The sequence below is a fragment of the Colossoma macropomum genome, unplaced genomic scaffold (assembly GCF_904425465.1).
Source record: "Colossoma macropomum unplaced genomic scaffold, Colossoma_macropomum, whole genome shotgun sequence".
Lineage (NCBI taxonomy): Eukaryota > Metazoa > Chordata > Actinopteri > Characiformes > Serrasalmidae > Colossoma > Colossoma macropomum.
Window position 1 is genome coordinate 822,999 of NW_023494784.1, and position 115,114 is coordinate 938,112.

Sequence of the window (115,114 nt, forward strand, 5' to 3'; positions counted from 1 at the left end):
ACTGTGCTTATGCCGCTGCATGTGCAACATTTGAGGGCGCTTCTGAGATCGCTGAGACGGGCAGGGCTTACGGCCAACCCAAAGAAGAGTGCGATTGGATGCGTGGAGGTACAGTATCTGGGCTTCCACTTGGGTCACATACAGGTGCGTCCCCAAATTGATAAGATGGCCACAATTGCGACGTGTCTGAGACCCAAGACCGAAAAGGAGGTGAGGCGCTTCCTGGGGATTGGCTGGCTATTATCGTAGATTCATACCTAATTAGTCGGACGTCACCAGCCTGCTGACTGATCTCACTAAAAAGGGAGCACCAGATCCGGTTCAGTGGACGGAGCAGTGCAAACAGGTTGTGAACCGTGTTAAGGCAGCTTTCTTTGGGGGCCCGCTGCTTTGTCTTGCAGACTGACGCGTCAGATAGAGGGCTGGGGGCCATTTTGTCCCAGGTGGTGGAGGGGGAGGATCGCCCCGTGCTGTACATAAGTCAGAAATTATTGCCTTGGGAGACTAAGTAGAGCACCATTGAAAAAGAATGTCTGGCCATCAAATGGGCGGTCCTCACCCTCCGCTATTAACCATTGGGGCGCCCTTTTACCCTCTGTTCTGACCACGCCCCTCGCCAGTGGCTCCACCGCATGAAGAATTCCAACTCCAGAATCACTCACTGTCTAGCTCTCCAAACCTTTAGATTTGAAGTGATTCACAGGCCGGGGTCTCAGATGGTGGTGGCCAACTTCCTCTCCCGCTCGAGTGGGAGGGGGAGTGGGGTGTCGGCCCGATGGCTGCCCGGCCTGTGTCGGGCATGGGGGTATGTGGAGAGGGGGGCGTGGCCGAGCGGCGAATGCAGGATGAAGAAGCCGGTCGGGCTGAACCAGCAAGATAAGTAGCTGATGATGTTCACCTGTGCCTTGTTTCTGCCAGCCTACATATAGTCACCTCTTCCCTCAGTAGGTGGCAGAGCCCAGAGAGAGAAGGAGACCCGTGAGGGCGTGAGAGCCGAGCTGAACCGAACTGAACTGAGCTGAGCTGAACTGAGCTAGAAAGAAAGAAAGAAAGGACTGAAAAGTCCCAGCGAGCTTCTCTGCTTAATTTGTCTGTGGGCTGAAAAGCTGAGTAGTTTTTGCGTTGTGTGTAAATAATAAAAAGCTCTCCGTCTTTACACCTGCCCCCGACGTCCTTCCTCCACCCATAATTAAAGTTGTTACACCCAGTAAAAATGTTTATTGTTCATTGGTAACAGGATGTCCTCTACTATATATCTTACCTGTGGGGTGCCTCAGGGCTCCATTCTTGGCCCTATTTTATTTTTATTCTATATGCTTCCCCTATGTTTTTAATCCAGGTTAACTCAGTGTTTTAATGTTTTTCAAATTTATGCTGATGAGACTCAGCTTGATCTGTCCATACAACATAATGAATCAATGTAAATGATTGTCCTTTAGCTATTAATCACCATCATCATGTTTTGTATCTTCCTTAAGTTAACGAATCAGAATTTTTTTTTACAGTATTTTACAGGATTTGATGATACCTATATAAACACTTGAACTACTGTAATGATTTATATACTTCCTTAATTAAAGATGCTCTGGTTTTGCTTCAGTTCCCAAATTTTAATTGGAGATCATTTTTTAGTAGATACATATTCATGTAAGAGGCACTAAACATCAATGATTAACATTTGCAGAAAATATATTTATATTTTCTGGCTTTGAGTGTATTTGGTGAATCTCAGTGTAGAGGTTCTGGTGGTGCTGTTACCTGGAGGAAATGGATGTGGTCCTCAGTGAGTGAAAGCTGCTCCAGCTCAGTGTTTCTCCTCCTCAGCTCAGAGATCTCCTGCTCCAGTCTCCTCAGGGCTCCTTCAGCTCGACTCACTGCAGCCTCCTCCTGAGCTCTGACCAGCTCTGATATCTCAGAGCGTCTTCGCTCAATGGAGCTGATCAGTTCAGTAAAGATCTTCTCAGTGTTCTCCACTGCAGTCTGAGCAGAGCTCTGTTAGAGCAGAGAGAGAGAGGAGAAGAGTCAGATACAGACAGCTAATTCACTCACATCTATCTATCTATTTATCTATCAGTTCAGTAAAGATCTTCTTGGTGTTCTCCACTGCTGTCTGAGCAGAGCGCTGTTAGAGCAGAGAGAGAGGAGAAGAGTCAGAAGACTTTTTCCCCCAACACAGAATCTGCGTTTCAAAGTGTATGAAACTGATAATCTCTTTGTTTTGGCTGCTGATTAGATTCTGTCTGTCTAGCTGACTATAACAGATCCTGCAACAGATCAATCCTCTTCTAGAAATCAGCTCTTGATGTTCTGCTCCAAACTCACCTTGTGAGACTCCACAGCCTTCCTCAGCTCCTCCACCTCCTTCTCTCTCTCCTGGATTCTCTGCTGGAGTTGTGTCTTGGTTTCCATTAGCTTCTTCTACAGAAACACAAACCATAATCCATCCACACATTTACTTAGAATGGGTTATATGCAATACTATAAATCTGAAAATACAGGTATGTTGAATCACAGGTATGTTCAGAGTCTCACTGTATACACCACTCCTGATTTTGGAATGCGTCTGGAATGTTTTTGCATTGGTGTCATTGTTTGACAGAAACAGAAGTTTATCTGGTTAGATGAGATCCTGGTACAGACAAGTTGCTTGATGGACTGGACTAGAAAGATCTGCTGTTGAGTTGATGTTTTTGATGTGCTCACAGATCCCATTTTTCTGTCTTTCAATTTAAGTAATAATATAAAGTTAATACAGTTCTTACCTGTTTCTCAGCTCGTTCTGCTGCAGCTGGTACTGTATCATGTCCTTTATGTTCATCCATGGTACACAGAATGCAGATACACTGCTGGTCAGTGCGACAGAAAATCTCCAGATGCTTCACAGAAACACCAGCACAGTCAGAGATCCATACAGCAGCAGCTCCACTGTGGAATTGAGTGAAGTTTCTGTTTCTCTGAACTGAAGAACAGAGACAGTTTCCTGGTTCTGAGTGTGAGAACTGACAGTTAAACAGGTGTGTCTGATAGAGTTAAATCATTTAACCCTTCATTTAACCCTTTAACAGTTGAATAACTAAAGGCTTGGCACTCTCAGGCCCACAGCACAATAAAGATATTGTGAAAATAAGCAACATATAAATAGAAATAAATCTAAAACTGTAATAGTGGTGTTGGTCACAACTTCAGATTGAAGCAGTTGATACTCAAAATATTTAACACATAATTTGCAATGGGCTCCGAAAGTGCATAAATAGATGTATTTATTTCTAATTAGCTTTCTTAAGTTAATTGTGACTATAGCAAAAAACAACAAAACAACAACAACAAAAAAACAATAATAATAATAATAATAATAATAATAGTAGTAGTAGTATTAGTAGAGATCATGAATGGTGGGAATTGAGGATTGAGGGTTCAAAGTGACAGTTCTTGTTTTTCAGAAATAGTTGGTGAGACTGTTCCTTCTTTTTGCACTTTAATCTCTACTAGTCTGTAGCTGATTTTTAGATTTGTCACTTGTAGATGTGTATTGATGTGTAAAAATGAAAACCACAGGCATTCAGAGGCCTTTTGTATTCATCAACTTCTCAAGAATCGTTTTGGAAAAGATCAGTATGAAGTTTCGCTTTGCTGTCAGTGAGGCATGTTCAGTTATGCTTTTCTCTCCGTCACTAGTGACAGCAGTGTTACTAGCTTTGTTTGTGAGAAGTGTAAGTTAGTTTCTTGCTTGACAGAAAAGATTATACAGTTGTGATTATACAGAGGTGTGTTTCTGTAATTAGAAAAGAGCAGGGCTGGTCAGCAGGGCTCAGACTGTTAGAAGCTCCAGGTGCCTCAGGGAGAGCTAGCATGCCCTCGCCTCCGGCAGCAGAGCCCTCAGTGTGAGGCGAATGGGTGGCGTCTTGACAGCATAGTCGTAAAGCTAAAGCTAAAGCTAAAGCTTCCCCACTGTTAGCTCTGCTGCTTTATGATGCCACATAGGTACCACCTAAATGAGACTATGTCTGTTCCCCGAATCAAACAAAATCTTAGTAATATTAGACTACTTCAACCAATTCGCAATAACAGCACCTTTGGTCTAAAATTAGAAATTTTAAGATCCCCACATGATCCTCTGGATACTAAATTTCTTCCTCGACAGGGAGCAGTTTGCAAGAGTCTTTCTTGTCATGCTTACATCCACTGGTACTCCAATTGTCTCCAGGAAACAATGATTTCCCCTGTCCTGTTTTCTCTATATACCAATGACCTGTGGGGCTCAGATGGTGTGAGCACAGCCATGAAGTTTGCAGATGACACTGCAATGGTTGACACCCCACACAGTCCTGCCCACTTTGACAAGGAAATAAAGAAGCTGCACCAGTGGTGTGAGGAGCACTTTCTCCACATAGTCTTGCCAGAGAAATGCTAATCCTGTCCCACCGATGACACTCAGCAGAGAGGCTGTGGAGAGGGTTATCAGCTGCAAGTTTCTCAGGCCCATCATTGATAGCAGGATGACCTTCAATGATAACACACAAACCATCTTCAAACTTTTTCAAACTTTAGCGGACTTACCTCCTAAGAAAGCTGAGGCCTCTGAAGCCTCTCCCATCCTCCATATCTTTTATATCTGCCATATAAAATCTATAGAGATCCTCCTTCTTTTTCTTTCCTAGCTTGCTATGGGGGGCTCTCAGAGACCAACAAGGCTAAACTGATCACAGTGGGGTCTAAGCTTTGCAGGGAGAAGTTCTCAACCCTCCAGTGTCTCTATGATCAGAGGGCAGTGAAAAAAGCATATATAATCACGAGGGACCATGCACCATGGTCCTGGAGGAACGTCTTTTCAAGTACACAGATGGGATGACAATAAAAGCCTCTTAACTTGACCTCATTTGACTTCACTTGAGTCTCAGTTCATATCCTGAGCACCTGCCTTCGGATCCTACCCTCTGGTAGGAGATATGCTGCCTATGTATTTAATACAAACAGGGGTAGGGCCAGCTTTATCCCCTCTGCTGATAGGGTTCCTAACAAACATGACCATCTGGGATCTCTTTGCCCCCTCTGACTAGAAGAACTGGATCTGCAGTGTTAACACCCCACTTAGGCGCACATGTACATATAACACATGCATGTAGGCACAGGTACGCATGCATAAACAGTTGAAGTCATGTTTACATACACCTTAGCCACATTTAAACTCACAGTTCCTCACATGTAATCCTAGTACACATTCCCTCTCTTAGGTTAGTTAGGATCACTACTATATTTTAAGAATGTAAAATGTCAGAATAATACTAAAAACAATGATTTATTTCTGCTTGTATTTCTTTCAGTACATTCCGAGTGGCCCAGTGTTTACATATGTGTGGTTAGTAATTTGGTAGCATTGCCTTTAAATTGTTTAACTTGATTCAAACGTTTCAGATGAACTTCCACAAGCTTCTCACAAATCGTTGCTGGAATTTTGTCTCATTCCTGACAGAACTTGTCAAACTGAGTCAGGTTTGTAGGCCTCTTTGCTCGCACACACATTTTCAGTTCTGCCCATAAATTTTCTATGGGATTGAGGTCAGGGCTTTGTGAAAACTATGCCTTTACCTTTATTTTGTTGTCCATAAGCTGTTTATTTTGTGAAGTGCATCAGTCCCTCCTGAGGCAAAGCACCAGAACATGATGCTGCCACCACCTTGCTTCATGGTTGGGATGATGTTCTTTGCCTTGCAAGCCTTCCCCTTTTTCAGATCACATAATGATGGTCAATATGGCGAAACAGTTCCGTTTTCGTTTCATTAGACCAGAGGACATTTCTCCAAACAGTAAGATCTTTGTCCCCATGTGCAGTTGCAAACTGTAAGCTGACTATCCTATGGCGGTTTTGGAGCAGTGGCTTCCTCCTTGCTGAGCAGCCTTTCAGGTCATGTCGATGTAGGACATGTTTTACTTTTGATATAGATACTTTTGAACTTGTTTTCTCCAGCATCTTCACAAGGTCGTTTACTGTTGTTCTAGGATTTGTATTCTTCACACCAAAGTACGTTCATCTCTAGGAGACAGAACACGTCTCAACGGTAAGATGGCTGCATGGTCCCATTGTATTTAAACTTGCATATTATTGTTTGAACAGATGAACATGGTACCTTCAGGCATTTGGAAATTTCTCGGAAAGATGTTCCAGACTTGTGAAGGTCCACATTTCTTTTTTTGACATCTTGGCTGATTTCTTTTGATTTTGCCATGATGTCAAGCAAAGAGGCAAATACACCTTGAAGGTGGGTCTGAAAATACTTCCACAGGTATAACTTCAATTAATTTAAATAATGTCAATTAGCCTATGAGAAACTTCTAAAGCAATGATATCATTTTCTGGAATTTTCCAAGATATTTAAAGGCACAGTCTTGGTGTATGTAAATTTTGATACACTGAATTATACGTTAAATAATCTGTTTGTAAACATTTGTTGGACACAAATGCTTGTGTCTTATGCAAAGTAGATACCCTAAACAACTTTCTAAAACTATAGTTTGTTGATAAGGAATCTGTGGAGGGGATAAATATGAGTTTTGATGACTTCAACCTAAGTACAACTTTACTTATCTAAAGTATGTTCTTTTGAAGTATCAAAACTATAGCTGTCAATTATCAATAAAAGAGTTCCTAAATCTAGTAAGTTCTTTTCACCATGTAGCACATGTGATGGGTCATACAAAATACTACACGCTAATCTTTCTACACTTTTCCTAAAGGCTGTTGTGAAACTCTCCAAAGATTGATCTACAATCTTGAAACAAATTTGTATCAATCTCAGCAATCTTTAATTTCACTGAAAGACAAGTATACCATGCTGTCGCACAGTATTGCATCATGCTCTGGATCACTGTACTGTAAAACAAAAATAAAATCTGATTATGATTATGATGATTTATTAACCTGTGAAGAAGATAAATACATTGCTGTACCTGCAGACATAATCAATATAACTATTCCATGATAGTGTTGCATTTATATGTAAGCCTAAAGAAAGTGGAAATGAATCAGGAGAGAGACCAAAATCAATCTCCTCTGTCTTGTTTGTATAAATAATAAGAGCATACTGATTACACCAACCTACCCACCTATAAACACTCTGTTGAAATAGATCAATGTGATCCTTATCCGTCAACAGAGCTAATAATGTAGAATCATCAGGATATTTTAAAATAAAATGATTCGGTTCTTAAGCTTTACATCTATATTATATATTATATAATTTATATACAGTGTAAACAAAAACAGAAAACTTACACATCCTTGTGCTGTTCCAACTTTAGTAATGGGCAATGATAGTGTTTTATTTACTTTAACTTGCTGTAATATAATTGAAATAATGAAATCCTTATATCAAAATGAATAAGATAAGAATTAATATCTAACTGAGCCATTTTTGACAGAAGAATATCAGGTTGAATGGTGTTAAATGCAGAGGAAAAATCCAGAAAAAGTGCTCTAGCGTATGTATGAGGTTGGTCCAAATGCTTTAACACAAAATGTGACTACTGTGTCATCAGTGCTATGACCATGATTACGTGAAAACTGATATGAATCTAATTTACTATTTACTATTAATTGTCTTGGTAAGGTGCTGAACTAGGATCCACTCACAAGATTTCATAACAACTGATGTAATCACTACTGGACGAAAATCATCACAATCCTTAGGATATGATTTCTTAGGGTAATACATGATTTTCTGTGTATCTGCAGAAAGCTGGGCGATTACTTGTCAACCTGGAACCAGTTCTCTTGCAAAGGAATTCACAACCAAATCACTGATATTATCCAGACCTGTAGCTTTCTTTGTGTTACTGCTTCTAAGTGTACTTAACACATCATCAGCAGAGGTCATTATCCTAAACTGGTTGGTATAACAGCCCTGAGATTATCAGTACATTTGTCATCAGTGTTCACTATTTCAAACCTGGTGAAATGATTATTTTGGAAGTTTGAAAATTCAAGGTTATTTTCCACTGGAATTGGCTTCCTTAATGATGACATTCCCATCATGTTCTATATAACGTCCCAGAGTCTTTTCAGGTTCTTAGTTTTAAAAGAATCCTCCATTCTTTTGCTAGCAACCTCATTAGCATGCAGATGCCAAAACCACTTAAATGCAACCACAGTTATCTAGCCGTACAAATAAAAACAGACATAGTCTTACTTTAGCAACAAAAATAATATTTTACAGTTTTGTATCTTAAACAAATGGTTTAAACAAAGCAGAAAATTGGTGTCTTCAGTCCACTGTTGTCAGACAGCCTAGTAGGTTTCACCAGCCAACATGACCAAGAAGCACTTTGAATGAAGTTGCCATTTGACTATGCCCACTGATAAACATGCAACATACTTCACTCTTATTACAACTAACTACTGCAAACATGCGTCTCATTCAAAAAAAAAATATAGAAGATGAAATGTTCAATTTGGTCATTTGCAGAGCAGCGACTGCTTGCTAACATTTAGCTTCCGTCAGACTGATAAAAAAACAGTGTATGGAAGTCTGTATACATGTCATGTGCAACTCCCAAACTGGCCACCAGAGGTCTCCTGAATTCTAGCTGTCACTCACCCACACCTGTTCTCTCCGTTCATCAACTCCCCTATAAATACTCACATTCTCGGTCCACTCTTAGTGAAGTACTGTTAGTGTGTCACTGTAGTCCTGAGCCTTCTCTCTGTAACTTTGTGGTTTATTGATCTTGATTAGACCTTTTTGGACTGTGATTTTTTCTGTCTTAGATCTGTTGCAGGTCATTTTGGCCTCTGACCCTCTGCTCTGCCCCGACTCTGCTTTTGGACTGTGTTTTTGTACCATTGTCTGTCACAATAAAGCCTGCATATGGGTCCGACCAACCAGCCTAATCCTGCATTGTTACAATACATGGCAACATCAACTCAGAGTGTACCTCACCAAATTGTGTCGCCATTTTATATATATGTCTATATATCTCAAATGATCCATGCACCTCTGTGGGCAGAGTGTTTGAGGCTGAGATTAACCTCAATCAAACATTTTCTGTAACAGCTGATCAGTCCTGAACTCTGGTTAAGTGGTATTTTGGGCTATCTTTTGCAAAATTGCACTCGTGTGCTTTGGGATGTCTGTTTTGAATGGCCTGCTTCAGTTCATGCAAGAACATTTCAGTGGTGCTGAGTTTAGGTATTTTGGCTAATCTAAAATTTCTTCTGTTTGAGCCACTCAGTTGTTTGTTTACTCCTGTATTATGTGTCACAGATTCTCCGTTTGTCCCTCTCAGTGTCTGTTTCTTCCACTCTGTGGTAGCCATGTACCTTTTTTGTTTTCTTATACCATGTGCTTTTGTTGTTGTTCTGTGTCTCCTCCCTGGTCCTGCCCCCTTGTTATCTGCTCCACCTGTCTGTGCTCCGCCCCTCATTAGTCCCAATTGTTTCTTATTTTCCCTCAGGGTATTTATACCCCTGTGTTTGTTCAGTCTTTGTCTTGCATTGTGGATGTACTTGTGGATGTTTCCTTGTCTCTTGTTTGCGTTCTTCTTGTAGTTTGGTTTTGTTTTTGTCATGGACTCATCCGTTCTTCAAACCTTTGCTACTCTGGACTCTAATAAGCTCCGTCCAATACCTTTGGGATGAGTGCTCTTATGACTGAACACAGCTCCTTAGGCACTGATGAGCAGGTCCAGACTTCTCTTATCACTCAAATATACGGTATTAGACAAGTAGATACTGAATAATTTGCTGTAATAGGCTTTAATCATTAGCTTAAGGCTTGTAACTCATTAAAGGATAAAATAGCATAGTTGCTCAGGCATCTGAGTGTGTTATCATTGTATCTCTGTAATGTACCAATAAATCCAAACCTGCTCTGCAGGTGGTGGTGAATGAAACCAAACTGTGTAATTTTCCATCTCACCTGCATTTCCAATGCAAACTGCTCCTGCGGTGCAATGGTTAGAAATGGTGAAGGTGCATTGTTTGAGAGTTAACTCCAAGAAATCCAAGGCTTATTACATCTTTAGACTTCAGTAACATACAAACTGACTTTGTCATTGCAAACCTAAGTCATAGAAGGAATCAAATTTAAATGTAAATATTTTATACATGTTACATGATTAACAGAATTACATGACTTACATTTGATTTAATCACGATGTGGTCAAACGTAGTGTTACAAGTCTTGCCCAAAAAGTCATATTGGTGTAATGTGGTGTGCTCACCTGGGCAGGGAATCAGACTCTAACAGCAAAAAAATGAGATTTATGCCACTTTGAAAGTAGCCTATGAAAAAATACATCAGTTTCAATAACTAATTTTATTTATTTTCATTAATAATTACGATGAACAGTTATTATCCCAGTAATAACCCTAATAGCACTTTACAACCCTAAAATTTATAAGTAATTTAAGCAAATACTGTGAAAAAATTAAATCATTGATAGTTAAATGTCACTAGACTAAGCAATAAATAAAGATGTGCGGCTGCTCCAGAGTGTCCTGTTCAATAGGCAGTGCTTTTCTATGGAGTCTATAAAAGCTCTGTGTCAGCAGTGGGTTTAAGTATCTGAAAGTAGCTGAATTTACTAATCAGAAGGGGTAACTGGATACTTTTGAAAATATAATGTATCTTTTATTAAGAAAATAAGGACATTCTGACTGTTATATTCTCTTTCAAACATTGTCCAAAAACTGCTGTCTCTTTACCACATGCTCTACAAGCCACATGCTCTACAAAGGACGTATGATATCTCCGTTCTCTCTCATCAAACATGTGGACAATTGACCTGTACCACTAAATGAACACCTTCTCTGCAGGTGCAGTGGTGGTGAAAAACAATTGGTGAAAATATTTTGATGCTAAGAAAGTGTCCACCTGTGTTTACAATTCAAATTGCTCATGTAATAGACAGTTTATGAAAATGCCAGCCATCACATGAAAAAGCTGATAGTCATAGGATATAGAGAGTTTGTCATAATAAGTAGAACGGAACTCATCAGATAGTCAGTGTGTTATTGATTAATTGCACAGATAAAACTGTCAGATGATAGAAATAAACAGTTAATTATCAGCCAGAACAAGTATGTTTAACTAATTTCAGTTTGTATTTTAGTACTTTATAGTTTTTGTTTTATCCTGTCTTTAATCAAATCTAAGCTAATACATACATCCTGCCTCTACGCCCCCTTTATTAGAGGTATGTATTTCTTTCTCTATTCCTTCCCAAATAAACATAAAAAAACAAAAAAGTTGGCACAGTCTGTGAAATATATATTTTTTTATATTATTTGGTAAATAAATGCTCATTCTACATTTGATACCCTCAACATGATCCAAAAATGAATGCCATGAGCACTAATACACCCTCGACATATTCCACAACAGATGCTGGATTTTGAACTTTACGCTATAACAGTCTGGATGGTTCTTGACTTCTTTGACTCAAAGAACACGCCGTCCATTTTTTCATATCTGAAAGTTTGACTCGTCAGACCACAATACACGTTTCCACTAAACATCAGTCCTTTTCAGATGAGCTTGAGCCCAGAGAAGTCGGCAGCATTTCTATATGTTGTTTATTTGTGACTTCCACTGTGCAGAGTACAGTCTTAACTTGCATCTGTGCGTTCAGCAGTGAACAGTGCTTTTTGACAGTGGTAAGTATTCCTGGGTCCATGTGGTGATATCCTTCACAGAAACATGCTGGTTTTTAATACAGTGCTGTCTGAGGGATCAAAGCTCACAGAGATTCAGTTGTGGTTTTTGACCTTTAATCACAGAAATTTTTCTGGATTCCCTGAATCTTTTGATAATATTGTGTGCCACAGAGTGAAATACCTAAAATCTTTGCAAATGCTCATTGAGTGAAATGTTGTTTTTAAACAGCTGGATTATTTGCGTAAGGGCTGATCCATCCTTGCTTTCATAGGCCTTGCCTAGATTCTCCTTTCATACCCAAGCACTAACTAATTAACTCTTAATTTTAACAACATTCAACAATATTCCTAGTCTTAAATTGCTAGGAAGCAATTTGTACTGCTTTCATTTAAATACAGGTCAAATTGGATTTACAAATCAATGCTTTCTGCAGTTTTTGCATTTCACATACTGCTCCAACATTTTTGGAATTGGGTTTATATTAACAGTCGTAGTATCGGTAGCATAAGTAAAAATCATAGTAGTAATACTGGTAATAGTCACATAGAGTAGTAATATAGAGCAGCAGCATGTATTTATTTGCATCCTGACAAAGAAAATGCAATTAAAGCCAGGGCTGAAATGACAATCAAGCTATGAATAAATATGTATATATCAAATATAATAAGCAGAACAAAAGGCTGTTCAGTTCTTTTTAACATTGATACAGATGGTGTTGTTGTACAGATTGCACAATGCAATCTTTACTTTGGGATCCTTTCCTAGAAAAATGTGTAACTGTAATACAAGCACAAATAATTAAAAAATGTAATTATGCTTGTATGCTTCTCTTTAACCTTTTTTTCATGTGAAATAAAAGGAAAATACACTATGTCCTAATTTCCATCATACAGAGTTTATCTTACCAGGAATGGTTAAAAGCACTTACTGAGAGTAAATGTACTTTTGTACACCAAAGCAAATTTAGTTGTAGCTGTCTGCTTAGAGAAATTTCTTGAGCTAGTTTCTCTGAGAGCATCAGGGAGATGACACTGATTCAGAGAAGTTGTAAACTGGAAGATTTGAAATAATTCATGTAAAATTACACAAGATCAGTTCAGTGGCACAGTTAAATTGCAGCAAAGCTCTTACACTATAAACTACACATACCTGAAGAAGTGATTACATGAAAGGTTACAAGCCCTTGTTAATTCTGACACAGCAGAAATTGAAGGTCTGCAGAAGTTTTTGCCAAACATGAACTACTCCCTGCCGGAACAGTGACTGACCAACCATCATGTTAATTGTTGTCCCAGAAGAGTACAGAGAGATGATGGTGCAGACGATATGTCCATTCCAATCCACATTAACTTCAGGGAATATATATAATTCAGAATTCCAAGTGTTATTGTCCAAAATGAGCAGAGGAAGTGAAGGAGCGCCTGTACTGTGATGCCTGTGATGGTCATCTTTATCTGTCTCTGGAGACGGGGCGAGACCAGGCCGCTCTCCTCCACGTTCTTCATGTGTCTCCACAGGTAGAGAACCACTGCACAGCTCGAGGCCAACATCACACACAGACTGAGCATATATAAGGCTAATGTAAACATGAAGCTCGCAAAGCATAGCATATAGTTTATCTGCAGGGAATTCCACAGTGCATCCTGTGTGTCATTTGTGAAATTATTTGCTAGATTCATACTGAACTGTACAGTATTATAAAAAACACCTACAGCCATTCCAAACAAACAGAAAATTTTGTTTAAGATCAAAGCAGAGTAGATTAAGGCTCGTATGTTCCTCTTAAACCAGACGAAGAATGAATGCTGTAAAGGAACAATCTGGCAGAAGTAAAACATGTTCTTCCAGTGGGAGGACATAACGATGGTCATCATGGTATATATCATAACAGTCAGAATCAAAGGGCATATAATATGTAACAGGTTTACATTTTTAATTATGTCTCTAAAAACAAACTCATTAAAAACAAACAAAAGGCTGCAGAAATGAATTGTAATGTTGCAGCCAATAAGTGAGCCCAGTAAAACCTTGAGGGGTTCTTTCAGCTGCTCTGCTCCTTGCTGTGGAACGACCATGCAGTAGACGAAAAAGATGTTGAAAAGAATGCTGACGGCAGAGAAAGGCACGTTTACTGAAGCGAAAGCTTCATCGGTCATTTCAACAGAGAAATGCCAAGAAGTATTAAGAACCATGCTGGAAATATCTTTCTGAAACAGCAGTGGCCAAAAGCGTGGCCTGATGTGCTGTTCTCAGATACAAAAGATTCAGATTCCTCCTTCTTATTTTAAAATTTCCTCAGAAAAAGCAAGAGGTTCTGCTCTCTTGCCATGGATTGGTGCTTCAGACGTGGCACTCCCCTCACACTGATAGAGTGTCACTCCTTTTTTGTTGGAGGGAGGGGAGCAGGATGAGCATGATAATGTCTAAAATCTTGATTACATATTCTAAGTACTCGTATCAGTTTATGAAAACTACATGTGCAGTGGTGTAGATATTTCTTTGCCTCTGTATTTACAATGTAAATCACGCTAAGACACTGGAGATTCTCAACTGCTTTCAATAGGCTGAAGCTTGGGCCCTGAAGCACAACACATTCACACCAACTTTATTTTCCCTGTTTATTCCACATCATGTTTTTCCCCACTGTATATTATCTTTCTCTACTTTTATCCAAGAATACAAAAGTCATAATTATTTATTATTATTATTATTATTCATTACACATTTAATAGTATCAGTAGTAGTAGTGCAGCCTTTTATGAACAACAAAATGGTCAGTCAGTCAGTCAGTCAGTCAGTTAAGTGACCCTTATTAGTCCCACAACAAGCCCTATCCAGGGCGCCGGGGGGCAGTTGGGGGTTAGGTGTCTTGCTCAAGGGCACTTCAGTCACATACTGTCGGCTCAGGGGATCAAACCGGCTCCAGGTTCCCTAACCTCCAGCCCACGACTGCCCCCCAAAAGACAAGAGACGAGAATCAATAATAGAGGGAGTTTGTTAGCATATTTACAATACAAATCTGAATGTGGGCAAAAGAGCCCTAATTCAAACACCTACAAACAGGCTTTTGAACAGCAAACAGGTTTAAAAAACAGATAAACAGCTCAGATACTTTGCTATATAGTGAGAGACTTTCTAAATGAGTTGACAAACAGGAGAGTATAAGTAGGGGAGCTAATGAGCACGGAAAAACTGTGAAGTGTATATGACAGACTGGAGCTAAGGGACAAGGCCTGGGATCCATAGGCCAGTGATGGTGAGTGTTGGAGACTGGAAGAGACAAGCACCAGCAACAGGGTAATTCAAGGTACAACCAGTCGGACACAGCGTGGGACAGTCAGTATGTTATCTGTGAAAGTCCCACATAAGCTCCCACAGCTGTGGCTGTGGAAACTAAATCAGACATTGTTCATACAGTCACTCTGTTCCATGTGAATGCATTTTTACTGAATGACAGCTTTACTTAATTATGATGTTTAGTATTAAATTGGTTAGTTATGTTAGGTATACCTAAAATAACTAACATAACTAATTCCTATAGGAAGGTTGGTTTACAGTCGTTTGAAACAAGAAGCAGATGATCCAAACAAGTAAAAAAAAAACAGGAAAGGTTCTTTGGAACTGTTCCTTTTGCTAATTTAAAGGCTGTAATTTAACTGTTATGTCAGAAATGAGAGATTCAGAAGATGTATTGATGTAATTTTGATGCCAGAACTGACATACAAGGATTACTTGAAACAGCCAATTAAATTAAGCCATAAAGAACCAGATAGGCTGTCATTTTCATGATATTTCACGATAAAGGCATTGGTTGGATCGATTTAGAGTGGCTATTGGTTGTATTTATTTAAAGCAGGGATTGTTATATTCATTCAGGGCGTTTGTAAGTGTAACAGTGCAGACGAGGCCGCTGGCTGTCAGTAGAGGCGAGGCGCCACCAGCCCAGGAAACTCCAATTCCCAGAAGCCCATGGGCTGATTAATGCCAACCAGGCACACCTGTGGGACCCTGCATTTAAGCTCATGGCAAAACAGAAGTTCAGTGTCGTGCTTTTGTAGAGGAGAGACTGGTAAGGTAACTAGAGGGTCTTGCTCAAAATGACAGAAATAAAGAGAGAAAAGAACGAGAAGGCTGAAAAGAAACACTGTTCCAAAACACCAGAGAGTTCAAAAGAAGTTCTTATTCCAAATAACAGAAAACAGAAAAGAAGAACAAAGAAATTCAAAGCTGATCTTCCTCTTATAACTAGAAAGCAAATGTTTTGTTTATTTGTGTACGATATGATACACTTTGCTGTCAGATTTCCCTGAAGTTTTTCTTCTTTGGGGAAAATAGGGGAGTGGGGGAAGGAAAGGTGTATTTTTGGAGAGGTTCCTCTGTTTGAGCAAACAGAGGGTTTTCCTCTCTGTGCTTGGGTGCACTCAGGTGCACTCCCTTACTGTCCCATAAAGGAGGATGTATTTTATTGCTTCATAAGTTCTACATATGACATCTTAAACATTAATATAGCACCAAGCAGCTATTTTCTGTATAAATATACAGTGGAGTAATAATGTCCTTAGCAGAGAGCGAAGTCTGTGTATGCTGTAATCCAAGCCTCTCTGTTTTCGGTTCGGCTGTGCGTGCATGTTAGTCCTGCCCTGTGAAAACGTTGGCCCTCCCCATGTTTTGTCTTTACCTCCCCAGAAGACAAAGACAGTGCCCACCCACACAGCATTGTGTATGTAAGATGGCGCAGTGCAGTAGGAAACATTAAGGAGAAAGCAACCGTCCAAGTATTGCTCCACCGAATGTTCCCCGAAGCTGATGGAGCTGAAGCTGGCTTCCTATTCGCATTTTCCCATTCCACGTTTAATTGTGTAGCACTTCCATTCTGTGCCTGAGGTGCCTGAATGTAGGTGTCACATCATTTCAGGTGAAATGGGAAAATTCTAAAAGAAACCAGCGAAAAGAAGCTGATTTCAGCTGGAGAGACTGAACGGTTCTGTTTCTGCTTGAGTTTGCTAGTCCAGTGTCGTTGACCTTGACAGTGTCCGTTCATGAATTTGGGACATGGAGCTTCTCAAGGAAGGGTGTATTTGTTTCGCAATTGAATTCAAACATCAACGGATGTTTTTTTGAATACTGCATCTTTAGTTCATTTTATGGGGTAATTTTTGTATAAATACTTTTGTTGTGCAGAAAGAAAACCCTTTATGAATATTTTTCCAGTAACCTGCACTGGAAAAAGATGATGACTATGTTTCTATGGGTTTTGGTCTTAATTGAGTCTCACTTTGACTCTACCTTGATTTGGACTCGACCTCTACTTTGAGGCTTGATCTTGACTTGGTCTCAACTAGTCACAGTCTTAGACTTGTCTTGGACTCAAAAATGGTGGTCTTAACTACAGCCCTACTTTATATCAATGGGGTGATCGACTGGTCAGAACAAAGAGATGAAATGGTCATTCCTCTCCTCATCTCATATCTAGCCCATTCCAGTGCCAGTCTCTGTGGTGTTAGTAATCACAGCTGAATGATAATGGGATAAATCGAAGGAGCACTGTGGCAAGATTCATTCAATTTATCAGGAAGGGCTCATTTGGCCTCAGAGGGCTGTGGGAGCAGAAGTACAACTTTGGTTTTAGGTCGTTTGGTGTGGACTATATGGATCGAGTGGTAGGTGCCCAAGGCAGAGGTAAGGCATTTGGAGTGTGCACATGATCTCATTCATAATGAGTTGGAGGTCACCAAGCAATTTTCCCTGTTCAGTCAGTGCTCCCACAATGTCCATGGCCCAAGTGTTTTTACTCTCCCCTTCTGAAGCCCCCACCACTTCCATGGTTGCTGAAGTCTTCGGTCAAACATGAGATTGAGACTGCAAACACGTTACTGAAGGGCAAGCTCACAAAATGGATAAACAGACAAGGAGACCGAGAAAGGCATTCACAGATTTGCAAAGCTAGAGACTTTTCAAATGTGGGAGCCATCAGTGACCTAAAAGAAGGGAAGCTCATGAACCCTAAAATGAGCATCAGGAGTGTGTGACTGAGCCGAGAGCTGAGGTGCTGGGCCTGTGATCAGTAGACTGGTGCCTCTGAGCGCTGGAGACTTAAGGGAGACGAGACCATAACTGTCACATGAACAGGAATATGTCTTCAAAAACTGGTACATTATTTATTTGTAATATATGAATATGTAGATGAAGTTAATGATTAAAGGAGTAATATGTAATGCTGACAGCAAGTATTTAAAATGGGTACTGCAGTCCAAATCTGTTTCATATCTGGCAACCTAGGGAGTCGAAATGGCACTGGGAAATGGGCAGTGGATGGGATCACGGGCCAAAACACACACAGACTTTTCACTCTGCAATTTCAAAAAAAGAACATACTGACACAGCACTGCTGTCAGAGAAGCCAGTAATGCAAAAATGCTTCCTTAATCTCTGATGACACGTCATGATGATTTTATGATTTAGTACAGTAAATATATTATATATTGTTCCTTTGTCTTATTCCATTCCCTGATACTGCAAACCACCAAGTTATTTTACAACTGAAATAGGTACTGCAACTGTCACACAAGCACAAACATAAATGTAAATAGTTATTGCTCAGTTTACATTCATTAACCACATATAAATGGCATAAGCAATAAAATGAATAGGAAACATCATCGCTTAATTTCTATCATGTGAAAAAAATCACAACAAATAAAACATCTAGTCAGGAAAATTTAATGTAGTTACTTACTGCGATTAAATATTGAACATTTAAAGTGTGTGAAATATGACCAGGGGAGCTTCTCTGAGACTTTCAGGATTTCAGGATCAGAAGCTGAAGTATTGGGTTATTTGTAATAATCCACATTAATATCAATCAATTATAATTTGCTCTGTAAAATTGAAAAATTGCTTCCATTGCAAAATTAAATCACAGCATAAGCTTAACAGTATATGCTATGAATACATGAAGAAGATATTAGATGAAGGACATTAAATCTGTGACAGAAGAAATCAAAGAGTCTGGAGAAGTTTTTGCCAAACATGAACTACTCCCTGCCGGAACAGTGACTGACCAACCATCATGTTAACTGTTGTCCCAAAGGAGTATAAAGAGATGATGGTGCAGAGGATATAGCCATTCCAATCCACATCCACATTAGTGTATTTTAGTATAATCTGAATGATTATAACCCCATCTGAGCAGAGGAAGACCAGGCCGCTCTCCTCCACGTTCTTCATGTGTCTCCACAGGTATAGAACCACTGCACAGCTCGAGGCCAACATCACACACAGACTGAGCAAGAAAACGCCCAGCCTGATCCAGAAGCCCACCATTATTATTCCCGTTTATTTGCAGGGAATTCCACAGCACATCCGCTGCATCATCTGAGGAATTATCCACTGTATAAAAGTTGAGTCCTACAATTTCATAAGCAGCGCTGACAGCCAATCCAAACAAACAGAAAATGCCATTTAAGATCAAAGCAGAGTATATTAAGGCTCGTATGTTCCTCTTAAACCAGATAAAGACAGAATGTTGAAAAGGAACAATCTGGCAGAAGTAAAACATGTTCTTCCAGTGGCAGGACGTAACAATGCTCATCATGGTGTACATCATAACACTCAAAGTCAAATTATGCATAACATATAATATGAACCAATCTGTAAAAATCTCATTTAAGACGAACTCTTTGAAAACAATAAAAAAGCTGCAAGAATGGATAGTAATGTTGCAGCCAATAAGTGATCCCAGTAAAACCTTGAGGGGTTCTTTCAGCTGCTCTTCTCCGTGCTGTGGAACGACAATGCAGTAGACGAAAAAGATGTTCAGAAGAATGCCGACGGCAGAGAAAGGCACGTTTACTGAAGCGAAGGCTTCAGCGCTCATTGCAGTAAAGAAAAATGAGTAGTTATACACCATGTTGGATATTTTATTCTTCTGAATCACAACTGACTGAAAGCATGTCATGCATGCTGTCCTCAGACACAAAGTCCTCCCTCTTAGTTCAGTGCTGCCACTGAGGTGTAATGGATAGTAATGTGTTAAATTTTGTTTGAATTGTAAATATTGTAAATACTCAGATCAGTTTATAAAAACTACACCTACTGTTGGAAGCCAGTATTTTCAATGCAAACTACTCATACTGGTAATACACACCAGACATTCTTAATCACTTTCCATGGTCTGAAATTTGAATAGACAACCAAACATGATGCAACACTTTTACATTTTCCTGGTTTGTTATTTCACACAGAATGTGAATTACACAACGACAATAAGGGGGATCAACGTTTTCTCCAGGGCGTAAAGAGAACCCAGCACAGCACAGCCACATATTTACACTCCTTACAGTATCTTGCTTGTTTAAGGTAATGTCTGCAGTCTGTAGATGATAAATCCAGTACACTAGCTCATGAGGCACACACCAGCTTTTGGAGTCAGGGGTCTACAACAAAGTATTCTAGAGCAAACCTGCCAGCAAGTTAGACCCACACACACAACAACAACACTCACCTCTTTGCTAGAAGGTCATGCTATCTTAATGTCCTCCTGACCTTCTTCTGCTTCCTTAATACAACAGCACCTATACTGTCCTGCTCAGTTTTACGCATTACAGCCACAGAAAAGAAAAGCTGCATTATCATCTCTAATTTCTACGTTAAAACTTTTTATTTTTTAGAAACCAAAAAAGTGCTGTAAATCTTTTCTCTCTCACTCATCTTGACTCTGTGAATGAAATAAAATCTGAATTCAAGAAAGTCACACATTTGAACTGATGCAATTTCTCAGCTTTCAGCACACATGGATTTTAATATTGTTCAACTCCTCACTCAGGTAAAAGGTGCCTATTATAAATGCTATTTCATTATTTTCAATGGCAAAAGACTAACTACACCACCACAGCAACACAAAGGACAATTAAAATAAAATAATAAACTCTATATTTTGTCAAAACATATCTCTACAACAACTAATCCTACACTGTCTCACTGCTCATGACTGAGCACCAGTGTTAGCGAACATTAGATAATATATGACATTTTATATTTGCAATGAATTACCAAGCCAACACCAGAAATGAAGGGGTGGGCTATCTGCTAGCTAACATCAGTTAGCTAATGTTAGATAAGAAAAATGTTAGCTTTGTTAGTTAATCAGCTAAACCAGATAAATGTTAGCAATTAGCTAATGTTAGCATTCATCCATAGATACTTGACACAAACTAATTTAGAATCTCTGAAGGTAAGAAGGTGTGAAACTACTTATGTTAACCCTTACATTAACTTATAGCATCTCCAATCTCCACTAGCTTATGCAACAGGGGCATGGACTGGGGAGAACCATGTTGGTGAACCAAGGTGCAAAATAAAAGGATTCCTGGGGGGTCATGGGGGCTCCAGGACCTCCTAATAAACCTCTTGGATGCCATGAATGTTTTAAAATCAAAAATCTGGGGAGTCGCTAAAAATAAACCTATGATGTAATGCTGTCCTTTAGGGTACATTAGACACTGAAATTCAATTTCAGGGAAAGCTCAGTGTTTGGCCTGCTTTTCCCACAAAACAGTGAGCTTCTGTCTTAAGTGTTCTTAACTAACTAGAGCTGCAGCACTGCTCTGCCTCAGGGTGGCAACTCTGCAGATTGGCTTACCCAGTTGGTCCTTCATAGTCTAGGAAATGTATCTCCACCTCTGAAAAACTTTACAATGTGCTGCAGGATATTTATGAATCTGAAAACCCAGTTTCTAACAATACTGGTGGAAAGAATGAACTGACTCTCACACTGAAGGTGAAAGAGATGTGTGATCTGTTATCATAGAAGAATCATGGGTCAGCTTACTCTTCTTTTGAATGCTCTTACTGTATCTTATATACCCATCTTGTTCACAAGCTCAAGCTATTCAAGTTAAATATAAAAATCTTACTAAAATACATTTCAGTAAATACTTACAATTAAGTACATTTTACTGCATACCAAGTGTAGTAGTAAACACTATCAGTGCACTACTAATACATTACAGTAAACTTCTCACATAGTAACCAATTATGTTATAATAGGCAGTTTAAATCGTAAAGTCACTCTTTGTTCTTCTGTTTGATTTGGATGCAGTGTTGATTGTTGTAGAACAGATCTAGAACAGGACACTCTAATCTCTGCGTAGGATCGATAACTCCTCCAGGGTGAGTGTCTCCTTATTTTGGAGATTTGTGTTTTTGGATCTGGCTGTAAATCAGAGACGGATCATCAACTGCTTCTGTGTCCAGAGGCCTGAGGAACATGAGGAGAAGTTTAATTCACTAACAGTACACAGAGCAGCAAACAGTCAAATGTGATAAGCCAAGGGTCTTCAACTGCACTCACTCAAGTTTGCTCATGGTGGAGCAGATTGGAGCTGACATTTCTGGGAGCCCTCATGTCTTTATTACCTTATAGCTCTCCCTCTTAAATTATCCCTATTTAATCACAGACATTGATTCATGACAGGCTGGTTTCTTTTTCTGTTTCTCTGTTTTCAATACTGTATATTGACTGTAAAGTCTTATCTCTGCCCTGTGTTCCAGAGGAGGATGAGTTCCCCTTAAGAGTCTTGGTTCTTCTCAAGATTTCTTTCTCTTACTCTGAGGGATTTTTTCTTGGTTTGCTCTCTTGGGGCTGAATTTGAACTGAATTGAACTGAACTGAAGGGCTGGTGTCCTGCACAGTTTGGTGATTTACCTGATCAAATACACCTGATTCACCTCACCTGTTAATCGCCAGGTTTTGTGGGCAGAAAAATCATCACACTGTGCTGGACACTGACCCTCCAGGACCAGAACTGAAGATCCCTGGAATGAACTAAGGTTTTTAAGCCAGTGTAGATGTAACGAGCGTTTCCTCACTGGGTGGCAGCATCACATCTGCTGAAGCTCACAACAGCATACTGAACATCCTGATTCTGTGTGTTCTGAAGAGGAAGTGGGAATGTGGGGGGTAGAGCCTCTTCTAGTGATTGAAAGGGTTTGAAATGAACGCTGGAGTAGTGAACATCATCCTGATCATCTACATCCTGAGAGAGAAAGAGACACACACACACACACACACACACACACATATATATATATATATATATATATATATATATATATATATATATATATATATATATATATATATATATATAAACTATATATATAATAATAAAATATATATATAAAACCCCGTTTCCAAAAATGTTGGGATGCCATGCAAAATGTAAATAAGAACAAAATGCAATGATGTGCAAATCATTGAAACCCTATATTACATTGAAAATAATACAAAGACAACATTTCAAATGTTGAAACTGAGATTTTATTGTTTTTTGAAAAATATTTGCCCATTTTGCTAACAATGTGTTGCAAAAAGTTGGGATGGGGGCTCAGAAGCACTTCTGAAACCCACTTTCTGTAAAAACAGTTCATCACTGCATCCACAAATGCAAGTTAAAACTCTGAAACACAAATTAGAAACCATATATAAACAGGATCCAGAAATGCTGCCACCTTCTCTGGGCCTGAGCTCATTTAAAATGGACTGAGGTGAAGTGGAAAAGTGTCCTGTAGTCCGACGAATCAACATTTGAAATTATTTTTGGAAATCATGGGCACTGTGTCCTCCGGGCTAAAGACCACTCAGCTTGTTATCAGTGCACAGTTCAAAAGCCAGTATTCATGATGGTATAGGGGGGCATTAGTGCACATGGCATGGGTGACATGCACATCTGTGAAGGCACCATTAATGCTAAACAGTATATACATATTTTTTCAACATATGCTGCCATCCAGACGACGTCTTTTTCAGGGAAGGCCTGGATTATTTCAGCAAGACAATGTCAAACCACATTCTGCATGTATTACAGCAGCATTGCTCCACATTAAAAGAGTCCAGGTACTAAACTGACCTGCCTGCAAAACTACAATTAATTTCCTCAGTTCCCAAATGCTTACAGAGTGTTGTTATAGGAAGGAAACACAGTGGTAAACAGGCTGCCATCCCAACTTTTTTGGCACATGTTGTTGGCATCAAATTCAAAATGGGCATATATAAAAAAAAAAACAATATATATATATATAAAAAAACAATAAAATTTCTCAGTTTCAATATTTGATGTGTTGTCTTTGTAGTATTTTCCTTTAAAAATATGGTTTGCATGATTTGCATATCATTGCATTCTATTTTTATTTACATTTTGCACAGCGACTTTTTTGGAAATGGGTGGGTGGGTGTGTGTGTGTGTGTGTGTGTGTGTGTGTATAGCTGTTTTGTTCAAATAATGTAGAAAAGTATAAATCAACAAAAGTGGACATACTTTTTTTACATAATTTTGGACAGCAACAATATTCTAGTTACATTCATTATTTTCATTTAACCCCTTAAATGGCCAGGGCTCACCAGGGGGCCCAGAGTTTTATTACACACTTGTATGATCTTAGGAGAGCTTAGCCAGTTTGCACTGAAGTCCTTGTAGTTACTGAACAATAAGCCTTAGTAATGTAATAAGGCTGGGATTTTAAGGGCTTGACATTACTACGCGTTTGCTAATATGAGCTAGCTGCCTAATTGGTTGCCATCCTTCACAGATGTATACATGTTTCGTTTAAACTTATGTATTTCTTTTACATGTAATGGGATGTTCTCTGAGTGAAAGCAGCCATGTTTGATTTAGTGTTACTGTTATTTAAACAGAGAAGGTCTAATATACACACAGCGTGCTGTATCAGTTACATGTTATTAATGATGGGTTGGGGTAAACAACACTGGAGAGGAATGAAATGAATGCTAATGCTGTTCAGAACAAACCATATTTGGTCATCAATTGATCACACAGTCCCTCCTCTCAAATATGCTCACCTGTGGACTCCTGTGGTTTTTACCTGAGCTGAACTTTCTGCTCCTGAGAAATAAACAATATAAACCCTTTTATTACTTTTATTTACAGTCATGTTTAAAATCTGATTATTTATAATGAGTATATTTATAATATCCAAACCATATTAACATCCATGCTGTGAGTATTACAGCCAGAAATATCGGCACTCCCACAGTGACAAGCTTCATCAAAGTGTTCTTCATAGGACCTTCTGAAATAATCAATAAACCATGTGATTAATTACAGCAGGTTAAAATAGAGGAATGTTATGTCTACAACAAAACAGAAAAGTTACTTTATATTCCTATAATTATATATGAAAAATGTAATTACATCTCATAAAAATGTGTTTTTCCATGTAAGAATATATGAATTATTTCAGGAATACTGGAAGAAAAATATCTCTTTTTTAAGTCAACACTGAAAAGTCATACTCATCTGCACTCATTTCTACATTAAAATAAAATAATGCTCTGTCACAATGTTAACCTGTTGGCTAAGCTACTGTTACCTTAGTGAACATGCTCCAGATCTAAACACCACAGAACAGGTTTAGATTTCAGCTTTCTGTACCTCCAACACCAGCCGCTCAACTTTACTCACTCAGATTCGAGGCATTATTATCTAAACTTGTGTCAGAGATGCTTTGCTTATCTAAGCTAATGCTAACCAGCTCATTTCTCCTAGTTAGCAGCACCATTTAACATTTAGCAGTGGTTGTTAGATTGATGGTTTTAGATTTATTGTATAGTAGATTGAAAACTGTGCACTGCATTCATTTATTTAGTGACTGTAAGTGAATGGAACTTTAGGAAGGTTTAGGAACTGACTGCATTAGGTTTTGAAATAATGCAGGATGAGGTGGCATGAAAGCAACAAACATATAACCAATCAATGAACATCTACGTCATTAAGCTATCACACCCAAATGGTTCGCTCTGTTGAGGAAAAAATACTAAGCACTGATTGTAAATGTTCCACACTGAACAGTGTTTTTGTGGCCATTGGAACAGTTACTGTCCATGATCAGCACTATTTGGTTCTACGGTTGAAAAAAGGCCATGGAGCCAGCCATGAACTCCACACTGTACCACAGAGAACCTGAGAAGCATGTGAAGAAATGAAGCTGAACGATGAGCCAAAACACAGATCCCACATTGGCTTTTGATGAATAAATCACAAAGAATAGGTTTCAGTACATCTAAGCCTGATCAACTTTATCTACAACTACTGTTTAACTGAATACCAAATATCCACAAATACTGAAAAACACATCTTTTTAAGATTCAAGATTCATGAGTTAACATGTGAAGTGTTGTGATAAATACTAAAGCTGAAATAAATAACAAGTAGGATTTGTGTCGGGAGGATGACGCAAGGACGTCTGCCACAGTGGCCATCTTTAGACTTTCACGGAAATGAAAGTGGAACTTTTTTCACAGCACTGTGAGTTCTTCTAGACAAGTTATACAGCAAGGTTCATAAATATTTGGAAGTTGTTACTTTAGCTGTCTACCAGAGCACATTGGAGTTGAAATTATGGAAAGCTACTCAGCTTTCAGTTCAGGGTATTTACATCCAAATTGGGTAAACGGTGTAAGAATTTCAAGCATTTATGGACCTGACAAAAACACATTGTTCTATAAATGATAAATGATAGCTGAAAATGTTCATGTTGAATATCAGGAATGTGGAATGGTATTTCTCATGAATGACAATAGTGTAGGCTACATTTTATTTCTGATATAAAACATAGAGTCTAGGCAGAACTGTTACCTCCTAAAGCACATGAGTACTGGAGAATATCATCAGAGCTTGCTGACTCCAGGTAGAGCTGGTTGTATCTGGTGAGTTTGTTAGTTACAAGCTGTCCATTCTTGTACCAGATGTAAGTGGGGTTGTTGGGCAGAGTGCAGGAGGAGCTACAGGTCAATGTTACTGCCCGTCCTTCTGATGGAGTGGTGGGACTCACCAACACCTGAAGATCTCAACATGCAAAGAGACAGAATTTTTTTTTTCATATCCTAACATATACAGCTGTCACAGAGGTAACACTGGAGTTGAGTAGGTGGAAACACAAGTGAGACCTTATGACAAAAAAAATACACTAGAAAACAAGACAACTGACCAAAAAATTAAATGTTTAATACTTAACCATGGAACTACAGGATAAAGACACAAAGCAAAGGAACCCAAACTCTAACAATGCAAACACAAATGGGAATGTAGCAAACAGAAGTGCTAACAAAGCACATTCAAATTAAATGTCAGAAGGCTGTCCCTGATAAATCAGAAGGCTGTCACTGATTGGTGTGAAGGCTTTTCCTTATAAACTAGAAGGCTGTCCCTGATTGGTCAATAGGCTGTCCCTAATAAATCACAGGGCTGACCCTGATTGGTCAAAAGGCTGTCCTTGACTGGTCAGAAGACTGTCCCTAAAAAATCAGAAGGCTGTCCCTGAATGGGTGGAAGGTTGTTCCTGATTAGTCAGAAGTCGGTTCATGATTGGTCAGAAGGCTATTCCTGATTGGTCAGAAGGCTGTTCCTAAGACAACAAAAACATGGGTTAAATATTCAGACTAACTAGACACAAGTAGCACCACTAACTGGGAAGGTAAGCCTAGAACAGAGGCAAAGCAGGATAAGTTGGAAGTAGAGCTAGGAGATGAGACAGGGTACAAAACAAAAGAAGGCATGACATGGCCGAAAAAACCCTAACAACAGCAGACCAGGAAAAAACGAACATGGACACAGCTGGGTATGGACAGGTACCTGTAACCTGCAGAATAACTCCAGGTTTACCAGAGAATCTCCCTCCTGCAGAGTCAGTTTTGAATCTAAAGAAATATTCTCTAGAGTCACTCTTTCTCACATTTCTCATTCTCAGAGTGCAGTTTCTCTTTTTATCCCCAAGAAACTCCACTCGACCAGCAAACTGCTTTTCCTCACTCAGATCCTTTGGCTCCACTTTAGGCACGAAGTAAAACCAGAACATTTCAGTAACTGTCTGATTACTGGGATATGAGTAAGTGCAGGCAAAGTCCACTGATGAACCCTCCATAACACAGACTGTTCTCTCTGAGTAGATCACATTCCAGCAGTTCTTACCAAAAACACCTGTAGAAGCAAAACATTATTACTTTCTGATTTGTTTGGTTCGTAAAGTATTGTTTATTAACTATATACTCACACACTGTATTGGAATAGATTTTATTGGTGCTGCTAACAGAGCAGGAGTAGCTGGCAGGATTGATGGATGAAACCAAAAAATCATGATGTCTCCACTGCATCTGCTGTCCATTTTTGTACCAATGAGGTTTAGACGTTAAAATGCAGGACGTGTTACAGTTCAGTGTCCAGGCCTTCTGCTTTTTGGTCATCCTCACCTGTAGATCTGAGTGGAAATAAAATGGTAAATATTCCAGCAAATATCTTGAACATTTTTACAAGTTTCTTAACAGTTTTAGTATGAAGTTTCAAAATTTACCTGAAACCGTTAGCATGACTGCTGTTGAGCTGGAATATTTCTCTCCCGTTTCTGTAATGACCATGAGGTGATATTCTCCTGAGTCTCTCTCTCTCAGGTCTGTTATTCTAAGAGTTGAGCGGGAGTTTGTGGACTGAGTATAGTTCACACGTCCTGCGTAGTCTGAATCTAAAGCTAAATCCTGTGGATCTTCCTTGTTCCTCCATTTAGCTTTTTGTTTGGGGCTGAACCAGAATCTCTGCTGAGGTTTGATGTTGGTGTTTGAGTAAGAACATGTCAGGTTCACTGCTGATTCCCGCAGAGCACAGACAGTCTGAGGACTGCAGGTCACTCTCAGAGTCTCACCCAAACAGCCTGAAACTGTAACAGTGTGAACCACACGCTGCGTGCATTAGTCCTACAAATCAAACATCTCACAGCCTTGCAAAACATGACTTGAATTCTGTTTTAGCTCAAGTTATTTCTACTGTGGAAAGCAAAACTCCTGAGTAACTGTAGCTCTTCATGTTGATGAAACTCTTCTGTTTCTACTACATTAGAGTACTGAAGAACAATATAAATCCAATCTGGTTACAGATAGGTTTATAAAATGGCTGTAATCTGCTTGTGATGATCAACTTCACAGGTTTCAGATAATCAGTAGGACATTACAAAGATGTAAAAAAACATGTTGAAGTTAGATGAGTTTAAAATGAAACAGAGCTTAAGAAGAGACTAACATGACTGACAAAGCTGTAGATCATCAAGAATTGAGTTTTAATAAAAAATAATCTGCAGAATTGATCATATTTAAAAAGTGGGAATCAAACGTTCAAGCAGACAACGTGACTGAAACATCTTGAGAATTAATAATTCTATTTTTGACTATTCAATAACAGTTTTTTTATTATTTAATAACTTCTTCTTCACATAATTATTGAATGTTGAAACAATCTAAACCTCAACTTCTAAAAATACATTTTGCTGAGTAGTTTATAATATTTAATTCCACACTGTTCAAGTTATTATTTAGTGCACATAGGACATCAATACTTTATAAAGCACTGTGTGTAAAATCACATTTCATTGCAATTAATTTCAGCTACTCAGGTTTATTGTTCCCTATAGATTTGGAGGTGTGTTGGGCTCAGTTCTCTTTTTAAAAGTTTTACTTAAAGAAGCACTGCAGAAGTTTGAGGATTTGGAGCCCTCTGTGCTGACAGCTGCTGGTGAGGGGTTGCACGACTGATGATTTTTATTAGTTGACTACTCATTTAGAAAAGTTGTCAACTAAAAAAATAAAGATGTCACTAAAAATATTTTGTAAGTAGTTTGACACTTTCAGTGTCATTACAGATAGATCTGTATTGCAGAAGATTTTGCCTGCATTATAGTTGAGAAGAACACAGACTGTCTCGTGTAAACTGCATGCTAAAATCACAACAGCTATCAGAATCCCTTTTCTCATGGATATCTGCGCTTTTGTGCACCAGTTTAATCAGTTCAATGAGAAAACAATGATTGTTTATGAAGCTAAATGCTTGTAGCAATCAAGGGTCATCTCTGAGTACCTATGAGCCTTTCAGAGCAAAATATAGTCACTATATGTCATTGCTGTGTCTGATCCACTCACACCAGAGCAACACACACTAACACACCACCATCACGTCAGTGTTACTGCAGTGCTGAGAATGATCCACCACCCAAATAGTACCTGCTCTGTGGGGGTCCTGACCACTGAAGAACAGGGTAACAAAGTATGCAGAGAAAGAGATGGACTACAGTCTGAAACTATCTACCAAAACAGGAATATAACCCATTATTTTAAACATTTTTTTTACATTATATGTTCAGCTCTTTCTCTTTGTGTACATCCATAAATCAGGTTCTCCTCTTCCTTCAAACCTCATCACTATACAGTTTAGAATGCAGCAATCTAGTAAAATCAGAACAATCCTACCTGGAATATTCAGCAGGACGATCAGTAAAAGGGTCCCACATTTGAAGGATATGGATCCACCTGACCTGCATATATATCAGCAGAAACAGAACACTAACTCACTTTGAGTCTTTTCTCCAGTTTTAATGAATAAGTAACACCTTACATAAATTATAAACTAAGACAAATATAAATGTCTGGCCCTTCGTTCAGAATTCTTTATTACTTTATTATAATGTCTTTAGTGAGACACAGGATTGCATTATATATTCGAATACAAAGGAAATCTGGGGAGTCAGTTTGAATGGGATCCGATGCAGATGATATAATTAATAATAGTATTATCTAAAATTTTAAATATTGTTTGTTTATAGCTCATTCTGTTCTGTACAGATCTACTTATTCTTAGAGCAACAGGTGGAGAAGACTGGTTTAAAGGAGGGAGGATTGTCGTGGGAGCACTGGGGTGTCTGGTGTGACTGTGTGGGTCAGGTAGGAGGACCCCTTTGCAGAATTTTGCTTAGGCTCCCAGGGAGGTCAGTACCAGCCTTTTCTCCAGTCTAAACTATACATTGATCTTTCTGACTTGTACTAAAGAGGCTAACCCTGTAAATAACTGTCTAAACACCATGTTGACCTAGCCTTAAAGGAAGCAGTGATGGCTGATGAAAAATCTGTAGAATTTAGGAAAGTGTGGAGTTTAGAAAACCTGTGGAATTTAGATCATCTGTACAGTATGGTAATACCTGACCAGAGGAAAATATTAGTTGTTAAAATGGCTCAGGAGACTTAATGCTCATAAAAGGTCTGTATGAGAAATACACTAAAAAGGGTGTCTTGTCAAGTGAAATGATCCTGAATTGATTCAATACTGTGGCGCTGGTGCAGAAGACTGGGAGTCTGTTATTTTCCCTGTGCTATATTTTGAACAGCAGGCTGAGAGGGGAACTAAACTCACGAGGAAAACTAGGGGGGAGGTCACCACCAGCTAAACTCAAAGATGGTCACACACAAAAGCACACAATGAGACACAACCAAGCCATAACGCATATAACAGACAGCAATATTAATAACAACAAAATGTCCTTTAAACATGGGAGTGTGGAGCATCCTAGAAGTGAGTTAATCCAAATTATATTTAATCCATTTATCCATTGTTTATTGTCCCTGCAAGCAGCAGCCTTCCACAGCGATGAGCAGAATAAACCACCAGGAGTTCAATTTTAACCGTTTTTGCTGTCGACTGCAGCAGTGAAATTAACCACATACTGATTTTTGGAGCCGTGGACGCTAAACACCTCAATGTTGATATCAAGACGAGCTCAATAGTATACAACAAAAATAAAAGAGTACATATCGTTCTCCTGCCTATCTCCACCTAAACACTCTACACTGATAAAGCTCCCCTCTGAAAATCAGCCATTGTGTCCAGCACCGTGGTCACCATGGTCTGCGTGGCTTCATGCTGTTGTTTGCTATGAAGTGCAGAATGACAGTTTTTTCCATGCAAACACATGAAATCTCTGTGAAATGTCAGCATTTTAAAGCTAAACAAATTTAAAATATATCTGAAGCAAGTTGAATAACTTGAAGAAATTATTCCTTCCATAATTTTGGATGTTAATGTGTTATTAAATGTTACACAACTTAAGCTATTATCCATGAAAGTTGGTAATAATACCTATAATATATATATATTGTACTAAATATTTTAGAAATTTAAGTCACTAAAATTAGACTGAAATGTTTTAGTTTTTATCGACTAAAACAACTAAAACTAGTAAAAGTTAAATGACTAAAATGTATACATTTTAGTTAAAAGACTAAGACTAAAACTACATCAAAACCAGCTGCCAAACTTGGCACTGAGTGTAGCATCAGACAAACAGGAGAGATGAGAGATCAGTCGCTGATGAGGATGAGAGTTATTCTCTCTGAAGTGAGACTTTATTGAGATCTTTCTAAAACTCAACAGGAAACACTGTGAGATTAATGAGCTTTTTCTCAGGAGAAACATCTGAACAGAAGAAGAGACGTCAGTTAAAGATCTCCTTTGTCTTTCAGTCTGATCTCAGGAGAAACTACAGAGCAGTTCATGAGATCTCTTTTTATTCACCTTCCTGATTGGTGCAGAATTTGGAAAAACCCATAAAAACATTGAAAAAGCTGTAGAATTCGGAAACCTGTGGAATTTGGTAACATTATAATAAAGTAAAAATAATTGTGTAATAATACTGTCATATGTATACTTGTCTTATTTTGTGTTTATGAAATGCATAACACAAATGCATACATGCTCCTACAGTTTTGTCTTCTCAGTGAAATCAAACTGAACCCTCCATTCGTGAGGAAATGTGTTTGTGAGCGGTTTCGCCACTGGCTGGTCTCCCTCAACATCCACTCTGGTGGCCAGTTTAATGACTGCATATGAAATCAACCAATTCTGAGCTTTAATCTGAGGGACAGTCCAACAAACCACTGAGTAAATTCTTCAGAAAACTTTAATCAAACAGTGTGAGATACAGACCAGAGCCGTCTACCTGCTGAGACCAAGGACACTGAGACTAGGACTGAGACAGACAGAGGACTGGACATTTCTTCATGGTAAATTCCCTTTAAAGTGGGGTTTCTTTGCTGTTTTGATATTGAGAGTTAAAATGTGGACTAAGTGTATCTCAGAGTTCAGGTCAGCTTCTGCATTCAGCTGTTGGCTGTTATTATTCTTCAGTATTTTGAAATAATAAATCGTGCACAGAGCATAATTAATGAAGAAATTATTAATTAACAAAAATCGTACTTACATTCTGCTGAAAAAGCGTCTGAGACTGGTTTACTGGAAGTGAGCTGAGGAGAGCACGTGAGCTCAGACACTGTCTGTCTGAGTGTGCAATCCTTTCTGGAGCATCGAGCTTTAATTTCCTTCCTTTTTTCTGAGTTCAGAGTTGAAGCACATTCCATCATTCATTTACTGATATTGTTAATCAGACTTTTAGCACTTTTAACTGCAGTACCTACAGATTTATTAACACATTAAATGACAGATGGAAGTTGTTAAACATAAACCAAATTCACACTTAAACAGGAACATGAATTGTACTTAAATTAAAGGTGCCAAAAAAATATTCTCTGCAGTGATATTGAAGAAATTTGGAGAGTAAATAAAATGTCTATATTTGTGTTGTAGTCATGGCAACTCCTGGTTCCCATCACCACCACTGTAAAGACATCTGAACCATTTCACACCAAACCACTCTGAATCTCTCTGTTTACATCTCACACACTGAGTTATGGGAGAATTTAGGAAAAATCTGTGGAATTCCCTTTGAAACACTTTTCTCCATTCCTGAAAGGTGCTGTATTAAGTCTAGTGCCACCATCTGACCACTTACTGTAACCACAATATTTCACACTGAAATGTCATTGGGTGACGTAAAATATAAACAACAACAATAAAAAAAAGGCCAATATTAAATATAAACAATCACAGGAATGAAAACAAAATTAAATTTAAATTTAAACTAATAAATACAATGAAATACTGACTCTGAGTCCAGAACTGCCTCCCATTTAAAATTAATATGTCTTATTAAGCTCAAAAGATGATGGTGAAGGAGCTGTACGGTTGCACAGCTGAACACTTGTATAAAAGAAGAATAGTGAAAGATTTTGCTTTAAACTGGATCAATTTGTGTCTTCAGCCTTTAAATGATTATTAAGTGCTGTTAAATGAAAGGTGATGTAACACAATGTAAATATGCTCCGGTATCGTTTTGGAACAGGTTGCAGACATCAAATTTGAAATGAGGGCATATTTACAAAAAACAGTGAAGTTCATAAAATAAAACATCAAATCTTGTGTTTTTGTACTGTTTTCAATGTAATACAGGTCAAAAAGAATTTACTAATCCTTGCTTTCTGTTTTATCAGCAATTTACACACTGTCTCAATAAAAAATAAAGTAAATGAAGAAAAAATATGTGGAAAATGTAAAATAGAAGAAGGGCAGCCTTTTGTATAAAACTGTAGAAAATCTCAGAAAACAGTGTCAGATCCTCTGTGTGGAGCTGTAATTCCTCCGCGGTCCAGCAGGGAGCAGCAGAGCATTTCAGGAAACACCAGTGTAGCTCATTTTTATACCTACAGCTTTAAAATGGCGAGGACACTTTAAATCCTGCTGCTATTACAGGTCTGTATGTTCCACCTGCACATGATAAAAACTCAGCTGTCACAAAGTTTCATGAGTAGATGGAAAAGTTTGCCCGTCTAAATTCACAAATGTTCTGTGTGTACATGTTCTTCCTGTCTGTGCAGGTAATTTTAAATGTCTGTACAGTGAGAGTGACATCAACCCATTAAAAAACCAGAACACATTACAAAACCAACAAGAACCAACAGAAACACTTAATAGTTTCTATGGGTTTTAGCAAGGTCTTTAGCCATTTTGCCCATTTTGGCCTTCAGTGCAGTTGCTGACCTACGGCATGCATAATGTCTAGTAAGCACCTGCACACATAAAACTTCACATTTTGACAGATGAAGACATTTTGACATGTAAAATAATGTTTTATGTTTATATCTAATCTATGCCATCTGAAGACTGTAAAGGGGGCAGTTGTGGACTGGAAGTTAAGGAACCAGCCCTGTGACTGGAAGGTCGCCAGCTTGATCCCCAGAGCCAACAGTACATGACTGAGGCGCCCTTGAGCAAGGCACCTAACCCCCAACTGTTCCCTGGGCACTGTGGATAGGGCTGCCCACCGCTCCGGGCAAGTGTGCTCACTGCCCCCTAGTTTGTGTGTTCACTAGAGTGTATGTGGTGTTTCACTGCATGGATGGGTCAAACGTGGAGGTGAGATTTCCCGTTGGGGGACTAATAAGGGTCTTAATCTTAAAAATATTCATGCATAAGTAAATGTTTGAGGTTTACAGACAGCAAAAATTGATGTTTCGTGCAGTTTTACGGTCCATCTTAAAAAGCTGAGATGGCAATATGTCGCCTGTTTACTGATCAGCAGAAACAGAGACGTTATAAATGTGTTTGTAGAAGCAGGTCTATTGTGAGTGTAATTAAACTACACATGACTAATTAATTACACATTTGAAGTGGAATTATATGCTTATTATCAAATGTTCTGAATTCTAGACTTTTTTATCAGATTTGTCTATTTTTAAAGAAACATTACTGCATATTTTCTTTAAACATGGGAACTAAAAGTACTTGGACTTTCCTCTGCGGTGGAATGTTTTCCTTCTACAGATGATCTAATCTGAGCAAAGAGGTGCTGCACAAACTGGTGACCCTGAAGTAAAAGAACATTTTATTTAGATTTTTAGTGGCACTCTAACCGGTGATTGTCTTTTATGTCTGGTTTGGTGGTCCACAAAAGACTCCCCTACTTGCTCTAAGAGAACCCAGATACAGACATACATTCCTTCAAAATAAGAGTCTTTGTAAAATAACCCAGAAAATAAAAACGAAGAAACTGTCACAGTGAATTTAACATGCTGGACATTGTGTGAACAGGCTACACTGTGTTCACATGTAAATTCTGAATTTACATTCTTAAAGAAATTTTATATCTGACAGGTGAACGCTGAGCTGCCGGCTTACCGTTCTGATGAATTGTTCTAATTGCTCTCAAAATGTGCAATCATAGCTCATAATAATAGATAGACAGCTACACAGAACTACAGGTAGGATATTTTAATGGCCTAAATCACCTTATCAGGTATTATTATCATTATTAAACCTACAGGTAGGATATTTTAATGGCCTAAATCACTTTATCAGGTATTATTATCATTATTAAACCTACAGGTAGGATATTTTGATGGCCTAAATCACTTTATCAGGTATTATTATCATTATTAAACCTACAGGTAGGATATTTTGATGGCCTAAATCACTTTATCAGGTATTATTATCATTATTAAACCTACAGGTAGGATATTTTAATGGCCTAAATCACCTTATCAGGTATTATTATCATTATTAAACCTACAGGTAGGATATTTTGATGGCCTAAATCACCTTATCAGATATTATTATCATTATTAAACCTACAGGTAGGATATTTTAATGGCCTAAATCACCTTATCAGGTATTATTATCATTATTAAACCTACAGGTAGGATATTTTAATGGCCTAAGTCACTTTATCAGGTAATATTATCATTATTAAACCTACAGGTAGGATATTTTGATGGCCTAAATCACTTTATCAGGTATTATTATCATTATTAAACCTACAGGTAGGATATTTTAATGGCCTAAGTCACCTTATCAGGTAATATTACCATATTCTTAAAGGGTTCTTTATTAAAGACAATGGTTCTGTATAGAACCATGAACACATAAAGAACCACTTGCATGCTTAAATGGTTCTTTGCATAGTGAAATAATTCTTAACATAAAATGTGTTCTATATGGTTCTATCAAAATAGTTCTATATAGCACCAAAAATGGTTATTGCTATTGTTACGATATCAGTCTTGCAACAGTAGCAGAACCCTTTCTGGTTCTATATATAGAACCATATACAACACATTCTCCATCAGTCTGAAAAACCATTTCACCATGCAAAGAACCATTTAAGCATGCAGTTGGTTCTTTATGTGTTCATGGTTGCGTATAGAACCACTGTCTTTACTAAGGAACCCTTGAAGAACCCTCTTTGTGTGTGGAGTGTAGGATGTTCCAATAGCCTAGATCACCTTTTCAGACAACGTCACCCTCATTAAACCCGCAGGTCGGATATTTTGGTCTCCAACAAACCCGTTGCTATGGCTCCTATGCTGCTCTCCAACAAACCTGCTACGGTTGCTATGGCGATCTCCAACAAACCCTCTGCTATGGTTGCTATGTGGTCTCCAATAAACCCGCTGCCACGGTCGCTATGGTGACGTGAACAACTTCTCGGCTGACCAATCGGCGCAGGGGGCGGGGCCTGCCCGAATACAGGTAGGATATGAAATAAATAAATGAGAAGGGCCAGTAAAGCGGAGAAGCAGGAGCTCCGCTCTGGTCAGCAGTCCACGCCTCCGCGCTGCTACAGTGTTGTTGGAGGAGCCGAACAGGAGCTGCTCTCATCGAGGTACAACTCAGTTTAACAGCTCTACATTGGCTTTTACTGCACCAGCTCACTAACGCTGGGTAACAGTAACTCTGAATGTGTTTAAGTCTAATTCTTATTTCAGTATTAAACCGGATTTTACTGAAGTTTTCCCGATTTGAGAAGCAGGTAGGTCTAATAAAAGCAATATTAACCCCCCTGAGGATCATTCGTGCTTGCTACGAGGCTAAAGTTGGCTGCTTGTTGGAATTTTCCCGTTCCACCTTAAATGGTGCAGCAGTTACATTCTGGCGCCTCAGGCGCCAGAATGTAACTGCTGCACCATTTAAGGTGGAACGGGAAAATTCCATCAAGAAGCTTGCGAACAACGACGAATGTAGCAAATTGTTCACTTTTAGATAAAGACAAACTCATCAAACACTATTAGATCACCAATAAGAGCCCGTGGATCTAAATTAGCTCGATATGATCGATATTTGTAGTCATTACTGTGTAAATAACCCGCTAAGGTTGACACTATAGGCTATAGGAAGCTGACGCTAACCGCGTTAGCATTGTACTAACATCGTATTTTCAGATGTGGTCCATATAAATATATAAACTTTGTTTGATTCTACACTAAATTCTGTGAGAATGTAGACTTTATTGGTACCGAACGGTGCGGTTTGTCGCCTCATATCACCTATGAAGCTAACTAGCTTTAGCAGTCAAGCTAACCAGCTAATATCCGAGTTAAATGCCCTGAAATCGCCAAAAAAACAGCATTAAGTCGTTAATCTCGGTTATTTTAAAGGTTGTAGGTGTTTCTCAAGCCGGATGAAGGCGATCTAGAACCGTAAATTCGGTTCCTGTGCTGGTCATTTGTTGTTTTTGTGTTTTTTAATGTGGAAAACGCCCTTAAACAGTCAGCTCTTCTGTATTAAACACTGAGGTTAAGTGTAAATGTGTGTTTGTGATTCATGACAGACAATAACAAACAAGCGAGTGGAGGTTTAAACCAGGGAACGTCATATAAACGTCTTTCCGATTTCTTTCGGGTTAATAAACCTCAGGATCAGAACTGGAACCCTGTTATTGTTCAGAGCAGCTCTACCTGTGCTAAACACCCGGAAGTAGGTCTTTACTGTCGATTTGAAATATTGATTAATATTAGTATTATTATGAATATTAATCCCAGAGCTCTGAATCTGATCTGATACCACGCTAATATTAAAATAAAGCAAAACATGCTCGAGCCGTGCGGTAGACTGTGTAACTTTGGCATATAATTATAAACAGTTTATTGTTAAGGTACAGATGTTCAGTTTTATTTGGTCTTTTAAAGCTGTGTTTAGGTCAAACATGGAGATTTGAAGATTGTAAGACTGTTAAACAGTAAATTCTTTCATTTGTGTTGCTGTTTGACATTTTTACAGACTGCAGATCCTGCAGAGTCGCTCCATTAGATCAGCGCCAAATGGCTATAATGGCACAATTCACAAATTTTTTTTATGTGAAGAAAAACTTGTCCTCTGTAGTTTTAATTAAATATCGCACTTACTAAAACAGATTTTCCCAACTTATTAAGCTGATTGATTCATTCACTTGTTTATCAATTGCCAAATAACCCTGACACGAATAATTTAATTAGATTCAAGCTTATTGTCATTACACCAGTTCAGAGTTGTACAGTATAATGAAATACTGTCCGGGTGCATATCAGTGCAGTGATTACAAAATAGATTAAAAAAGACAATGGTGCAAAGAGAAAATAGATTAAAAAAAGACAATGACCCAGTATAATCTAGTTTTGACAGGCTGGAACATTTCAGACTAAACTGGCCGCGATTCTCTCAGCTTAGACCTTCTAATGTCAGATTATTGACAGTTAAATGACTTTTGTTTGAACGTAGCAAAGATGTTCATTTAAATGCTTTACTCTGTCTTTTTTGTGTGATGATGTGGATGTTATGCTTGACGCACTCTGCTAAGAATGGAGAAGACAACAAATGATTAACGTTTAATAAAAGAAAGATGTCTACCAACAGCTGTCTATAACCACAGTCTACAGTCACTAAAACTGAAACATTCAAAATCAAGAATATCCTGTTTATACTGTTTAAATGTCTCAGAAGATGGAAATGTGGATAAAAAGGCAACTTAACTCATTAAACAGTGAAGTAACACGGTGCGTGTTCATAATTTACATTAAAAAGTCCATGAAATGAGTGTCGAGTATCTCATGACATACTGTACGCCTGTGTTTTATCAAAATCATCCATGTTTATTCATAAAAGATAAATTCTTTCTCGCTGGGAAAATGATGTTCACATATGGTTTGTTTCGAAATTCATATGTTCAAATAGGTAATTTGCTTAAAATGCCCAGTGATAAAACTAAAGCTACGCTGAAAAAAGTGCTTTAATTGAATCAAACGTGTACATCAGTTCCACATGAAGAAAATGCTACATCAGTACATTTTCTCCTTTCAGTTTACTCATTTTTGGTCAGAATGAAGTGACTGTAATATATGTTGTCCGTGTGGAGCTGATGCAGACGTTTGAATCAGGTAGAATCAGCGTTCTTTATTTTCAGGTGCTCACACAGGTGTGTAAAGTCAGCCTGCTGTGTTTGCCAGTGCTGTTTGTGCTCTTTGTTCTCTTTCACAGTCGATCATTAACGCTCACCAACGGCCTGAGGGTGTCTGACAGTCAGCTAGGAGTGTCAGAGCTCTAAGAGAGGGGGAGGGTAGTGAGGGTCCTTAGAGAGTCAGATGGGCTGGTGGTAGAAACTGTCCTGGAAACTGGTGCTCTTTTATTTCCTATTCCAATACACAGATAGACAGACACATAGATAGACAGACAGACAGATTGATAGATGGATAGATAGACAGACAGATAGATGTACTTTATTGATCCACAAGGCATTTTAGGCATAAAAGAACAAGATGTTTTTCAGAAACACCAGTTAATGTTCCTCACGTTTCTGCTGTTCATCTGCTCATAACCTCGTAACAGTAGCCGACAGCAGGGCAAAGCATTCACACTAAATCAGATCTTGATTTTTCTGCTAGTTTATAAGCACTTTATTAGTTAATCACAGAAACTAAACAAAGTTGATTGTTGTATATTTAAATCAGTCGCTCTGTCTAAAGCCGCTGAAGCTTTAAGTCACTTTTGCAGTGAAGACGGTAAATACTGTGTGAGGAAAAGCTGTTCCAGATATCAAAGTGAAGCTGCGCAGCTCACAGTCCAGCAGAGGTTCCAGAGTTCAGTGGGGTGTGGCGGGAGAACCGGTACTACAGAACTTTATGTCGTTCCTGAAATAAACACAATTATATTTACGAAAGTGTTTATCAATAAAAATGAAAATAACGTTTAAAATCATAACATTAAAAATAATTAGGACGATGTTTTTGTGTTTGTAATTATTATGAGGAGGCAGGAGAAACAGTTTAGAAATGATTACATTAATGACGTTTTATTGGCTGCAGTCCTGATTTAACTTAAATTCAAATAAAAGAAACAAATCTGAGCTGCGAAACCAGGAGTAACAGTCCCAGACGCCTGGTTACTATGGACACTGAGTCACACGTCGCAGGCATGCAGACCTCACAGCAGCTGAACTCCAGTGTGTCTGCAGTGCTGCATGAGCCTGTGTGAAGATCACTCCAGCTGTAGTCTTCTACTAATACATTCACCCACGATTCCATGTTCCTCCTCAGTCATTCAGTGGATTAGGACATTATCGGTCTGTTGAGAGATGACCCCACTGTGGGTTTGAATTGTTCATTTGTGTGATTCACCACACTTGAAGATGTGAGTGAAATCTAAATGAATGAATATAAGTGAAATCATCTTAAAAAAGGTTCTTCGAGGGTTTATAGTTTATAGTTTTTGGTGCTATATGGAACCATTTACAACAAATTCTCCATCAATCTGAAGAACGTTTTCACCATGCAAAGAACCATTTAGTCATGCAGAGGGGTTTTAAGTGTTCGTGGTTCCATACTGAACCATTCCCTTTACTAAAGAACCCTTGAAGAACCATCTTTTTAAAGAGTGTGACTTTTATGAAGTGCATCAAGTTGATCCTGGTGACCAAGTGGACAGAGTTTCTCCCGTTTTCTGTTTTTGTCTTCGGGCTTCTTAATCTTTTCTTCGTGATTCCTCTGATTGTCTCCATTCATCATGTTCTTGGCTTTACTCTTCCTTTTTTACCTTCAGCTCTTCCAAGCATAATGGTCTTCTCTAATGACCTGGTTCTTCTCATTCATTTTCTAATGATTTGGATCCTCTTATCTGGGCCTTCTGCCAACTTTTTTTTCCACAGTGGAAACAACCCAAAAATTTCATTCCATCCAGTGTGTATAGTCTTGATGCAAAAAAAAAAAGTCACGTCCAAATATAGACGCTAAAGGGACAGAAAGGCGAAATTAAACCTGTTCTGAGGTGTTTGGGTCTGTAGCCTGATAGGCTACCTTAACGTTAGCATAGCGATCAGCTCCAAACCCAAGCAGCACCACCCACCACAGTATTGAAAATTGGTGCTCTGTTGACACAATTTTAGATGATGGCAGTTTTTCTGGCTCTGATTTCCCCCCTTTTTTTGTTAGCGCCACCTATCAGTGAACTTTCACACCGACAATCAGTGCGTTTACATTCACGTAATATTCTGAAACCTGCAGAAAATCTGTTTGTTCAGTAACTGGTTCAGGGTGTTTTCATGCTTTTGAGTAATCAGATAATGGAGAAATTCCAGGTCTACATGAGTCAGACAGTAATCGAATTTCTACTTTACAACCAGCCAATAAACTCACAGAATAAGACGTGGCGTAAACGTAAAACTCAAACGTCATGCGTGCCTTTTTTTTAAACGTCGAGTCACTTCAGCAGAAAATATGAACAGACATCATCTAGAAAATGAAGAATATTTAAATTCTTAATTTTGTAGAGCGTGTATTCGTTTCGTGGGCGCTGAGTTAAGCGCTGCTCGCTGTTTCCAGGACGGTGCTTTGTTTTCACACATGCTCAAACAGAAAAACGAAAGAAATCAGAGTAAGAGTTTACAGCACTGAGAAACCCCATTACTGAGCTCAGATCAGCCTCTTTATCAGATTTACTAATCAGATTTATAGACCATAATCTGATCTAAGACATCAGAGTGTGCTGTTTACACGATCACTTAATAATCAGATCACTGCAGAAATCTGATAATGATCGGATTATTAAGTGCATATAAACACATTCAGTGAGCTTTCTAAGATATAAATTGGTGGAATGTGTTCATCCATTCTGTCAGGACGTCATAATTTAGAGATACTGTCATCATTTTTAAATTTCTTCATTTTTACACACCATGGTTTACTGTAATGCGGTCATACTGCCCAAACCTACCGTGCGTGACATCAGACGAGAGACATGGCAGCTTAATATATGGTTTACTGGTACACGTATATCAGACACAGCGGTGTTGCGAATGTGTAAATCCATGTCCTGATTGGCCAGCCCCCGAACGAGTTACCATGGAATACATTTTTTTCATGTTTCATGAAGTTTTTCACAACATGAAGCAAAATCCCTTACATTTTTTCGTTTCACATTTTGTGTATTAAACTGTTCTTCTTCTTTTTCTCTTTCAGGGGTGAACAATGTCTTCAAGCAAGTTTCAAGCAACTTCTCCGGCTCCTATTGTCCATTTTCCTACGGACTTTACGTTTACCTCCACAGACACGTCAGATGACTCGCTATCAATTAACGTGTCTGACTTTTTGCAAAGACAGATTCCACTTGAATATTTCAACCTTGCCTCCACGAGTAGCTCCTCTGTTCTTTTCCCTGACACATCTTACCGACCATTACAGAGGGAGAAGATTCACTTCTGCCTGGAGTGCGGGAAGAGCTTCGGAGATACCAGCAATCTCAAAACCCACCTGCGCATTCACACGGGAGAGAAACCGTACCAGTGCTCAGAGTGCGGGAAGAGCTTTAATCAAAAGAACCATCTGCTCAGACATCAGCTCGTTCACACAGGAGTGAAACTGTATTACTGCTTCGAGTGCGGCAAGAGCTTCACTCGGCAGACAACTCTGGAGCAACACCAGCACATTCACACTGGAGAGAAGCCGTTTCAGTGCTTAGACTGTGGAAAATGTTTTAATCAGCAGAGTAATCTGAGACTGCACCGGCGCATTCACACCGGAGAGAAGCCGTACGACTGTCCGCATTGTGGGAAGAGCTTCGCCCTGAGGAGTGCTCTGAAAAAACACCTGCCCATCCACACCGGAGAGAAGCCCTATCACTGCACAGAGTGCGGAAGGAGCTTCACTCTGAAGAGTCACCTCACGACTCATCAGCGCCTTCACACCGGAGAGAAACCGTACTTCTGCGGAGACTGTGGGAGGAGCTTCAGGCATTCGGGTACTTTAAAGGACCACAAGTGCATTAGAAGGGAGGAGGAGGAGGAGGTGGTTCTTGACCTGTCACTGCCAAAAAAACAGGATTTTCAGGAAAATCAGGATAGCTTAATAGTAGTCGTTCCTTGCCAAATCAAGTAGGACTTGGCAGGTTACGTTATATATTTACACAAAAAAATCGAGTGAAAAAGGTTATAGCAGTGCTAGTTTGTAGTTCTGAATGTTTAAAGTTTCCCCAGCAGTTTCCTAAAGACTAGTTTAACTGTTTAACAGAGCTGAGGTATTTATTGGGTATAAAAGCAGCACTAAGAATAATATTTTTAATTCAGTTGGTTCACAGGTTTATTTATGTCTTTGTGAAAGCATGAAATGTTTCATTTTTAATTAATTCACCTAAATTATCTTTATGTAGCATTCCTACATTTCTAGTAAACCTCAGACTTACATTGTTCTGGATGTGCTTAAAACGACTTCACAAGGCCCGAAATGTACTTCACGCGAGGACCAAATGCAGACAGGGTTTCGCATGTAGTTGCGTTCAAAAATGCACCATCTTGTGCCAAGATGGCTCATATAAACATAAAAAATATGATCCATTATGGAGAAGAGGTAAAGCAGCTCACCCTCTTCTACTGCCCACGTTCAGCTGTTGAAGCTGTCAGAATTACAGTAAATCCTCTCTGATTTGTCCTCTAGCGCCCCCTTCAGTACTGAGTGTTTTGACAACCACAATAACGTAAAAACACGTGGTGAGTTTGTACAGAAGGACAGAATGTGTCCGTGCGTTGGCGAGTGTTTGCAAGTGCTGTCATTTGCATTTGCACACGTGTGTTGAGTCTGTTTCTGGCCTAAAAGTCCATTTCAGAGGCCTTTTGACCAAATATCTTCTCTAAAGTTTTCTTCTCGTGTTTCTTGCTAAATAACTCTGACATTTCTAGAACGCTATATCACATTCATAATCTTCCTGAGTAATGTAACGGTTGCCTTTAAGCAAAGGGATTTTGCACATGTTTTTGGTTTGCTAATAGGTCTTGGTTTTAGCTGCAGGCCATGTTTATGCTTATGAGTCATTCTCTGTCGTCGTGGTGTTCATCTACGAAGTTGTGAAAATCACCTCTATATAGGAATAAATTACAGAAACCTGATGAATATGCATCGTTTGTTCTATTCCTAAATTAATCAACAAAAAATATTAATATTTTTGGAATTTTTATTTGTTATTTTAAGTCATGTTGTAGTTTTCATGTTTTTGACTTTATAGATGCTAAAGTATACATTTTATGTAAAACAATAGTTTATTTGTGTTTGATTAAATCTTAAAAATGTATTACAATTTGTGACTTCTCACCTGTAACTGTAAAATTGAAATATAATCTGTATTTTGGTCCATTATTTATGTCTTTTTTATTTAATGCATGGTTAATGAGATCTCCCTTTAATATTTGACAAAACTAACTAAAAATACTGACAGTTTTAAGTGTGATAAAACGTCAGTAGTGTTACTCAAATAAAATAGAACAAGTGCAATATCTCAGTTTCTAAATACCACGGGACTTATTTAACTCAATATACAGCAAAAGCTATTACCCTTCATTTATTTCATTTCCAGTCAAAAAGGCCATTAATACATAGCATTATTTGCTCATTTTTCAGGAAAGCAGAAAATTATCCAGAAGCTTCAGTTACTATATCAGCTGTGTGAGTCAGTGTGTCACTCTTCATTCCAGCTTCCACTCTTTTCAGGAGACTCACTTTCAGCTCCTCAAAGAATCTGCAGACACACCTCCAAAGTTCAGTCTTAGAAGCTGGTGGATCATTTTCTGAAGTAATCAAACACATTCAGTGGTGTTGAGGTCTGGACTCTGGGGTGGTCAGTCCATCGTTCAGCTTCTTTGTTTGATGTGTCCGTCTCCTTTTCTCAGTGAGGTTCTTCTTGATCAGCTACACATCCTTTCAGACCCACAGCGCTGAGTCGTCTTCTCACAGTGGAAGGATGGACAGAAACACCTGTGGATGTTTTCAGATCTGAAGCAGCTTGATTTTCTCCTCTCTCTCAGAGATGAAAGCTTTAAGTGCTGTTTATCTGATGGGGGCAGTTTGGTGTCGACCAGGCACTGCGGGTAGTTGTTAGGAGCCCCATTTTCTATGTAGCCTTTAATCTTCTCCTCCTCTAATCTTCTCACAGATGTCTCCTGAAAAGCACTAACTTGTACTTAAAGGCTGTTTTGACTGGAAATGAAATAAATAAAGAGGGTCTCTGGGTTTTGTTCAGTACTGTAGCAGCAGGCTATTTTAGAAAAGTTTAAACCTTTAACTTTGTCAGTGGTGTTATGGCTTTACTACAACACTAGGTCAGTCACACGAGTGAATAAAACTGATGTTTAAAATACAAATCTGTGTTTTGCTGTAACATATTGTACTTTGACTTATCTGAGTTCTGTAAGTGCTGCTGAAAGGCAGGGATCGTTCGTTGATGGTGCAGCATTGGTGTTACTTTTATGTTTTCACTGAAAAAAAAAATCTGCTGGAAAATGAATTGTTTTAATATTTAATATCTTTGTGAAATGTTCTTTCTGTGACGTTATTGATGTTTAGGTAGAATGAACAGTTATTTTAAACCAATTTAAGCCCACCAGTAACTTAAGTTGCCACAGTGATTTCTTTTAAAAACACAAAATAAAGTGTTATACAGATTTTAGAAGACTGTACAATGAGTTTTATATGCATACAGTTTACTTCACCTCTGTCTTGTGATAAAGCTGGTAAATATTGGACTCATGAGGAAATTCTCTCAAATAAAAGTTAATATATATATATATTTGTGTGTTTACTGTACTTTTTTAACTGACATTTATAATTATTAAAGTATGTCTTTTATTGTGTTGGTACAGTCAGATATTCACGAACCCTGTGATTGTCCTAAACATGCTCATATCCTGAAAAGGGTGCATTTTGAAGCTGTTCCAGTTGCAGTTTTGCATATTTTAATACTTCTGTCGCTGCTTCTTGCATATTTTTATATCTATGCCTTTATAACTTAGTAATTGCATTTAGCATGTTATAGCAGGTTTGGCTTTCAGTGGAAGAGACTTTAATGTTTAATAGTATATGAATGTTAATAATGTAACTTGCTTTCATATGGTTGTTTCTAAACATAAATATTAGACATTAAGAATTTTTTCAGTGATGAGATACAGAGCCACTCAATGCGATTGCGTTTTTCATTAATTGTAATCTAAATTCTTGAAGTATTAACAGTGAAATTTCTGATTATGTGCAAAGACTTCTCAGCTGCCAGTGTAGGAACCTCTTCAGGTTGCTGTAATAAGATCCCCTTTTTGTGAGTTTTTAAAGAATATGTGTTGAATATAACTGAATACATTTCACATTTGAATTACATGTCAACATTAATCAATCAGATTGAATAAACTGGATTTCCTGACTTCAGATATTCATGTAAAATAAAATGCAGTATATAATTCAGGTTTTCTATTTCAGTGTTTAAATCCGTGTTTATGAAACAGGCTCATGTTGATCAAAGACGGGTAGAGGTTTAATTTGGGGGTGTTGAACTGTCTGCAGTACTGCTCGAGCTCTTCTGTGTTCTTTGGTTGCTATGGTGATGTCAACAACTTCTCGACTGCCCAATTGACGAGCTGCACGTGAGAACTGCTCGCCAGTCGTAGTACAGGAGGCGGGATTTGTCTGAATACAGGTGGGATTAAAAACTCCAGCAGGCTCTGTGATGACGTGGTTCCAATGTGGTTCCCCCTGCAGTCCAGGTGGGGGCGCTGATTGTATCAGTGTGGTTCCCCTGTCGTCCAGGTGGGGGCGCTAATTGTATTAGTGTGGTTCCCCTGCAGTCCAGGAGGGGGCGCTAATTGTATCGGTGTGGTCCCCCTGCAGTCCAGGTGAGGGCGCTAATTGTATCAGTGTGATTCCCCTGCAGTCCAGGTGGGGGCGCTAATTGTATCAGTGTGGTCCCTCTGCAGTCCAGGTGGGGGCGCTAATTGTATCAGTGAGCTTCTCCAACCCCAGTAAAGCGGAGAAGCAGGACCGCTCTGGTCAGCAGTCCACGCCTCCGCGCTGCTACAGTGTTGTTGGAGGAGCCGAACAGGAGCTGCTCTCATCGAGGTACAACTCAGTTTAACAGCTCACTAACGCTGGGAGAGAGGTTCACTTTCTGAACAGCAGGGTGAAAATATGGAGACCAGCTCAGGAGCAGCTTTAATCCAGACTTCACTGAACAGGAGGACTTACTGATACATTATCTTACAGATACATTATCAGAGCTTAAAAAGTGAATGATTTCCATTCTAAATGCTCAAAAGCTGTATTGTGTTGTGGTATCTGTGGGACTCTGGAGAGCTAAGGTGTTTGAGTTGATCTGCTGTGTCTCTTTCTGGGGTTTAACGGTATAAAGTTTGTGTCATTACATGTTATTCCACTATCAGTCACTATCATTACATGTTATTCCACTATCTGTCACTATCATTACATGTTATTCCACTATCAGTCACTATCATTACATGTTATTCCACTATCAGTCACTATCATTACATGTTATTCCACTATCTGTCACTATCATTACATGTTATTCCACTATCAGTCACTATCATTACATGTTATTCCACTATCAGTTTTGAAATTGGGAGCAGATATTATAGATACGAAACCAATGTATATATTTGAGTTCATGCTGTGTTCTACTGTATGTGAAGGTATAAAAAGTGATCAAAATTCTGATGCATATACTGATATGATATAATGCGTATATGAACTGCAGTGATGTGCGAGAATGAGGGATGCACAGTATAATCGGTATCATGATGGTATCGGTAGATTTGCTTCATAAGTTAATCTTCTCTTGACAGATGTTTCAGTTTGTTATTTCAGGCTGATATGATGTGTGTATTTAACTCCAGAGGAACAAAGTGTTTAGGTGACGCTGTGTTGCTGCACTGAAACATCTGTATGTTATTAATTTTACTGCATTTATAACTCTACACTATAAATATTGGATACGCCATTGACTCAATTCTTATATCGTTCCATCCCTTTCCCTGCAGATGTTGTATCAGCTGGTTCTAGAGCTACTTTCTGAGACCTGCTAATGTTCGGGTGGGAGTTGTTGATCAATGGCTGATAGATTAAGAGGTGACCGAAGTCACAGCAGCACTTCTCTATGGTGGGTCATTGGGGGATTTTAGGAGAGGAAGGGTAGCGGTTGGGAATGGTTTAAGAGTTTGATGGCCTGCTAAACTGTTCTGCAAGCTGGAGGTCCTTGATTTCTCATTCACTCTCCAGACAGATAGATGGATGTAGCTCCACAAAAGTCAGTGACCGCCCTCATTTATTTAATTGCCAGTCAGTAGCCTTTAAGTACAAGTTCTCCATTTTCAGGACATATTTTTGAGGAGAGTAGATACAAGATCTAACTTGGAAAAAAGCTAGAGAGAAAATGTGTCTCCTAACAACCACCTGGAAGACCTGGTAGACACCAAAACTACCCCCATCAGATAAACAGCACTTAAAGCTTTCATCTCTGAGAGAGAGGAGAAAATCAAGCTGCTTCAGATCTGAAAACATCCACAGGTGTTTCTGTCCATCCTTCCACTGTGAGAACACTGGAACTGGACGGCTTTGTCTAATAAAGGAAGTAGCAGAAGTAACCCACACACCTGGTCAGGAGGCTGAACATTCTGAGTTCAATGGACGCTAAAAATGTATTCACAGGCCAAAACCTGTCAAGCAGTCTTAGAGAATGGAGCACTAGCAGTAATTCTTCAGTAGTCTCCCAGTGGTCATCTATTAATGCCAGCCTTCTAAACGTCGTTCAGGCAAACGTGCAAGTTCATCAGCAGCTGAGCTCCAGCGTTCCTGTAGTATGCATGAGCTTGTGTGAAGATCCCTGCAGCTTTATCTGCTTCTGTTTGAGAGTGTTTGAGGTTCTGGTGCTGCACTATTGTGTACACTAATTTGTTTATTCATGCTGGTTGGTGTAAATCTGATGTTAATTTTTGATTGGATTATGTAAGCAAAAAACAGATCAATTACAAGCCCATTTTTCTGTTACAGATACAATGTAACTGGCACTGTCATGCATGAAAGTGATTGGCTTGTGAGCTAGCCACCATGTTTCTGTGGAGGTTTTTAAATATGCCATGGTGTTTTCTGAAAAATCATTCTTGGGATAGTTTTACAAATCTTCTTTTCACATGATTTTCACCTAATACTCTGCAGTCAATATCGTTTAGTTCTCTGTAGAAACAAAGGCATCAAAATCAGGCAACAGAATCAGTTTGCAGATGTAGAGTAGTATGTAGACTACTTGTCTAAATAGCCATTTACACCCAGATAATGGCTATGGTGTGATGTAGCATAAAAATGACACCCAAAGTTATGAAGGGAGAACAGTGAGGTAGAGGTCTGCACAGGCCTATTACTAACGCCCACCACCACCCGATTCAACCACTTATCACATCCGCCTGTGTCCCGAAATTTTAGTGTCATTCTTGCCCACTCCCACTCGTAAGACCTAGCAACATTTTTGGCTTGGCTTCACTACTAACATATTTATCTGTGTCAGCATTATATTATTAGTTAATTATTCTATTAGATATTCTATTAGAAGTCAGCTGACATTAAATTACAGCCAAAACAGAGACTGAGGCTGCAGCGCAGGTGAAAAAGCCAAAAGATTTGTCATGGAAATAAATCAGTTACATTTTGTGCACAAGTTGCTTAGTGGACGTCATGTAGCTTTGTGTTTTGCTGCTTTTACAAGCAGCCAATTATTGTCCAACCCCGCCCCACTTAGCCTGACATAATACGGGGGGTATTATTATTATTACATGAAACTGTAACCCTGTGGCTGTTTACTCGCAATGTGCGCGGTGCCTCAAAATTAATCCCACCTGTAAATTAAATAGATGATCACCCGCAGATGAACCCACCTTGTGAAGACCCCTACAGTGAGGGCCCTAAAAAAGAGCTTTGTGGGACACCAGAGGAGAGACGGTGCTCACTCTGTATTGTGATGTTTCCGAAAGCTAGAGTCAAGTAAATTATGCTTATAACCATGTTATAAAGACTTTTATTGAATGAAGAGTGCCATGGTTTTACACTTTTTTCTATAGATTTTGAAGCCTTGGCCATAGAGCACCTTTAATACTAAATGGTTATTTCCCTACTAGCAGCATTCTGTTTTAGTTTGAGGTGACTTGCAAACTCTTCTGGGACATTAGGCACAACCCACAACTTTGTTTTTGTTCCATTTGAGATATTTTTCTTCTTTTTCTCTTCCAGCAATGAAGGACATCCTGAAGCAAGTCCTCTCCTTCTCCTGGTGTCCACTGTCCTACATGCTTTAAATGTACTTTCACAAACGCATCAGGAGATTGCATCACAGGAAATATGTTATGTTTTTGAAATCATGAACATGGCCTCCACAAGTAACTCCAGTGCTCTTTACACCGTCACATCTTACAAGCGATTGCAGAAAAATACAGGCAGAGAGAAAACTCACTACTGCCTAGAGTGCGGAAAAGGTTTTAGAGACAGTAATAATCTCCAAACGCACCAGCGCATTCACACCGGGGAGAAACCGTACCAGTGCTCAGAGTGTGGAAACAGCTTCACTCAGCAGAATCATCTCCAAAGACATCAGCGTATCCACACAGGAGAGAAACCGTATCAGTGCCTGCAGTGTGGGAAGAGTTTCACTCGACAGAATACTCTCGAACTTCACCAGCACGTTCACACCGGACTAAAACCGTTTCACTGCTCAGACTGCGGCAAGAGTTTTAGCCAGAGAAGTAATCTGAGGCTTCACCGCCGCATTCACACCGGGGAGAAGCCATATTACTGCTCGGACTGCGGGAAGAGCTTCTCTCTAAACAGTTCTCTCAGAGCACACCTACAGATTCACACCGGAGAGAAACCCCATCACTGCTCAGAGTGCGGGAAGACATTTTCCCTGAAGTGCTACCTCAGAACTCACCAGCGCGTTCACACCGGAGAGAAACCGTATTTCTGCTCACTGTGTGGAAACAGCTTCAGACACTCAAACACTCTAAAGGAGCACAAGTGCATTAAGAAGGTGGAGGAAAGTTATGATCTATGAAACTGTCAAATCCATCAGGATACAGAGGTTAATATGGGTCGGCCAGCTCGCATAGGGCCTGTCCAGACACGTCAGGTATTTCTATGGAAAATTAACGTGAAAAACTTTCAAATTGTAAAACTTTGCTCCAGTTAGTTTTTGGATTTTTTCTAAAATTGCACCCTAAATATTGAGATTACTGCTTACAGAATGACTGAACACAGCTGACACTTTGTGTAAATATAACAATAATGTGGGGTCATTCCAGACCAACTTACCAAGGGCCATACAACATGTCAAAGTTGGGCTCCAATTAGGTTTTTAGTTGTGAAGTTGACCTCAACAGAATCTAAATTCTATCTTAAATATTGAGCTGACCTGTTTGCAGAGTGACTGAACTGAACTGAAATAATAAATGGTTATAAATACAGCACTGACAGAAATATCCCTCTTTAAGGCAATGGATTTTATAATAACACATTCCTTTAACACAAACCACATTAATAATAATAATAAATGACCATCATCCATTAAAGTTCATTTATCAGAAGATTTATGTTTTGTTTTTCAGATTGTGCAGCATTTTGTCTTCGAAAATTATTTTTCAGTTGCTTTTTACAAAATGCAGATTTTGTCATTGAATGTATGAGTTATTAATTTTTGTAGGCAGTATTTGAAGCCACAGAGTTCAAAATCCATTTTGTAGGACATTATTTTTCTCCAGAAGGGATTGATTCTATTTCATTTAAATTTTTTCTGGAATTATGTCTGATTAACACCTTAATAATTAATCAATTAATTCAATTAAATTAATCAAGATACAATTTAGAACATGGTGGGACTAACTTTATAAAATTCATAACTAAACAGTATTTTGAGTACAGCTTTGAAATTTGGTATAGTTGCATGAATTAAATTGGTTTTTTTTTGTTTGTTTGTTTGTTCATTTTTTGTTTTTGTTTGTTTGATTTTGGATGGAATTCGATGATGTGACCGGACAGGCACTACATGAGCATTTAACAAAATCTAGTTTTATGTAGTATTGCTACATTTAATGCAAAACACTTATTTATTCATTTCTGCATGTGTTCAAAATGGCTTCACAAATAAATATATTTGAGGCATTTTTGACCAAATATTTTCTCTTTTTACTTTTTCATGTGTGTTACTGAAGAATCCTTAAATTTTTGAAGGTTTTAATTGCGTTTATAACAGTTTAAATTAATATAATTACTGCCTTTAAGCTAAGAGATTACATGTTTTTAGATTGTTAAGCTTTTTAACTCATTGCAAGAAACATTTTTAAGTTTAGGAGTTATTCCACTGCTGCTGTTGCTGCTCCAACTTTAAAGCTCACAATGACAATAAACCACAGAAAGTTTTATATATATATATATATATATATATATATATATATATATATATATATATATATATATAAATATATATATATATATATATACATATACTTTTTTGGTTGCTTTCTGCATTTTATTTATTTATTTGGCTTGACTTATTTTTAATTATGTTAATGAAAAACAGGTCCCGGCGGTGATGTCACAGGTGGTGAAATAGAGGTTTTGTATAAAACAATAATTTAGATTTTTTGTTGCAGTTTGGCCAGCATTCGCATAATTCTCAGAATATTTATTAAACTCAGATTATGAGCACAGAAGTGTGCATTCGGAGCATTCTCGCCACCAGCCTGCTAAATAGTGCTACTGATTACAGGAACCGCTTATGATATCACTGAGGTGAGTCATGAGTACCAGCAAGACCCATCATCAACCATCTCCAAAGACAGTTCAATAATAATAGCATTATTTATATATAAACATACTGTTTTTTATTTTTATTTATTTTGGCTTTTTGGTTTGCTTTGATTCATAGTGGAGATGGTTGATGTTGAATCTTGTTAATCTGTTTCATTTGTGAAATTAATAAATATTGCATTTTAATGCTGTCTGAACCTTTTCTGTTCTTTAAGCCTCTTTTTTCAAGAAGTCACTGAGATGTTTTTGATAAAACTGATATTAATGTAGAATTTTATTACACTTTAGATTATTACATGATTGAAAAAATATTACAGTATTGAGATCCACAAACACAAAAACGTAATAATGTAAATACAATACGTGAGCATGTTCAGCAAAATAATAAATACATCAAAATAATTATTTCCTTTATAAATGTTGCACGTGTTGCAACATATCTTTAACATTTCAGTATTTCACGCCAAACACTGATTAGCTGATCTCCTTTTTGTAAGTTGAGAATGAAGAAACATTCCTGAAGATAAATGTAAATCATTCAGTCTCGTTTGTTTCTTAGTTTGATATGTATGTGGTGTAAAAAGTGCAGTACAGTGTTCAGTGTTTAACTGGGTGTTTATGAAACAGACTCTTATTCTAATTGATTAAAAGAAAGATGAGTTCAATTTTGGGGTGGGAACTGTTTTAGATGCTGCTGCTATGGCGATGTGAATGACCTCTCAACTGTCCAGTAAACAGACTGCTCTTATGCACTCCTAGCCATTCGTACCTCAGGAGGCAGGTTTTTTGGTGCGATAAGTGACAGTAGTAACCCTGAAAAGGCTGAATTAGATGTGGTAATACCAAAAAAGAAAAGTTCAAGATGAAGAACGTGTGATTATCCACCTGACAGGCTGAGTGGGGGAGAAGTTAAACTGGCGGCTCTACTGTAACATCATAAATTGGCGTGTTGGAGAGCTGCCAACAGAAATGAAATAAGGTATTAACAGTCTGAGACAAGCCACAAGTTGATATGGGATTTCTGAGAGAGGTCTGACTTAAACCATGAGTACATAGAAATATCAGAGTTTAAGATTCTATTTGCATGAACCACATTTATTTTGATAGAAGAGGAAACTCTTCTGGGTGGAAATCTAGTGAAGCAACAGATCTGGGGCTTCATTAAAATCATCACCCACCACCAACTGTCTGATGGTCATTCAGCAGAAAACAACAAGACAACGCAACTTCCTATTTATGTCAGCATAAACAGAATGTTTTCCGTTTTTTATGAGGGGGAACAGGTTACAGGTTTGGGTAACAGGGTCATACATAAAATGTGGGACACTGGCTAAAATGACTTTTTTGTTAAATAAATTATTAGGGAAAATATGTTTTTACATTAAATTGCTCGGAAATGAATTAGATGACACTGTAATTATGCTGTTAGATTTTAATGAGTATATTTCATAGAGAAGTTCGGTGCCAGTGAGGTGGGCCAACCCAAGATCACCGTATTAAAGGTGCATATAGACATTTTATGTGTTTTGTGGTCATTTAAATGTGAATTTAATTTATTTTAAGTTAAAGTACAAATTCCTTCACTTTTCACAGAAATAAAAAAACAACATCAAAAGTTATGTTATCACGTTTAAAAGGTAATGGAACATATTCATATTCATGGAAAGTGCATTTTAGATTCCTGCTCCTTGTAGTTTTCGTGAGAGAGCCATTTTCTCGTTATACTGTTTTAGTCTTACATTACATTCCTGAAAACAACATTCACAATCTCAGTTTGATCATCTCTCAGGAAGGGATAAAATGGGCCAATATCTCAACTTTCTCACCATTTAAGTGACCACAAAAAGAGTGAGTAAGAGAATTCAGTACATTTCAATGAGTAATACGCTGCTCTGTATTAGAACACGTGACATTAACAACTACCTTCAGACTCTCTCACTTGTTTGCACTGTAAATAACGGTAATAAAAAGAAGCTCTGCTGCGTCACCCACTGTTTTACTATAGAAGTGAATGGACAGGCGTTCCGGTAGGGGGCGCTACTGCTCTGTGGAGGAACTACAGTGAACTCAGTCCACGCCTCCGCGCTGCTACAGTGTTGCTGGAGGAGCCGAACAGGAGCTGCTCTCATCGAGGTACAACTCAGTTTAACAGCTCTACATTGGCTTTTACTGCACCAGCTCACTAACGCTGGGAGAGATGTTCACTTTCTGAACAGCAGGGTGAAAATATGGAGACCAGCTCAGGAGCAGCTTTAATCCAGACTTCACTGAACAGGAGGACTTACTGATACATTATCAGAGCTTGGAAACATAATGGATGTAAGGTTTGGTAGAGATACCGGCTGTTAGTTATGTTTATACTTGATTTATACGATAAATACTCGAAAACATTATTCGGATTTATCGTGGAGTCTCGTTGAAGGTCTGGTCTGTGTAGATGCTGCATCATGGCGAGGCTGAAGTTAGCCTGTTGTTCGAATTTTTCGTTCCACCTTAAATGGTGCAGCAGTTACTTTGTAGTAGCTGCTTTTAAGGTGGAACGGCCAATTCGATACTGTTTACAGGCAGATTCTCTTTCAGGAAGGTTACAAAAGCCTGTCAAGCGTCCAACAGTGCAAAAAGGCTTTATTAGCACGATGGGCTTCTGTTGATTTTCATTAAAAAGAACGCGATTCAGTTTCACCTCGTTTATTATCTGTCTAGGGGCCCTTCAACCTGAGTAAAACAGAACTACAGCTCTCTGAATATTGTCATTAAGAACATAAACCCAACATTAATAATGATGTTTTATTTACTAACGCAGACATTATTACTAAATCTGTTATGGTTAATGTGAGACAGGCTGAAGGATGATTGTAATGGATGATGTGAATGAAATACACTCCAAAAAGGTGGTTTTTCAAGGGTTCTTTAGTAAAGACAGTGGTTCTATATAGAACCATGAACACTCAACGAACCTTTTGCATGCTTAAATAGTGTTCTCTGCATGGTGAACTTGTTCTTCAGATTGATGGAGAATGTGTTGTATATGTGTTGTATATGGTTCTATAAGTTCACCATGCAAAAAAAACATTTAAGCATGCAAAAGTTCTTTGAATGTTCATGGTTCTATATAGAACCATTGTCTTTACTAAAGACCCCTTGCGGGACCACCTTCTTTGAGTGCTCATATTAATTAGTGATAAACTAGCATAATTATTGTTTTGGAACAGAACTGAAAGATTAATCATTTTTATGTCAAAATCACAAGTGCAATTTTAATTTGCAACTTTAATTATAGACGATGTTACCCACAATGTCTTTTCAATGAGTTTTGAATGGGAAATGACGGAGTTTGTGAGCTGTCTGTGGATGAGTTTGACCAACCAAAAGCAAACAAACATCCATGTTATGTGTACATAACAACACAACCACAACAGCTTTCAGTATATGTGTTGGTCTTCTTGGCCAAAACATCCAGCCTGTGGTCACGTTCATAATATATCTTTGAATTTTGGCCTTTGTGAGCTGCAGGTCCAGCCTTAATAATTAGAATATTTGGGTATTAGATTGTTATGTTGGTATTTGTTTCTTTATTTAGTGTTCTGAAGCTTGTTTTTGTGCAAGCTTAAGGCTGGCTTTACACGGTCAAACCTTCCTTCAACTTTAGTTGCTTGAAACCTACATGAAAGTGAATAGAACTTGAGTTGCATAATGTAAAGCGTCCTGCAACTCCCTTGATACTCAGCCGCAACAGTTGCAAGTGCACAAGTGGCATGGAAAAAGTTTCATGTAACAGCCAATCAAAGCACCAATAATGCATCACATGATCATGTCAAACCATGTACTTTCAAACAAGTGAATTCACCAGATCAGTGGAGAAGTAAAAAAAACTGAAGACGGTTTATTAGGTAGTTGAAAAGCATTTTTATTTTGTCTGTTTTCTAAACAGACTAAAATGAGTTTCATTTTTGTGTTAACTAGCCAGCTAATGCTAACAGCTGTTTAAACAGCTGGTTGTGTAGCTTTTATCCTTTAGCTGCTTTTATTGTGATATACATACCTAGATTTCTTTTTCCTCTTTTGACACCCCTTAATTTTACACAGATCAGATTCATTTGGGATCAAAACAAAACGTTTACAGAAGCGGAGACTGAGATATTCCTCAAAGAACTTGTGCCTCTATGACAAGATGAGTGAAACATTAATTTTCTAAGTCTTAAAATTTGCACAACAGATTAAAACACAAAATTCTAGCAAAGAATCCTCAGTAGATAAACAAAACACAGATGGCAATGACAGCTGGAAAAAATAAGATATTAAAAATGCTGCAAATATGTAAATAACTTCACTGATTACTTTAAAGTATGAGTTGCTAATGGAGTAACTGAATGTGTTGCATGCAACTGTTTTTGAATTGCTTTCTGTATCTATCAAGCTGCATCAAAATTATGTTGCAGGCAACTCACAACATGCAAGTAGTTGCATCAGAGTTTCACCATGTAAAGCCAACCTTAGATCCCAACAGAATTCTAGAACATTCTTGTGGATTCGTGACCATTTTCAGAGTTGGAGGCTTTTTTACCACTATTTTAAACAAAACATTTGATTATAAATCCAGAAGATAACAACAATTACTTAGCAATGGATGTGATACTATGCTTTAGAGTCATGTCATACTTAGGTACTGTTATCTACAGGCTGAACACAGCCACCCTCCTCCTGCAGTTTTACAGTGTCTGTTCTTTTCTTTTAAAGACTGAAGCAACAGTCTTAGGAAGGATATTAAAACGATAAAAACATTTAAACACAGGGAAACGTCAGTTAGTTTGTCTTCATTGGTTTAGCTGATTCCTATGAGACGTGAACAACTGTAAATCTGACACAAAACATTAAAATAACTTGCCAAGTCATCAGTACTGAACAAGCTTTATGTTTACCTTTCAGAGTTATTTCATCTGTAATAGAAATTAGAGCACTAATTTATTAATGGAGTATGAACTTTCTGAGTACTTTCTGAGAGCTGGTGATGTTTGGTGGGAGTTGTTGGTCAATGGCTGGTAGATTTAAAGGAGTCACAGCTGGTGGTCATTGTCTTTGGTGAGTGATTGACGGCTTTATGAATTGTGGATGATTGAGGGGTCAAATGTTTAGGAATCTGATGACCTGGTAGTAGAAACATTGTACTTCATTGCTTCCCAAGCAGAAATAAGTATAAACACACAGGAATGCAGGAATGTCAGGTACAGCCTAAACAAGTTATTAATCTGTATTTAAAACTGATATATTCCTGATATTCTCTGGAATGCTGTTCCAGAGCTTAAGAGCTCTATAAGAAACTGATCTTCCACCATCTGAGTTCAGTCCTAAACGAAGTTGTCATGGTGGCTAAACAGATAAGACTTCAGTGTTAAGGTGTTTCTGTATCCCTCCTAGACACCACCCTTTTTCATTCTCAGATATGAGCCCCTTATTTTAGGTTAAACAACATTCTTTATTAATATAATAGTAATTTGAGATCATTGACTTTAGCATGAGTGCCTGAACATGAGTGCAGTAAAGAACGTGACTGAGAAGGCATTTTCCCCAGCATAGCTTTTTCATTAACTACTCCAGGTGATGTTAGCTCAGTTCCGAGACAGTGAATGTATATTTCTCTGAAAGAAACATGTTGACACGTCGTCCACTGAGGAGAAAAGACTGTGTAGAGTCTATTTCAGCATCTTACGCTGTACCAGTTAGCATTAGCTCATTGGGTCCTCTGAAGAGGCAGCCTCCATTATTTAGTCAATACGAATCCCCCTTTTTATTGTTCATTTTTTTCTGACCAGATGTCTGTCCATTAACTCTTACGGATACTTGGATGTCAGATTACTCTGAATGCACATCCCTAAAAAGTACCCATTAGTTGAATCCATTGGTCAGCATGCTCAACTGGGCATGTGATCTTCAATGGCGCTGTACCAAATAAATATGTTATTTGTCCTGGGCATTCTGGCAGTCATTAACGTTGAATCCTGTAGAGGCGTCATCAAGCATAGTAGGGCTGGGCAATATGACAATATTTATCGTCATTGTGATAATTCGTGATTATATTTTGGATATCATTAGTACTTCTAGATTACTGACCAACTGTATGTGCCATTACAATAAGAGCATGATTAGTCATGTTTGATTTGGATTTAGTGCAGTGCAGTATGTGAAATGTTAAATAAAAATTATTGTACTCCTAGTTTTTGATAGTATTTTTTACTACTAAGTGCCACTACTGGGGTTTTTTGTATGCTCCACCTTATTAGTTGTCAGAAAAATAAATATCATTACATGTTGTGTATCCTGAAAATATCTTGAAATATCATGATATTGTACTTTGCCATATCACCCACCACTAAAGCATCAGCTGATAAGTGAAGGTGAAGAGAAGCTAAGAAAGGAGTGATGTGCTTTTGAGTTCTGTTCCAATGAGAGCCTGGTCTCTCAGCGCATTGCAGTAATCCAGGTGGATGACATAAAAGCATGAAGATTTTTTTCAGTATCTTTAAAAGACAGACCTCTTCTCACTTTAGCAGTGTTTCTCAAATGAACAATCCACGACGTGGTGTGTTAAGAAAAGACCAGCTTCAAAAACAACACCTAGACACACATCCTAAAATGAGATTCATTTACAATGGCTTGCAGGTAGGGGGCACTAGATTCCAACAGTTCTTTTCAGATGTTAGTGGAGATCACACCAAGGGACTAGAAGATGGGCATAAGCACTTTCCAATTTTACTGCTTTCTCCATTGAATTAGGTGTAAACTCTGGATATGTGCCTGCAAAAGGGCAAGGACATACAATATTATCTCTGATATTATTGGTATTAAAAAATTAAGAGTTGTTTGCAGTAAATACTGGAAACAGAGACTTGTTGTGTTTGTTAACCACAATCATATTGCTAAAAAGAGCTGCCCTTACATTATGAACACTAGTATTGTATGAAGCCATGAAAAAACTGGAGAAGAGGTTGAGTAGCCGGAGCAGGAGTGGCAAGTAATGGTTGGAACTAGGCTCTGCAGGAAGGACGTTCTCCAGGAACAGCTTTGAGACCACAGTTAAACATGCATTGATCGTTTTCACCTATGTTCAGCTTGTATGCTTTTTTGGAGTAAAGTGCCACGGTTTTATGTAAGGAAAGGAATTTACTAATGATTTGATCCAGGTCTTTACAGACAGTCTTTTCTAACCGTGTCTTTTGTTCAGATGTTGCCCAAAGTATTGTGGGAATAACAAATCAGGGACCCAATATCATGAATCAGATCAGAACATTGGCTGAGTTTATCGTATGACCCGTATTATCAAACTATTAAGTGACCCCTCATGCCCTGTGGAAGGTGACACTATCATCCTAGGGGAGACCACTCATATCAGAATAGAAAGATAAAGGTGATCATTCAGAATAACTGATTTTCTGTGACCCCTCCCCTCTGAAGGCTAGAAGTGCCATAAGTGTGAATGTAAGTGGACCCAAACCATGTCAGCAAAATGCCCCACAGCAGAACAGAGCTATCGGACCCACTCACTGCAGGGGTCCAGCATTCAGACCGGTACCCTTCTCTTGGTGCACGCTGCACTCTTTCACTTGTGGAGAACATGGTGACTCACCTGACCAGATCACTGTTCTCCATGTCTCTGTAGACCAGTGCTGATGGTTTTTACACCATCGACTTCTCAAATGGTCAGAGAGGTTTCTGCAGTGCAGCTCCACTATAATATTACTCTCTGTGTAGTTGTAGACGTCTTTCTGACAGCCTGATCACGTTCTGCATCGACATTTTCAGTCAGCTGAGGAACATCTGCTAATAAATATCACATTAATGCACGAGCATCACGCTCACTGAATATGCACTTTCACCAGTTTCCAGCCCTGTTTACTGATGTCTTTCCCACAGATTTAAATGCAGAGCTCACTTAAGTCTCTGTTCCTGTTCTCTCCATCCCTGACCCAATAAAGAATCCTCTTTCAAAGTCATTTTTTTCTTGATCATCTTGATGCAAAATCAAAGTCAGTTTTTTTACCTGCCACAGAGCATAGTAGGATTAGTAGTAGTAATTGCTTAATTGGATCATACAGTTGGCTGGAGGCATCGGCACTCGTTATGTTTCTCTCTTAGTCAGATTTTTTCCTTTTTTCCTTCCCGTCTGTAGATCACATAGTACTCACTACACAGTTTCTGCATAATGAAGTAATGAAATGTATTTTTAATAAAAAAATATGAAAGTCTAAGTTTTATGCTAAGAAGCAGTAGATATTGATGGGGGGGCAAGAAATGATACCTTTAGAGAACAGAGGACCGGCAGAATTTCATCAGCTGTAGTTTCTTCTGTTTGAGAGCAGTTGAGGTTATGGTGCTGTGATGAAAATGCCCCACTAGTCAACCACAGGCACTGGTTAGCTTATTCATGCTGGTAGCCTTAAATCCATCACTAATGGCCAAATGAAGTATGTGGACAAAAGAAGGGGTCAATTCCCAATCAGAAGGATCAAGGAGTGGCTTCTTAAAAAATGGCTTGAAGAGCTGAAGTCCCTTTTATACCTGGTATTAACATCCATCTTGAGTCATCTTGTCATATGTGAACAGTGAGATGGATAATTGTTTATACCTGGCACCTAACCCATTTATGCTCAAAGAATTTCACCTCAGTCTTTTTCTCAAATTTCCTCAAATTTGGTGTGAGGCCAGAATGTGACCAAACAAGAACTTTTTTGTTCTTGCAAAATTATTGCATTACATTAACATTAGGCGTATCTGCAACACTTCTAATGCTTTTGTTGCATTTCTACATTGTCTTTATCATTTTTATTCATCTGTTTCTCTTCCAGAAATGAACAACATCTCCTGCTTCTATTGTCCACTTTCCTACATACTTTAAATTTACCTCCACAAACACATTAGGAGATCATATCACGAGGAGTACATCAGGAGAAACATGACCTCCAAAAGTAACTCCAGTGCTGAGTCCTCTGATATTCTCTATGCGAACATATTTTACAGACAAACGCAGAAAAATGCAAGCAAGGAGAAAACCCACCACTGCCTGGACTGTGGGAAGAGCTTTAGAGACAGATGTGGCCTCCAAACCCATCAGCGTGTTCACACAGGAGAGAAACCATTCCAGTGCCCGGACTGTGGGAGGAGTTTTAATGTACAGAGTAGTCTTCAGGTACATCGGCGCATCCACACAGGAGAGAAACCCTATCAGTGCCTAGAGTGTGGGAAGAGCTTTCATGTCCACAGTCATCTCCAGAGACATCAGCACATTCACACAGGAGTGAAACTGTATCACTGCTCAGAGTGTGATAAGAGTTTTACTCGACAGAGTACCCTCGATCTGCACCAGCGCATTCACACCGGAGAGAAGCCGTATCTCTGCTCAGAGTGTGGGAAGAGTTTTACTGCCCAGTCTCATCTCCACAGACACCAGCTCATTCACACTGGAGAGAAACCGTATCACTGCTCGGTATGTGGAAAGAGTTTTAATCAACTAAGTCATCTCCAGCAGCACCAACGCATCCACACTGGAGAGAAGCCGTATCTTTGTCCAGAATGTGGAAAGAGTTTTACTCTGAAGAGTCATTTTGAAACTCATCAGCGTCTTCACACCGGAGAGAGGCCGTATTACTGCTCACAGTGCGGCAAGAGCTTTAATCAACACAGTCACCTGCGACTGCACCGGCGTACTCACACAGGAGAGAAACCGTACGACTGTCCAGACTGCGGAAAGGGTTTCAATCAAAGAAGTCATCTCCAGCAGCATCAACTTATTCACACCGGAGAGAAACCGTATCACTGCTCAGTGTGTGGAAAGAGCTTCAGGCATCCCAATTCTTTTAAAGCACACAAGTGCATTAAGAAGGAGGAGGAAACTGATGACCTGTAACTCAAAAATCAAGATTTCTAGGTTCACATTAGAGGGGAACCCTCAGAGCCTTCTAAGCCTTCAGAGAAGGCCTAATCATTTCTGGGAACTAAAAAAACATGCCTGCAATTATTTAATAATAGAGTTATCATGATTGTTGTAATTGAATACTGCAAGTATTGTAGTAATACTTTTGTTTCATTGGCTTTGTCCAAAATAGCATACTGTGTACCGCAGTGGTCACCAACCCTGGTCATGCAGATCGACCTTCCTGTGAAGTGTAGTTGCAGCTACAATATGCCACACCTTCTCCACCTCATTAGCATCTTTAAATGCCTTTGATTAGCTGGATTAGCTTTAGAGAAAGGGGAAGAGAGTATGCTAGATGCAGGTTGGAAATGAACTCTGCAGTAAAGTAGTTTTTTAGGGAGAGGATTGGTGACCACTGATGTACTCTATACTGCATACTGCTCCAGTATATACTGTATACTGCATACTCTTCATCTGTAGTATGCAGTAATGTATCCAGTATACAACAAAAGCTATGTGCTGTTCTACAGGGCAGGGGTGTGACTAGACTGCCAACATCAGTGAGAGGAATAAAAGGCCTTCTAGAAGTTCCGGATACTTCACTGACTGAACATGAGCGGTTGTCTAAGCAGTGTTTCGGGTAGTTACATTTACATTTACATCATTTAGCAGACGCTCTTATCCAGAGCGACTTACAAAAAGTGCTTTGTCTATCCAGAGAAAGTATCTTCGCTAGTTATCAATAGGTTAGAGAGAAAGCCAGTCCTAAGCTCAGATACTGCTAGAATCAGAAGGTCATTGACACCTAGAGAAAAAGGGACAGAGTTAAACACAGAGCAGTGCAATACAATACAATACATAAGTGCTGTACAATACATTACAACCAATACTTAATTCAGTGCTCATTTAAGTGCTGTATAAACAGATGTGTCTTCAGTCTGCGTTTGAAGACAGCGAGAGACTCTGCTGTACGGACAGCCAGTGGGAGTTCGTTCCACCACCTGGGTGCCAGCACAGAGAACAGTCTAGATGCTTGCCTTCCACGCGCCTTGAAGGATGGCGGGTCAAGTCGAGCTGTGCTGGAAGCTCGAAGGGCTCGTGGTACAGTTCGAGATTTGACCATTGCCATCAAGTAGGGAGGGGCTGGTCCATTTTTGGCTTTGTAGGCAAGCATAAGGTTTTTAAATCTGATGCGTGCAGCTACAGGAAGCCAGTGAAGGGAGCGCAGCAGTGGGGTGACGTGGCTGAACTTTGGGAGATTGAAGATGAGTCTTGCTGCTGCAGTTAGGAAAACAGCAGTTAGGAAAACAGGGTAGTTAGGAAAACCGCGGCAGCAGGTCTGCCAGGACTTATCACTAAAACAGTCACTGTACAACTAACACATATAAGTTCAAATATATGTTCATGTCTGTTGCAATCTTAAAATAAAACATGGAATGTCTTTTGTGCACCTGCATTAGCTAGGTTTAACACGAACATACTATTAGAAATCCTGTGGGGACACTAGCAGAAATTAGCATCACTGTAGAAGTATAGTTTTTTTTATATTTACAGCCCAAACTGAAGACCTAGCTCTAATAGTCAATGTTCACCAACAGTTAATGTATGTCGTTCCTTGCCAACTTATATAGGGCTTGGAATATATATATATATATTCTGTACCTAAGAAACTTTTCAGCTTTATTATCATAGAACATTGAATCAAAGTGAAAATATTTCTTCAAAGTGATTTACGTGATCTACAAATATAAAAAACAAAGTATCTGATTGCACAAGTATTCACCCACATCGAGTCATTGTTCAGTAGATGCACCTTTAGCAGCATTCACAGCCTTGAGTGTGTGTAAATAGAGACTCCATATCAGATTTGCACATATGAGCACTGCAGTTTCCTCTCATACCTCTGCTCAAGCTACATCCATGGGGATCGAGCCTGAACAGCCTTTTTAAAGTCATGCCACAAGTTTTCTATTGGATTGAGATCTGGACACTGACTCTGGCACTCCAGGACATTCATATTGTTGTTTGTAAGCCATTTCTCTGTAGCTTTGGCTGCATGCTTGGCATCATTGTCATGTGGGAAGACACATCCTCTTCTAAGGCTCAAGTTTCTTGCAGTCGGAGATTTTACTCCAGGATCTCACTGTATTTTGCTGCATTCTTTCTACACTCACAAGCCTTCCAGGGCCTGCTGCAGAGAAACATTCCCACAGAATGATGCTGCCTCCACCATGCTTCCCATTAGGGGTGGAGTGTTTGAAAGCTCAATTTTGGTGCCTTCAGACCATCAAACCTTCTTCCAGCCAAGTTCAGAGTCTTCCACAGGCTATCTGGGAAACTGTAGCTGAGAGGTGGTGAGTTTTATTTAACGTTGTTTTTTCCACTCTATGTGACTAGTGAAGCACCCATGCATCAGTAGTTGTCTCTCCAATCTCAGCTACTAAGGTTTGCAACTTTTTTTGAGATGTTATCGGTGGCCGCCCTTACTAGTCTCTTGTATGCCGGTGGTTTGTGCTTTTCTTGCCACAGAGTTGTGTGGAGTGCTCATGAGGATATGGTGTAGGTTATGCCATGATACTGACTCACTGGACCATCCAAATGCAGGTGTATTTATATTACAATTGCTTGCAACCCCTTGATTGCACACAGGTGACCTCCAATTAACTAATTCTGTGAATGCCAATTAGCTGCACCAGTGATGATTAAAAAGAGTCATGTTGATTGGGTGAATTCTTATGCAATCAGGTATGTTTTGTTTTACTTTCACTTTGCAGAGATCATTTTTTTTTTACTTTGACATGTTCCTATTTATTAGTGTAAAATGTTTCTATGATAATAACATGGGAAAACAAAATCTCAATGCTGTACATGGGAATATCAGCAAAACAATAAAAAACACTACACTCTAAATGAAAATAACAGCACAAGTCCACAGTGGAGAAAATGAGTGTCATTACTTATAGTTTAATGTCGTTCCAGAGTTTGCATAAGTAAACAATATTCCACCAACTGTCCTATAACAGATGCTGGACGTTCGCAGTGAGGCTGCCTCAACTGAGTGAAGGGATCTGGATGGCTAAAATGTGCTCAAGCTCAAACATTCATATGACCAGACTTGGTGAGCTTGTGGGCTTCTGCACTCTGAACTAGTCTGAGCTGATTTAGAGAGAGAGCAGAATGACCAGCCAGTAACATGTACAGTAGATTAATCTAGTAGATATGCAAGCATGAACTCATTTCTCAGCATCTTGTAGAACCGTATGTGTCTATTTTGAATGCTTCTCAAATAATATAACTCAGTCTTAGTGATGTTACTGATATGGGCATCCAGTATTTTCAAAAAAGCTTCTGAGCTAAAATTCAATTTCAGAGTCTTTTCTTGACCTTATACCTTCTTAAAATGGACTAGTCCTGTTTTCTCAGAACATCTTGAACAGTTATGTCTCATTAAGGTAAAAGCAAATTACAAATGTGCTGTGACTTCTTCATGGTTTATCATTTCAAATTTGCTTTTTTCTCAAGATTCATTTTTCTTTTTCCTTTTTATTCAATTTTTGTCTGTGTGTGGATCAGAAAACCTGCTGGACAAGTTCCAACAATAAATCTGACAAGGACAATGTAGTGGACTCATGGACTCATGTTTGTTACTAAAAAGTTCTGGAAGTATATTAAATTCATACTGTATATTGTGATGTTGTATTCATAATTTTTGTTAGTGATGTAATGATTGTCTTTTATGCTAATTGAATTCACACATGTTGTAGCATTACTAATAGCTAAGGTTTTAAAACTTACAACTAGCTTCAAGACCTGTTTTTAAGATGGGCTTCAGATGACAAGTGGAACTAAGTTGTGAATTACATGCTGTATTATGTCATTTTCACAAATATTGTATTTTTATTCTTAGGTAGTTTGGTTAATTAATGAATTTTGAAGCTGTCTAGTTAATAACTGACAATAAACTGGATTTCCATCTGTGAACATAGATGATTGTCTTTTATTTAGATATTCATGTAAAATGTGCAGTAAACAATTCAGCTTTTTTAGGTTGGTTTTTAATTGTATGTGAGATCAAAACATTTTTAACATTTTTAATTTTTTTGAAAAGTTACTATCAGAGGTTTTGTATATCAAATGGACAGAAGAGCAGCGAAAAACTGATGATGAAAGTCACAAATATCAGTAAAAATGTTCAAATGTTGTTTATCCGCACAACTACTCCAGATTAGTTAAGCTAGAATGTATAAAACTGATTTTGAACCAAACTAATTTCCAATTACAAACCTGCCTTCTCCAGATATTCTTATTAATGTTAATGAAAAAAGGCAAAAATTAACAATAATATTTTATTATGGAATGCAGTGAACTGATGGTGGGTCCACAGACACACCACTTGAAACATTTCAGATATAACCTGATCTCTTCGTTTTTTGTGAACGAAGCTGAGGTTCTACTTGATTAAATAAAGATGAGTCGACTTGATTTAATTTAAGGGTGAAAACTCTGAGGTTAAAACTCGTTTGTTAGATTTTCTTGTTTAAAAAAATACATGTCCCTCCTGGATCCACCAGGCTCTGCTCACATGTTTCCAGTGTGGTTCCCTCTGCAGTCCAAGTGGGGGCGCTAATTCTAGCCGTGTGGTTCCCCCTGCAGTCCAGGTGGGGGGCACTAATTTTATCAGTGTGGTTCCCCTGCAGTCCAGGTGGGGGGCGCTAATTGTATCAGTGTGGTTCCCCTGCAGTCCAGGCGGGGGCGCTAATTGTATCAGTGTGGTTCCCCTGCAGTCCAGGTGGGGGGCGCTAATTGTATCAGTGTGGTTCCCCTGCAGTCCAGGTGGGGGCACTAATTTTATCAGTGCGGTTCCCCCTGCAGTCCAGGTGGGGGCACTAATTTTATCAGTGTGGTTCCCCTGCAGTCCAGGTGGGGGCACTAATTGTATCAGTACGGTTCCCCTGCAGTCCAGGTGGAGGCGCTAATTGTATCAGTGCGGTTCCCCTGCAGTCCAGGTGGGGGCGCTAATTGTATCAGTACGGTTCCCCTGCAGTCCAGGCGGGGGCGCTAATTGTATCAGTGCGGTTCCCCTGCAGTTCAGGTGGAGGCGCTAATTGTATCAGTGCGGTTCCCCTGCAGTCCAGGTGGAGGCGCTAATTGTATCAGTGCGGTTCCCCTGCAGTCCAGGTGGAGGCGCTAATTGTATCAGTGCGGTTCCCCTGCAGTCCAGGCGCTAATTGTATCAGTGAGCTTCTCCAACCCCAGTAAAGCGGAGAAGCAGAAGCTCCGCTCTGGTCAGCAGTCCACGCCTCCGCGCTGCTACAGTGTTGTGGACAGACAGGAGCTGTTCTCATCGAGGTCAAACGTTTTGTAAAAAAAAAATAATATGTTTTTTGTTTATGCTTTATATATTCTTCACAAATAAATACTCAGATTGTGGTGTCTGGTGGGACTCTGGAGAGCTGAACTTAGACTGGTTTTGTGTTGATCTGCTGTGTTTCTTTCTGGGGTTTAATGTTAGATGTTTACTGCATGTATTTCTCTGCTCCACTAACAGGTTTTCTGTCAGGAGCAGATATTATAAACCAATATGAAAATGACTGGGTGGATTTAATAAAAAAATAAATTAGGAAATATGTATGTATGTTATGACGATATGAACTGTGGCTATGTGTGCATTGAGGTAGAGTAGCAGGTTCTAGAGTAAAATGAAGTACTTTCTGAGAGCTACTCATGTTTTATTAGGGGTTTAAGTAATGTTTGGGTGGGAGTTGCTGGTCAGTGGCCGGTAGATAAAGAGAATGTAGAAGTCACTGCAGCCGTTCTCTGTGGTGGGTGATGGGGGGTTTTATAGAGGTGTCTATGGTGGGAGATGGGGAGGTTTTATAGAGGTGTCTATGGTGGGTGTTTGAGGGTATTGTAGAGTTGTCTGTGGTGGGTGTTTGAGGGTTTTGTAGAGTTGTCTGTGGTGGGTGTTTGAGGGTTTTGTAGACTTGTCTGTGGTGGGTGTTTGAGGGTTTTGTAGAGTTGTCTGTTGTGGGTGTTTGAGGGTTTTGTAGAGTTGTCTGTGGTGGGTGTTTGAGGGTATTGTAGAGTTGTCTGTGGTGGGTGTTTGAGGGTTTTGTAGAGTTGTCTGTTGTGGGTGTTTGAGGGTTTTGTAGAGTTGTCTGTGGTGGGTGTTTGAGGGTTTTGTAGAGTTGTCTGTGGTGGGTGTTTGAGGGTTTTGTAGAGTTGTCTGTGGTGGGTGTTTGAGGGTATTGTAGAGTTGTCTGTGGTGGGTGTTTGAGGGTATTGTAGAGTTGTCTGTGGTGGGTGATGGGGGGTTTTATAGAGGTGTCTATGGTGGGTGATGGGGGTTTTATAGAGGTGTCTGTGGTGGGTGTTTGAGGGTATTGTAGAGTTGTCTGTGGTGGGTGTTTGAGGGTTTTGTAGAGTTGTCTGTTGTGGGTGTTTGAGGGTTTTGTAGAGTTGTCTGTGGTGGGTGTTTGAGGGTTTTGTAGAGTTGTCTGTGGTGGGTCTTTGAGGGTATTGTAGACTTGTCTGTGGTGGGTCTTTGAGGGTTTTGTAGAGTTGTCTGTGGTGGGTGTTTGAGGGTTTTGTAGAGTTGTCTGTGGTGGGTGTTTGAGGGTTTTGTAGAGTTGTCTGTGGTGGGTGTTTGAGGGTATTGTAGAGTTGTCTGTGGTGGGTGTTTGAGGGTTTTGTAGAGTTGTCTGTTGTGGGTGTTTGAGGGTTTTGTAGAGTTGTCTGTGGTGGGTGTTTGAGGGTTTTGTAGAGTTGTCTGTGGTGGGTGTTTGAGGGTTTTGTAGAGTTGTCTGTGGTGGGTGTTTGAGGGTATTGTAGAGTTGTCTGTGGTGGGTGTTTGAGGGTATTGTAGAGTTGTCTGTGGTGGGTGATGGGGGGTTTTATAGAGGTGTCTATGGCGGGTGATGGGGGTTTTATAGAGTTGTCTGTGGTGGGTGTTTGAGGGTATTGTAGAGTTGTCTGTGGTGGGTGTTTGAGGGTTTTGTAGAGTTGTCTGTTGTGGGTGTTTGAGGGTTTTGTAGAGTTGTCTGTGGTGGGTGTTTGAGGGTATTGTAGAGTTGTCTGTGGTGGGTGTTTGAGGGTTTTGTAGAGTTGTCTGTGATGGGTGTTTGAGGGTATTGTAGAGTTGTCTGTGGTGGGTGTTTGAGGGTATTGTAGAGTTTTCTTTGGTGGGTGATGGGGGGTTTTGTAGAGTTGTCTGTGGTGTGTGTTTGAGGGTTTTGTAGAGTTGTCTGTGGTGGGTGTTTGAGGGTATTGTAGAGTTTTCTTTGGTGGGTGTTTGAGGGTATTGTAGAGTTGTCTGTGGTGGGTGTTTGAGGGTATTGTAGACTTGTCTGTGGTGGGTCTTTGAGGGTTTTGTAGAGTTGTCTGGTGGGTGTTTGAGAGTTTTGTAGAGTTGTCTGTGGTGGGTGTTTGAGGGTTTTGTAGAGTTGTCTGTGGTGGGTGTTTGAGGGTATTGTAGAGTTGTCTGTTGTGGGTGTTTGAGGGTTTTGTAGAGTTGTCTGTGGTGGGTGTTTGAGGGTTTTGTAGAGTTGTCTGTGGTGGGTGTTTGAGGGTTTTGTAGAGTTGTCTGTGGTGTGTGTTTGAGGGTTTTGTAGAGTTGTCTGTGGTGGGTGTTTGAGGGTATTGTAGAGTTGTCTGTGGTGGGTGTTTGAGGGTATTGTAGAGTTGTCTGTGGTGGGTGATGGGGGGTTTTATAGAGGTGTCTATGGCGGGTGATGGGGGTTTTATAGAGGTGTCTGTGGTGGGTGTTTGAGGGTATTGTAGAGTTGTCTGTGGTGGGTGTTTGAGGGTTTTGTAGAGTTGTCTGTTGTGGGTGTTTGAGGGTTTTGTAGAGTTGTCTGTGGTGGGTGTTTGAGGGTTTTGTAGAGTTGTCTGTGGTGGGTGTTTGAGGGTATTGTAGAGTTGTCTGTGGTGGGTGTTTGAGGGTATTGCAGAGTTGTCTGTGGTGGGTGTTTGAGGGTATTGTAGAGTTGTCTGTGGTGGGTGTTTGAGGGTTTTGTAGAGTTGTCTGTGGTGGGTGTTTGAGGGTATTGTAGAGTTGTCTGTGGTGGGTGATTTAGGGTTTAATAGAGGTGTCTATGGTGGGTGATGGGGGGTTTTGTAGAGTTGTCTGTGGTGTGTTTTTGAGGGTATTGTAGAGTTGTCTGTGGTGGGTGTTTGAGGGTATTGTAGAGTTGTCTGTGGTGGGTGTTTGAGGGTTTTGTAGAGTTGTCTGTGGTGGGTGTTTGAGGGTTTTGTAGAGTTGTCTGTGATGGGTGTTTGAGGGTATTGTAGACTTGTCTGTGGTGGGTCTTTGAGGGTTTTGTAGAGTTGTCTGTGGTGGGTGTTTGAGGGTTTTGTAGAGTTGTCTGTGGTGGGTGTTTGAGGGTATTGTAGAGTTGTCTGTTGTGGGTGTTTGAGGGTTTTGTAGAGTTGTCTGTGGTGGGTGTTTGAGGGTTTTGTAGAGTTGTCTGTGGTGGGTGTTTGAGGGTATTGTAGAGTTGTCTGTGGTGGGTGTTTGAGGGTATTGCAGAGTTGTCTGTGGTGGGTGTTTGAGGGTATTGTAGAGTTGTCTGTGGTGGGTGTTTGAGGGTTTTGTAGAGTTGTCTGTGGTGGGTGTTTGAGGGTTTTGTAGAGTTGTCTGTGGTGGGTGTTTGAGGGTTTTGTAGAGTTGTCTGTGGTGGGTGTTTGAGGGTATTGTAGAGTTGTCTGTGGTGGGTGTTTGAGGGTATTGCAGAGTTGTCTGTGGTGGGTGTTTGAGGGTTTTGTAGAGTTGTCTGTTGTGGGTGTTTGAGGGTTTTATAGAGGTGTCTATGGCGGGTGATGGGGGTTTTATAGAGGTGTCTGTGGTGGGTGTTTGAGGGTATTGTAGAGTTGTCTGTGGTGGGTGTTTGAGGGTTTTGTAGAGTTGTCTGTTGTGGGTGTTTGAGGGTTTTGTAGAGTTGTCTGTGGTGGGTGTTTGAGGGTTTTGTAGAGTTGTCTGTGGTGGGTGTTTGAGGGTATTGTAGAGTTGTCTGTGGTGGGTGTTTGAGGGTATTGCAGAGTTGTCTGTGGTGGGTGTTTGAGGGTATTGTAGAGTTGTCTGTGGTGGGTGTTTGAGGGTTTTGTAGAGTTGTCTGTGGTGGGTGTTTGAGGGTATTGTAGAGTTGTCTGTGGTGGGTGATTTAGGGTTTAATAGAGGTGTCTATGGTGGGTGATGGGGGGGTTTTGTAGAGTTGTCTGTGGTGTGTTTTTGAGGGTATTGTAGAGTTGTCTGTGGTGGGTGTTTGAGGGTATTGTAGAGTTGTCTGTGGTGGGTGTTTGAGGGTTTTGTAGAGTTGTCTGTGGTGGGTGTTTGAGGGTTTTGTAGAGTTGTCTGTGATGGGTGTTTGAGGGTATTGTAGACTTGTCTGTGGTGGGTCTTTGAGGGTTTTGTAGAGTTGTCTGTGGTGGGTGTTTGAGGGTTTTGTAGAGTTGTCTGTGGTGGGTGTTTGAGGGTATTGTAGAGTTGTCTGTGGTGGGTGTTTGAGGGTTTTGTAGAGTTGTCTGTTGTGGGTGTTTGAGGGTTTTGTAGAGTTGTCTGTGGTGGGTGTTTGAGGGTTTTGTAGAGTTGTCTGTGGTGGGTGTTTGAGGGTTTTGTAGAGTTGTCTGTGGTGGGTGTTTGAGGGTATTGTAGAGTTGTCTGTGGTGGGTGTTTGAGGGTTTTGTAGAGTTGTCTGTGGTGGGTGTTTGAGGGTTTTGTAGAGTTGTCTGTGGTGGGTGTTTGAGGGTTTTGTAGAGTTGTCTGTGGTGGGTGTTTGAGGGTTTTGTAGAGTTGTCTGTGGTGGGTGTTTGAGGGTATTGTAGAGTTGTCTGTGGTGGGTGTTTGAGGGTATTGTAGAGTTGTCTGTGGTGGGTGATGGGGGGTTTTATAGAGGTGTCTATGGCGGGTGATGGGGGTTTTATAGAGTTGTCTGTGGTGGATGTTTGAGGGTATTGTAGAGTTGTCTGTGGTGGGTGTTTGAGGGTTTTGTAGAGTTGTCTGTTGTGGGTGTTTGAGGGTTTTGTAGAGTTGTCTGTGGTGGATGTTTGAGGGTATTGTAGAGTTGTCTGTGGTGGGTGTTTGAGGGTATTGCAGAGTTGTCTGTGGTGGGTGTTTGAGGGTATTGTAGAGTTGTCTGTTGTGGGTGTTTGAGGGTTTTGTAGAGTTGTCTGTGGTGGGTGTTTGAGGGTATTGTAGAGTTGTCTGTGGTGGGTGATTTAGGGTTTAATAGAGGCGTCTATGGTGGGTGATGGGGGGTTTTGTAGAGTTGTCTGTGGTGTGTTTTTGAGGGTATTGTAGAGTTGTCTGTGGTGGGTGATTGGGTGTTTTTATAGACTTGTCTGTGGTGGGTGTTTGAGGGTTTTGTAGAGTTGTCTGTGGTGGGTGTTTGAGAGTTTTGTAGAGTTGTCTGTGGTGGGTGTTTGAGGGTATTGTAGAGTTTTCTTTGGTGGGTGTTTGAGAGTTTTGTAGAGTTGTCTGTGGTGGGTAATTGGGGGGTTTTTATAGACTTGTCTGTGGTGGGTGATTGAGGGTTTAATAGAGGTGTCTATGGTGGGTGATGGGGGGTTTTATAGAGATGTCTTTGACGGGTGATTGAGGGTTTTGTAGAGTTGTCTGTGATGGGTGTTTGAGGGTTTTGTAGAGTTGTCTGTGGTGGGTGTTTGAGGGTTTTGTAGAGTTGTCTGTGATGGGTGTTTGAGGGTATTGTAGAGTTGTCTGTGGTGTGTGTTTGAGAGTTTTGTAGAGTTGTCTGTGGTGGGTGTTTGAGGGTATTGTAGAGTTTTCTTTGGTGGGTGTTTGAGAGTTTTGTAGAGTTGTCTGTGGTGGGTAATTGGGGGTTTTTATAGACTTGTCTGTGGTGGGTGATTGAGGGTTTAATAGAGGTGTCTATGGTGGGTGATGGGGGGGTTTTATAGAGGTGTCTGGTGGTTTTATAAAGGTGTCTATGGTGGGTGATCGGCAGTTTTATAGAGATGTCTTTGACGGGTGATTGAGGGTTTTGTAGAGTTGTCTGTGATGGGTGTTTGAGGGTTTTGTAGAGTTGTCTGTGGTGGGTGTTTGAGGGTTTTGTAGAGTTGTCTGTGGTGGGTGATTGGGTGTTTTTATAGACTTGTCTGTGGTGGGTGTTTGAGGGTTTTGTAGAGTTGTCTGTGGTGGGTGTTTGAGAGTTTTGTAGAGTTGTCTGTGGTGGGTGTTTGAGGGTATTGTAGAGTTTTCTTTGGTGGGTGTTTGAGAGTTTTGTAGAGTTGTCTGTGGTGGGTAATTGGGGGTTTTTTATAGACTTGTCTGTGGTGGGTGATTGAGGGTTTAATAGAGGTGTCTATGGTGGGTGATGGGGGGTTTTATAGAGGTGTCTGGTGGTTTTATAAAGGTGTCTATGGTGGGTGATCGGCAGTTTTATAGAGATGTCTTTGACGGGTGATTGAGGGTTTTGTAAAGTTGTCTGTGATGGGTGTTTGAGGGTTTTGTAGAGTTGTCTGTGGTGGGTGTTTGAGGGTTTTGTAGAGTTGTCTGTGGTGGGTGTTTGAGGGTTTTGTAGAGTTGTCTTTGGTGGGTGTTTGAGGGTTTTGTAGAGTTGTCTGTTGTGGGTGTTTGAGGGTTTTGTAGAGTTGTCTGTGGTGGGTGTTTGAGGGTATTGTAGAGTTGTCTGTTGTGGGTGTTTGAGGGTTTTGTAGAGTTGTCTGTGGTGGGTGTTTGAGGGTATTGTAGAGTTGTCTGTGGTGGGTGATTTAGGGTTTAATAGAGGTGTCTATGGTGGGTGATGGGGGGTTTTGTAGAGTTGTCTGTGGTGTGTGTTTGAGGGTATTGTAGAGTTGTCTGTGGTGGGTGTTTGAGGGTTTTGTAGAGTTGTCTGTGGTGGGTGTTTGAGGGTTTTGTAGAGTTGTCTGTGGTGGGTGTTTGAGGGTATTGTAGAGTTGTCTGTGGTGGGTGTTTGAGGGTTTTGTAGAGTTGTCTGTGGTGGGTGTTTGAGGGTTTTGTAGAGTTGTCTGTGGTGGGTGTTTGAGGGTTTTGTAGAGTTGTCTGTGGTGGGTGTTTGAGGGTTTTGTAGAGTTGTCTGTGGTGGGTGTTTGAGGGTATTGTAGAGTTGTCTGTGGTGGGTGTTTGAGGGTATTGTAGAGTTGTCTGTGGTGGGTGATGGGGGGTTTATAGAGGTGTCTATGGCGGGTGATGGGGGTTTTATAGAGTTGTCTGTGGTGGATGTTTGAGGGTATTGTAGAGTTGTCTGTGGTGGGTGTTTGAGGGTTTTGTAGAGTTGTCTGTTGTGGGTGTTTGAGGGTTTTGTAGAGTTGTCTGTGGTGGATGTTTGAGGGTATTGTAGAGTTGTCTGTGGTGGGTGTTTGAGGGTATTGCAGAGTTGTCTGTGGTGGGTGTTTGAGGGTATTGTAGAGTTGTCTGTTGTGGGTGTTTGAGGGTTTTGTAGAGTTGTCTGTGGTGGGTGTTTGAGGGTATTGTAGAGTTGTCTGTGGTGGGTGATTTAGGGTTTAATAGAGGCGTCTATGGTGGGTGATGGGGGGTTTTGTAGAGTTGTCTGTGGTGTGTTTTTGAGGGTATTGTAGAGTTGTCTGTGGTGGGTGATTGGGTGTTTTTATAGACTTGTCTGTGGTGGGTGTTTGAGGGTTTTGTAGAGTTGTCTGTGGTGGGTGTTTGAGAGTTTTGTAGAGTTGTCTGTGGTGGGTGTTTGAGGGTATTGTAGAGTTTTCTTTGGTGGGTGTTTGAGAGTTTTGTAGAGTTGTCTGTGGTGGGTAATTGGGGGTTTTTATAGACTTGTCTGTGGTGGGTGATTGAGGGTTTAATAGAGGTGTCTATGGTGGGTGATGGGGGGTTTTATAGAGATGTCTTTGACGGGTGATTGAGGGTTTTGTAGAGTTGTCTGTGATGGGTGTTTGAGGGTTTTGTAGAGTTGTCTGTGGTGGGTGTTTGAGGGTTTTGTAGAGTTGTCTGTGATGGGTGTTTGAGGGTATTGTAGAGTTGTCTGTGGTGGGTGTTTGAGAGTTTTGTAGAGTTGTCTGTGGTGGGTGTTTGAGGGTATTGTAGAGTTTTCTTTGGTGGGTGTTTGAGAGTTTTGTAGAGTTGTCTGTGGTGGGTAATTGGGGGTTTTTATAGACTTGTCTGTGGTGGGTGATTGAGGGTTTAATAGAGGTGTCTATGGTGGGTGATGGGGGGTTTTATAGAGGTGTCTGGTGGTTTTATAAAGGTGTCTATGGTGGGTGATCGGCAGTTTTATAGAGATGTCTTTGACGGGTGATTGAGGGTTTTGTAGAGTTGTCTGTGATGGGTGTTTGAGGGTTTTGTAGAGTTGTCTGTGGTGGGTGTTTGAGGGTTTTGTAGAGTTGTCTGTGGTGGGTGATTGGGTGTTTTTATAGACTTGTCTGTGGTGGGTGTTTGAGGGTTTTGTAGAGTTGTCTGTGGTGGGTGTTTGAGAGTTTTGTAGAGTTGTCTGTGGTGGGTGTTTGAGGGTATTGTAGAGTTTTCTTTGGTGGGTGTTTGAGAGTTTTGTAGAGTTGTCTGTGGTGGGTAATTGGGGGTTTTTTATAGACTTGTCTGTGGTGGGTGATTGAGGGTTTAATAGAGGTGTCTATGGTGGGTGATGGGGGGTTTTATAGAGGTGTCTGGTGGTTTTATAAAGGTGTCTATGGTGGGTGATCGGCAGTTTTATAGAGATGTCTTTGACGGGTGATTGAGGGTTTTGTAAAGTTGTCTGTGATGGGTGTTTGAGGGTTTTGTAGAGTTGTCTGTGGTGGGTGTTTGAGGGTTTTGTAGAGTTGTCTGTGGTGGGTGTTTGAGGGTTTTGTAGAGTTGTCTTTGGTGGGTGTTTGAGGGTTTTGTAGAGTTGTCTGTTGTGGGTGTTTGAGGGTTTTGTAGAGTTGTCTGTGGTGGGTGTTTGAGGGTATTGTAGAGTTGTCTGTTGTGGGTGTTTGAGGGTTTTGTAGAGTTGTCTGTGGTGGGTGTTTGAGGGTATTGTAGAGTTGTCTGTGGTGGGTGATTTAGGGTTTAATAGAGGTGTCTATGGTGGGTGATGGGGGGTTTTGTAGAGTTGTCTGTGGTGTGTGTTTGAGGGTATTGTAGAGTTGTCTGTGGTGGGTGTTTGAGGGTTTTGTAGAGTTGTCTGTGGTGGGTTTTTGAGGGTTTTGTAGAGTTGTCTGTGGTGGGTGTTTGAGGGTATTGTAGAGTTTTCTTTGGTGGGTGTTTGAGGGTATTGTAGAGTTGTCTGTGGTGGGTGTTTGAGGGTATTGTAGACTTGTCTGTGGTGGGTCTTTGAGGGTTTTGTAGAGTTGTCTGTGGTGGGTGTTTGAGGGTTTTGTAGAGTTGTCTGGTGGGTGTTTGAGGGTTTTGTAGAGTTGTCTGTGGTGGGTGTTTGAGGGTATTGTAGAGTTGTGTGTGGTGGGTGTTTGAGGGTTTTGTAGAGTTGTCTGTTGTGGGTGTTTGAGGGTTTTGTAGAGTTGTCTGTGGTGGGTGTTTGAGGGTTTTGTAGAGTTGTCTGTGGTGGGTGTTTGAGGGTTTTGTAGAGTTGTCTGTGGTGGGTGTTTGAGGGTTTTGTAGAGTTGTCTGTTGTGGGTGTTTGAGGGTATTGTAGAGTTGTCTGTGGTGGGTGATGGGGGGTTTTATAGAGGTGTCTATGGCGGGTGATGGGGGTTTTATAGAGTTGTCTGTGGTGGGTGTTTGAGGGTATTGTAGAGTTGTCTGTGGTGGGTGTTTGAGGGTTTTGTAGAGTTGTCTGTTGTGGGTGTTTGAGGGTATTGTAGAGTTGTCTGTGGTGGGTGTTTGAGGGTTTTGTAGAGTTGTCTGTTGTGGGTGTTTGAGGGTTTTGTAGAGTTGTCTGTTGTGGGTGTTTGAGAGTTTTGTAGAGTTGTCTGTGGTGGGTGTTTGAGGGTATTGTAGAGTTGTCTGTGGTGGGTGTTTGAGGGTTTTGTAGAGTTGTCTGTGATGGGTGTTTGAGGGTATTGTAGAGTTGTCTGTGGTGGGTGATTTAGGGTTTAATAGAGGTGTCTATGGTGGGTGATGGGGGGTTTTGTAGAGTTGTCTGTGGTGTGTGTTTGAGGGTATTGTAGAGTTGTCTGTGGTGGGTGTTTGAGGGTATTGTAGAGTTGTCTGTGGTGGGTGTTTGAGGGTATTGTAGAGTTGTCTGTGGTGGGTGTTTGAGGGTTTTGTAGAGTTTTCTTTGGTGGGTGTTTGAGGGTATTGTAGAGTTGTCTGTGGTGGGTGTTTGAGGGTATTGTAGAGTTGTCTGTGGTGGGTGTTTGAGGGTTTTGTAGAGTTGTCTGTGGTGGGTGTTTGAGAGTTTTGTAGAGTTGTCTGTGGTGGGTGTTTGAGGGTATTGTAGAGTTTTCTTTGGTGGGTGTTTGAGAGTTTTGTAGAGTTGTCTGTGGTGGGTAATTGGGGGTTTTTATAGACTTGTCTGTGGTGGGTGATTGAGGGTTTAATAGAGGTGTCTATGGTGGGTGATGGGGGGTTTTATAGAGGTGTCTGGTGGTTTTATAAAGGTGTCTATGGTGGGTGATCGGCAGTTTTATAGAGATGTCTTTGACGGGTGATTGAGGGTTTTGTAGAGTTGTCTGTGATGGGTGTTTGAGGGTTTTGTAGAGTTGTCTGTGGTGGGTGTTTGAGGGTATTGTAGAGTTGTCTGTGGTGGGTGTTTGAGGGTTTTGTAGAGTTGTCTGTGATGGGTGTTTGAGGGTATTGTAGAGTTGTCTGTGGTGGGTGTTTGAGGGTTTTGTAGAGTTGTCTGTGGTGGGTGTTTGAGGGTTTTGTAGAGTTGTCTTTGGTGGGTGTTTGAGGGTTTTGTAGAGTTGTCTGTGGTGGGTAATTGGGGGTTTTTATAGACTTGTCTGTGGTGGGTGTTTGAGGGTATTGTAGAGTTGTCTGTGGTGGGTGTTTGAGAGTTTTGTAGAGTTGTCTGTGGTGGGTGTTTGAGGGTATTGTAGAGTTTTCTTTGGTGGGTGTTTGAGAGTTTTGTAGAGTTGTCTGTGATGGGTGTTTGAGGGTTTTGTAGAGTTGTCTGTGGTGGGTGTTTGAGGGTTTTGTAGAGTTGTCTGTGGTGGGTGTTTGAGGGTTTTGTAGAGTTGTCTTTGGTGGGTGTTTGAGGGTTTTGTAGAGTTGTCTGTTGTGGGTGTTTGAGGGTTTTGTAGAGTTGTCTGTGGTGGGTGTTTGAGGGTATTGTAGAGTTGTCTGTGGTGGGTGTTTGAGGGTTTTGTAGAGTTGTCTGTGATGGGTGTTTGAGGGTATTGTAGAGTTGTCTGTGGTGGGTGTTTGAGGGTTTTGTAGAGTTGTCTGTGGTGGGTGTTTGACGGTATTGTAGAGTTTTCTTTGGTGGGTGTTTGAGGGTATTGTAGAGTTGTCTGTGGTGTGTGTTTGAGGGTATTGTAGACTTGTCTGTGGTGGGTCTTTGAGGGTTTTGTAGAGTTGTCTGTGGTGGGTGTTTGAGAGTTTTGTAGAGTTGTCTGTGGTGGGTGTTTGAGGGTTTTGTAGAGTTGTCTGTGGTGGGTGTTTGAGGGTATTGTAGAGTTGTCTGTGGTGGGTGTTTGAGGGTTTTGTAGAGTTGTCTGTGGTGGGTGTTTGAGGGTTTTGTAGAGTTGTCTGTGGTGGGTGTTTGAGGGTTTTGTAGAGTTGTCTGTGGTGTGTGTTTGAGGGTTTTGTAGAGTTGTCTGTGGTGGGTGTTTGAGGGTATTGTAGAGTTGTCTGTGGTGGGTGTTTGAGGGTATTGTAGAGTTGTCTGTGGTGGGTGATGGGGGGTTTTATAGAGGTGTCTATGGCGGGTGATGGGGGTTTTATAGAGGTGTCTGTGGTGGGTGTTTGAGGGTATTGTAGAGTTGTCTGTGGTGGGTGTTTGAGGGTTTTGTAGAGTTGTCTGTTGTGGGTGTTTGAGGGTTTTGTAGAGTTGTCTGTGGTGGGTGTTTGAGGGTTTTGTAGAGTTGTCTGTGGTGGGTGTTTGAGGGTTTTGTAGAGTTGTCTGTGGTGGGTGTTTGAGGGTATTGCAGAGTTGTCTGTGGTGGGTGTTTGAGGGTATTGTAGAGTTGTCTGTTGTGGGTGTTTGAGGGTTTTGTAGAGTTGTCTGTGGTGGGTGTTTGAGGGTATTGTAGAGTTGTCTGTGGTGGGTGATTTAGGGTTTAATAGAGGTGTCTATGGTGGGTGATGGGGGGTTTTGTAGAGTTGTCTGTGGTGTGTGTTTGAGGGTATTGTAGAGTTGTCTGTGGTGGGTGTTTGAGGGTATTTTAGAGTTGTCTGTGGTGGGTGTTTGAGGGTTTTGTAGAGTTGTCTGTGGTGGGTGTTTGAGGGTATTGTAGAGTTTTCTTTGGTGGGTGTTTGAGGGTATTGTAGAGTTGTCTGTGGTGGGTGTTTGAGGGTATTGTAGACTTGTCTGTGGTGGGTCTTTGAGGGTTTTGTAGAGTTGTCTGTGGTGGGTGTTTGAGGGTTTTGTAGAGTTGTCTGTGGTGGGTGTTTGAGGGTATTGTAGAGTTGTCTGTGGTGGGTGTTTGAGGGTTTTGTAGAGTTGTCTGTTGTGGGTGTTTGAGGGTTTTGTAGAGTTGTCTGTGGTGGGTGTTTGAGGGTTTTGTAGAGTTGTCTGTGGTGGGTGTTTGAGAGTTTTGTAGAGTTGTCTGTGGTGTGTGTTTGAGGGTTTTGTAGAGTTGTCTGTTGTGGGTGTTTGAGGGTATTGTAGAGTTGTCTGTGGTGGGTGATGGGGGGTTTTATAGAGGTGTCTATGGCGGGTGATGGGGGTTTTATAGAGGTGTCTGTGGTGGGTGTTTGAGGGTATTGTAGAGTTGTCTGTGGTGGGTGTTTGAGGGTTTTGTAGAGTTGTCTGTTGTGGGTGTTTGAGGGTATTGTAGAGTTGTCTGTGGTGGGTGTTTGAGGGTTTTGTAGAGTTGTCTGTTGTGGGTGTTTGAGGGTTTTGTAGAGTTGTCTGTTGTGGGTGTTTGAGGGTTTTGTAGAGTTGTCTGTGGTGGGTGTTTGAGGGTATTGTAGAGTTGTCTGTTGTGGGTGTTTGAGGGTTTTGTAGAGTTGTCTGTGATGGGTGTTTGAGGGTATTGTAGAGTTGTCTGTGGTGGGTGATTTAGGGTTTAATAGAGGTGTCTATGGTGGGTGATGGGGGGTTTTGTAGAGTTGTCTGTGGTGTGTGTTTGAGGGTATTGTAGAGTTGTCTGTGGTGGGTGTTTGAGGGTATTGTAGAGTTGTCTGTGGTGGGTGTTTGAGGGTATTGTAGAGTTGTCTGTGGTGGGTGTTTGAGGGTTTTGTAGAGTTGTCTGTGGTGGGTGTTTGAGGGTATTGTAGAGTTTTCTTTGGTGGGTGTTTGAGGGTATTGTAGAGTTGTCTGTGGTGGGTGTTTGAGGGTATTGTAGAGTTGTCTGTGGTGGGTCTTTGAGGGTTTTGTAGAGTTGTCTGTGGTGGGTGTTTGAGGGTTTTGTAGAGTTGTCTGTGGTGGGTGTTTGAGAGTTTTGTAGAGTTGTCTGTGGTGGGTGTTTGAGGGTATTGTAGAGTTGTCTGTGGTGGGTGTTTGAGGGTTTTGTAGAGTTGTCTGTGGTGGGTGATTAGGGGCCTTAAAGAGGAGGAGGGCAGTGACCTGTTTAGAAGTCTGATTGTGTAGTAGTAGAAACATTCTTTGCACTCGATCAGGTTAAACATTTGAATATGGCTTTCAAAAGAAACTGCAGTACAGAGAAACCATTGCCTAAAAGATCTTCTGGAGAAACACAGGAAAATACAGACAAGAAGAGAACTCACCGCTGCCTGGAGTGTGGGAAAAGTTTTACTCGTGGATTCCATCTCAGAGTTCATCAGCGCATTCACACTGGAGAGAAACCATTTCCGTGTTCAGACTGTGGGAAGAGTTTTAGAAAAGAAGATACTCTACAATGAGACACCCTAGAAGAGTCTGATTACCTGGGTAGCATGCAAACTACTGAACTGCAGAGCTCTTGGAGCCTAACAAATAAAAAATATTGTTTCCAAGTCATTTTTTTGACAAAATGTTCTCATAAGTCACTAATCCTTTTCCATTCTCTTGTTTGTTAACAAAGATTTCTTAAAATATCTCGGACGCGAATCGATGAAGTCTGTTGTGCTGATTTCAGATGCAGTTTGGATGCATTCTGCTTGTATATCAGTATCAGACTAACACTTAACAAACTTTGGAGATCTGATTAGGCCTCATTCACCAAAATATCTTCCAAAGTTCTTATATGGGTTCTTGAGAAATGTCCTAAGAAAAAGTCTACGTCAGATTCATGACATGTTCTTAAAGCGCAGAACTGTTCTCACCTTTGCGCTCTTGAGTGTGTGTAGAATCTGTTCTTACCTAAGAACAAATCCCACATAAGAGAACATTGGTGAGTCAGAATCTTCGTCAAAACTGTATAAGTGGGTTTTAAGCAGAAAGTTCTTCTTAAGATTTTCTCCCCAATTTAGTAGTTTCCAAGTCCACCCGCTAGTTAGAACTCCCCCAATCACATGATACTACCAACGCTAGGAGGGTGAAGGCTAACACAGGCTTCCTCCGAGACCTGTGAAACTAGCTACCGCTTCTTTTCGAACTGCCGCTCACGCAACGTCACTGGACAGCCGAACGCGCTCGGAGGAACAGACGCCTGCGCTGACTAGCATCGCGCTGAGTGATGGGAGGAGAGGGAGGGGCCATCCTACCCACCCAGAGAGAGCGAGGCCAATTGTGCTCTCTTGGACTCCCGGCTACGAACAGCTGTAGCATCACCAGGGATCGAACTCGCGATCTTCTGATGATAGGGCCAACGCTTAGACGGGCTCCCGAGTGGCGCAACATTTTTACCTGAAAAGGTTTGAAGTTCTTTTTGGTGTTTTGAAGCCTCCAGTTGTAAAACATGATTGTTATGATGAGTCTTCATAAGCAGCGGTTCTTTGGTCAAATCAAACCTTGTGAATCTTGCATCTGTTTGGTATGTAAAGCCGCTTTTCCACTACATGGTACAGGTTCAACTTGACTCTACTCCCCTTTTTGGTATTGCACGAGGCATATCTTGTACCTGGTACTATTTTTGTTATTACCTCCATCGCGGTTCCAAGTGAGCTGAGCTGATACCAAAAGGTGATGTTAAAATGCTACAGACTGCTAATTTGGTCGAAGAGAATTGCTAAACACATATGCTAACGTTAGCTACCAGGTTAGCATAAACTCTTGTGTTGCCTCTTTTGAACAACCAGAATTGTCTCGTCATCTGAACTCTGATGCAGTGTTTCCTAAACTCTCCTGTTTTTTCAGCAGTCTGTGATCCTACTGCCATCAGCCTCTTCTGAACAAAATTTGTCTCCTTCACATCTGGGCAGTTTCATGCAGCATCGATAAGATGACCAGCTCCATTAAGGGGGGCTATATCTGCAGTGGAAAACAAAGTAGCTGGTACCAAAAGCCAGTAGAGTCAAGTCGAGCTTTATTTCGCAGTGGAAAAGCAGATTAAGTGTTACAGAATGTAGAGTGTCTAATTAGTTCTAAACTCATTTATCAAAAGAAATGTGTTTAGGCAAAGTACAACACAAAAATACGATATTTGTATTTTGTCTTAACACACTTACTTCAATTATGACAAATAAATTGCTGTAAAATAGAAACGCTTAAAATGTCAATCAAGTAATTATTATGATTAATATTATGGATGTTTATTTTATGGTTTATTATTAGTAATGTTATTATTAGTAGTGTGTCACCAATAATAGCAAAAAAAACAACAAAAAAAAAAACAGTATCATTCAAAGCAACTAGCAAGTTAATAATAATGCTGGATATCCAGCCTACAGTCAGCAACTTGGTGGCTTTCTGATGAAAAGCTAACTTACCTAAAAAAGGTCTAATTTTGCTTTTTCACTTTAAAGATAAAAATATATAAAAACTAAACATACTTCTCTCTAAACAAACCTCCCAATATTACATCTTAAATAAATCTGTGTTGAGAACAGAGATCTGAGCCTGACTGAATTCTGGTGGTAATTTAATGGTTTACACCGACTGTGAATTGAAGATTAAATTTGCTTCTTAGATCTTTTGTTTCTAACCGGTGTGGAGTCCTCAGTGCTGCTGAAGCTCCTCTGCGTTTTGTGGTTACGATGGTGACCAATTGGCAACGCTCATATGAATAATTGGTCAAGCGCAGTAGAACTAAAAAAAACCTTACTCCAACAGGCTCTGTGATTATGTGTTTCCAGTCCTTCACCAGTGAGCTTCTCCAACCCCAGTAAAGCAGAGAAGCAGGAGCTCCGCATGAATGAGCGATTTATAGAGTTGTCTATGGTGGGGATTGAGGGATATATAGAGATTCATACAGAGAGACTGATTACATCTTACAGGGTTAACAGAGCAGCAGAGACTCCGGCAGGTCGAGCTATTACAGCCTCACTAAGATGGAGAGACAGAAAGTAACAGAGTCATGAGACTCCTTGAGATGTCGGCGCCCCTCCGCCCCACAATCAGCAAACCTGAGTGAACGCATGAGGACAGCAGGACGACAGCACCGACACTCCCAGTTTACCATAATATTCTATGACCACGAACCCCCAGATCTGCACCTTTTATCTAACAGGGAAAACTAAGTACCAAAGGCTCGAGTAAACAAGTAGACTGAGACTGTGTCTGAATCTCAAACACTGACCGGAAGGTTATTCCAAAGCTTTGGGGGCTTTGTATGAAAATGTTTTATAATAATTCGGCGTTCAGAGCTGTATGTGTCTGTAAAATAATGTTGTAATGAATGCAAAATTTAATTGGCAACCAGTGTAGTTTTGATAAAACTGGGCTGATATGGTCAAACTTCTAGTTTTTGCTGCAGCGTTCTGTAGCTTGAAGCTGAACTGAAGCTTGTTAAGGCTTTTGCTGGAACATCCAGGCAGCAGGGTATTGCAGTAATCCAGCCTTGAGGTAATAAAGGCATGTACTAGCTTTTCTGCATCCGGATTTCTTAGTATTTCAATAATACAAAGATGAAGGAAAGCTCTTCTAGTGATAACAGTTACATTTACATCTAAGAACAGATTTAACTTTCTAATTGATGTACTAAGATGTTACTTCAGGATTTCTAGATAATCGTCCTTCTTCGTAATGTTACTGGTGCATTTTTCTGAATGCACTAGCCTCTGTTCCAGCAAAACGCCTCCACAACGTAATGCATAGAATGCATCCAGACTGGCTAAACAGAGCTAAAATTCTAAGTTTATGATTTTTAGATATTTTTGTTGCATTTCTGATTTTCTTTACTCTTTTTCTTTTTCAGAACTGCAGTCCTGCATCAAGTCTTTTCCAGCTTTAAATTTATTTCTGCCTTCATGGAAGTGATTCTGTCAAGAGGCAAGGTTCAAATGTTCTTAAATTAGGGCAGATAAAACATTTGAAAATGGATTTCAGAAGAAACTGCAGTACCCAAAAATCATCCTCTGAAAGATCTTCCAGAAGAACACAGAGAAATACAGGCAAGGAGAGAACTCACTGCTGCCTGGCGTGTGGGAAAAGTTTCACTGGTCAGCGTAATCTCAAAGTTCATCAGCGCATTCACACAGAGAAATGTTATGTTTGTTCAGACTGTGGCAAGAGTTACCGCAAAAGAGGTACTCTTAAAGCACACCAGCGCATTCACACTGGAGAGAAACTGCATCACTGCTCAGAGTGTGGAAAGGGTTTCACTCAACAGCATAATCTCAAACTACACCAACACATTCACACAAAGAAACCATTACAGTGTTCAGAGTGTGGAAAGAGCTTTAGTCAAAAGACTCATCTCAATCTACACCAACACATCCACACCGGAGAAAAACCGTATGTCTGTTCAGACTGTGGAAGCAGTTTTAGCAGAGGAGACACTCTTAAAGCACACCAGCGCATTCACACAGGAGAGAAACCGTATTTTTGTTCGGAATGTGGAAAGAGTTTTGCTGATTTGAGTAATCTTAGAGTACATCAGCGCGTTCACAGAGGAGTCAAACTGTATTTCTGCTCAGAGTGTGGAAAGAGCTACAGACATTCACCTAGCTTAATGAATCACAAGTGCATTAAGAGGGAGGACAAAACTCAGGCTGTGTCTCAGTTTGCTAACTAGTTCCGTGTATAGCGTATCAGAAAATAGAAAATATGAATCTGGGTGCTGGCTGGGTCTTTGGACGTGGGAACATTGGGGCACTGACGACAACACAATGCCAGCAACACTGACTGTGCAGCTCATCCACTGTGCTGTGACTAGTCCTACTGTCATTTTTAGGGTGGACTATTCCAGTCATTTCATCAACATTCTCATTTTGTTTAGACTGTGACCCGATGTTTTAAACAAAATATTCTTCTTGTTTGTTTATGAATTTTTTATAATATTCATCCCATTATGTAAAATGTGTAGTTTTATTCAGGTTTTCTGTATACATTTTTAAATTGATGTCTATGAAACAAGCTCTCATACTTCTTGATAAAAAAGAAACATAAATAGAGATATAATTTAGATTGTTATAATTTGTCTTATGTTTCTGCCCGTGTTGGAGCCCTTGATGTTGCTCCAGCTCCATCTTGTTCAAAAAATGACCCCAGCTCTGTGGTTCCAGTGTGAGCTCGCTGTGGTCCAGGTGTTTTTGGACGCTTTGCACCGTTTCTCTATAGTCTACTGCTACATCAACTATAGATAGCAAATAGTTCATGATCAGGACTGGGCTGCACCAGTTTTGTGCAAATTTATACTTAAGTTTGTGTGTCAAGTCTTTATTCCTTAGTTACACTAGTGAGTTTCTTACTGTCCTTGTACTAAATTTGGTTGCACCTCAAATTCGTAAGTCATGTCTTAACTAACAACTAACTAAAGCGTCCTTTAACAGAACGATAACACTGACTGAATATCCAGCCTAGAAGAGACCGATGTATACAGGTTAAACTGAATAAGAAACCAAATACGCAGCTTTTTATACGCCCGTTTCTGGATAACCGACACAACAGCAGCCTCAGTTTAACCTTTCGGCTGCTGAGTCTCTCTGAGCTGGAGCTGTGGGTGTTTAGCTTCATGCTTGGAGTTTAAACCAGGGCGATGATTAGAGCTGTGAAGAAAATCACAGCGTACAGCATTTAGAGTTTTTAGCTTAGTAACCAAAAAAATTGTTTTTTGACTGTGATGTTCATGTGTTTTTAGATATTTTTCCCAAAACATACACCTGTTTGGGGATATTTAGTAGCCACTAAGCTCAGCTTTCAAACTAGTTTGTGTGGTGCAACATGTTCTGATTTAGTAATGCGTAAACCTGAACTTAGTGAACACTTACATTACAACTAGCCTACGTTTGAACTTGTAAACATACCCTGTTTTTGGGAATGTAATGTAGAGATCAGTTAATAAGCTGATCCTCATGTTCTTTTTCAAGCTGATGGAGACCTCAGACCAGTGTTAATTGCTTTAATGAAAACTATGATGAAATATTCGATGATAACCTATTTTTCATGAATAAAACGTGATGAGAACCGAGGAGCCATGGCAGAATTTTCTGATTGACCGCAGGGGTGGAATAAACCAGATTTTTTGGGGAGCCATTGACACCAAACGTCACGTTGTTGAATTCCAGACAAACCCAGAGTAATACAACAAAAATAAAAGAGTACATATCGTCCTTCTGACTTTCTCCACCTGGAATAAACACTCCACACTAATAATGCTCTCCTCTGAAAATCAGCCATTTTCACCAGCACTGTGCTCACCATGGCAACGTTTTCATAGCTTCATGCTGTTGTTGCCTGTGCAACTCACAAAGTGCAGAATGACTTTTTTCAGTGCAAATATGTGAACATAGCATTAGTGTTAATCTGTACTGCAGTAGCAATAGCAGTAGGAGGAGGAAGAGGAGGAGAATATGTTGTTGCTGTTGTAACTCTTTATGCAGTTCAGATTCTGTTCGGTCACAGTGTATCTGTATTGTATGTACACATTTGTATCTGTGTATTTTTAAGCTATTGTTTATTAAAGTTATGAATAGTACCTCTAAAATAGTAAAACCTTTAAAAATACACAAAATTAGACTCTTTAGAAATTTAAACGAAAACTTGGCTAAAATGTTTTTAGTTTTCATCAACTAAAACTAGACTAAAACTAACAATAATTAAATGACTAAAACTAATATACATTTTAGACTAAGACTAAAACTAAATCCAATTTAGCTGCCAAACTTAGCACTGCCTCAGACAAACACTTAACAAACTTTGGAGATCTGATTATAAACAACATTTATAGCTGAATATATTTGAAGGTCTTTTTGGTGTTTTGAAGCTTCCAGCTGTAAAACTTCATTAAATATAATACAACTTCAAAGCAGCGCTATTTTAATTGGTCAAATCAAGCATTGGGAATCGTGCATCTGTTTGCCATCAACATTTTACAGAATGTGTAATTTATATATCAGATCAGTTCTAGTCTTTATCAAATGTGTTATTAATTCAAGTACAACACAAAAATTTTATATTTGGATTTTATGTTAAAGATTCCACTTCATTTTAATTGTGACAAAAACAAAAGACTGTAAAATAGAAACACTTGAAATGTCATTTTGTTTATGATTAAATTAATATTATGTATATTTAATCATTTATTATATTACTATTAGTAGCAGTAGTAGAAGTAGTAGTAGTGGTAGTACTACTATGCTGTTAATAATATTAATAATAATTTATGATAAAAACAATAGAATTAAATGCAACTGTAGACAAAGATAATGCTGATGCTAGATTGCCAGCCAGCCGTCAGCAACTTTGTAACTTTCTGACTAATCTAACAAAGGTCTAACTTTCACTCTAACATTTTCACTTTAAACGTAATAAATTGTATTTTTTCTATCAAAACTAAAACAAACCTCCCAATATTACATCTTAAATAAATCTGTGTTGAGAACAGAGGTCTGAGCCTGACTGAATTCTGGTGGTAATTAAATGGTTTACACCGACTGTGAACTGAAGATAAAATCCGTTTCTTAGATCTTTTGTTTCTAACCGCTCTGGAGTCTTCAGTGCTGCTGAGCTCATCAGCGTTCTGTGGTTACTATGGTGCCCAATCGGCGGACGCTCATATGAACAACTGGTCAATCTTGGTGCAGGAGGCGGGGTTTGACTCCATCAAGCAGTGTGGTCCCTTTGCAGTCCAGGTGGGGGCGCTAATTGTATCAGTGTGGTTCCCCTGTAGTCCAGGTGGGGGCGCTAATTGTATCAGTGTGGTCCCCCTGCAGTCCAGGTGGGGGCGCTAATTGTGTCAGTGAGCTTCTCCAACCCCAGTAAAGCAGAGAAGCAGGAGCTCCGCTCTGGTCAGCAGTCCACGCCTCCGCGCTGCTACAGTGTTGTTGGAGGAGACGAACAGGAGCTGCTCTCATCGAGGTACAACTCAGTTTAACAGCTCTACACTGGCTTTTACTGCACCAGCTCACTAACGCTGGGAGAGATGTTCACTTTCTGAACAGCAGGGTGAAAATATGGAGACCAGCTCAGGAGCAGCTTTAATCCAGACTTCACTGAACTGGAGAACTTACATATAGGTCTTTGGGTCATGTTGGAAAACAGTGTTTTCCTCGTTTAGTTCAGCAAAGGTACATCATTTTGTTTAGCCTTCATATGTGATTTATATGATGTTCTGAAAATTCTACTGAAACATCTAATACCAGCTTTTGTTGTTAGCTGGCTTCAGATGGTCTAAGCTTGCTTCTCAGCCGCTGGTCTGAGGAGTATGAAGCCCCCGCGTTAGGTGGCAGGAGTGCAGTACTCAGAGGAGTCTCTTTCTCATATCGTTTCATTGTTTTGCAGGTAGAGCACAGCTGTGCACGTCAAATATACAAACACCAACACATAATACCAAACCAAACGTAATAAAGTCTACCAATATGTCAGAACTACAGGCCTGTATTCTGAGCTTCTGCGCTCTGCACTTTATTTCCGCTCAAAGTAATGGTAGTTTATAAGTGTGGATGATATGGGTAATATGACCCTTTATTCTATTTCTGTTTGTTTGTTATTTGATTTTATGATTAGTTTGTGAAACTGTAAATTAAGTTGTTTCTTGATTTTTTTTCACTGACAATAACCGAACCAAAAACCGAGTTTTCAATACTGGATTTTAAAATGAAAATCAAATGAACAGAAGGCACACGGACCCCAACAGAAACTGACCAAAACGCCTTACAAAAAAAGATTGTAATATTGAGTCATATTGCATCTTAATGTTTTTGTCTTCTCCTGTAAAGTAAGATTTTGGTGATATGAAGTTTGGTCTGACAGCAAAGATATGACTGTAGGTGTTTCTCCTAAAATCCAGAATCAGTCCCTTTTGGTTTTGTAGAAATAATCAACAGGAATATTATTCTTTTCCAATTAATAGTATGTGGTCTCATCATCAGAGAAAATGAGGCCAAAATTTGTTATATCACTACTCAATCCTTATCTTAGGTTGTTATTATAGATGGATTTACAATCTTGTGTACAGCAGAAAAGGTTACAGCTTAAATAACAGTTTAGAAGTGTAAAATTAACAAGGTAGAGGTTTTCTTTATTTGTATATGGAATTGTGGAGGCCCTGAGTTTCAACATGAGCTTGTTCGGCCTGATAGTCTTAAAGGAGGATTCTGCCATTATTCAGAGACATTCAGGGTGCCTTGATGTGGTTTCCCATTTTTCTACAGCAGTGATGAGAACCAAAAGTCATGATGTCTACAATACAAATATAGCCATTTTGTTTACTATTCAAAAGCACCAGTGAACCCTAGTTTTATATTTAATGGTCATGATGGTAAAATCTGAAATAAAGTTTTCTTTGCAGATTATTCAATGCCTTGCATGTACCTTACCACATTAATGGATTAAAAAAAATATGTTTAAACTGAAACCTTCTTTAAACTGTCTGACGTCAGGCAGTATATTCATAACCATTATGCGTAGTAACTTTCTGTGAGGGAGCCTTTAGAGACAGTAAGCTCTTCAAATGTCTACCACAACTGCTGTAAAGATAAGTCTCTCTAAATTGGTGCTTCCTCACATCAAACCACTCTGACTATACTATACTATGCAAGTTTGGGGATTTAGAGACCTCTCTGGTGGAAATGTGTAACTGCATGCAGCATGCAGAAGAACATCGTATAGCATGGATTGTCCTTCAGACCCCATCCCAAGTGGTTGAATCTGATGATTAAAAGAGAATTCAAAGAGAACTTGATCAACACTTGGTGAAGGACTTTGAGATTTTGATTTTGAGATCATTAGATCCTAAACATCAAGCCGGACCTTCTTTCTGAGCCTGCACGTGATGTTAACATGTAAACACGTACAACCACATTTCCAAAAAAAATGGAACGCTGTGCAAAATGTAAATAAAAACTAAATGCAATGATGTGCAAATCATTTAAACCCTACATTTATTTGATTTATGAAATAGTAGAAAGACATATCCAATGTCAAAACTGAGAAATTTTATTGTTTTTTTGAAAAATATTTGCCCATTTTGAATTTGACACCAACAGCACGTTCCAAAAAAGTTGGGACGGCGGCAACAAAAGGCTGGTAAAGTTATGTATTGCTAAAAAAAAACACCTGGTGGTTGATTGGCAACAGGTCAGTAACATGATTGGGTATAAAAGAGTATCTCAGAGAGGCGGAGTCTTTCAGAAGTAAAGATGAGGAGGGGTTCACCACTCTGTGAAAGACTGCACCATCAAATAGTGCAACAATTCAGGAATAATGTTTCTCAGCGTAAAATAGCAAAGAACTTTTGCTTTTCATCACCTACGGTACATAATATCATTAAAAGATTCAGAGAATCTGGAGAAATCTCTGTATGTAAGGGACGAGGCCAAAAAACAGTATATGCTGGCCGTGATCTTTGGGCCCTCAGGCAGCACTGCATTAAACACAGACATGATTCTGTAGTGGAAATCGCTGCATGGGCTCAGAAACACTTCTGAAAACCACTGTCTGTGAAAACGGTTTGTCGCTGCATCCACAAGTGCAAGTTAAGAAGAAACCATGCCACCTTCTCTGGGCTCGAGCTCATTTAAAATGGACTGAGGGGAAGTGGAAAAGTGTCCTGTGGTCCGACCAATCAACATTTGAAATTCTTTTTGGAAATCATGGACACTGTGTCCTCCGGGCTAAAGACCATCAGGCTTGTTATCAGCGCACAGTTCAAAAGCCAGTATTCATGATGGTATAGGGGGGCATTAGTGCACATGGCATGGGTGATGTGCACATCTGTGAAGGCACCATTAATGCTGAATGATATATACATGTTTTAGCAACATATGTTGCCATCCAGATGACATCGTTTCAGGGAAGGCCTTGATTATTTCAGCAAAACAATATAAAACCACATTTTGCATGTATTATAGCAGCATGGCACTATAGTAAAAAAAAGTTATGGTGCTAAACTGGCCTGTCTGCAGTCCAGGCCTGTCACCACTAAAAATATTTTAATGCACTTTACAAAACGAGAAGTACGACAAAGGAGACCCCGAACTGTTTTGCAGCTGAAATCCTGTATCAAACAAGAACAGGAAAACATTTCACTTTCAAAACTACAGCAGTGTCTCCTCAGTTCCCAAACACTTACAGAGTGCTGTTAAAAGAAGAGGTGATACAACACAGAATGTGTTGTTGGCATCAAATTCAAAATGGGCATATATTTTTCAAAAAACAATCAAATTTCTCTGTTTTAGCATTTGACATGTTGTCTTAGTACAATTTTCATTTTTAAATAATTTGCATATCATTGCATTTTGTTTTCATTTACATTTTGCACAGCGTCCCAACTTTTTTGGAAATGGGGATGTACATCCTCAGATCTTGGTTGAAAACAGTGTTTTTCCAGTTGGGCTTGGCAAACATTTTCTTTATGCGTAATGAATTTATTTACATGACCTTCAAAAATACAGGGTGATTCAAAAAGATTCATCCAATTTCAAAATGACTTATTTCCCTTGTAAATCATTACAGATCAATGCAGAAAACTGTAAATGGTTTAAATGAGCATAAAGTTTATTTACTAGTTTATGTAGTTTTACTAGTGCTCAGTATGAACCTCCTCCAGCTGTACGGACAACATCAATGCCATAGTCAAATTCATCCCATACTGGATTGAGCATGTCGGGTGTCGCTGCACTCTCGGCTCTTTCAGTGTGATTTCAGAGATCATCCAGTGTTGTGGAACCAACGACGAACACTCTGAGCTGTTGGAGCTTCACTGCAGAAGGAAATCACTGCACAGTTATGACAGATTCACTCTTATTGAAGTGGAGAACGCAGAACGCTTTCTGCTCAGGGGTCTCATCTCCTCTCAGACTGAAGGGATCTTCCACTGACAGTCAGAAACTCTATGACCCCCTCTTTCAATTGGATTGTGATTGGTTCCAAGGTGCCTCACGGTTGGAAAAATATGCCGCTTTGAAATCGGATGAATCATTTTGAATCACCCTGTATATTACTGAATTTGGATTTGTTTTGTTTATTATTGCTCTTATCTAGATGAAAGGATCTTTGGGTGGTAAAAGAAATAGACTGTGAAAGTCACTGATGAACCTAGCAAGTAAAGCACATTGTATTAAAGCATGTTACTGATTCTAAGAATACTATTTTTACTTTTATTCAATATTTCACAAATTGTGCTGCCAAGATAGACTCAGAAAATAATATTGTCATAAATGAGCATAATAAAAATCATTATTAATATTATGTCCAGGTCTGCATCCTAGTAATGCCAATGTCTGATGAAGCTGTGTAGGGCAGTGATCCCGTTGCAATTTAATTATATTTCAAATATTTTTGTTTATTTAAACTCTGTAGGACAATAACTTGCCATTAACTGAATGTTGTCCACATTCGCCTTGCGTTGTTTTTCACATTGAGTTTTGATTTTTAATTTTTTTTTTTCTCCACTGTTGCAGAGATGAACATTGTCCCCTTGCAAGTCTTCTCCTGCGCCTGACGTTCTACACACTTTACATTGCATCAGAAGATTTCCAACAACACTTCCGAAAACAAGTCAGGCTGTTGAAATCAGGAGAAGTCCACTGTGAAAATATGGCATCCAGAACAGCCTCTAGTACAAAGAAAACATCCTCTGGTACTCTGCACACCAGAACATTTTGCAGAGAAACACAAAAACATAAAAGCAAGGAGAAAAGTCACCACTGCTCAGAGTGTGGAAAGAGTTTTACTGAACTGCGTGGTCTCAAAACACACCAGCGCATTCACACAGGAGAGCTTTATAGTTGCTCAGTGTGTGGAAAGAAATTTAATCGACTTGGCCATCTCCAAAGACACCAGCGCATTCACACAGGAGAGAAACCGCATCACTGCTCTGAGTGTGGGAAGAGTTTTACTCTACAGAGTCATCTCCAAACACACCAGCGCATTCACACAGGAGAGAAACTTTATAGTTGCTCAGAGTGTGGAAAGAGTTTTAATCAACAAGTTTATCTCAAAATTCATCAACGTATTCACACAGGAGAGAAACCATATCACTGCTCTGAGTGTGAAAAGAGTTTTACTCAGCCGTCTTCTCTCCAAATACACCGACGTATTCATACAGGAGAGAAACCATATCACTGCTCTGAGTGTGGAAAGAGTTTTACTCAGTCGTCTTCTCTCCAAATACACCGACGTATTCATACAGGAGAGAAACCGTATTACTGCTCAAACTGTGGGAAGACTTTTATTCGGTTAGATCATCTCCAAACACACGAACGCATTCACACAGGAGAGAGACCGTATCACTGCTTCAAGTGTGAGAAGAATTTTACTTCAGGGAGTCATCTTCGAAGACACCAACGCATTCACACAGGAGAGAAACCATACGAATGCTCAGACTGTGGAAAGATGTTTACTGTACAGCGTTACCTTCAATCACACAAGCGCATTCACACCGGAGAGAAACCGTATTACTGCTCAGAGTGTGGAAAGAGGTTTATGCACCAGAGTTATCTCCAAGTACACTGGCGCATTCACACTGGAGAGAAACCGTATTATTGCTCAGAGTGCAAGACAAAGTTTAGACATTCAAGATCTTTAAAGATTCATAAGTGCCCTAAGAGGGAAGTGGCCACTTAAGACTCAAGTGAGTTTACTGAATCAACAACCATGATTTAAGTAGCAGTTTTTGGGGTGTATATGAATGGTCTAGCCTGCATTCGTGTGATTAGTTCATTTCTAATGATTGTGCACTTCATTTCTCTTGAATGATTTGTATACCTATAATCATTCATTATTAGTTCTATGTTGATTTTGCATATGTGCTGGTAAGAGTTGTCATTCTTGTTTCTGAAGCTGAAATTCAGTCATAGCCCCAAATGTTTTGAGACTGCCCTGCCTAGCCTCCAAAATGGGCAGAGGAAACCAGGACGACATGCCCCCATCCAGCAGTTGTCCTTCTGTCCACGCTGCCTGACTTGTGGTGGATGCAGGGGTCTCCTGCAATATGGTTGCTCCCTCCCCCTCCAACCCTGTCTTGAACTGTCCCTCCCATCAGTATTGAGATGGTGCCTGCATTGCACACTGAGCTCCACGTAGTACTGACAACACGGCACCTCACACTACAGTGCTCCCGACAGCACCATAGAGCCAGCGCTCAACCCTATAATGCTGAATGTGGCAATGCTGCCACCTTCGACTCCAGGGCTGTACCTAAGGCAGAGAGACAAGTGTCACTTGAGTCCCATTTCTGTGCCGTGGACTCTGATTAGGAATGGCTGAGAAGAATCAGGAGGAGCCAGAGTACTTGAACTTTGACCTAGAAATCAATCAAAATCCAACAAATCTAAGTATTTACGGAAGTATAAGTTATTTAAACACTCTGTGTAATCGAGATGAAAGGAGGCTTCCACAGTGAGGAAACGCACATGCACCCTACCTTAAAGTCTTTTTTATTGCAGCATGTGACGTATGTCTTTGGGGTTTTTTTTTTTATCTCTGCTGTGATTTTTTTTTTGAATGACTGCACTTAATATTAGGATTCTGTAAAAGATAAATGAATGAATGTTAATTAAATGTAGGTAAGATAATGTTTTATCATCAGTTTTTTTTAAATATTTTTAAAAGTTTATTTTCTAAAATAAAAGTCTCTGTGCATTTTTAAAATCTGTTTGAGGAGTTTAAAAACTTGTTTGAGCTTGTATGAAGGACAATAATCTGGGTGGTCCGAGGGTGGACGGGCAGTGGCAAACAGTCAGCGGGGTGCCGATCAATGTATGCTCGCTATCTGGGTTGTATCAGTGTGGTTCCCCTGCAGTCCAGGTGGGGGCGCTAATTGTCTGAGTGATCTTCTCCAACCCCAGTAAAGCGGAGAAGCAGGAGCTCCGCTCTGGTCAGCAGTCCACGCCTCCGCGCTGCTACAGTGTTGCTGGAGGAGACGAACAGGAGCTGCTCTCATCGAGGTACAACTCAGTTTAACAGCTCTACATTGGCTTTTACTGCACCAGCTCACTAAGCGTTAGTGTGTGTATTTATATTTATATATATATATATATATATATATATATATATATATATATATATATATATATATATATATAATAACATTTTGTTACATGTAACCAAAAATATGTTAATTTATTCTTATTAGTGGTGGTAATAATTAATGTTTTTATCTAGTGGACATTTAGTGGATTAGTGCTGTTTTGCCCTCGAGCAGACTTCACTCCAGTCTCACACCCTAAATTAAGAGGGTCAGACTGATGGATCAAGAAAGTGTTGTATGTCGTTCTATATGGTTCTATATAGATTATATAGTATTGTTACAATGTCAAGCTTGTAACAAAAGAAGAACGCTTATTGGAGCTATATAGAACCATGTGCAGCACATTCAACCATTTCACCATGCAAAGAACAACTTGGGCATGCAAAAGGTTGAGTGTTTATGGTTCCATACTAAATGAGTTCTTCACTGAAGAACACTTGAAGAACCATCTTTTTAAAGAGTGAGATCCTGAGTTCTTATTTTAAAATAGTGTTTTAATAGTTGGCAAACGCAAAGCTTGACCAAGGTTTTATATGATTTATATTACATGTACTCGGGAATCCCATTAATGGATTTATATTTGTTGAGGTATTAATGTTCTTATCTAGTGGAGATTCAGTGGAGAAGTGTTGTTTTCCTTTGAGCAGACCTGGCCAAGTTATTCTGTGTGTAACATTATCAATTCAAGTTTTTGGGTATCATGCAATACTGTACAGAAAAATCCTTTAGCATTCTTTTTTCTGGTCTACTACCACATTTTCTGCACAAGAAGCAGACGCAAGCACAGTGTGAAGAAATGGATAAAGGATAGTAAATGCTTCTAGTTATACTCCCTTCAAACTGGTAAAGTTTGGTTGGGGGTTGTTGGTCAATGGCTGTAAGACTAAGAGGTAGTAGTTGCAGCAGTTCTTTACGGTGAGTGATGGATGATTTTAGTATAGTGGAGGGTAGTGGGTGAGGATTTGTTCAGGAATTTAATGGTGGTCTTTGATGTTTCACGTTACAGAAAACATTAGTGGATTCCATACAAATGCACTTATGTCATGGATTTTCTTGAACAAAAATCAAGTGAAAACTTATATTAAATTAATGTGGCCTTGCATAGTCCCCGTTGCTCTACTCTAAGTACTTTTAAGTTAGGAATTTTTAAAGTTTGAACCTTTTCATCACTTTTGTGATTCTCTGGATGTGCACTCACCAATTGCTTATTTTTTTTTTGCTGGATTGGTTGGTGGCTCGCTTATCCTACCACTAGGCTACTGGCCTCACTTTCTTGCAACCAGACTTTAAGTCTTTGTAATATTAATATAGTTTTTATCCCATCTAAACGTTTTTTGGTCCTGCTTTAAAAAATGACTGCCACAGGTCTTGCTAAATATAGCTTCAGACCCACTTTAAGATATTTTGACAGTATATTTTCCCATAAAGGATTATTTGAATTTGCTTGAAACTTCTTTTTTATTGGAAAGTGTGGCGTATCTTGAGGTCTTAATCTGAGGTATCATGGTCTTAATTCCACGAGACACTGACAAAGACACATGACAATCCCTGTGAAATTCAGCAATCTGTTCATTTACGTCAGTATGCATAACAAGAAAGCCAGCAGTGAATACTCACATATTTAAGCTTAAATACAGAGAGAAGCTTCTAACAACCATTTAGACAGCATTTTTTTCACGTTGTGTATGGTATTTTATAGTCACAATGTCATTATGATTCCATGACAGTGTCATCTGATTCTGGTTCTGGTTCTTTTCATTTTTCACAAATCCCTTTGTTGTTTCATGTTGAAGTGCAGACTGGATGGTGTATTAGTACACTGTAAAACCTAATGAGTTAAGTCAACTCAAATGATTAGAGGAAACTGATTACCTCAAATGGTTTAAGTTCAATGACTCACTTACACTAAAGTAAATTGAGTAAATTGTACTAATTCCATTTGATTTGTTGATATTAAAATGATTGAGTATTGAACTTATGTTTATGCTGTTCTAACTCAAAATAATTAACTAATTTTAAATTAAATTCAGGCTACCATTTTGACAAATTCTTATTGTACTGCACAGATGTGATCATAGGCATTTGTAAAAATGTCTTGTCCACCGTAACGTCATTCCAGACATTGATAGTATAGTCCAGATGTAGTCCCTGTAGCACTAAGCCACAGTAAAGTTCCAGTCAGCAGAGAAAAACTTAGTAACTCAGCTCCCTCCACACTGATTTTTAATCAATACTGATTGGAAGGAACCATAATATTTTATAAAGCTAGTTGACACAGGGGAAAGTAGGCTGGAGAGAATGACAAAACACAGACGGTGAAGAGACACACCCAATATGTAAATAAATGGTACTAAGAGCCAATAGGAATGATGTGAGTTTTACTCAAGAAGATTGCATTGACCAAACATTTATCAAGTAAAGCTGAGAAGCCTAAACTAAATTGCAATATGTTTATTCAACTCAAAGATCCTGTTTGATGGGATCTTCGAGTCTGAAATCATCAAAATAAAGTTATGAAAAAAGCACGAATCCAAATCCAAATCATTTAAATGTAAACATTTATGCTGTCTATCACATTAAGCAACACTAAATTTTCAACTGTCTTTAAAAACAACCTATTATTTGCCTGTATGTATTTGCATGTAAGGTCAAGTTAAATAAAAATAGTGAATGTAATACCTTTAAATAAAGTTACCTCAACTCAAAATATGCTGAAAAAAACAATCTTACTCAAAATGACTGAGTTACTATCTCAACAATTCATTTTTGAGTTAATTTGATTTTTTTAGATTAAATTACTCCAAATTTCTGTAGTATTTACGTTGTATTAACTTAATTCTTTCATTAAGATGTGGAGTGAGTTTTACAGTGTAGGATAAACAGTTACAGTAGTACATAAAGACAGTGTATGGTTGTACAAGTAAACAAGAATAACTGTTTTTGGTTCTGTTTCTCCAAAATAAGAAACATATTTCACCAACTGTACTACACAATATTCTAGTCAAATGCTGCCCACATTACTACATCCTAAAAAGCACAATATTATAACTATAACAGGTTAGACATGCCATCACATTATGACTCACATATCCTCTGAAACTAACTGAATGTTTTTTTCTTTTTTCTCCTGCAGAAATGCGTGCTGTCATGTTTTATGTACACAATCTATCAGGAGATTTCCAAAAGTAATATGCCAAACTGGTAAAATCATGTAAAATGAAACGTGAGAACATGGCATCCAGGAAACGCTCCTCTATTATTCACCATGGTAACATATCAAGACAAAAAAAGAAAAATAGAAGCAAGGAGAGAGCACACCACTGCCTAGACTGTGGGAAGAGTTTTACTCAGCAGAGTATTCTTAAAGAGCATCAGCGCATTCACACTGGAGAGAAACCGTATGAGTGCTCAATATGCAAGAAGAGTTTTACTCAGCGGAGTCATCTCAAAGCGCACCAGCGCATCCACACAGGGGAGAAACCTTATCAGTGCTTAGTGTGCGGGAAGAGTTTTTCTCGACAGAGTCATCTCCAAAGACATCAGCACATTCACACAGGAAAGGAACGTTATCCCTACTCAGAGTGTGAGAAACGTTTTAATCTCCAGAGTCACATTCACACAGGAAAGAAACTGGATTACTGCACAGAATGTGGAAAGACGTTTAGTCAACAGCGTTATCTGAAAATACATCAGCGCATTCACACGGGAGAGAAGCCGTATCAGTGCCCAGAGTGTGGGAAGAGCTTTATTCGACAAGGTGCCCTACGACAACACCAGCGCATTCACACGGGAGAGAAACCGTATCAGTGTCTAGTATGCGCAAAGAGTTTTACTGTACAGAATCATCTCCGAAGACACCAGAACATTCACACAGGAGAGAAACCGTATCACTGCTTGGAGTGTGGAAAGGGTTTTACTTTACAGTGTCATCTCAAAGAACACCAGCGCATTCACTCAGGAGAGAAACCACATCAGTGCTTCGTATGTGGGAAGAGCTTTAAGAGACAGAGTAATCTCCAGGTACACCAGCTTGTTCACACAGGAGAGAAACCGTATCACTGCTCAGTGTGTGGGAAGAGTTTTGCTCTGCACAACAGTGTCAAAGTACACCAGCGCATCCACACAGGAGAGAAGCCATATTACTGCTCAGAGTGCAGGAAGAGCTTCAGACATTTGAGGTCATTAAAGATTCATAGGTGCCCTACGAGAGAGGTGACAGTTCAAGAAACATGATTTCATAAGCAGTTTTAGGTTTGAATCAATGATGTGGCCTGTATTTATGTGATTAATTAGCTTCTAATTTAGATATTTTAGTGTTGTGTAAAAAAGGCCCTGGTGGTCTTCCTTTTGAATTATTTGTATATCTATATTGCTAATTATTAGGTATGTATTATGTACAAAATCAGCCATCTGTTTGAAGGTAAACACTTGTGCAGATCTGTTTAATGCCCAACTGTTTGTATAGACATAAAAGTAGTGACCTGTTCAGTTACAATCATAAAGCCAGGCTTGCAGACAGGGCCTCAGCAACGACTTCCTGTATTTTGAGGTATTTAATAATTGGGCTGATTTTTGAGGCTGATCTGCTTCTCCTGGCAATTGCATCTGTGATGGACTGGCGACCTGTCCAGGGTGTATCCTGCCTTCCGCAGATGACAGCTGGGATAGGCTCCAGCTCCCCCTGCGACCCAGAAGGAGATGTGTGTGTTTGCAATTACCAGGAGAGGCAAATCAGCCTCAAAAATCAGTCCAGTTATCCTGTAGTGTGTGTTGGGTGCTATGTTCTGTACTAATAAAGGAAACAACAAAGGTAAAAACAGATAATGTGTCTTCTTTATTTTCAGCTCAGTGGGCATGTAGCTGCAGACTGCATGCTGTGTAACTTTGTATCATATAATATGCAGATCATGTCACATCCCTCTTGCGAAGGACAGTGTTTACACAACTGTACAGTAAACAATCTGTAGCATTTCTGATTATTATGAAATTAAACTCTTTCACAAAATATACAGATTTGTGACCCAACACCACAACTTGTTTCAATTAGCAATCATTTTATTCTTTAATCTTATGTATGGAGTTTCCACATTTTATATCCTTCGATTGTTTCTCTGAATTATTAACATTTTATATTTGCTCTATAAGCCTTTAAGGTGTTTTAATGTTTCTGTTAGAGCTCCTGACTTCCATTTGTGTCTCTGTATGGCCGTTACTTTCAGTTACAGGTGTCTTGTATACAGGGCTGTCTAAACTGGGTTTGTTTCCTCTGCCCTGTTCTGTTCCTTTTCCTTTTCAGGTACTTCCAGCAAGAGTCTACGATTTCTCCTGTAAGTCATTCCCTCTTGAGTTTGAACCACACTGGACCTCGACCTACATTCTGTAGTACATGAGCCTCTAGACTACAATGTATTCCAATGTTATTGTTATCAATCAACATTACTCCTTTATTTGGTTTTAGTTCCTTTTGTTATTTTAACCCTCTGTTATGGTACCTTTTCGGTGCATGTTTGGCCTTTCGTTTGTCCACAGCTATGTTCTATCACTTCTCTTTTAAGCAGCTGTGGCATGTGGGTCCTTAGCTTTCCATTTAACAGAAGCTCTACCTGTGAAAGGAAAGGGAAGTAGACCTGTAGTTAAGCAGTGCTAAGCAAGGATCAGTTTTGAATCAGTCACTTTCTTCTTCAGCAATTTCACTGTTTTCACTCCATTTTCAATGAGACAGTAAGACTGCAAAAACTGTGAATTTGATGTCACATGTCTAAAGTCTTAGCAAAATTATGCAACTTCTCACACCTGAACTGAGGTACATTATCAGTCAGCCCTATGCCAGGGATACCATGACATGCAACATGTAACATCTTTACATTCTGGAAAAAGAACCACAGAGTTTATCCAATCAGAAAACACACAATTGCCTAATTTGCTCTCACAAAATGGAAATTAGACAAAGAATTTCTGAATGTGTTCAAATTCTGTGGATCAATTAGGAGAGTAATCCCAATTACAATCACAGATTGATTTACACAGCCACGCTATATTTGAGTACAGTGATGGCGATTTGTGTTGTTTGTTTTGAGTGTTGCAGTGTAGTGATGAATGTGGGATGTGCAAGTTTCAGCAGATCAAATCAGTGAACCAATCCGCAAATTATAACCAAAGTCTGAAGGGTCTAATCATAGAGAGACGGGCACATCCACCAACAAACAGGGCTGCCTAAAGTGAAAAATCTTCAGAGCTAAAGAGGCAGCAGGTTAATTGTTAATGAAGGGGCGGAACAGGGGGTGGTCCTGGGGGGCAGTCCCATGACCTACAGAGTAATTAGTTTTCATCATAAGATGTAAAAAAAAATTGGCTCTTCAATGCGAGTCGGCTCCCAACATTCAGAGAATTCTGTCAAAATGTCCTACGGTAGCACATGTTTATGGGTAGGTAAGATATTTTGATAGCCTAAATTACCTCATCAAAAAAAAAAAACCTTAAATGGTGCAGCAGTTATTATAATGCCTCAGGTGCCAGAATTTAATGTTGAATCATTTAAGATGTAACGGGAAAATTCTAATAAAAAGCTGATGAATGTGCTTATCAGAAAAATATCATCAGCATTAAAAGAATGATGAGGATATTTCGAGAGCCTGAATCAGTTTAACAGGGGGTAAGTGCTAATATTAGTCTGTACTGAATTAACATTAAACACACAAAATGTTTATAAAGTCCTTTTTGATTTTTATGTTTTTTGTATTTTTAAAATAATGCCATATTCCTTAATCTCATGGAGGAAATGTGTAAAATTCAGACCACCTCTTCTTGTGTAAATTGTATTTACCCATAATAATTAAGAAGAAAGAAAGAAAGAAGAAATAAAAAGAAATACTTTAACAAAATAAAACAAATATTAAAAGAAATACTTACAACATACAGCCTTGTCACCAGAAGGTCGCCGGCTTGATCCCCTGAGCCGACAGTATGTGACTGAAGTGCCCTTGAGCAAGGCACCTAACCCCCAACTGCTCCCCGGGCGCTGTGGATAGGGCTGCCCACCGCTCTGGGCAAGTGTGCTCACTGCCCCCTAGTGTGTGTGTTCACTAGTGTGTATGTAGTGTTTCACTGCACAGATGTGTTAAGCGCAGAGGTGAATTTCCCTGTTGTGTCACATAAGGGTCACTTAAACTTTCCTAATCCGTCCATAGAAAAGTAAATAATAACATCTGAAATATCCAGTGTGATGCAGTGTCCAGTCTTTCCTCTTACCGAATTTTCCACATCAGTCCAGAACACTTCAGTATAAGTACACTGGTAAAACAGATGGAACAGATGGAACAGATGGATACCGGCTCTCTGAACCTATTCATTCGCAGACGGCACATCAGTACTATCCACGCTCCACTCCAGTAGGTGGCGGTAATACACTCTTTCAGTTGGATGTTAACCGCCTCGCCACTGAGAAGAAGAACAAGGCAGGAGCTCCGCTCTGGTCAGCAGTCCACGCCTCCGCGCTGCTACAGTGTTGTTGGAGGAGCCGAACAGGAGCTGCTCTCATCGAGGTACAACTCAGTTTAACAGCTCTACATTGGCTTTTACTGCACCAGCTCACTAACGCTGGGAGAGATGTTCACTTTCTGAACAGCAGGGTGAAAATATGGAGACCAGCTCAGGAGCAGCTTTAATCCAGACTTCACTGAACAGGAGAACTTACAGATACATTAGCAGAGCTTGGTTGAAAACAATGTTTTCCTAGTTTAGTTTAACGAAAGCACAGCGTTTGTTTGGCCTTTAAATTTGATTCACAGCCCCGCTGGAAAAAAGACGATTAGAAACTGTTGAGATTAAACCCCAGTGGTTTTGCTTTCAGTAGAGACCACTAGTTTCCTGTAGAACACCTTTAACCATCAAATGCATTCAGAATCAGCCACTGGTCACCTGTTAAACCATTACACTGTGATATCAACCCATCAGGAACCAAAAGAAACATTTAATAGTTTCTGTGGGTTTTTCAGCAGGGATGACCTGTACTCAAAAACCCCATTAGTGGATTCACATTTGTTGTGTTAAGTAAAGTTCTTATCTGGTGGAGATTCAGTGGAGAGTGGAGAAGCGAGCAGACCTAACAGAGCTGATCTCAAAGGCTTTTACTGTTTGAGTGTAACGTTATCAGTTCAACATCTTTGGTTTTATGTTATACTGGAATTATTTCTTTCTCTGCTCCGCTGTCACTTTTAACACACAAGGAGCAGACGTTATAAAGCAGTATGAAACCAGTGCACTACAGATATAGTAGATGTGCAGGCACCGTGTTAATATACAGACAGATACACTCATATGTTTCAGAATGCATATAAAATGTGCAGTTATCTGTTGAAATACCAGCTGTTTCTACAGCTCCTTTCTGAGAGCTGGTGTTGTGTGCTGGTCAAGTTTTAGGAGTTGTAGAAGTTCTCTGTGGTGGGTTGCTGAGGGATTTTAAGAGTTGTCGATGGCGGCTAACGGGAAACGTTCAGGAGTTTGATGGCCTGGTGGTATAAACTGTGCTGGGAGTTGGTTAATAGAAGGCAGTGAGTATGGATGAGCATTAGTGCCAAATTGAAAAGCAGTCAATATGGTGGAAAAGCGTAAAATGCAATACACACATGACAGTAGTGTTCCATTGTGTGTTGCAAAATTCATGCCAAACTGAAAAACAAACTGTTTTCATGTCGCTTCACTTCTTCTAAATCTGTGATTTATGTTGGCCGGAAGAAAGGATGGGAGAGGTGGCATGTTTGTGTTAACTAGTCTGTTTGGAAAGTGAACAAGAGAACACGGGCAGAGAGGAAGTCACTACAGAGACACTGCTGTAGTGTTGCTTTTTGCATTTCTCTCTCATTCATGATCTGGAGCATGTTTAGATCTTCCTCACAGAGCTTGTTTTAAGGCTACAGCGCATGGACGTCTCAAATTCAGTCAAGTTTGTTCCTCACAGCAGACAGAAAGATCATGTACAAGGACTCTTTTGTAGAAGTCATGTAGAAGTTTCTCACTTCATATATTATGAGCCTGAGGACGGATCTGGCATCACTGTTGCAACAGTCCCTCAAAACAGAACCGCTGAACTGGATTTATAATTGAAATTTTATTTTTGCCTATTTAATTGATTTAAAAAAATCTGAGTAAATTAGCTTCACGTTGTCTGCCTTAGGTGTGATGCATTAGGTAAAGGGTCAAAGGGGGGTGCTATTCACATTTGAGCTCATTCCTAGCCCATCATCCTCTACGCAGCCGGTCTTTCCTTACTCTTCCTCCGTATCCATCTTATTTTCCACGTGACTACTGTGTTTGGCGAATATGGCTGAGGGTCAAAGAAAGTGTGCTTACTTTTTAAGTTATGGTTTTATCTAATTAAACGTCTCGAGGTGTTTCTGGGACAGTGTGCAGTTTGCAGCTGACAGTACAGCTGAGTGAAGATGAAATAACGGCCAGATCAGCAACACTACATGCTTAAACAGCATAGAGCTTCAGCAGACACGAGACTGTGGCTTCATAATGAATCATGAGCCCAGTTTTTACCTTTGAAATCTGTGTCCATTAAATGCAACCAAATGATCAACTACTAGTAACAGACTCGCTTTAACTGGTTTACACCTTATATTCTCTTTATAACTGGATTCTACCCTCGCTAGCAGGATGGACAGGTATCAGACAGCTAGCTGGCAAACAAGCTAACAGACTTCAAGTTTAAGCCTTTAAATAAAGCGGAATCATGTCTTCCGAAACACGACATAGTTTTCTGACCCGAGTCTGATATTTACCGTTTATGTTTCTCCATTTGAACGTCATTTAAATCTCCAGAAACAGAGAGTAAAGTTATACCGGCTGTCTGCAGCTCCGTTAGGGCGACGACTATTTATCTCTCGGCTGATAACATTAGCTAAAGTTATCTAAAGGCCAGCACTGTTCACATCTGTGTCGGTGGGCTTCTGTGCTTTTAAATGCTGTGAGAGACTCTCCAGAATAGGGAGAGGGGCTGAGTATGAGACAAATATAAATGTCAGGAAACCACAAATTTGGTAGCTTTTCTGCCAGTTTAAGTGGGATCAGGAGTTCAGGGGGAAACTGTATAAGGATCACAGTCTGTTTTATCAACTCTGTCGAGGAAACATTTTTCTCATTTTCGTCTTTCATCTCTAGTTATGTTCGTGCAGAGCATCGAAGTCGGCCACCACACAAAAATCTAATGCTAATATAGATAAATGATAATAAATGAATTAATCTCACATTGTCTGTATTATGTACAGTCCACGATAACGTTTACATATTTTTGAATGAATATTTTTCTTGTTTTCCTCTAGAAATTAATGACATCCTGCTGCGAGTCTTCGGCTGCCCCAAATGTCCACTTTCCTACATCCACTAGCTCCACAAGCTCATCAGGAGATTCTATCACAAGGAATATGTTAGACTGGTGAAACTAGACAAAATTAAATGTGAGAATATGGCGTCCAGAAGAATCTCCAGTATGAAGAAGACCTCCGCTGGTTCTCTCCACACTAGAACACCCCACAGACAGATCCAGAAACATGCAGAGAAGGAGAGAACACACCACTGCCTGGAGTGTGGGAAGAGTTTTACCCAGCAGGGCCACCTTAGAGAACATCAGCGCATTCACACTGGAGAGAAGCCGTATCAGTGCTCAGTGTGTGGGAAGAGCTTCACTCAGCAGAGTCATCTGAAGGGGCACCAGCACATTCACACGGGAGACAAACCGTATCGCTGCTCAATGTGCACGAAAAGCTTTACTCGCCACAATTATTTACTCATACACCAGCGCATGCACACGGGAGAGAAGCCGTATCAGTGCTCAGAGTGTGGGAAGAGTTTTATTCGACTGAGTTACTTACAGACACACCAGCTCAACCACACAGGAGAGATGCCCTATCAGTGTTCAGACTGCGGAAAAGGTTTCAGTGAAAAGAGCAATCTTAAAAAACACCTCCTCATCCACACAGGAGAGAAGCCGTACTGCTGCTCAGAGTGTGGGAACAGGTTTCGATACGGAGACACTCTCCGAAAACACCAACGCATCCACACAGGAGAGAAGCCCTTTCAGTGCCCTGACTGTGGGAAGAGGTTTACTCAAAGGAGTCACTTGAGAACCCACCAGCACATCCACACCGCAGAGAAGCCGTATCAGTGCTCAGACTGTGGGAAGATCTTCACCGTGAAGAGTTACCTCCAGCAACACCAGCGCATCCACTCCGGAGAGAAACCGCATCACTGCTCGGACTGCGGGAAGAGCTTCACTCTGAAGAGTCAGCTCCAAAGACACCAGCGCATCCACACCGGAGAGAAACCCTATTACTGCTCAGACTGTGGGCGGAGCTTCCGGCATTTGATTACTTTACAGCGTCACAAGTGCGTTATGAAGGAGGAGGAAACGCATTGATTTACACATTCAAGAATACGCAATATTCAATAACACATTCATTTGATGAATATTTATCTCCAAAGTGGAAACTTTACAGGAGACAGAAAAAACATACTTTACTTTTAATTAAGTTAATGTAATCATACATTTTCCAAGTAATTTTGGGCTGTTTCTTTTGGTCTGCATGAAATGTACGCACAAATCTGGGATTTTTAAATAAACATTCATCTTTTAGAATTCCAAAAACTTTCAAAATAAGAAAATTTATGACATACAGCAAAGAAGAAAAGCTGAAGATTCTGCATTGTTTCTAGGCCTCTATTTAAATGTAAGCACATTTATGACATCGACTATGTTGGGACTTTCGGATGAAAAGGTCAGATTTTTTTTGTACCAAATACTGAAAAATTCTGAAATTCACATTAAAATTTCAAAGATTCTACGTTTTATGTAAATTATTATGCTGATAATTTGTAATGACAAAAAATGCTGCACTAAATTACAAATGAATGCAAAATAGAAGCATTTTTTCTTGTGGTCTCAGACGTTTGGACTGTATCTGCTAAGGCCAGTCCATAAACATTTACAAAACATTGAAACTGGAACTAAATCTACCTGGAATTAGCACTGTGTATCATTCATTTTATAGGGACAAAAAAGAAGTAAAACAAATAAAATGCAGGTATTTTAGCACAGTAGCCCAGCGGAGTTCAATATATACAGCATATACAGCATATTGGTTTAAAATGTTGGACAAATCTACACAACTGACTGATGACTGTTTTTATTTTAAAGAAGATATCTTCCAATACAGATATCATGGAGTGCTTTTACCTGCACTTAATAATCTGATAATTGCAGAAAATCAGATTATGTCAGTAACTGGTTCAGTGTGTTTTAATGCTCTTGAGTAATCAGATAATGGGGAAACTCCAGATTTCTGCTTTACAACCAGTAAATTCACAGAAGAAGAAGTGACTTGACATAATGTAAACTCAAAGATCATGAGCGGCTTTTTTTTTTTTTAAACATCGCGCTACTTTACCTGAAAATATGAACATGCATCATCTAGAAGATGAAGAATATTTAAATTCTTCATTTCGCCAAGCATGTATTTGGTTTCAGTGTTGCTCCAAAAGTGCTGTGCTGTTTCTCGTGGCGACGCTGCTCGCTTATTATTATTATAGTCTGTTTTCACAAATGCTCAGACTGAGAAATCTGAAAGAAATCAGAGTAAGAGTTTACAGCACTGAGAAATCAGCCTCTTTATCTTAATCAGATTTCTAGATCGGAGTGTGCTGTTCACATGACCATTTGAATAATCAGATAACTGCAGAATTCCGATTCTTGTGATCAGATTATTGAGTGCATGTAAACTTCTTTAATCAGTTGGTCTTCAAATAGTTTGAACTGTATGTATGTGGTTTAAACCGCTTCAGATAAAAAAAGACTGTTAAGAGATCCTGATATTCTTTCTCTTGAATGATAATTATGCCTGTATTACTGTGTGATTGTTATGTCTTGGATAATTTTAAATTAATTATGTATATTTGTAAGCATTTTCAAAATGTCAGCAATTTGTTTTGATCAAGTGAATTCTGGACTTATCAGTTCAGAGTCACTGAAGCCCAGTTTCTGTTTTGCGTGGTTGATGTGATTTCTGTTTGCAGTGAAAAATATAAATATGATCTTTACTGTATCAGGCAGAGGTACAGTATAGGTATCACTATTTAAAAGTTATTAGTTTATACATACAATGAAAGTGTTCACTTTTTAAATCTTTTGAATGCAAGTCTTCATGGTCACATTCTCACATCCTTTTAATTAACATGGACTCATGGATTGGGCAATTTGGACACTCATTTATTCATGAGGATCCTGGACGTCATTACAAGAGCACGGCATCTGAACAGAAGACATGTTCAAATTTTTATTAAAATATTGGTATTTTCAAACACTGTTTAAAAATGGGACCAATTATTAATGCTTTGGTGTGACCCAGTTAAAATGTCAATATGCTTTTTACATTTACATCATTTAGCAGACGCTCTTATCCAGAGCGACTTTCAAAAAGTGCTTTGTCTATCCAGAGAAAGTATCTTTGCTAGTTACCAATAGGTTAGAGAGAAAGTCGGTCCTGAGCTCAGATACTGCTAGAATCAGAAAGTCATTATTGACACCTAGAGAAAAAGGAACAGAGTTAAACACAGAACAGTGCAATACAATACAATACATAAGTGCTGTACAATACATTACAATCAATACTTAACTCAGTGCTCATTTAAGTGCTGTATAAAGAGACGGTCTTCAGTCTGCGTTTGAAGACAGCGAGAGACTCTGCTGTTCGGACAGCCAGTGAGAGTTCGTTCCACCACCTGGGCTCCAGCACAGAGAACAGTCTAGATGCTTGCCTCCCGCACGCTTTGAAGGATGGCGGGTCAAGCCGAGCTGTGCTCAAAGCTCGAAGGGCTCGTGGTACAGTTCGAGATTTGACCATTGCCATCAAGTAGGGAGGGGCTGGTCCATTTTTGGCTTTGTAGGCAAGCATAATGTTTTTAAATCTGATGCGTGCAGCTACAGGAAGCCAGTGAAGGGTGCGCAGCAGTGGGGTGACGTGGCTGAACTTTGGGAGATTGAAGATGAGTCTTGCTGCTGCATTCTGGATGAGTTGCAGAGGCCTGATGGCCTGCATTGGAAGACCAGCCAAGAGCAAGTTGCAGTAGTCAAGCCTTGAGATGACAAGAGACTGCACTAGCACCTGGGTGGCCTCTCTCGAGAGAAAGGGTCGAATCCTCCGGATGTTGAACAGCAGAAATCTGTATGACCGAGTTAGGTTCGCAATGTGAGTTGAGAACAATAACTGGCCATCCAGAACCACACCAAGACTTCTTGCCTCTTCTGACGGGACAATCAGAGAGTTCTCGAATGAGATGGCAAGATCATGATGAGGACCTGTAGTTGCAGGGATGAACAGTAGCTCAGTCTTGCTGGGATTGAGCTTCAGGTTTTTACACATTTTTATTATTTAACCATAAAAACTGACAAAAATATTAAAGAATAACATTAATTCTGTTGTACTGCTAGACCAGAAATAAAGAATTTACTGGGAAATGTCCACTGGTGTCACAGCCATGTCTCAGTCCTGGTCCTGGAGGTCCACTGTGCTGCACCTTTCAGTGTTTTCCCTGCTCCCAACACACCTGATCAGCTCATCAGCTCATTAATGGCCCATTACTGAGTAGAAGTGGGGGTGTTGAAGCAGGAAAGGCACTCAGATGTGCAGGACAGTGGGCCACCAGGACCAGAGAATCAGGGGCTACTGGAACCAGGCAGAAGTGAACACTCAAGGTGGGTTTGATGTTTAAAAGAAAGATAGAAATAGAAAAGAACACAAACTCCATGGTTAAATTTAAGTACACTCTCACAAATAAAGGTGCTAAACTGTCACTGGGGCAGTTCCCTTCTCGTCACTGGGGTGGAACCCTCAAGGCTCCAACTCAGTACCGTTAGTGAGAGAACATAACTGTACCATAATCCACTGAAATGATATGTTCTAAGCTGTACTGACTCCACACACCCCGTCTCGTCTCCAGGCTTTTATTTTACTGTTCTGTTTTAAAACATTTGGTTATGAAAAGGTACGAATACGAACTTTTCACCTGGAAAAACTCTGAGGTACATTTACATTGTTGAACAAAAAATGTATCTGCACAGAACCTTTATTTCTAACAGTGTATGGGGTAAGATCTGGTATGGTACCTTGTAGTTCATGGAGTCTATGCAATCGTAAAAAAGCTTCGCAGGGTGTCTGGAGAAAAACCAAAGGCCCTGTGAACCTTACAATTATAGAATTAGATAATTCTAAAACATGTCAAGCATTATAGGAGAACACTCGTATTATGCATAAATGCAGGGGTGCCAGTAATTGTGACACATGGTTTGATAAAGTTTTGCTTTCTTACACTACATTTAATACTTATAAATGTTATGTTTGTCTCATATTTTCAGTGTGAGATAGAGCTAATTAACCACAAAGACAGTTTTTCCATTATCTCCTTTTATGTATCTTTAGAAAGGGTGCCTAAAATTATGGAGCTGAATATAGATTAATATTTTTTTATTTTAGTTTTATCATTATTTTATATAGGCAGATGTTCCACTGTAGTTGGCACCTGCAGTTTATTTTGCTGAGGTTTTATTTTGTCAGAACACAAAACAAGCTGTATTTGGTTTTGCAAGTGACTGGAAAAGTGAACTTGAATAAATTTAAATACTCAGCAGTAATATTTTGGAGCATTTGAAATGAACACAAGTGGTCTGTTAATAATAAAGGACTCTTACCAGATAAACCAGGTGAATGTTTACATATGAAATTCTATAAATAAAATTGTGTAGTAGGATTTTGTTGGAATGCACAGAAATATTCAGTTCTGTGAGTTTTAGATTTAAGGCATTAAAGCATTAGGTTGTTCCTAATGATATGTAAATTCTAATTAATTCTAATGGTTTTAATCATAGAAACGCTGTAAACAGAGATGAATTCATAGTTTGGAGGCTGTGAATATGAGAGTAACTGTCTCTGGAGGTTCACAGCTCAAACTACACTGTACTAACATTATTAACGAGAGACTCAGTACAGGTTCAGTGGAGAAAGTTCTAGAAATGTGTTCATCAGTGACCACATTAACCACCGAAGAATGAGAAATCAATCAACCTTCATCTCGACTCAGGAGTACATTGAGGGTGACCCACATTTACAATGTGGTCGATTTAAATAGGATTTAAAAAGTTAAAATTAAATTTAATCAATTGAAACAAATCAAGCAACCAAAAATGCACAGTATGTTTTCTCTGTCATTACTCTCAGGAGAACAAACTAACACGAACCCTGAGCCCCACACACTGAGGACTAACCATACAATCCCCTCTAATCTGTACATGAAGGCAGTGAACTTGAACTGAGCTTTAATGCATCAGAGAGAAAAGCTAACATTAGCTAACGCTAGCACATAGTGAAAATATACTGACTTTAGCTAATACGCCACAATCACCTCACACTGCAGTTAAATACAGAGACAGAAATAGGAATCTGCAGAAATAAAGACTGAAAGATCTAATACTTCTTACCTACCTCGAGCAGCACGCTTAGCGTTAGCTGTTAGCTAAGACCAGCAGGGCTGTGGGGTCATCTGTAGCGTCTGGATAGAAATTGAACAATAAAAGTCTTAGTTAACTTATAAACCACTGTCAAAGGAAGATTATGAGAAAAGCTGTTTGGAATCACAATCTGGGATGAATAAATGAGCTCCATTTGGTTTGGTTAGCTTAGCTTACCTCTGTGAGGTAGTGTTAGCCAAACAGCTAACGCCAGCTGGCAGAAGCTAACAGCTTCAATCACAGTAAGTTATATATAGCTACACAACTGTGCTAATGTTAGCTACTAAAGATCATCAGCAGACAGAAGAGCTGAACATTTCAAATCTCACTGAGGGAGTTTATTTTCAGAAATATACAGGTTTCAGACTCTTCTGACAGACTTCATTTAAAAGTAGTTAGCTAGCGTTAGCTAGCCTATGCTATTCAGCTAAATTACAGCTATAACTATACAGTCAAACTTATAAACACCCTTAAATTATGTTTCACAAATGTAAAAAATATGGTTGTTTTTAATATGTAGCTAAATATTGCTTACCTGTAAACCATTTAAACAACTTTTCTCTTGTCTTCTGTTTAAACAGAGTTGCTGGTAACCAGTTTAAACTGAATTTAGGTGGGAAAGGGGTGTGTGTGAGGGGGAGGGGCTCACAGCACCACATCTCATCACAATACATTCTGAATTAAAGGGCCTGTATCATGTAAATACTATCAAAGGGCTCATATCCAACATTTTTGTTGCATTTTATTTAAACATTTTGTGTATGTTTATGTGCCAAAAACAGTCCCATTGATTTTTTTTCATGACGATTTTCCAACTTGGCTTTATTTTAAACAGGCTGTTTTTGCTACCATGCCTTCAAGACTGCTATGTAAATGAGCTCTGTGATTGGCTACCCTGAGTTTTGTCTCATTAGCAGTCCAGGCTAAAACACTCCTAACTTATATATGAAGGAGCGGAGCTGAACTCCTGTAGGCTGAACAGGTGGATATATGTAAATGTGTCAGTTTTTGTGACATCACAGAAATAGTGCGTTCAAAACAGCCTTTTTTGCAGTTTAGTTTCCTTATATGGATTGTATGGTCTGAGGTTTGTTTTAAAGGGGACCATATTATGGAAAAACTAATTTTCCTCACTTTTTTAAGACTTCAGCAGAAAAAATAAAACACAAGGAAAATGTCATTTTGAGCTCCATTCTAGAGAAACTTACTGAGTCAGAACTGTTCACAGTGGTGGTGATAGGAACCAGACGTCCACCTCTAAAAGCTCCCTCACAGAAAGTTCCTTCATGAAATGGTTATGAATTCACTGCCTGATGACTGAGACACTGTTTTATGATAGTTTTGAGAAGATTTCGGCCTTAAAATCCATAGATGGCGAAGGGATATATGCTGTGATTGGTTCTTTCACTCAAGCAGTGTGATGATTGGACAGTAATGGTTGAGAGTAGGCATGGGCGATACCACATAGATTTTCTTGTCGTTCTAATATGAAGAACACGTAAAAGTTCTACAGTGAAAACTAAAACGGTGGGCATAAAAAATTACATTTGTTCGCCTTTGCATTAGATTAAATAAACTGCCACATAAACCGTCTGCCTAGGGAAATGACATGACATTATAGAGCATTCAGTGCATTTCCTGTGGCCATTTGTGTGAAAAGAGAGAAAAAGCAGTTCCTGTCCTACACATTTATTTGCTGTGCTAATTTTTTATCATCTCCCTCTCTTTTCACACAGACGGCCACAGGAATATATGTATGTTTCCTGGGACAGTGGGCATTCTGTAATCCTTGCTACAGAGAGGCTGTGAGAGGGGTGGGGTGGTGTGCCTAATGGACTCTGCTCAGACTTTGGTCACTGGGGATGACTCCTTTGAAAGGGGGTGGGGGGTGGGGGGCATGTAGCATCCTGCTACTGGCCTCGGATGCACAGGAGTCA

General features: G+C 39.7%; 6 protein-coding genes and 1 pseudogene across 6 annotated transcripts in view; 4 read left to right on the top strand and 3 right to left on the bottom strand.

Annotated features, from left to right (window-relative positions):
* LOC118809228 overlaps positions 1 to 2,822 on the bottom strand; it is a 9,278-nt gene extending 6,456 nt beyond the window's left edge. Inside the window, exons 1-4 of the mRNA XM_036572355.1 lie at positions 2,763 to 2,822; positions 2,323 to 2,418; positions 1,759 to 1,992; positions 680 to 863 (exon numbers count right to left, since the gene is read on the bottom strand). Of these exons, the coding sequence (XP_036428248.1) occupies positions 680 to 863; positions 1,759 to 1,992; positions 2,323 to 2,418; positions 2,763 to 2,822 (574 nt within the window). The remainder of the gene's footprint in view (positions 1 to 679; positions 864 to 1,758; positions 1,993 to 2,322; positions 2,419 to 2,762) is intronic.
* A 10,002-nt stretch (positions 2,823 to 12,824) lies between these two features.
* LOC118809236 (taste receptor type 2 member 114-like) lies at positions 12,825 to 13,843 on the bottom strand. Its single transcript, XM_036572368.1, is given in 2 exon segments — positions 12,825 to 13,040; positions 13,043 to 13,843. Coding segments are annotated over 2 exon segments (1,017 nt in total).
* A 4,807-nt stretch (positions 13,844 to 18,650) lies between these two features.
* Positions 18,651 to 19,560, bottom strand: LOC118809245 (annotated as a pseudogene).
* Positions 19,561 to 36,919: 17,359 nt separating this feature from the next.
* On the top strand, positions 36,920 to 52,629 carry LOC118809251 (zinc finger protein 436-like). The gene is made up of 5 exons (XM_036572391.1): positions 36,920 to 37,028; positions 42,628 to 43,540; positions 47,179 to 47,226; positions 47,394 to 47,535; positions 50,710 to 52,629. Exons 2-5 carry the CDS (start codon positions 42,637 to 42,639, stop codon positions 51,524 to 51,526), a joined length of 1,911 nt encoding a protein of 636 aa, XP_036428284.1. The 5' UTR covers positions 36,920 to 37,028; positions 42,628 to 42,636; the 3' UTR covers positions 51,527 to 52,629.
* A 2,755-nt stretch (positions 52,630 to 55,384) lies between these two features.
* LOC118811165 (zinc finger protein 239-like) lies at positions 55,385 to 67,165 on the top strand. The gene is made up of 2 exons (XM_036575341.1): positions 55,385 to 55,596; positions 62,118 to 67,165. Exon 2 carries the CDS (start codon positions 62,225 to 62,227, stop codon positions 63,173 to 63,175), a length of 951 nt encoding a protein of 316 aa, XP_036431234.1. The 5' UTR covers positions 55,385 to 55,596; positions 62,118 to 62,224; the 3' UTR covers positions 63,176 to 67,165.
* Positions 67,166 to 89,207: 22,042 nt separating this feature from the next.
* On the top strand, positions 89,208 to 101,369 carry LOC118809261 (zinc finger protein 345-like). Its single transcript, XM_036572403.1, has 4 exons — positions 89,208 to 89,282; positions 89,369 to 89,508; positions 94,053 to 95,131; positions 99,939 to 101,369. Exons 1-4 carry the CDS (start codon positions 89,208 to 89,210, stop codon positions 100,853 to 100,855), a joined length of 2,211 nt encoding a protein of 736 aa, XP_036428296.1. The 3' UTR covers positions 100,856 to 101,369.
* Positions 101,370 to 104,069: 2,700 nt separating this feature from the next.
* LOC118811156 (zinc finger protein 239-like) lies at positions 104,070 to 108,447 on the top strand. Its single transcript, XM_036575333.1, has 2 exons — positions 104,070 to 104,163; positions 106,945 to 108,447. The coding sequence occupies exon 2, from the start codon at positions 107,088 to 107,090 to the stop codon at positions 108,036 to 108,038; it is 951 nt and encodes a 316-aa protein (XP_036431226.1). The 5' UTR covers positions 104,070 to 104,163; positions 106,945 to 107,087; the 3' UTR covers positions 108,039 to 108,447.
* Positions 108,448 to 115,114: the final 6,667 nt, after the last annotated feature.

Bases quoted from the DNA above. Each gene is read 5' to 3' on its own strand.
- LOC118809251 (XM_036572391.1), top strand. From the start codon at position 42,637: ATGTCTTCAAGCAAGTTTCAAGCAACTTCTCCGGCTCCTATTGTCCAT. The intron at 47,227-47,393 runs GTGGGGGCGCTA...GTCCCTCTGCAG, and splicing joins GTGGTTCCCCTGTCGTCCAG to TCCAGGTGGGGGCGCTAATT. The intron at 47,536-50,709 runs GTACAACTCAGT...TTTCTCTTCCAG, and splicing joins CAGGAGCTGCTCTCATCGAG to CAATGAAGGACATCCTGAAG.
- LOC118811165 (XM_036575341.1), top strand. From the start codon at position 62,225: ATGACCTCCAAAAGTAACTCCAGTGCTGAGTCCTCTGATATTCTCTAT.
- LOC118809261 (XM_036572403.1), top strand. From the start codon at position 89,208: ATGAACAACTGGTCAATCTTGGTGCAGGAGGCGGGGTTTGACTCCATC. The intron at 89,283-89,368 runs GTGGGGGCGCTA...CCTGCAGTCCAG, and splicing joins GTGGTCCCTTTGCAGTCCAG to GTGGGGGCGCTAATTGTGTC. The intron at 95,132-99,938 runs ATTATTGCTCAG...AGGAGAGAGCAC, and splicing joins TCACACTGGAGAGAAACCGT to ACCACTGCCTAGACTGTGGG.
- LOC118811156 (XM_036575333.1), top strand. From the start codon at position 107,088: ATGGCGTCCAGAAGAATCTCCAGTATGAAGAAGACCTCCGCTGGTTCT.